The sequence below is a fragment of the Neolamprologus brichardi genome, chromosome 7 (assembly GCF_056152115.1).
Source record: "Neolamprologus brichardi isolate AB-2024 chromosome 7, ASM5615211v1, whole genome shotgun sequence".
NCBI classification, from domain to species: Eukaryota; Metazoa; Chordata; class Actinopteri; order Cichliformes; family Cichlidae; genus Neolamprologus; species Neolamprologus brichardi.
In genome coordinates, this window is record NC_142110.1 from 16,796,842 (window position 1) to 16,932,040 (window position 135,199).

The following is a 135,199-nucleotide window of genomic DNA, read 5'->3' on the forward strand; positions in this document are numbered from 1 at the left end:
TTTTAAAATCTTGTTATTCTTATTCATTTTTATACCAAAACCATCTTTTAACTCACTTCTATAGGAACTCTCTGCTCATTTGTATTCCAGCCCTAAAGAAGAAAAGAAGGGAGGGGTGCGTGGGGAGTGGTTAATGCATAAAAAATTAACCGTTTAGTTTAAATCCAGTTCTTTTTCAGGTTCCTCACAGACAAAAGGGAACGTGGGTGAGTGTGTGAGTGAGTGTCCAAAACATTTGCACAGTCATGGGTGGATGGAAAACATTCAAGCTATGATCAGCTTTTAACCCATCACCACTGTGGTTGTATTTTTGCTCTTTTGCACAGTTTCACAGAAGGTTTAAAAAGTACTTACATATTTAAGAGCAGAGAGATAAATGTAAGATGTACTTCTGCATGTACATAACAATTGTGCTGCCTGTATATAAAAATGAAGACATGTTGGTATTTCAATCGAAAACTGCAAGAGACATCATAAACCACAATCTTAATGTATGTAGTGCATGTTCATAGATACCATAGGATATACAGACAGCCCACCCACTCACATATGCGGTAGCTGTAAATTGGTGGGAATCCAACGGCAGAGCCAGATTAACTCTCCTTGTAATACAGAACCTCATTATAAGATGAATAAAGAACACAAAGCTAGAAAACCATACATTGGAATCTACTGTTGAATTCCTGCATTTCTGTCGAGCTTTCGGAGTGTTTTACAGTATTTATCTTTCATAATGTGCCGATAAATTGAATTCAGAGTTTGATTATATCCCCAACCTTTTACAGTTATGACCAGTTTTTAAATGTTACATGAACCTCTTGGTAAGAATTTCAATTTGTGACTTGAATTGCTGAACATTTTTAATTTTGCTAAAACTTTGAATATATGATTATACAGTATATACAAGGCACTGGAAGATTGTGAATGTTTTTTAAATAATTTCTACAGTTTAACCTTTTTTGATTTGAGATTATTTAGACTCATTCTTAGAGTTTATATGTTTTAAGAAAAGAAAACCGTTTGCAAATGCAGGATGTATTTTTCTCTAGTCGCAACATACTTTACCAGCATTATATTGAACTATAAATCCTTCTGTAGAGCCTAAATGTACTGTAAACATGCATTTAGCAGAAAAAGAATGAAAATATCAAAAGCCAGTGACTTTTCATCCAGCAATTGTTGCCAGTTGCAGAGAAATATTTGAATATGACCCAGTTTTAGGAGATTACTTGCGTTTTGCTGACGTCAGTGTCTAAAACGCTGGAGGCCTGAGAGCTTCTGCATGAAAGAAGACGTCTTAGAATTTTAGGAACCCTATGCAGGAAGGAGGGCTGTGGGAAAACCTTGTTTGAAGTTTCAAACCGACTCAACCTCAAGAGCATAATAAATTTAGAACTACTAATTTCACTAGACTCTAAGCCTTAGTATTGCATTTAAAAATCTCTGCGTCTCTGATAGAGAATTGTTAGGTTGCTGTGTTACTTGGAGTCTGCATCCTGCAACTGACTGCTTCATTGCTTACCTGGAGTTTTGTATAATGTGTGTAAAAACAAAACAATCGGGCCCATCAACATGCTCAAAACCATTTTATACTAATAAAACCTTGTTAACAGACCTTACCTTCTAAATAAGCTATCAGGACCTTTAAGAAACACAGCCACCTCACTCCGGTATTAAACTGCGCTGTTATTTGTCCTGTTTTGTGCATAATTCTCATTGTCCAGATTTGGCTCAGAGATAACTGCAGATAACCGATTCCAGAAGTGAGTTTTGTGTTTGTAGGAAGATGTGGGTGGGCACCTCTATCAGAGTCCATGTAGATAGGAGTGCAAAGCTAAATAAGTAAAGCACTCTCTCAGAAATGCTAATCTGTTTAGTAGGCTCGCTGTTAGATTTCCTGTAGCATAGTACACAATTAAAGTGATTGTATTGATTCTACATTTCCACTGCTGATAAAAAACTAAGATAAGTCATTACTGTGGTCATGGCATATCCTCTTCTGATTTTAATAATGTGCTTTTTCCGCCTCTATTACATTCTCTCAAAACTGCCTCCTGTCCTTGTGAAGCATGATGCTGCTTGATGGATTTCATGGCGTTTTCTTGGCCTTGTACATTGAATCCTCCCCCTTCTGCATTCCCCTGTGGCAGCAATTAGCCCTCAGTTTGTCAGAGGCTAATGGCTTTCTAACCGAGTCTCCGCAGGTAGTTTACCTGTTTGTGGAGGTTAAACGGAAACAATGCGGGCAGGACAAAGAGCTTTTTTTCCCCCCTCTTCATCATTTTATGGCAAACAGCAGGAACAGTGTCCTCAATATATAAGTGTCATCCTTCCTGTCTGTCAGATTGTCACCCAGCTGCTCTTCATCCAGTTGGCCGCAGTATCATGCTGTTCAGCTTTGACTTGTACTTGACTCCTTTAGTCTCCAGTAAACCTCAAAATTCAACCTTACACCAAATGTATGCCTATGTTAACACATTTAAAATTTACAGCACGCTTTCACATCAAAAAGTTAATTGACAGCATGACATTTTTTTTATTTGTTTTACAGGTTTTTTGATAAATTGTAAATTTCACGTTGCAAAACTATTCCAGTGCACCACCATGCATCCTTCTTCTCATTCCTCCGCACCACATATATCTTTGCACCCTGCATTTTACCTAGCCCCTACTCAGCTTCAATCTTCTTTCCATTATCCCTCTCCTATGGTACATTTTCCATTTTCTATTATCATTCTCACACAGGGCTGTCTCTTTTCTTTAGATCCACAGTTGCCCATCTGTGTGCCTTTTTTCAAAAGCTTTTCTTTTTCTGCCTGGACTGAAGGACACCATCAACATCTCTAATATCACTTTCTGTATTTTTTAAAAAAAGGATTCTTACATTCCTGTTCCCCAATTATTTGCTAGCAATGGGAAAACCTAAAATAAAAGTATCATCTCTCTCACCTTCATCCAAATGAGCACCTCTTCGTATTGATTGAGTACTAAGTGCATTAGTGCCTAAACATGGACTCTCGCTCCCAGCCTGGTAAAGCAATAAAAGGCTATTGATCATCCTGCTCATCTGACATCTGCCTTTTTTGTATGTGTGTGTGTGTGTGTGTTTGTGTGTGTGAGAGAGAGTTTCAGGTGATGCATTGCTGATGGAAGTGTTTGTTACATGTTTTTTTTACTGAATTTCTTTTTTTACAGATTATTTTTTTCTTGCATAGTAGAGACGTGTAGCAATGTAATGGGAAGCTAATCATTTAGCTATGCACAGGTATAAGCCATTATGACAGAAAGAATAGCTTACAGCTGCTGTCCACCTAATTGCACCTGTTGACCTTTCCGAGGCAGTTTGGTGCAAAAACAGGATTGCATTCACAAAAACAGTCCCGTGTAATTATTGTACACTGGGCAAATGAATTTGTCAGAGTAGGTTTGTGGGATTTTGTTATGGATTTTTTGGGCACAACATCTACATACTACTGTCTGAACTAATTGTTAGTGAATGAAATCTCAATCATCCATCCATTCTTCCACTTTTCTGAAGTTGGGTTGCAGTGATAGCAGCCTTAAGCAAGGTTTTCTCTCACCATACAGTTCTTGTTAGTGGATCCTGAGGTAATCCCAGTCCAGAAGAGATATAGCTCTACACCAGGTTCTGGGTATACCCCAGGATACCCAGGACCTGGGTATCCCGAAAGAATCTCTGAATGGATCCACCCAGGAGGCATCCTTGAAGATGCCCAACCCATCTCTGCTGGCTGATCCCAGCCACCCTACAGGGGAATTTCATTTCAGTCACCTGTATTCGCAACTTTAATATTTCAGTTATTACCCAGATCTCATGATCATAGCTGAAGCTTGAGACATAGATTGGTGAATCGAAAAATTTTAGTTTTTAGCTCAGCTCTCTCATCACCGTGACAGTTCGATTCCTACATTACTGCCTGTATCGCACCAATGCGCCAGTCTAACTGACACTTGAATGCTTCATTCCGGCATGGACGTGCAAGAAAAGGTAAGGTTAATGTTAATGTGACTGTAATTGTGATAATAGATACTATTTTGCTAAAAGTGTCAGCAATTACATGGAGGGGAATTTCTGAGTGCGAATAAATCAGACATCACTTACATTAGCAATCATTGCCGAGCTATCTCAAAAGTAAATTAGGTACATATTTACCCAGCAGCCAACTATGATGCTCACAAGTTTCACAACTATATTTCTATTAGGATATATTTGTCAGAAAGCCCAGTCTGTGTTGTGCTGCATGTAATTTATGAATTTACTTTCATATATAACATATCTATATATTGTAAGTACTGGATTCATTGTCAGTCTTAAATAACTGATTATCAAGTTCATATTAAAAAGTGAAAACATTTTTTACTGCAGTCAGCTTACATTCCCATTCCCACTTCATCATTAGCTCATGTGGGAATCATCATTAGGTATGCCAGATAAAAGGAAAAAGTATGTGGAGAGAAGTGGGAAAATAAGTCAGTCAGATGGTAGTGGTGTGGATTAGTAAAAGACAATAAGTCAGTATATTGTTATGATAATCGTTGCTATATGCATGAAAATTATAGTCCATGTTTGCTGAGGGGGGAGGATAATGGAAAACTCCAGACTTCAAACTTAGATTCGGTCCCTCCAAAGCTGACTTCATGCCTTCCCACACGTCCATATTTCATAATAAATGATTTAATATCATGAAAGGTTTCTCTGGGTGTTTTTGTAACCTGTGATGCATCACTCAGTTTCCTTGACTATAGAACAAGGTGTTACCTCTGGGTAGTGTATAAGAAGGCAACGTGCAATCATAGAATTTCGTCATCATTGATGAGAGTTCCCAGTGTCCAAGTCCAAAGGCTGTGCATCAGGTGAGAAGCAGAATCAGGAGCATTTTATCAACATGTGCAGCTGACACAAGATCAAATGCAAATACTGTGCAATGACATCATGGGTATGCTAATCAGCACTGTTAAGCTGTGTGTCATGGGCTAAACGTGCCTGTGACATTTCACATAGTTTGTAACACGTAAACCTGAGCGCCTCATAGAAAATACAGAGATATGCAATATACAGTTCACTGTCATTCAACCTAAAAATACCACAATCTAAGTTTTGGTCCATCTGCATCAGAAAAAGCTGAACAGCTGTGTTGCTATTAAGCAGTGCAACTTCTTAACTTCTGCAAGTTTTCAAATATTTAATCTTCATACAGTTACAGTTGATGTGATCTAAAGTGTGCAATGTTTTGTCATTTTAACCAGAAATGTTTAAGATGTAAAGCTTTGATCGTGCTCCTTTTTTGTGTTCTCATCCTAGCCTGATTCAAAGACAATTAGTTATTACACACACAAAATATTCCACATGTTTACATTTTTCTGTAATTGCAGGGTTCCAAGATGGATGTATGGCTCAAATTTTTATGCTAAATGCTAAACACAGCAAAATTCCCATGCCACCAATGTATCAGTATCAGATCAGAGCATCAGAATGAGGAGAATAAAACACAGTAAGCCCAGTGAAGCCTGGAGTAGCATTTGTTTGACCCTATCAATCCTAAAAATAAAAAAAAGGTTTGATCCATGCCAACAACAATCCTTTGGAATAGCTTGGGGCAACAATTCCTGGTGCATCATACTCTTTATATTTCTCATCATGTCCTAAATTATTCTGTACAAATTTCAAGGCATAGAACAAAGTGTTATTTGGGTTCACTTGTGTTCCTGTCCCATGTTTCTGCTTCTGTGTTGTACACAGTGTCCTCTTGGTGTCACTTCAGAGTTAGGACAGCTGGCACAGGACTATTTGTTTCCCTCTGCAACGTCTTTTAATTATGAATAAAATTAGATCTCACAGGGCCTTCCCTTACATGCAGATCCAATTCACACCAGTTTGTCCTTTGGGCTGCTGGTACCCTTTTTGCAACATTGTGCAATATGACGAGCCTGCTCCCCTCTATGAAGAAAGAATTAGCATATCTGAAAATCCATTCCCTGCACAGGTCTTTGACCATTATGTGCATTTGATAATTTTGTTTCTCTCGAAGTGGCTTTTGAAATAGAATTCACAGATACAACTGTACGCTTCTGTATCTCTTTCCCACTCATTTTGCTCAGAGCAGTGGAGCAGAAAATGGGAGTGTGGTGCATTGGATTGTGTTTATGTGCGTGTGTGTGTGTGTGTGTGTGTGTGTGTGTGTGTGTGTGTGTGTGTGTGTGTGTGTGTGTGTGTGTGTGTGTGTGTGTGGAAGGGGGGGTGTACGTACTTGTGCATATTTGGAGTGGGTGTCGTTTAAAAGATGTGAGATTATGTGCATGTGAATTATCTGGTATTTTCTTATGTGGTTCAGGGACATCAGCTCATTTATCAGCGAACAGCCTAATTACATTAATTCAAAAGCCGCGTGCTTTTCAGGTTAAGTGACATTTAAATTTTGCAGTCTGTTTTCGAAAGGTCTTTTTAACGATGTTGCACACGATGGAGAAGGGTGTGTGTGCATGTGTGTGTTTTTGTGCGCGTGCGTTTTTGTGAGAGAGCGAAGCAAAAAAAAGAGGGGGTGTGTGCATAGAGAGGTGAGAGAGAAGAAGGAGGGATGTGAATCCATGATTAATGCAGTATTGCCCTTGTATGTTTCAGAGGAGAGAGGACGGAGGTAAGCCTAACAGCATTAGCATTCTGCTGTACTCCTGGAGTAGTCTGCTGTGCCACTGTACAGATGCTCCATTGCCTTTCCGATTACTTGATATGTGCTTCACAGACACACTTTAGTCTGGATGCACACTAAACAGACATTTTCCAAAATCAGTTTTAGGCCTATAGTGTACTCATAGATCGCTTTACTCTTTAATACAGTTTGTTATGGTGTGTCCATTCATCTGGTCTCAGCTGTCATCTCTCTTCATAGCTCTCATTCTAAAGCTATTATTGAATACATAAACAATAGAGTTTACTACCTACCGTAATTGGGGAACAACTTTAATGGTACTGGGAAAGTGAAATATTATTGCCTTCGAGTGACAATGTTGTACAAGGGCCTGGTTTCAAACTGACTTAAAAACTCATCACATATTTAAATCCCGCCACGCTGCCAAAAACCTTTGGGGTGTTATTTGGAGTAGTGACAGCAGGCACTTCAGGGTTACTGGTATGCAGAGCAAGCCGTTCCAGCACATGGAAGAGCTACTAGCCTGACGGTGCAACTTTTGACATTTCTGGTTCTGTGCTGCATTATAATGTGAAATATGAGCACCAACCTAGCAGAAAACTCTGTCACCAACTTAACTTTGGGTCTGTACATGCCTGAGCAGGACCAATTCTGTCTAAACTACAGACACAGGTGTCCCAATTTAAAACATTTTTCTTCTCACGTGTGACACAGATCTGAATGTGAGCAGCAAAAAGCACAAGAGCATTATTTTTCTAGTTTAAGTTGGGTCAGGTTTTGTTAAAACCTCAATGAAACAATTTAGAATGCTTACATTGAGGATGAACCCATGCTTGGAACTATCATTCATCAGCACACAATATGTGAAGTATTTAAAGTTTCAAGTGTTTCTGCAGCATTATTTGTTCTCTGGAGCAAAACCATGGTATACAAATTGACTGCTGATCATTTTCAAGACCAAACAATCTTCTGTTAGGAGTGTTTTCCAACCTTTAACATATATGTAGTTTGAAAATGACAAATTATTTCTGTTTCTGTTGCTTGTGTTACTCACTTATGGCAACAGTACCTCAACAGTGTTGAGTTAGTTTTTCAAAAAATGTAATTCATTATGCGTTACTCATTAATTTCCTTAAAAGTAATGCAATTCGTTATTTTTATTCACTGGACAGAGTACTCATTACCTTACTTTGGTCGTGAAGCATACTGTCATGTAATTAAGGGTTAACAATATGAAACTAAGGCTACCATCCAACACACACACACACACACTTTCTTTTACTTTTTGTATGAACACAGAAATCAAAAACGTAAAGCAAAGCTGAAAACATGGGCAGCTTCAACATCACTCTGGGGTTATTGCTAGCTTTGTGTTAGCATACTTCTGTCCAGATGCTTGCTTGCTAGCTAGAGTTGTGCTAGCATAAAAATTTGGTTGTTCCGGTCTTGGAAGCAGTTTGAATTTCACCTTTCAGGCAATTAAAATAAAAGTAATGTCCAAATCTCCATTCCTCAAAAGCTGTATATCACTTGACCATTTTCCTCTTCCTGCACACATTACAACGCAGGAAGTAGTGCTGATTGTAGCGCTAAGGAAGAAAAGAACATGTTTTTTGGAGTTTTTTCTTTCTATCTGCCCGTCGTGCTGATAACTGCAAAACCTTTGTAATATGAGTAATGACCTTATTGTAACTTTAATGTAATTACTAACTTATTTAGTAAGGTAATTTACAGTAATAAAAAGTGCATTTTCTTCTATCTGACAAATGTAATGTGATTGCAGAAGCATGTTATTTTGGAACGCATTACACAAAACATCATGACAACAGTAAAATCAGATGATGGAAAAGGCATTTTTTCATGGCAATGCAAGAATTTGCTGTGAAACCATGCGTCTTGGTATGTTGTTTTTACTTTGACATATACTAACCACCAAAACATTGCTACAGTGAGCACCACCCCATCACCTCAGCCCTTTCACACTGAAGAAATTACTTGAAGAATGCAACAAAGCAGACCCCAAACAATTAGCCAGATCCAACCCCAGACCTACTCAGCAAAGAACCCAAACAATCTATTGTCACCTTTGTGATCTGGACATCAAAGGACACCCTCGGAGCTCCTGCATCCATGACCGAGAACTTTAACAGGTAACAAAGTCAGTGATGAGCAGTCAGGCTTGTAGTGTTGTAGCCTTGCACATGCCTATGAGAGGCTGAAGTCTCCTGCTGTATAAAAAGCTACATCAACGTAGAGTCAACCTCAAAAGATGCACAATAATGAGGTATGGATATTGTGGGGGAAAATAGACAGCTCTTGACATTTAATTGCGATGGAAAATTGATCTTTGCATTTACTCAGTCAGTACCTCTCAATGGATCAAACCTAGTATTTCATTAACATCCAGAGGTAATCCATATGTTCACACTGGTCGTGTAGAATTAAGTAATGCTTGGAAGATAATCACAGGTCTAGGTACTAAAATGGTCTCATAAAATCTTATAGTTCTTATATTTCGCGGTATAAAAATTGTCATCTCGTGTTATTGTGACTGAAAGAGGCTTGTTTCACAAACAACGTGAGCATCTCTTTGTGTTGTAGGAACTGCTTGATTTTTGTGCCTGCAGTGGAGGAGCTGTTTAAGAATGTCTTTTTGATCCATAGAGCCGAGATCATCACAGCTGCCATTGTACCAATCGATTCCTGCATTTACCCTCCAGTGCTTGTCGTTGTCCTCGTGTTTCTTCTCCGCTGGGTTAAGGAAATGTTTGCACACATGGCTTGTTCGGGTACTTATTTCTGCTCCTGCCTCAGGTCACATATTGAGCTGAACCTGGCAGTGATGTTTGTTATATTGTCGGTCAGACATTAACTCTGCATTGTCTCCTTGTTGCATGCTGTGCCAGAATGATTTTTTTTAGCAGTTTGACGTAACTATCATTCTTAAAGGACAATCAGTGTGGTATGGTTATTTTGTCTATACTCATCCTTAAATTAGAATATCACCACAGATCAGTTTCATATTGTTAACTAATGGAGTCTTGGTTAATCAATTAGCTGATATGCCTAATTTATGTTATCACTGATAATGTGTATACACTCATCAGCCACTTCATTATATCATGCTAGTTCTGGGTTGCCTTCCAAACAATCCTCGGAGATATATTGTCATGATAGAATCACAGAGTTGCTGCCAATTTGCTGGCTCCACATTCATGATGTGAATCTCCTGTTTCACCACATCCCAAATGTCCTATATTGGATTGAGATCTGGTGACTGTGAAAGCCATTTGGAGTACATTTGAGAACTCACTGTTCTGTTCAAGAAACCAGCTTGAGATGATTTGAGTTTTGTGACATGGTGTGTTACCCTGCTGGGAGCGGCCATAAAAAGATGGGTACATTGTGGTCATAAAGGCACGGACATGGTCGGCAAATGTACTTAGGTAGGCCGGGACTTTTAAACAGTGTTTTCGCTAATGGGCCCAAAATGACACCATTACACCACCAGCAGCAGCCTGAATTGCTGATACAAGGCAGCATGGAGCCATGTTTTCATTTTGTTTATGCCATATTCTCACCCCACCATATCAATGCTACTATAGAAATGAAGAGTCATCAGACCAGGCAACATTTTCACAATCTTATATTGTCCAGTAAGCGTGACAGAACTGGAGCCTCAGTTAGGTTATTAGAAAGGAGTGGCCAGTGTGGTCTTCTGCTGCTGTAGCCCATCTGTTTCAAGGTTGGCATGTTGTGTATTTAGAGATGGTATTTACCATACTTGAGTTATAACAAGTGGTTATTTGAGTTGCTCTTGTCTTCCTATCAGCTCGAAGCAGTCTTCTTCAAGCTCCGGCATCAACAAGTCATTTTCACTCGGAGAACTGCAGCTCACTGGATATTTTCTTCTTTTCCAGAACATTCTCTGTAAAATCTAGAGATGGTTGTGTGCATAGTCATCCTAATCTCATGGGCGCTGTCACTTGGTGTTCGCTCGCTCTGTGGTATAGTATCGCTTCCTGTTCCTGCTCAAACACAGTGGTGTTTCTGAGTAGCTTATTTGCTTAGCAGTTTAATTAACAACTTTTAAATACATTCTTTTTTCATAGTATAATCTCCACGTGCTTCATCCGAAGCACACTTTCTGTGTACTCACTACCTAATTTATAGCCAAAGTATTCACTCACTGTCTCTGTACTGTTTCGCTAGCTTAGCTCGTAGCCGACCCGTTAGCACCATGGCTACTTCACCTGTCCCTTCTGCACTTTCTTGCTCATTGTGTCAGATGTTTAGTTACTCCTCGGCCTCCTTTAGCAGTAATGATATCTGTAACAAATGTAGCATATTTGCAGCTCTGGAGGCTAGGATTACTGATCTGGAGACTCGGCTTTGCACCCTTCTCTCACCCTTAGCTAGCCAGGCCCCTGTAGCTGGTGCAGCCGAAGATAGCGTAGGCCCCGCTAGCTGTTCCCCGGCAAATCCCAAGCAGCTGCGGAAAGAAGGCGGCTGGGTAACGGTGAGGAGGAAGCATAGTCCTAAACAGAAGCCCCAGGTACACCACCAACCCGTTCATGTGTCTAACCGTTTTTCCCCACTCGGTGACACACCCGCTGGGGGTCAAACTCTGGTAATTGGTGATTCTGTTCTCAGACATGTGAAGCTAGAGACACCGGCAAACATAGTCAATTGTCTTCCAGGGGCCAGAGCAGGCGACATTGAAGGAAATTTAAAACTGCTGGCTAAGGGTAAACGTAAATTCAGTAAAATCATAATTCACGTCGGCAGTAATGACACCCGGTTACGCCAATCGGAGGTCACTAAAATCAATATTGAATCGGTGTGTAACTTTGCCAAAACAATGTCGGACTCTGTAGTTTTCTCTGGTCCCCTCGCCAATCAGACCAGGAGTGACATGTTTAGCCGCATGTTCTCCTTAAATTGCTGGCTGTCTGAGTGGTGTCCCAGAAATGATGTGGGCTTCATAGATAATTGGCAAACCTTCTGGAGGAAACCTGGTCTTGTTAGGAGAGATGGCATCCATCCCACTTTGGATGGAGCAGCTCTCATTTCTAGAAATATCGACAAATTTATTAAACCCCTCAAAACATGACTATCCAGAGTTGGGACCAGGAAGCAGAGTTGCAGTCTTACACGCCTCTCTGCAGCTTCTCTCCTCCTGCTACCCCCCCAAAAACCCATCTCCATAGAGACTGTGTCTGCTTCCAAAAAGACAAAAAACAAACTAAAAACCAGCAACAAACAACTTAAACATTTACAAAGAAAGAACAATACAGTATCCACATCTGAACCAAAGAGTAAAACAGTGAAATGTGGATTATTAAATATTAGGTCTCTCTCCTCCAAGTCTCTGTTAGTACATGACTTAATAATTGATCAACAAATTGATTTACTCTGCCTTACAGAAACCTGGTTGCAGCAGGATGATTATGTTAGTTTAAATGAATCAACACCCCCGAGTCATTCTAACTACCAGAAATCTCGAAGCACAGGTCGAGGGGGCGGTTTGGCAGCAATTTTTCACACCAGTCTATTAATTAATGAAAGACCAAGACAGACTTTTAATTCATTTGGAAGCCTGATGCTTAACATTGTCCACCCCAGCTGTGAAACTCAGAAACCAGTCTTACTTGTTATCATCTATCGTCCACCTGGGCCTTACACAGAGTTTCTGTCTGATTTCTCAGACTTTATATCTAATTTAGTTCTGAGCTCAGATAAAATAATTATTGTGGGTGATTTTAACATCCATGTTGATGCTAAAAATGACAGCCTCAACATGGCATTTAATCTGTTGTTAGACTCAATTGGTTTCTCTCAAAATGTAAAAGAACCCACCCACCACTTTAATCACACTCTAGATCTTGTTTTAACATATGGCATAGAAACTGAACATTTAACAGTGTTTCCTGAAAACCCTCTCCTGTCTGATCATTTCTTGATAACATTTACATTTACAATAATTGATTACGCAGCAGTGGAGAGTGGACTTTATCAAAGTAGATGTCTTTCTGAAAGCGCTGTAACTAAGTTTAAGAATATAATCCAGCCACTGTTATCATCGTCAATGCCCTGTACCAACACAGAGCAGAGCAGCTATCTGAACGCTACCCCAACAGAGGTCGATTATCTTGTTAATAATTTCACCTCCTCACTACGTACGACTCTGGATACTGTAGCTCCGGTGAAAACTAAGGTCTCTAATCAGAAGTACCTGACCCCGTGGTATAATTCTCAAACACGTACCCTAAAGCAGATGACTCGTAATCTGGAGAGGAAATGGCGTGTCACAAATTTAGAGGATCATCATTTAGCCTGGAGAAATAGTTTGTTGCTTTATAAGAAAGCCCTCCGCAAAGCCAGAACAGCTTACTACTCATCACTGATTGAAGAAAATAAGAACAACCCCAGGTTTCTCTTCAGCACTGTAGCCAGGCTGACAAAAAGTCAGAGCTCTTTTGAGCCAACCATCCCTTTAACGTTAACTAGTGATGACTTCATGAACTTCTTCACAAATAAAATTTTTATCATTAGAGAAAAAATTACCAATAATCATCCCACAAATGTAATATTATCTACAGCTACTCTTAGTTCCATTGATGTTAAGTTAGACTCTTTTTCTCCAATCGATCTTTCTGAGTTAACTTCAATAATTACTTCCTCCAAACCATCAACGTGTCTTTTAGACCCCATTCCTACAAAACTGCTCAAAGAAGTCCTGCCATTGATTAATTCTTCGATCTTATATATGATCAACCTATCTCTAATAATCGGCTATGTACCACAGGCCTTCAAGGTGGCTGCAGTTAAACCTTTACTCAAAAAGCCATCTCTAGACCCAGCAGTCTTAGCTAATTATAGGCCAATCTCCAACCTTCCTTTCATATCAAAAATCCTTGAAAGAGTAGTTGTCAAACAGCTAACAGATCATCTGCAGAGGAATGGTTTATTTGAAGAGTTTCAGTCAGGTTTCAGAGTTCATCACAGCACAGAAACAGCTTTAGTGAAGGTTACAAATGATCTTCTTATGGCCTCTGACAGTGGACTCATCTCTGTGCTTGTCCTTCTTGACCTTAGTGCAGCATTCGATACTGTTGACCATAATATCCTATTAGAGCGATTAGAACATGCTGTAGGTATTACAGGTATTGCACTGCAGTGGTTTGTATCATATCTATCTAATAGACTCCAATTTGTGCATGTAAATGGAGAGTCCTCTTCACACACTGAGGTTAATTATGGAGTTCCACAGGGTTCAGTGCTAGGACCAATTCTGTTTACATTATACATGCTTCCCCTAGGCAGCATCATTAGAAGACATAGCATACATTTTCACTGCTATGCAGATGACACCCAGCTCTATCTGTCCATAAAGCCAGATAACACACACCAATTAGTTAAACTGCAGGAATGTCTTAAAGACATAAAGACTTGGATGGCCACTAACTTTCTGCTTCTTAACTCAGATAAAACTGAGGTCATTGTACTCGGCGCTGAAAAGCTTAGAAATATGGTATCTAACCAGATTCTTACTCTGGATGGCATTACCTTGGCCTCCAGTAACACTGTGAGGAACCTTGGAGTCATTTTTGACCAAGATATGTCCTTCAACGCACATATTAAACAAATATGTAAGACTGCGTTCTTCCATTTGCGCAACATCTCTAAAATTAGAAATATCCTGTCTCAGAGTGATGCTGAAAAACTAGTTCATGCATTTATTACTTCCAGGCTGGACTACTGCAATTCATTATTATCAGGATGTCCAAAAAACTCACTGAAAAGCCTTCAGTTAATCCAAAATGCTGCAGCAAGAGTACTGACAGGGACTAGAAAGAGAGAGCATATTTCTCCTGTTTTGGCTTCCCTTCATTGGTTTCCTGTTAAATCCAGAATTGAATTCAAAATCCTGCTCCTCACATACAAGGTCTTAAATAATCAGGCCCCATCTTATCTTAATGACCTTGTAGTACCATATTACCCTATTAGAGCACTTCGCTCCCACTCTGCAGGCCTACTTGTTGTTCCTAGAGTATTTAAAAGTAGAATGGGAGGGAGAGCCTTCAGTTTTCAGGCCCCTCTTCTGTGGAACCAGCTTCCAGTTTGGATTCGGGAGACAGACACTATCTCTACTTTTAAGATTAGGCTTCAAACTTTCCTTTTTGCTAAAGCATATAGTTAGGGCTGGACCAGGTGACCCTGAATCCTCCCTTAGTTATGCTGCAATAGATGTAGGCTGCCGGGGGATTCCCATGATGCATTGAGTTTTTCCTTTCCAGTCACCTTTCTCACTCACTATGTGTTAATAGACCTCTCTGTATTGAATCATATCTGTTATTAATCTCTGTCTCTCTTCCACAGCATGTCTTTTATCCTGTCTTCCTTCTCTCACCCCTACCGGTCGCAGCAGATGGCCGCCCCTCCCTGAGCCTGGTTCTGCCGGAGGTTTCTTCCTGTTAAAAGGGAGTTTTTCCTTCCCACTGTCGCCAAAGTGCTTGCTCATAGGGGGTCATATGATTGTTGGGCTTTTCTCTGTATCTATGAAGCGCCTTGAGGCGACATTTGTTGTGATTTGGGGCTATATAAATAAAATTGAATTGAATTGAATTGAATTAATCTAAGGAGCTTGGAAAGAAAAGCGTCTGGATTTTTTCAAGTTGCTTGAAGACGTTTCACCGCTCATCCGAGAAGCTTCTTCAGTTCTAGGGTCAAATGGTGCAGAGTCCCAGATTTAAGCTTTGTGGGCGTAACCCACCGAGAGGGACAAAGGACCTCCTAATGATCCTCTACCTAATCACATGAGCCAAGGTGTGAAAATGCTCATGTGATTAGGTAGAGCTTAAATCTGGGACTCTCCACCATTTGACCCTAGAACTGAAGAAGCTTCTCGGATGAGAGGTGAAACGTCTTCAAGCAACTTAAAGAAGTCCAGATGTTTTTCTTTCCAAGTTCCCTAGACTACGATGACCTGGATGACTGAGAACCTTCACAGACATAGTCATCCTAAGTTCATTGAAAATGTTGGGCAGCATTATTATTTGAGTTAATTAGTCAATAAACCAGCTAATTTATAATTACCTATCAAGCAAAAAAGTCACTATGTAACTATTATAGGGATAGTATATCTGAAATTATTTTAATAATGAAATGCATAAAGATGAAGTTTAACTTTGTTTGATGGGTGTAAATGTAACCTTAGTATTGTAAAACCTGTTACTTCATTCATTTCAGCAGTTCTGAAACTTTACTGGCACCACCATAGACTCACGTGAGAAACTGGAAAAACCTCAAACTCTACACCTTAAAGGTCTTTTATCAATCTTTAGAAAGGAAAAAAAAAGGATCCAGGCTTAATTTTGCTTAAATAATGAAGGTCAACATTTTCACAAGATTCAGTAAAGTCCTGCTTATTAACTTCTGTACACTTCTTATTTTTTACCTGGTTGTCCACACCCTAACCTGAAGGGTTTCGGCATCCCACCACGGGGGGCAAACAGTTTGAGAACCACTGATCTGATCCAACACTGCTGAATAACAGTTGAAGGAACCAGTTTATATCTTCAGATGATCTTCATAACAGGCTCGTAACTGGTGTACCTGATGTCTCGGTAATTTCAGAAATTGTCTGAATTTATGTCATGGGATGGGATTTTCTCATTCATGGTTTCAGGAATCATAAAAACTTCCCATTCTTTGCTATCGATGTCTCTGCAGAGGGTACAAATGTCACTTTTGTTCACCAAATTCACAAATGTGATACGCATACTTTTAACCTTATTCACATTAGTTACACAGTTTTAATAGTTTTTTTTCTTTACGTGCTGTGAACTAAAAAATGACTTTCATCAGTTAAAATGTAAAAGATCTGCTATTTAAACAGCAAAACCTCAAGTATCACGTCTTCCTTGTATACATAGTATTTCAGTGTAGTTCATTATGCAGGCATATTGTGTTCAGCCACATTTAAATCACAATCTGTTTTCAGTTAACAACCCACATTCATCTGTTCACATCTTCTACCTTTGATACTATCATCCATATTTATCTGGCATATTTTAGATGTGCATAATACAGTGGTTTGGATGTGCACTGTGGGACTTGTGAACGTTGTTAGCCAAAACAGCTTGCATATATTAAACTATAGGTAATTTCATAGGTAGGTAATCAAAGTTATCATTGATTACCATGTAATTATTAACGTCTTTTAGAAGCATAGTTATTAGTTAAAAATCTTGCTGAATGCTAAATAAATTTTATGTCACTTACAATACTTAAACAATTCTGTTAAAACAATATATAAGTTTTAAAATTTAAGCAAAGTTTGTCTCTAGCTCAGAAGTAGCAAAAGTGTTATTTTTCACAAAAAACAAAGCCTTCAGCTCCTGCCTAGTCATGTGTTGGACTGGCTGTCTGAACAGTCGTTGCAGTGGCATCTTTTTCTTTTCTTTCTTTCTTTTTTCCTTTTTTTTTTTTACTGCCCTCTGCTTCACTGCGTTGTGGAAATGGGTGACAGCACCGATACAAACAATGCTATAAAGTTACGCACCACAGATTCAAGTTTAGAAAACTTTTTCTTCCCCTTTTCATGTTCCGCCTTTAAATATCTTTTGCTGCAGCTTCACCATTTATCGAAACAGACATAACCTTTGCTTTCCCTCATTGCATATGGTTCCCCTGTGCTTTTGGTGCATCCTAAAATACCTCTAAAACTCATTTCATGTGTTACTGAAGTAGGGAAAGCAGGCAACCTTTGGGCATCCAAATATGGGTCATGAAATAATTTGAGTCCTGTGGATGTGAGGATATCTTTGGGGTGGAGTTAAAAATATCAGCAAGCTGAAATGTCATGGGGGTCATGTCTATTAGTGAATATATTTTTTTAGGGGGATCAGGACCTGTCGCTGTTTCTAGGAGTGACTTTCATGACTCTTAGCTTTCCCCAGCACCTGGGCCCCAGAGCTGGGTTTCTGTGTTTGATGTAGCTTCATTACTTTACCTGTGCTGTAGAAGTCAAGGTCTCCACCTGTCTCCGGTGCCTGAAGTATAGTTCACTTTGCATCTTTAGCTATCCTTTAAAATTGACATCAATTCACTCCTGCTTGGCTTGAATGATAGTCAAGTAGCATCCTTCCTGCCACTTTCATATACACAACTTTTATTTTACAGGAAATCTTCCTCTTTATTTATCCTGCTCTACCTCAAAACATTTTATTCTGAAAGCAGCGTAACAACAACAAACCAAAACATATGATTAAAAAAAAGTATTTTCAGCAACAAGACGAACAAGGAGTGTGTAACAGATGGTTTGACCTTAACAGAGACTTGATCTAAATATCCTCAAGTCAGTCTGATATTACAGAGACAGATAGAGACAGAAATACTGAAACAGACAAAATCTGCAGGGCAAATTTTCTAAAATGCTCACGCAGATAAATTGTCTGGTATTTGCATTTCAGCATGTGCCAACTATGTGTATGGACACTTGTTCAGGAACCATTAATACTATTTTTCCATAAGCGGGCACTTCTTTTACCCAAAATTACCACCTTTTCCAAGTAGTTCCCCCAAACTGTGGCCTCCTAAATATGGACAAAGTTACAGATTAAACATTTGTCATCCATCTTGCCTTTGTATACAAAGTCCTGCTTCAAACAGGACTGTTTAGTGTCCAGTAGCCATGGTCAATACGTCAAGGCACTGACACCTTGTGTGTCTGTCACTTAGCATTTGATAAAATAATGCATATAATATAATGCATTAAAAAATAATGCAGTCTGTATACCTCTGTCCACCCAAATCTTACACAGTGAGTCATGGCAACATATTTCAGGCTAATGTACTCAGAGCAGGTATGTAGTTTCAAATATTGCAGCTTTGAATAACTGAAATGCTGTCAGAACCACCTAAAGTATTGCTTTGGACATCATTCTTTGTTGCTGCACCTTATGCCCTAAATTATTTTCTGTCCTGTCAAAGTGTTTAATGATAATATGCTGCAGATGATTCATTATCACTGTGGTTTAGAACAGAGTATATAAAATGAGGCTGATATTGCTGAATTCATCTTAACGCATGCATATGCTGTATATGACCGCAGATTCTGTGTTCAACTGCAGCCACAATCACTAATATAAATTCTCAGCTGTTGAATATTTCTCCTGAGATGTGTATGCAAAGCCAAATAATGTACTCTCTCCTCTGTTGATAATTAGAGACGTTCACCTAATCAGGGTTGTGAGACCACCTACAGTAATGTTAATATATTAAAGTCCCCGATCTTCCCGGTGAGATCTTATTCCTCTGCAGTTCACTGTGTTAGACTTTTAAGACCCAGATCTTCTCAGCGGTAGCTTCTCCGACCCTTATTTTTCAAACATTGTATTATTCTCCTGCTGTGCCCCAGGTTTGAGGCTGTTGTTGTCATTAATTCTGGACACAGCGCAGTGTTGCTGTGACCCATTATAACCCACATCTCCATCTTGGTTCTGTGGTGATGCATTGCTCTATAATTCTCATTATTAATCCCAACTGCAAATAGCTTGGTGGTGGGATGAGGCATGGTAAATGCACTACAAAAGGCAAGAAAGCAGTGTTTAGATAAAGCGAAGCAGAAGTAGCTGATGGCAATACTGAATGGAGCATTAAACCATCTGTGTAGGTTAATTACTGTGATGATCCATTAAAGTAGCTATGTCCACTGATGCTCCTGGGAAATGTAGTACTAAACTAACTGGTCATGGTTGTGCATTATTAACTTTCAAGGAGCTAAGACAGACCGAAGGGAGGTTTGTGATATCAAAAATATAAGGCAGGCATGTTTCCCTCCCACAGCCTTCGCTGTAGCTGAAATTATAAATATTTTTTAGGAAACAATCTGTTTGTGCTTCCTCAAGTTTTCAGTGTTCAAAATGTAAATTTTACCATTTAAAACATGTCTGAGGAGATCAGTCATCATGTAACGCTATTATGTTTTCTAGTGGTGAGGGAAAATGTCAAATAATTAATCGATGGGAGATAAACAACATGTAATTTGTGATTGCTGCGAGTCTGTAGCGTTAGTGCAATAATTTATAGCAAACAAAACTGCTGCAATGTCAGGAGAATCTGGCTGTAGTACACAACAGAAGACAGGCAGAAAGATTCAAGGGTTAAGCACGGTTGCTGCCTGGGTAGGACATGCAGGACACGTGACATGCTAGATGTGATTTCTCTGGAATATTACCTGCACTCTACTCACACAGACTTTTTCCTCTGCAGGTTAAAAGCTGTTTAATGTCTCATGTTGGACATTTCAGTTCTCACATCAACCTCTATCAGATAATGTCTACAAAAGTTGTACAAAAAGGGTGCAGTGCATGTGGAAAAATGGCTTTAGAAAAGGGCGAGAACAAAAACCTGTTAATGAATCATTTACTCTGTCGCTTCACAGAAATTTACATTATTGCGGTGCACTTTTAGAGCTTTCAGCAATACATCGCAGGGATTTTCTTAACAGCTTGTTGACAGTTTTCTAGTGTCTTTCAGGATGATGTGTAATATTTTACAAAGATGCATATTTGCTGCAAAAAAGCAATGTTTGTGGATCTTTACTGCTAGTGAGCGTTTTTGTAAATTCAATAAGGAAGATCTGTAATCTCTTATCTGCCTGCTTTCCTGGGTGTTCTGCTGCTTTTCTGTTCTTTACATGACTACAGCTTTCCCACGCTGTCAATCTCAATACTGACATCATTACTTTAGACTCTCCACCTCCTCCCCATCTCCACCTCAGACACCTCAAGTCTCAGTCTTCATCTTCTCCACCACCAGCAGCTAGACTCTGTGGTGTCCTGTCCTAAATCCTATCACCGCTGGGATTCTCTTCTGCCGTGATGGTTCATCGGAGTCTGATTGCTAAATACATAAATTTCACTACCTCAATAAATCATGTTCAATTCTTTGGAGTCTGAAGGCACTACGAGCTCCATCGCCAAAAGTCACGCCATGTGTGTTGTTAATTTGTGTTCTTTTTAGACTACACATGCACAGATAATGGCCTGCATTGTCAAAAATTTCATGTAGCCAGTGAGCTGATATTTCTAGTGATTGTTGTTAGCACGTACTGTACAGTGCAGTGCTTTAGGCTGCTGCTGGATTTCTGATATTATTCATATCATAATTAGATCTAAACAGCTGAGATGGTCTTATCAAACACGCAGAGCTTGTTCGGTAGTCTTGTTAGTAAATGGAACTGAGGCAAAAAATTGGACTCAGACATGAAGGACATACTCTATTCACTGCACCATTCAACATTGTGCGAAAGTCTTATAGTCTATATTTTCCTGGGAAAAGGCTTACCAAGCAATTTACGTGCAGCAATTTATTCAAGCAAGCAAGCATGGAAACGCTGTATAAAAGACTAAAACAAAGCTTGTACAATTATAACGAGCTTGAAAGTCAATATTTGGTATGACCACTTCTCTCAGTATGAGCACTCTTTACTTTACTGTGTTTCTCTAAGTAGCCTCCAGATTTCTTGAAAGGCATTCAAAGCTCTTCTTTGGATGCTGCCTGCCTTTTTGTTGCATTTGCTGTCCAAATGATCCCACACTGCTTCCAAAATTTTGAGTTCTTGGCTGTGGGGAGGCCAGTCCATGACTGATAGGGTCCCATTGTGTGTTTGTGATCGTTGTTATTCTGAAAATAAAGCCGTTGCCAGTTAGATGTTTTCCTGATGGTATTGCATGGTGGATCAAAATCTAACAGCAATGTTCTCAGTTCATAATCCCATCAGTTTTGACAACATCCCCACTACATTATTGACTGAAGCTGTAGCTCTGAATCAGAACAGAGCCACCTCTGTGTTTTACTGAGTGCTGTTGACGCTCATTGTTGTACCTCACCATCCACATGAAGAAATCCCAGAAAGTTGATTCTGTTCATCTGGACGCAGCTTTTTCATCTGGAGAAAAGTTTCTAACCTATAAGAGAGGATCATTTATGAAGATGACAAAAGCTCAGAGAGTCTGATGGAAATATGTTTGCTGAAAATGAAGCTGTAAAATTATTTAATATCCTATTTGTTTTGGAGGTTATCTCTCCCATCTTCCATTTTCTTCTTTTCGCTATCTCTGACTGGATCACATGGAAAGGCTTACCTGTTTGAGCCTACTCACTATTCACTCAAATACAGGTCTGTCAGGCCTACATGAAGAAAACGTTTTTGTGCTAATCAAGAGCATATGTTACTTGCCACCAGGGTGACTAGGAACCTCACTGACAAGGCAATTTGGCAAACTACAGAACTCCCAGAATTAACAGTATGTTGAGTGGCGCTGCCAGGACTCCTTGATGAATCCATCACACTGTCACTGTGATACTCAGAGGATTCCTCATTAATTCAGGTATTTTTTCACATGACCACATTCACTTTAATGGTAAATGGTGAATCTTTCTATGTAAGTGCTTTCTATCTACCATTCACACACATTCATACTCTGATGGATGTATCAGAGAGAAACTTGGGGAGCGAACCCTCTGATTAGTAGGTGACCTGCTCCACCACCTGATCTACAGCCACCCCATAATTGTGATACTGTTCTCTTGATTGTCTATTGACAGTCACTGAATTGGCTGATTTTTTTTTTTTTTTAAAGACTGCTACTATTACTTTTAAATGAGATTTCAGCTATATTTGATTGCTCAGGCCAGCCCCTTCAGGTACCGTTTCTCCATCTGTCAATCTTTCTGATTTGTTGCATGGCAAAAAACAACAATGCAGCTCACAGTATTGACCATTGCAGATTTATGTCTTAAAATTATTTGTCATTTTTTAAACTGTGGGCAGCTAACTGCAGGCAAAAGCAGAAAAACATTTGATATCTTTCTGATTATCACTGATTCTGATGGATGGACAAATGTTACAGGTTGCAGGTGGGCTACAGCTAATTCGGCTAAAACAAACTCCACTAACTTGTTAAAAAATACTGCTTGTGAGGCATGAAGTTAAGGGATTATTCAGACAAGTGTGTCATTTTCATCTGGTCATTTTTCAACAAAAAAAAGGTGACTACTTGTAAAGGAATGTGCTCTAGCTTGATCACATCCATTAACCCTAAACAAGTTGTGTTTACTGCCGTGACCTAATCACCACATGCTAGAAAAGTTTAACATAAAGGGTAAGGGTTGCCTGCTCACTGAGTTTATTAGGGGATCCGTATGTCATGGGGCAAATGCAGTAGCCCTGGTTCAAATATTCCCTGAGGCCAGTTATTTCCTTCCCCCGTCTTTCTCCCAGCTTTCCTGGCTTCTCTCTCTCTCTCGGCTGTTATACCTGTCACTTAAGTGTCAACCCAGGGTGGAAACATTAAATTCAAATGTCAGCATACCCAAGATGATGATCCATGTGGAACAGAGGAAAATAAAAGAACAGCATTGCTTGGTATACAAAGTTTACCACAAGTATAGGATAAGAACAAATATTCAATGTTATTATTTTAGTGTACATGCTTTTTAAAAATATTTTTGTTGGGAGTGACCAGCAGGGACAGGATTGAAAATCAGAGGGACAGCTCAGGTTGAATGGCTTGGAGACAAACCTAGAGAGAAAAGGTTGACGTGGTTTGGACATGTGCAGAGGTGGAGTGCCACAGAAAAGATTCATGGATGTTGTGACGAAGGACATGCAGAGCATTGGTGTGACAGAGGAGGAGGCTGGGGTTAGAGCGAGATGGAGGCAGATGATCTGCTGTGGCCATCCCTAAAGGGAGCGGACAGAAGAAGGAGACCATCTCCGGTAACACTGACAGGACTGCTAAAAGTAAACATCCCCAAAAACTAATAAAGACCTGTACAGAGCTGGTAATGTTACACTAAAATCTGATATCTGAGAGAAGCAAGCCAGGTCACTGTGCTGTTGCTCTTATGTTCTAATCTCGGAGAGCCCAAAATATGACACCACTCTCCAAATCATCTAAATATGCCTCAGTTCATTCCCACCAATTTAGGTGCTTAGAGGTCAAGTGTGTTTGGTTCTTTTGTATTTATTTGTATTTTCAGTAAAATGCAAATTCTCCACTGTTTACATTTTTCATAACGTTTAGATGGATTGTTGCTGTTTTATACAATCCTTGGTCTATCACGAGAACCAAAAAGACAGATTTGGGGGATTTATGAGTATGGATTTAAACTCCAACTTGCAGAAATGGATTTTTTTTTTTTACATCTAGTTTTAAAATGTTAAACTGTTGGAAGGCGCTCCTTTAGTTGTCCATAAAGATTAACTACTCAAGTGCAGACATCTGGGGAGACTTCCTCAGCAACTGTGAATGCTCATGACTCTGCCCGCACACAGCAAACACTTGATGGCTTAAAAGGAGAGTTTGTGAAGTGCCACTTAATATACTGATCATCACCTACTGTAAGTGTGAAAGTCCAGGCATGTCGCTCCATCTGTTAAGAAGAAGCACTGATTATTAGCTCGCGTTAGGGTTGTTGTCACTGCTAGAGCTGGCCAAAAAGCAATGTGTTCAAAGATTAACCTTAAAGCTTGGAAGATTTGTGCCAATGTATGAGAGGGGGAGGGGGTCAGAGTACAGCATGTATTATTCAAAAACACTTATTTAATCATCAAAAAAAAAAAAAGAAAAGAAATGCATTATTGACCAGTTGCTCCACAAATAACTATGACTTTATTTGTTTGAAAGCAACGGATAGCAGCGGTAAGACTCGGATAACAAGCAAGGGCGCCGATGCAGTCTCCTCGTCTGTCTCTGATCCTCCTAACTTTCTCATCCCGAGAGTATAACCGTCATCTGTGGGGTAAGATCAGTGTCTTAGCTTAGAAGATCTTCTTTCCTCATATGCAGGCTATGCAAGTGTTTTATTTTGTGGGTACAGTCACAGGACGATCACGAATGGTGGCAACCACGTATTTAATGATTGGTTGTTTTTTTCTTCTATGGAAAATCAGAAAGACGTGCTTTATTCACACTAAGTTTTCTATAAAGATAATTTTGCATTTCTGCCACATTGGTTCTGTTAGACTGGACAAAAGTTGCACAGTTTTTGTTCAGTGTAATTTTGCAGAAATATTTAAATTTTTTTTGGCTGAAGGAGAATAGAACAGTCTGGCAGACTGCGGCATAACACTCTTTCTTATTTACATAATATGTCAAATTCACTGGAGAAGAAATGATATTAGAGCCCACTGGTGCTTTTGCAGCTTTTAGTAAAAAAAAAGGGGGGGGGGGAGTTCTGTTTGGTTTTTCCAAGTACTGCTTCTCCATCACAGCAAGAAAATGTGGAATTTATTGAATTTCATTTCATTTTCTCTCACTTAACATAGCGAGATTACATATCCACTATGACAGAAAATAATACACAATCGACATAATCTTCCCTTTGCCTGGAACAGTGAGGAAAGAGATGAGCAGGTAGCTGATAGTGAAATAAATATATAAATTTCAGAATCAATTTTCCTCAAAAGTGTATGTCACAGAGTTCATCAAGCTCCATCTCTGACCTTAGAACTTGAGGCGAGCGAGCGCACTTACATGAATGAATGTGACAATTACGTTCAGGCTGCACTGCGCTTGCTGATCAGATCAGCCCTGTGTTTACATTCCTGACGCCTCCCATTCATCACGTGAAAAGAAGACTATTTTTTAAGCGCTAAGCATCACTATGAATGAATCATGCGATTGTTTTATAGCTGAACGTGGCAGAAGTCCTTTTTGAGTTGCACTCCAAAGATAAAGAGGTGTGTAATTCAGCAGTGCTTTTGCTTATTTTATCCATTTTATTTTTTAGACCTAGTCAGCCTCGTTGATTTGTGTTGAATCTGGCAGAGATGCGAAACTCTTTATTATCTCCTTTGACTGGCTAAGAGCCTCAATAAGTGGATTGCATACACGTACAGATAGTAGTGCTATAATACGTAGATATGTAGATTAACTGAAATGTCATCTTTCCAACTTTATTAGATTTTGCAGGTATTATGGGGATTACTGAAACATGCTGCAGAACATAACCATTCAGAAAGCGATGATAGCGCAACCGGCAAATGGTCTCTGGCAAATCCTGCAGAGACCATATGTCAAGCAGTATCTTTGAAAGAGTTACAGCTGGGTATTTTCCTCGCACGTTCACATTTTCCTTCAGTACTGATGGCTATAAAAAAATAAATAAGAATAAAACTGGGCTAGTCTCTTGGCGCTAGGGGTTCCAGAAATACCTGCAGGTGATAACTAGCTGAGACTTTGTAGCAGGTGTCCTGTCACCTTCACCATTATCATAGCTGTGGGTGGAGGTGGTAATTAACTGTTGTTTGCCTTTTTTTAGAATGTTGCCATGACAGCTCTCCCTGTCTCTCTCTCTTTTTTTCACCACTATTTTCTCAATAACTGTCACCTACTTCCAAATGTCTCTGCTTCTACATTTTTACCCTCCAGCTATGTGCCATTACACTCGTTCCTCGTTGTTACATATTTTTTAAAATAGAAAGTCTGTACTATGCAGTTAAAATAGAATCATCTCACCTTACAAATGTGTGTGCATGCGTTTGTGTTTTCTTCAAATAAGGATGGTTTTGATGGGCTGACAATGTCATCCATCACGGTCAGATCAGTTCATGCACTCTGCCCAGTGGGCGGTGGTCTGCAAGTAACAACAGCTGCAGCACAGTGTCTCAGCTGTCATCGGGATACCGAACATCAGTGCGACAAGCCCTGCCCATGTCAGCCTATTGTAATTCAATGGACACACACATAAAAAATCCCTTTTCTTGTTGTGCTCTGAGCCCTTTAAAGCCTGTTCTTTGATCGATGTTGATATCCAGGCATGTGGGTTTTAAAGTAGTCTTGCAAAAGAAGAGAAGATTTTTTTATAGTTGGGTTTATTTATAACAGTTTGAAATTATTAGTAATTATTTGTTAGCTGATAGACTAAAGGGGAACTATTAGAGTCATTTCTGGCTCCATATTTTTATTCTTGAGCCCCTTACTCACAAGAGGTCATCACAGCGGGCGGCTCCACACATGGGATTTGGCAGATTTTTTACGCCCGCTGCCCTTCATGACACAACCCCAAGGGACTGGTGTCTCCTCCGGGGGGCTTTCACTTGTCCTTGTTTATCTTACCTACTGAGCTTGTACTCGTGCAGCCCTTCAGTCCATCCACAGTCCAAAACAAGTCGTTTTAGCTCCATTCTCTTGAAGCCAATTTTCTTCTGACTGGTTGCACCTTGCAGGCAGTAGATTTGAAGAGCATAAGGGAGGGCTTGCTGTGTTGACAGCTAGAGCTGTGTGCCTGACATGACTATATGAAGTATATCTGCTCTCACTGACATGATTCAGAGCCAAGAAGAAAAAAAAATGGAGAGGTCTGACTCCCGATCTTTTCCTCACTGGGATTACTTGCACATATGCTGCCCACAGGATTTGAAACTTTTACCGTGTTTAACATGACCATCCTCCATTGTTACAGTGCAAAGATGACAGAAAATACTGAAAAGCATATCAGATCTCTTCGAATTCTCCGAGTTCCTCGTAATTTTCAAGGTCCACAAAGCTATTCTTGCGACTTTTTTCTTTTTAGCTGTTCCTCTTGTCTCATTCAAATGCACTTACTGCAAGTTGCTTTGGGCAAACGTAATTGTCCCGGGAATGTAATGCTATGGTTCAGCCATGTATTGTGCTCAGAGAGAAATGGAACACTTAGAAATGATTCTCAAATAATCTGTAATCTACTGTACCCGTGGATTTGTTTTTTCTGTGGAAAGATGATTCGGTGTTGCTGCTGTTGGCTTCGAGGTTTCCTGCTCTGTGTGGATTTAGTCACATGCATCTTACAGCGAATAAGCATGTGGTACTACCTCTGCTTATGCTTGTCTCCCTTCTGTAGCACTATAGCTAGATGCTGAAATTCCACTGTCTTAATGCGGGGATGAGGATGAAAAACGGGTGTATAGAGAGTGCAGGTGGGATGATGGGGTGACATTACTCTCTAATTTAGTGAGTGAGTACCCCCATGAACACCAGGCTGCGGCACACAAAAATGAACTCACTTCATATCGTTATGTATCCTATTAGGTCCTATTAGGTCAGTCCCAAATCATTCCGGCCCACTTCAACCCCTGACTGTGCTACCTCCCTTACTACAGATGAGTTTTTTTGTGATGACAGTTTGTCATTCAGAGTCAGTCACTGGTGAGTGAGCACAATCATAGCGTTGATGGACAGGTCCCTTCGAGGGGAAACTTTCCCCGAAAGGAGCAGAAGCTCAGACTTGTCCAGGTTGAGTTTTCAGGCAGTCCATCTCAATCTGCTCTCAGATGTCAGCCGGGCAGGCATCAATCTGCATGGAGAGTGGCGTATCTGGTAGCAGATAGGTCCAGGAATATGAGGACAGAAGAGTCTCCTGTAGCGGAATGAAGCTCTCGTGCCACTGCGAGGATAGGCAAACTAAACTGGTGGGGATCTAAGAGGTAAGCAATTCTGTTTTGGTCGTTTGTGGGTCCAGTTTGTGTTGACAGTGTGATAGTGATAGCGGCAAATTTGACAGGAGTAGAAAAACTAGACAGGTTTTGATAGGGTTGGTCCAAAAGGAGAGAAGGTTGGAGGTGACAGACTAGTGGAGCGCAAAGAGGATAGATAAATGGTAGCAGGTGGGAGCAACTGGAAGTCTAAATAGGAGGCGGGGTATAAGATTGGATTATTTTAAATTGAATTAGATTGTCCAGGTGTTACTGAATGAGCACGTTGTTACTAGTACAAATTGTCACATTAAAAATGATGTCTAACCTCTCTAGTTCACTGACAAATGAAGTAATAACAGGAAAATAGTGTCACGGCAAAATATTTGTTATTTAAAAACCAGGATAACAGATATTAATATTGTGACTGAAAATACTAGTGCAGCATCATCAAAAGGTGAGTATTAGTTGAAGAAGGAGATGATGTTTGAGTAATGATATCTCAGGTCTACGAAAGCTCTCCTGTGCATCTGTTTGAACACTGGTGATGGAGAACAAAGGTGATAAAGAGCAGACATGCCAGCATTAACATGCTGCTGTAAATCACTCAGGCTTCTGCCATTTGGGGGCCTATTTTGTAGATTGCTTGCAAGGCTCAAGCGCTTGTTATCTGTACATGTTTTCACCATCAGAGAGTAAAAGGCTATATCTTCTGTATTTCATCTTCAGCTGGTTGATTGAACTTGATTTGATCCTGTATTCCTCTGTGCTGAAATTGATATACCACAATGATGTCTAAAGTGTGCTGTGTTAAATCTAGCAGACCATAACACAGACAGCACTGTAGCACATTTTAATGGTTTTACTGCTGGGAGCGTGCGAATGAGGATGATCTGTTTGGTTGTTAAGGATGTTTTACTGAATTTTACACACAGCCCCTGTGGAAATGCAAAATAGCTGTTTTCAAATCATGCAGACTCTTAATTCTAAATCTCTAAAGCAGGGGAGTCAAAAAAGTCAGTCAAAATTGGCCTAGTAAAGACTCCAATCCAGCTAAATGAATGGCTTTAGAAAATGTGAAGGGGCGCATACATTTTGGACTTTCAGCTTTTGCTCTTCTATCATGGTCATTCATACTACACCAGAGTAATAAAGAATTAGATAAACAATTACATGACGGAATAGCTTTTTCACAAGAAAGTCCAGGTTTTTATAATTGGGTCCAGAGTATAAAAATAAATAAACTAATGAAATAAAGACATTCTTAAAAACAGGGTATTCTCTGTGAATTAACAAAAACTGTGCAATGAGCTAGCAGAAGTTTTTCTGTAATTCTACAAGTTCATTTTATACATTTTAAACTCAGAGAATCCTTTCTTTTATTTACCACAGCAGCATGTCTCTATCATGTAGAAAAACTGAGACGTACTGTTGATTTTGCATTTCTTATCTTAAGATATCTCTGGGATAAGATCTGTAGTTAAACTCTTTTACACTGACAGGATGGAAAGTTTGACTGCTCCAGCCCTCTTAAGATCAAAGTGGGCTGCATGTGGCTCATGATGTAAAATGAGTTTGACATCCCTGCTCTAAAGAGACACGTATGTTTGCAGGAGCGCTACTAAAACTGACAGTAAATTTCATTCTCGTGATTCCCGCCAGACATCCGCGAGAAGGCGATATTCTGCAACAGCATCGATTTTTTTTCTTTCTTTTTTTTTTGTACGGTCTCAAATTACAAACATCCGCTGGTGTTTTTGGAAATCTTTGTTGAATGTACTATATACACTTGATGGACAGACCCGATATCAAGGATTTAACCATACCAGCGGGCTTAGAGCAGCAGCTTATTAGGTTTTCATTAATGTCTCCAAAGATTCAATAAAAGATAAAGCATCCAGATCTGAAGCAGTGCTTGCCCCTCTTCTTCTGTGTCCTTGGCACAGACTAATTCTCACTCATCCTGGCATATTTATGGTGTGAAGCACAGGTTGACTGCCAGGTTAAAAGATTTACTTCTGAATTTAAGAGGATGTTTGGAGTGAGGGGGGCTTGAAAGAAAGTTCATATTATGTGGTTGGGAAATAGGCCTGTATATATTGTGAGGCTATAAATTTACCAGTCTTCAGATATTTTTACTACACTGTTTACACCGTGATACCTGTCACTTTTATAAAGGTAGCTTCGGATGCAGCAGGTCTTTGTGCACTATGTTCGAAAGTACTGAGGGCAGCAGCTTTATGGCAGCATTCGATTTTCAGCCATTCTATGAACTCAAGGAATATCACAATTGATCTGCCTGCCAGCCTGTCCAGAATAAAATCTCTATTTATTGGACGGACTGCTGAAATTTGTCATTTCCACAGTATAAATCTGGATGTTTTTCGACAATGCCTCGATTTTTCAACCAAAGCTATCAAGTAGTTAAAAAAAAGTACAGGAACGCTGCGTTACTGCGTTACTAAAACCGTGATTTTTTTTTTGCGAAAATGTCTCATGACAATGACGTGAGCAAGTGCGACGTGCGTGGCAACAGCTGTGTGCAGATCAACAGTGGATCATATATCGAGTGCGGGAGAGAGTATGAGCGTGCAGCGTTTAAAGCGTGGAAGTACTGACCTTACTTTAAGTTTGATTCCATAAAAAGTGACAAAAACATTAGTGTCCGTTCTGCGTGGGAAGGAAACTTCTTTTTACAGCAAAAAAACCCCCCTAAACTTCCAAGCAAGCACCGAGTGCGGTACGACGTAATGGGGAATTCACAGAGAAACTCGCGGATTCTTCCACTGACCGCTGCGGCACACCTGCACCAGGGTAAACCTCCGCCTACTGCTTTACAGGTGAAAATAGAGCCAAAGGACCGCTAGTCTTTTACTTTATTTATTTTCTGCTGTGTTTTACTTGCATCTATTTGAAAGAGTGAGTGTAAACACACACACAAAAAAAAAAATATTTTATGTGCTGGAATGTGCAGAAAATAGATTTAAATATTAAACAAATTTCTTCCAGTCAGAGAATGGTGCATATAATTACATTTTTGCTTGATGCATAAAGTTACAAGATTAAAACTAATAAAACAAGTTTTAAAAAGGGACTTTTCCATTTGATTACATTTTGTATGATGGATTATGTAGAAAAAGTAGAATTGGGCTGAAAGATCTATCGCTTTATCACCTATTCAGGTTGTAAATCGTGTTTTTAAAAAGTAACTAAGTAATTAATTACTTTTGAAAATAAGTAATCAGTAAAGTAACGGGATTACTTTTTGGGGAAGTAATCAGTAATTAGTTACTGATTACTTTTTTCAAGTAACTTGACCAGCACTGGTGTTAAGTAAGTAAGTAAGTAAAGTTTATTTATATAGCACCTTTCACAGACATGTGTCACAAAGTGGTTTACAAGAAAGGTAGGAAAACACAATACAGTCATAAAAAATCATAAAACCCCCGGTCTAATTAAAAGCTTTTTGAAATAAAAATGTCTTTAGCTGCGTTTTGAAGGCAGAAATAGAGGAAATGCATTCCAAACAGCTTGGAAAGATCGGTCCCCTCGAGTTCTGAAAAGAGTGTGGGGGACCACTAAAAGGTTTTGATTCGCTGACCTCAGGTTACGAGAACAGGTACGTGTACGAATCAAATCAGCAATATAGGGAGGGGCTTGTCCCTATAATGCTCTAAAGGTTAAAACTAGAATTTTAAAATGGAACCTAAATCTGATTGGTAGCCAGTGTAGCGACATTAAAACTGGGGTCATGTGAGCTCCCTTGTTCGAGCGGGTCAGTAGCCTTGCTACAGACTTTTGAACAACCTGTAGACGAGCTAGCCCTTTCTTGTTTAGACAAGTAAACAGACTGTTATGGTAGTCGAGTCTTGTAGAGACAAAAGCATGGATTATCATCTCAGGTTCACTTGTTGACATGATAGATCTAAGTTTTGAAAAGTTCCTCAAGTGAAAAAAGCAGGTTCTTACTATCTGATTTAAATTTCCCTCCAAAGAAAAAGCTTCATCAAAAATAGCACTTAGATTTCTAAGGTTATGCTTCTGTGAGGAACCTAAATCACCCAGTCGCTGTTTAATATCAGACATTGCACTGTCTGGTGCAATAATCAAAGTTTCTGAACTCTGATCTTATGAACTTCAGAAGGCTTAAATGAGTAGTATAGCTGAATATCGTCAGCAAAAAGATGATAAGATACATCAGGAAACTACCGTATTATCTAGCCTAAAGGAAGGATGTATATTAAAAACAGAATAGGTCCCAGCACAGAGCCCTGAGGAACTCCCCACAGCAGCTATGTAGATTTCGACATAATCTGGTTTGCAGATACACTAAAACTCCTTTCAGATATGTAGGATGAAAACCAGTCTAGAACAGAGCCAGACATCCAAACCAGTTCTCTCAGTCTGTTTATCAGGATGGTATGATTAACTGTGTCAAAGAAAGAGGTAAGGTCTAACAAGACTAGGATTGTGATGATAAGCTGGTGTTAGTAGGCCAAAGGGCTAAGCACACAAGATGAACAGTGGTTTCCATCATTCTTTGTCATTATACGCATGATCTGCTGCCTCACAGACCTGCTACCGCTGCTGAAGACTTACAATATGCTGACAGGCTGCAGGGTCCTGTGTTCGAGTCTTGCTTTCTGTTCACCTTCTATTCTCCTATCAAAAAAAGGTTGATATATTCCTTTAAATACTGTATAGGAATACTTAAAATGACATGTACTTTAACAGAGGCTTTGGTCTACAATGAACCCCCCTGCTTTGTGCAAAGGCATTGTCATTGCCTGCCTATGGAGGCATACAAACACCACTACACACAGTCATTAGCGCTGAAATTCTCCTTTTAATTCATATGTAAATTGCTGGAGCCTGATTAAGTCAGGATTAAGATAATAAAATTAAACAGCAAAGGTTCAGAGATGGTAAAAAGGTTTTGAGAAGAGTGTGTAAGGCACCTGTGGGAGTTTAGTAACAACAATGTCTGGATGTCTCAGAGCAGCAGTGTTGTTAACCTGTATTGTTACCCGTCTCTGCGGCTTCCTGGGCTTTTGTTTGGGATATTTAGTATCGTTATGTAGTGTAACACAATAAAGGACCCACGCGCACAGGGTTGTAGGTTGAGTATTATTATTTTCAGAGTGTCTTTGCGGCAGCTTTCAGCTCACCTCCCCTTCTGTTTCATGGCGCACACGGTTTTGTCTTCTTATTCCAGGGACAAATGGAGAGACATGATCAAATGATGGAGGTCAGATGTGTGAGTCAGCCTCCCCTGACACCACACCCTGAACTCAGTGCTCCACCCCTCCAACTGAGCCACAAACCACACCCCACAACATGCTGATTAAAATGATTTCCTTCACAGATTCATAGTTAAATTAATCTCTCTCTTACTCTCACTTATTAGCAGTGCATCAGATGGTAGCTTATGTATTAGTTAATGAATCACTCACACTTGAATTTATTTAAATTATTGCTAACATGTCGAAATACAATATATAAGGCAGTTATTGAGCTTCAAAGTCAATACTTGGTATAAACACAGCCTAAACTCTCTTACCTTTCTTTAAGTAGTCTTCAAGAATAGTTCTTCAGGCTTCTTGAAGGACATCCAAAGCTCCACTTTGCCTTTTTTTTTTCTGTTCTCTGTCAAGATGATCCCACACTGCTTCAATAATATTAAGGTCCGGGCTCTGGGGAGGCCAGTCCATGCCTAATAGTATTTAGTTGTGCGTTTGGGTTCATTGTCATGCTGGAAAATTAAACTATTGCCAGTGTGGCGTGATCCACATGGTATTGCATAACAGATCCAAATCTGACAGCATTTTTTTCCACTCATACTTCTATCAGTTTTAACAAGATCCTCAACATCCCTGGCTGACATGCAGCCCCAAACCATGACAGAGCCTCTACTGTGTTTTACAGATGGCAGATGTAGACACTGTAACTCTCTCCTCACCTCCTCTTTAGTTATTTACACAGTCAAAAGTACAGCACACTACCAACACCCTATCGGTATTAGATCTCATGGCTGTCTTGAAGAACTAGTCGACTGCACAATTATTTCAAATCTGCTTCTCACAAAGGCTCCTGAGCAAATAAGAGGGCAATAACATTATGTTGAGGTAGTAGTGAATTAATTTAATAAAAGCATTTTTTTAATCCACCTAAACATATGAGAACAATCAATGAATTATATTTCCCAGTGAGACCACATTCTACCAGTATTTTATGGCACCTTATAGAAAAACTATTTATTAAGCATCCATTCACTCTCAGTGAACCCACTGGAACATAATGTGAGTAGACTCTGATGCCTGACTCCATCCGTCTCTCTTTCATGTCTTGAAGTCTCATTAGCTGCGTGCTCTAGGGCTATTGATCTCGAACAGACGTTAATTATATTATCAGAGCTCGAGTTGTATCCTTCGTTATAGTAAACACAGGAAATGAGCATATGAGGCTGGTTTTAGTCATGTACTGACTCGGGCCTCTAAGTGAACTTCCAGTTTCACTGTTTGAATAATATTAATCAATTAATATACGAGCAGCAATAAAAGCTCCTTGTATCTTGTTTAATATTTTCCTGTGAGAGATGCCGTTTGCTTTCTAGCTTCCTCTCTCTTACTTCCTTTACATTTACAGTGAACTAACAGTATTTTTTCTTGATTGTTAGTTTTTGAGAATGAATCACTGCACCACTTCCTGTCCCAGTCCCAAGATCCACGCTCATTCTGTGGGTTATTATTATATGTTGAATACAACACATAACAGGCAGTAAGCTGATTGGTATCACTTCTAAATAAATTACCACTGAGTAGACTGATCATAAATGTCATCTGTGATAATTAAAGATTAATGGATTCAACAATCATACATCGTTAATGATACTTTAAATAGAATATCTACATTGTGTTACTGTGTTCCAGCAGCATATTGGACCTAATGCAAGTTTTTCTTGGTTAAAGGCTAATTCATCAGTACAAAAGCTCTTTTCCCGTTCTGTTAGCACAGCTGATAAAAGGAGTAATAAATCTGGCTAGCTGGATGCCCGGAAGCATTACCCTGGTACAAATGTCTCAAAGAAAAAAGGCTTGTTTTAAAACTGTCAGAACACTCTTGGGGTTAAGAAATGCAGGCTACTTTATCAAGGACATTTCCAAATTTCGTACAAACATTATATACTACTCTATTCACAGAACAGCACAAAATGGGAAAACGGGTCTAACCTTAATGGAAGAAATGATGTCTTCTCTGGTTGAGAAGCAGTTGCCTCACATGACTTCAGCTAGCAGCTTTGTTAAACGGTACCTGCAAACCATCAGGATGTAGGCCTTCTCGCTGTAGTAGGACATAAAAAGACAGGAGTTAGAATGACCCATGAAGCGAGGGATTAAGATAAACACAAGAAGACCAAAAGACTGCAGAAAGATATTAACAGCAGACAAATTAGATTCGAGGTGCTTGGATCAAAATTAAGGACATCTGTGAACAGACAAAGACATGCTAGAGGAGTGCTTGAAGTCTTTTTGTTGGGAAGTCTAGATATTTACTGAATTATCCTGATATTTTGAGCTGTACTGTAGTGGATCACAGTTGTTTTGGTGATTCTTTGAGTTTTTATGTCTCCTGATAGATTTTAACAACACTCACTAGATGAAGTGATACAAAAATGACACATTCTAACAACTGTCCTCAGGTTTTCATGATGTTGACATTTTACTTTGTACCATAAGCAGCTTAAATTATATATTAATTAACAAAATTAATGTTTTAATTTTTCATTGCCCTTCTCATTCTCTGATCATTTCAGCCCCAGTTTACTTGGTTTTTAAAAAGTTCTGTAACCCAATTGTGACACAACTTTTTTTTTTTCATACTCCAAAATCAGTCACGCAGAAAGTGTGCGTTGTTAACATTAACAGCTATCGCACATAATCCAGGGCAGCAGCTACTCTTTGGGCATTAGCGTAGATTAGTATGAAACAGCGGCTTCTCTGGAGCAATGTTCAACTCGTGTGATTTCTGTCCTTTCAGCTGTTCTGTTGTTCAGCTGTCAGAGCAAAGTGCAAATTCTATCAGCAGGAGTTTATTCAATCCAGTTTTCCCCAGCCTGAAACCTGTGGACCGAGAAAATGGAACAATTTTCCCCCCTTTCACAGTGTTCACGCACCATCCAATTAGAGCGCCGAAACACAAGGGACAGCGCAATAGGCAGGCAGAAATGTGGGCAGTGTTAAAGGACAAAAGAATGGTAGTACGGCAGGTCATAGAATATTATTAGAGAAGGAAGGACACACAAAGAGGCGCAGAAGTGGTGTCCTTGAATGCCAATTATGTGCTTGTATATGAAAATTAATTGAATACATTAACAAATGAAAGTTCACTCTGTAATTACATGTGTTTTCTATGTAGTGCAAAAACTGAGTATTTTAGAGCTAGGACCAATATATTGCCCAAGATTTTCTTTTGGTTACTAAATCAGATATAAATGTTCAACTGCTCATTATTGCAAATATCCAATTAGCCAATCACATCTCACAACCAGGTCTAGTGTGTTTACAGAAAATGGTCCAAAAAAGGGAGTAAAATCTCCAGTGAAAGACAGCTCTCTGGGTGAAAATGTCTGGTTGATGACCTGATAGGAAAACACCCATAACTGAAAAAACGATTACTCAAACTAAACTAAACAACCAAGGTATGCAGAAGAGCATCTGTGAACACACACCACGATAAACATCGAAGCAGAAGACCACACAGGTACACTGCTGTGAGCTAAGAACAGGAAACAGACTACAATTCCCATGGTTTTACTACAACTCAGCAACAGAAGAGGCCTTCCAGCTGTTCTGTTTTTCAGCTGTAGTAGCTAATTCTATCAGTTCAATTCAGTTTTATTTAGAGAGGGTTATATCACGGCTGTGTGTGTGGAGATGGGCCAAAATCTCTGAGGAATGTTTGAGACTTTAAATAGTAAAAACACTCAAATATCTTTTAAATCGATGTTTTCTTTCAACTGCATTAGGATTGATTTTAAAAGTCCAAGCTGTCTTATAATTTAATTATATACACTTAAATCTATAGATCAAGTTCCAAATCTCTGACATGAATAAAAATGATTAGCGTTGTTGCGATTTGGCACTACATGAATTGAATCGAACTGAGTAGTGCGCAGGATAGTGGATTTCTTGGTTTTTATACCATACATGAATCATAGGGTGCATGTCTTTGTGGCATGCACTTTGCCACCAGACAGATCTCCTGCTACATGCTGCCACTGCATCAAAAGGCGTCCCCTGAATCATCGTTAACCTCGGCGAGCAGAGATTTCGTGATGATAGGTGTCGGTCCTTCCCACACAGCACTGATGGAAAGGACCAACACCTTCTTCTTCCAGCGGTCAATTTTAAATCACAGGGGGTGACCGAGTTTCTGCTTGAGTAAGGCGAACGTGGCAAGATAACAGTCGCTATTCCTTTCTGGACTCTTTGCAGGTCGAACAAAAGCAAAGTGACAAATATCTTTTAGGTTCGGTGCTGAGCTTATCCATCACTTTGGTAGCAGAGCTGTCATAAATCGGAGTGTTCGGCAGCCAAATTGTGATTTATGTTTTGTATTTTAGGGCAACTAAAAGAAATAAAAGTACTGACTTTTCTCTGACGCTGCTAAAGTGTAGTTTTTTTTTGTCTATTTCTAGTATCAGTTAAATAAAAAAGAAAAACACCGCAATGTGTTTTTCAGCAATGTGAAATTGTTAATATTAAAGTGCTTTTGTGTTAAGTAGACTTAACACAGCTGAAAAAAGATGCATATACAAACTGTATGTTTTTGTATATACATACAGGCGTTCTAAAGAGAACTCTAGTACCATTTTTAGTAACATCACCATAATGACCAACTGACTGTAAACAAGAAACTCAAATAACAAGGGAAAACATTTCACTAAGCTAATTAAGTCAGCTGGCACATTATTGGAATTATACTTATTATTATTATTATTGGAATAACATTGATAATCCATATACACACTGATGGAATGTAATGAATAAATCCACAAGTTTTGCTTTTTTTGCCTTTGTAGTGTTGTTTTTATTTCTTGTATTGTACAAGTATATGTAACCAAAATCAATCAAAAATTGAGTCTTGAAAATACATCATGATATTTGGAGAATATTTGGTCACTTTGTTACAAATACCTTGTCAGTACCGAATTGGACCCTTTTACCTTTTGCATAGTTTCAACAAGGTGCTGGAAACATTCCTCAGAGATTTTGGCCCATATTGACATATTGGCATCACACAGTTGCACATCCATGATATAAATCCCCTGTTTCATCACATCAAAAAATGGGTTCACTGTCATAAAGGGATGGGCATATTCAGCCACAATAAGCCTGTTTGGCTCTGGTATTTAAACAATCCAGCCTCAGTTTCCTGCTGTTAGCTGACTGGAGAGGTCTTCTGCTGTCTGTTGCCCATCTGCTTCATGAATGGATGTGTTGTATATATCTAGAGATGTTCTTCTGCATACGGTCTCGCTAATTTCCTGTGATCTCTCACATCAACCAGGCATTTTCTGTTGCTCACTAGATGTTTTCTCCTTTTCAGACCATTCTCTGTAAGCGTTTGAGATGGCTATGTGGGAAAATCCTGGTAGATCTAAACTTTCTGAAACACTCAGACTAGCACCAACCAACAGTCATGCCATGTTCAAAGTCACTTAAACCCAATTTCTTTCCTGTTCTGATCCTCTGTTTAAACTTCAGCAGGTTGTGCCTAAAAGCATCGAGCTGCAGTCATGTGACTGGCTGATTAGACGTTTGCCTTGAGGAGGAGTTGAACGTGTGCGCCTCACAAACTGGCCAGTGAGTGTATTGTGATAGTATTGTATCTTGTGCTCCCTTAATTCAAACATCTATCAAACAGACATGATTGTGTGGACTGGTGGGGCATAAGTGGACCTAGATTGCCTAAAAAGAACCATTTTGTAGCTCACTTAAGTGACACATACGTCTTTCCCGTCACTACTGACAACCCAGTGAGCCTGCAAACATGTTCAGCTCTCTTCAGATGCCAAGGCAAAAGTGAGCTGCTGCTGATGGCTGTAAAGACTTGTCTTTTTACAAGTCATCTTCTTTTTTTCCCCCTAAATCGTCAGAGCATCTTACACTGTGACATGTGACAAATAGGCCTCTTGCATGCATTCAGCAATGTACTCACATAATATCACACAATGTTTGTCCCACAGAGCTTCTTTTTTGTGCTTTACCAGATTTTAAAATGTGTAATGCTTAGTGTGTGTTAGTGGGGGGGGGAAAGGCAGCCATGTATCCATAAGAAAAATGTCATTAACACATTACTGCCAAACACTTTGCTCTTACAAAGACACCAAGAGTCTGCTATCTCTCAGTGAATTACTAAAGCTAATTGCCCCTAATTAGAAAGCCTTGATTAAGGCGCAGCTTTTGATTCAGGAGGAAGCCAGCAGTGATGATGCCCTGAGTTTCTCGCCATTCTAATTTTTCATTTTAGTATTCGTCATTTCTTCCTGCAAAAATAAAGGGGCTTTATGCATGAAGGCAAGTCATTTGTCCACGATTACAATTTTTCTGGATGGCTGTGTGGATTGCAACTCAGCGACCTCTCACATGAATTGTCTCTATCTTTATTCGTTTTCTAGAAAAATCATCCAAGATGGCATTTTTGTAAGATTTTTTTAAGGGTTTCCATCCTTTTGTTAAACATGAGAGCAGCAGACCTTTAAAATCCAAATGTGAGAGGACACAGCTTATGGGTTTTTACTGTTGGGTGTCAGGTTTGCTCACTGTCCACACCTTAATGTTCATAAATAAGACACCACAGCCGTTTCTGTGTTATCCTTATGGCAGTGATACATTGTTTTAATTTACAGAGCGGTGACAAGATTTGAAAAATGCTTTTAATTTTCCACCACAATTATGACATTCTTTAGTTCTCCTTTCAGACGTACAGCAGCGTTCAGCCAGAAGCACGTCAGACTCAACTTTTCATTCCCCTCAAAACACCATAAAGTATTAAACATCGACTATTTTAGAGCAGTCTGCTATGGATATGCTATAATTAGATTCCTATGCTTGAAAGGCCTGCAGGGTGTTGATCATTGTTATTTTATGAGGCATGTTTTTCTCGCCAGTTTTAAAATTACCATTTTCTGCTAGCAGCCAAACAGGGGCCCCCCAAATTTTTTATAAGCATAAAAATGCCTTTATTTGAGCACCAATCACCCGAGGACAATATTACTCTTTTATTGTTTAATTACAGTGAGGAGAAAGGAAAATCATTTTCTTTCTGTTTTTCATGCTGAAGCATCATTTTGTAAAATTCACACATGCTGTTATACATGTTCCCTTTATGATGACCTAGAAATCAGGGTATTTTTTATAAAGAGAAGATTGACATGGAAGATGTTTGTCATGGGGAAAAAGCAACTGTCTCTTTACAAAAACTGGGTGATTGCACCCTCTGGTGGCAACCATACATATATATGTAACGCCCAAAATTATTGCTTAGATTACACAGACAGACAGACAAACAGGCGCATGCCAAGGCCAGATTCCACTGAGCATAAGATTCAGCTAAAACCTTTAACGCTGATGTCATATAGCACAAGAATGAATTCCGCACACTTACAACTTTGTACATGGTGGCTTTGGTGTGGTAGACAAACAAAAGATTAAACTGCATTAACCTGTGATGAAATTGTCAGTCTTTCCCAGTTGGACTTTCAGCTCAGTGAATATTAAGAGCTTTTAAAACTTGCTCATGTAGGAAACTGATAATTACTCAAAGGATTACCAGAACAAGCTATAAACACGTCAAAAATATATTCACACTTAAAGCCAATCATCAAAGAAACACACAGCTGGAGAGAATTTTAAAAAATTATTTATAATATGATACAAGGATATTTTGTGCAAGAGGTTGTTGGTGCTGTAAAACCTGTACATTATGAACAAAAGCATTTAAAATTGAAGAGAAACCTGAAAGCAGAGCATGGCTGCTGGGCCACGATTGTGTCAAATGGCTAACTGTCAAGAGACGAGCTGTATTATACAAACAGTTTCCCCCTGTATACAATGGCTGTATAGGATTAGATTACATATTTATATAAAGTGCAGAAGAAATAAACACTTACAGTGAAAGCCTGAAGTGCTTTATGACTGAGTATAAACCCACCACCACATGCAGAAAGCCCTGTCATCATGTGACCGGGTGGTCGGGCAAAAACGACCTAAAGACTTGCAGGGCAGTAATCACAAACTGTTCGCCATAGTTCAGCGGCAGAATATGCTGTATACTGTAATACAAAATGTTTTAATAGATTATCTATCTGTGCAATATACTGAATATTAAAAATATCAATATGAACAGTTTTGAAAAAGTTATCTGAAATTCCCCCTTTTGTCTTTTTTTTTTGACTGAAGCATAGCACCACAGGCTCTCATGTTTTCCCACCACTGGATATGAAATAACCTGAAATTCTTATTTCAGAGGAATAAGACCATTTTTGACATTAAAGATATAAGAAAATATATGCACTGTTAGTGACTAGATTAAATGCTTTGTATATATATCTCATAACTCTGTTTTGTCACTATAATGTTTCATGGTTATAAAAAGCAAGTGAATTCAGCATCACAGTCGAGTCTCAAGAATACAGGAGAGCAAAGAGGCATCAAGCGGTCCATCAGACTCTGTCCAGCACCTCTCCATGCCAAAACAACAGCAGCCAGGGATGTGGGTAGATTATCTAGGTCTGCTGGGAACCCTGTGCAAAGACAACAGGAGTTGTAGATACACAGCAGACTGGACCCATGTTTAAAACCATAATGCAATGTCAGTGTGCAATGTGGAAACGGTTGTGAAATAGGAATCAGTGCGTGATATCTGATTTTGGTCCTTACCGAGTTGGTTCTTTTACGTTTCCAACAGTCTGGATTGAGCCTTTTCTGCTCTTCGGCCAGGGCCTTGGCCTCCATGGTGTACATCCTCCTCTCCTCGTTCTTCATCTTCTTCCACTTGTCACCCAGAATGACACTAATGGCTCTGGAGCGAAAGGTTAGAGACAAATCGAGATTCAGTTTTTCAGATTTTTGACATGCCAGAATGTGTCTTTGTTTTCCTTTTAACACCGTCCCGTTTGCTCCTTTTGTCCAGGATATAGAAAAGCGGCCCGCATACGTTTGATTAAGAAGTGAAACTAAATGTCTTTAGAAAAAAAAAATTCATTTAATTTAATCTAAACACTGTCAGCTGTCAGTCACTGTCAGTGTTAAATCTGTGACAGAGTTTTAGAGTGGAACCCCAAGGTGTAGATTAGCCTCATCTACATCTAATGTTTCATGTCCACTCTAACTTTTGACCTAAGAAAATAAAAACAGCTACACTTGATTTTACTATTGCTTTGTAACAATTAAAGCTGGTAAGCCATCTGCGGGTGGAGAATAAAGCCTTAATTATAATGTGCTGGGAGACGTGTGTCTTCATACAGGGGTTGGGTTCCTAAATGAGAACAGAGTTTTAGTCCTTCTGGTTTACTACGACTTGTTTACATCTTATCTACATATGAGAAATTCTAACCCACCACTGAATGAACAGCTTCTCTATCAGAAGCATGACCCACAGTGGCTCTGCTGTTTTGTTTTGTTTTGGGGGGAAAGTTTGGGTTTCTTGGAATGTTATTTTATCCTTGCTGTCAGGGCTACAGTGGCCAATAAGGAATTATCTTTGTGTTCAACTACAAGGCTTCATTCACTAGATCATGGACTTTTCATGCGTTGCTTTGGGCTTGTCAGCTCTAGCTTGAAGCATTTAGCATCCTCTAACAGAAAAATAATAGTTTTCATATTAAGTCAATTCACACTTTTCTAGCTCTGCAGTCATTCTCTATCAGAAAATTAGCAGTTTTCTATTCTGAAAAACATATTAAAGTAGGACAAACAGTCAAGTATCATCAAGAACAATGAGCTGAAAGATCAGGAACCAGAGGAAGTTAGCGTGGGAAGGAAGACACAAAGCGACCATAAAGCTGTGGGCATTTTGAATCATGTGAAACTGTTCCACATGTTCCTCCGTTGTCCTGGGGTTACAATAAACAATTTGGCAAACAAGCCAAAGGGATACATTTTGATCCAAGGTCACAGAAAAATTCAAACTAAAAGGTCTGATAAAAATCAAATCATTAAAAAAATCTAACCAAAGAACATCTAACCATGACAGCGGGTTGGTTTATCAAGTCAATTAATGCTCACCTATGACTCATTCAAGCATTTAAAAAAAACAAAACAAGGAAACACCTCACTCCAGGGGTGAATCAGTGTCATGTCGACATACAGACAACTTAGCATAGAACCAATTTTAAATTGGTAATAGCAACCTCAAAAAACTTGTAAACTGGAGAAGCGGAAGACAAAAAATTGTCATGAATATAAAAATTTAAAAAAATCCATCTTGAGCAAATGAATAATATCTGAAACTCATGTCCTTGAAAAAAGTGCATCAAACCTCTGGCTGTTAAGTTGATCCGTCTATTGCTCAATGAAACCTCATCAGAAGTTATCTCAATTGCGCTCAAGAGTCCATTATTAAGGAAGGGAAACAAGGAGGAAAGGCTGAGGTATGCCAAATCAGAAGTAGAAGTAAAGTGAAAATCAGTAAGAACAGGTCCGATGGATCCAAATGTAAAGGTTCTGGTTCAAATCTTCGTCAATATGCACAGAAGAGGTAAAACGTAGAGTGTCTACAGCCACCTGTAAAGTATGGTGGAGACTCTGTCATGGTTTGGTGCTGCATTTTAGCCATTGCTATTGGAGATCTTGTCAAAACTGATAAAATCATGAAAGGTAATGACAGATTTTGATCCGCCGTGCATAGAAAAAACACACAATAGAAGACAAACAGACATGGTTTGGGCTCCCCAGGGAATATCTGTAAGTATATTGTATTTCAGTGACATTTGCACACCTGTTGTCCTTCCCAGGATACATCTGTGTGTACTCCACCCTGTACTTCTTGGCAAAGAGCATGAAGGCATTCATTGGCCGCTTGCATTTCGTAGGTGTGGCACCACTGGCTATCCCTGAGTTGTGGCTCCTGTTCGATTTGCTACTGGAGGAGTGAGGGGAGCTGGAGCGCTCGAGTTTATCACAGTCTGGACTGACAGCACCCCCACTGGACAAGGAGGCCCTCCGTTGACGAGCCATGCTGCTCAGAACATACACCGCTGAGGAATCTAGTGGGGTAAAGTCATAGCTGCAGGAGACAGAAAGGAAGAATTCAATTAACCAATCAATAACCAGAACCTTCTTCTGGTGTGTGGCACAAACAGTATTTCTAAACAGCCAGGTTTCATGTGAAAATATTTACAACTACTTTGACTTATCATATATCCAAGTGAATGTAAAACGACTGCAAAAAAATTTGATGACCATCTAAAGAGCATACCTTCTGAAAGTGTCAAAGACGACTGAGTCATCACAGTTAATGGCATCTGGGTGGTTTGGCGGCAGGCACACATCACCCAGCTGCATCTCATAGCAAGGGATCCCATGGTGCACCACAGTAAGGCTTGGATAAAAGGAAGACCACCCTGAAACAGGATATTATATATTAGTTTGACCCGAAAGGTGTTTACTGAAATGCAAAAACTAAATACATTGGATTCAGCAAATTGTTTAAGTGGAAGATTCTAACAGCAAAGATCAATTTAAAAGGAAAGAACATGTGTTTTTGTACCTTTGTTTTTGACAAAAAAGGGGTGATCCAATCGGCATTCAGCTGTTAGCAGGCCTTCATCTTGTGAGCCCGGGTCAAAGGTCAGTTTCAGAACTGCTTGCCCAAAGGATAATGTCTCCTCGTGGTTCACCAGTTTAAGCCCATCAGAGCCATATCTCTGTAAAGGAAACATAAATGCAGATAAGAAATGTTTCTATTAACTGGAAAAACGTGCATGACAAATTCACTACCAGAGAAGACACCTACAGTGCTTAATGTAATAGACCACCTGTGATTACATTTTTTTTAATTAAATTTTTTTTTAAAAAAACAAATATTTTTAGAAATCTGTCAAAAACTAAAATTAACTGAATTCATGTTTTTATACCCAAACTTCAGCCACCACTCTGGAGAATTTAGAAATTACTCAAGCGTAATATTTGACCACTAAAGCTCGTTTTTTCTGTTCGGGAATGCAGTTAAATTTATTTAAATTAACAAATAATAATTTGCTTTAATATTATTTTCCCTTTTGCAAAAACCGGAAATTTGAAAATTTGTGGATTAAAGACACTAAATTGATTAAACAGTTTGTACACACAACCATTACAGAAACATAAAAGATCATTTTAGTTATTACCAATACTGTTAATTTAGGACAGCTGTGGCATAAACCTTACTTGGGTGATAGTCTAATAAATTAGTTAATTACTTTACACCAACACACGCATATATATAAAAACAACCATTGCTACAAATCATTTGAGACTCATTTGTGCACACAGTTACTCAAATTTACTGTCAGTCACTTTCTATAAAGTACACAATGATTCCACAATGTCCACAATGATTTACTCATCTAGTCAGATTAGCAGAATTCTTAAGACATACTAAAGGCACCATACATTGCCATACCTTGAAAGAGGATGAGGATGGAGGCATGCTTTCATCATCTGAGTCATCATCCGAATCCCCGAGTTCATCAGCTTCCTGCCACTCCACATTTGGACCTCGATGGAAGCGCAGACGAGTCCCTGAATAGCAACAGAACAATGAAGCATGACAAATTAGGATAAGTGTGCTGATGTTGCAGAGAGGATGCTAGAAACTGGATGCAATGCTGCTGTTTGGACACCAGAGGTAAGAACTGAGCTTCTTTGCAATTTGTGCTAATCCTAGTGGAAGAAAATGTTAACAAAATCATCCTGAATGAATCTCTAGTTGTCCTCAGCACATTTTGAAGGATTTTCCTGCCTTCATCAAGAGATGACATTTTAAAAAAAAAAGTGAATTTTGCATTCATGTTTAAATATCAAGCAAACACTATGAGGAATTTTCAAGACAATTGTTTCAAGTACTTCAAACGTTCACCATTAACTCCAACATGCGTGACTGAATTGACTTCTAGGTGTGTGTGTGTATGCAATGATGGATGCATATGGTCATGTGTTCTTATGTATGCACCTTTTAGGAAACAATGCCAGGCTGTGGAGGGCCAAGAGTGAGACCATGCCATGTCTTCATCATCAGAAAACGATGATGACATTGAGAAAACCCCAGACTCTGATTCACTGCTGGCCTGTTTTTGATAATTAAGAAAAAAAAATTTACAATCATATCAGCATTGAGACAGGTTGAGAATCCATGCTGAGTCTGTTAGAATGAATGATTATCAGGTTTTTGAGTGAGAATGTTAGAAATGAAAGGTTACCCTGACACGCCTGCGCTCCCTGAGGTGGCCTCTGGACGGGTTGGGTGCACTACTGGCTAACGGGGGCCGGGCATAGGAATGTAAACTATTGCTGTTGCCAAAGATGTGAACTGGAGATGATCTGAAAAACAGTGAAAATGTCACAAACATCAGTAGTTAGTTTGTTATGCAAGTAAATATATTTGTCACACACTCAAATGCACTTATATGCAGCTTTATGTGATTCTTTTGTAATTAAAACAGATTTTGCTCAGTCCTGGTTGTAATGTTGCATGCCCCAACTGCAGTTAAAAATCTGCACAATTTTAGGGGCTATTTTTGCTGTTGTTCTGCTAAACTGCTACTCTTAATCTTGTGAAATTACCCCCAGGTGTACTGGGGTGTACTGTTACTACATGTGTAAAGGTGTCTCTGTGTTTACATCACACATGCAGGCATTCCTTAAACATCTACAAACCTTATGTGTGGGGCGTCCTTCAGTAGAGGGCTCTGAGGACTGGTGGCTATGTTGGCCAACTCGGCAAGCCAGTTGGTGCTAGGGGAGCAGCTGAGCTCCTGGTGAGACACTGCTCCAACTTGAAATAACCTCGGAGACCTCTGGTCCTCCTCCACCTCCTGCAGCTCTGGCATGTCGTCTAAGGAGAGAATTCAGTACTTTTCATACGCATATCTGAAGGGTTCGGTTTGCTTAACGGCAGACTGCACATTCTTTTTGGCTAGTTTTACCATACTCCATGTGGCACCCAGGAGAGGAAGGCAGGTCCTCATTACACTTGAGCGGATCGAACGACTCGTCCATTTTCAAGATGTTCGGTTTCCTCTTTTTCAAAATAAAAAACGGGCTACTGTCCAGCTTACTCAGCATCCATCGTCATACTCTGACACATCATCTGGTTTTGGGCAAAAGACAAAGTTAGAGCTATCATAAGCAAAATGGAACTACTGCTGACATCTGAATCAGGGCTGTGCAATAACCAGTTGCACTTGAAGTCCTTGAGGCAACTGTTGTTGTAATTTTGCACTATATATAACTATATAAATAAAAATTGAGCTCCATTGAACTGAAATGAACTAAATCAAAATAAAGTCTTTGCGGTTATAAAATTGTATGTATGTCTGCGTTTGTTTGTTTTTTTATGGTAATATGGTTTGAAAGAATAATCAACTGAAAGAAAAACACGACTGTAACACCCATGAGCTATCAAAGATCATCACCACAGCAAAACAAAAACACCACAGTTAGTACTGAATCATTGCATATCACGTATGACATCAATATTACGGAAAAGGCACAAAGCCTTTGGGGACTCCTTTGTCTCAGAATCGACACAGCAAACCTCTGTGAATAGTCATGTGACTCCCTGCGTGGAGGCCTTGTTTATAAACTTAAAAGGGTTTGACGCATGCGTACCAGAGCTCATTCATTCATAACTGCGCAGCGAACGCGAAAAATACCAGAAATTCGTCTTAAAAAGTGTCTTACAGACGGTGGAAAACATCGATTTTGAAAACAAAAGTATGTGAGTGTCAATGACAAAGTAAAAAATATCATTCTTATTGGGAATTTATATTGTGTTAATCAATCAATGTATGAAAAATCGTTAAGAAAATCGTTAAAATATAAAGGTGAGCGTGACTTCCTGAATTTAACACATTTAAATGAAAAACTGATGAACACTAACGGTCTGCCAACCGATCAAAGGCCGCAGGTTCGGAGACACCGTTGTTTCGACTTCGTAAGCAAGGATACACGAACAACATAATACCGTTCAGAAAACGCTTCAACAGTCTTATATTGTCGAAAAAGACGGTTGGGGGCTCGGCCTGCTCTTTCTCCAACATTTAAATGCAGCAGTACTTTCCTTCGCTCAAACCTCGAAGCTCTGGGGTCTAACACTGTAAACAAAAGAATGTCAACAAGTTGAGGCATGACGCAACATCTTTGCCCCGTTCAAAATGAATGACACGAAAACCTATAGAAGCCTTTTGACGGCATTTTCACACTATTCAAAGCATATTCTACTAATTTGAAGACTTGTTTTAATACAAACAACTGCTGTCGGATGGGTTTCTTGCAACAAAAACAACGAGCGTCACAACGGAGAAAAAAAAAAGCCCCACTGTCGATCTCAATCTTTCAGTCGACGTCAAATTAACGCGTGACAACCTCGCTTAAACATTATACAATAATTGGCAAGACACGAGTCTCACGTGGACCGAGTTAAAAATTACTTTCAACCGTTTATTTCTTCGAAAAAACTCACCAACTTCCCACTTACCAGAGCTGTCGACATCAAGTAACTCTGTGGCATTCACTCGAGGGGAGGGATTGAATGGCTCCAGAGGAAGCTCCCCATTGGTGCGCAACAACGTCAACAAGAGGAATTCGGATATTCTATTGGTTGATATGTTTGAGAAAAATAGGAGAGGTGTCCCGTAGTTTGTTGTTTATCCTCTCATTGGATAAAAGTACACGCCTGTTACTAGCCAGTAACAGCTGATTGGCAATAACAGGAACAATACTATTTTTTATCTGCAGTGTTGCAGTTACAGCAAGAATTACATGGACACATCGTTTTAAACATTAAATTCTCTTTTTCGTAACGAAATAATCTCGTAGAAGATATGGGGTCTGCCATGAAGAATGAGTGGGTCAGTAAGAAACTGACTCTTTCATTCTTTTAACAAATACTAACCGGAAGCACAAATACAAAAAAAAGAATTCTTTATTGACATGAAAAGTGAAACATACAGTACTTTTAGCCAATATTGTGGTTATGCCTTCAAAAATGACCAGTCCTACGGGGAAGGGTGGGGGATAAAATCTGCATGTTTAACCAGTTAAACCATGTAAGCTGCAGACAAAATACAGAAGACCTCAGTTACTTTAAAAAGAGAGAGAAGAAGTAAGAGAGAGGACCCACTTTAGATTCCTGTTGAGCGTAAAACTGTAGAAGTTGTTGGCAGAGGTAGACAGCAAATATGGATGTCATAATAATGTATGTTTCACCTATGCAAAAACAGTATTACCTAAATTTTACATTGAAACACAGAAAAATGAGTTGCCTTAAGATGTTGCCTGTAATGACTACTGTCTTGTTGGGCAACTTATGAAGTTTAAAGTGGGCCTATTATAATAACAGCAAATACTCAGTTTTAAAATTATACAGCAATGTGTTGTGTTGTTACAAAACTATCAGCTATCTCTCTGAACTTTGCTTTTTTGAAAAAAGAAAGAGCATAGTACTCGGCTAACGGCCACAAACACTTAGCAACAGTGATACGTGGTTTATGAGCATGTATTCCAGGGACTCCATCTTATGCTAAACAGGAATGTGTTTTTATAGAAATTTTAGGATACTGCCAAGTTTTTTTGTTTTTTCATAATCAAAATGTCAAAGATTTTATCCTTTACAAACTGTTTACCCTTTCTCAGGTTTGGGCCCTTTTGTACATGTGACGTTTGCTCGCACTTATCCAGTAAGAAATCAGCTTTGGCTTTTGACTTTGACACGCAATGTTTAGAAATTTACAAACGATATATATAATATTGTACGTGTGGCTATAACACTGTGGAGAAAATGTGAAAGTTAAAAAAAATGTTCAAATTACAAACAAGTAATGCACCCAACACCAACAAGTAAAATGCACACTTACATTTTTTTTTTCAAGGTGAGTGTTGTGGAAAATGTAATTTAAACAAGCTTTAAGCAACTCTGCTTTGGCTTTACTTTTCGGCCATAACCTTCCGACAACGTGTGTTTTATATATCTGACGCTCAAATGGTTTATGTAGGTGGATATTCACATTTCTTGTAAGAAAATCTGTTTAACTGGTTACAAGCCTTTTTCCATCCACCCATTTACAGTCCACTGCAGTCGCTTCATGCAGTCTGTTGCTCAATTTCAGGGCTACTTCCAAACAGGGTCACCAGCTGCTCCTCATAGTTAGCAATGTTTCTCTTCATGATGTCCATGCATGGGCCTAGCAATCTCTCAAAGGCTTGAACATCCATGACTGATAAAGAAGAAAACAGATACAGTCAGGACTTGGAGGTGAATTTGAAAAGGATGGTACAAAATAATATGTGTTTTACTGGGAGATGTGCATCTTTGGCGCGAGCACAAAATTTACCCAAGCATTTGACACTCCCCACAGCATAGGCAGATGCAGCTCTGGGTTTGTTTGTGACGAGAGCAAGCTCCCCAAAATACTGGCCCCTGGAGCATGTAGCGATGTCCACCTCCTCTTCTTCTTGGTCTGTTTTTGTCTAGCAGAGAAAAAGAAATGCGTACTCTAAGTTTCCAGAGATTTTTTTTAATCAGAGGCTTGTCTAAAGGGTGGCGGTGCAAACTTACCCGACTTCTCTTCATAGTGATTCTAACCTGGCCAGATTCGACAATGTAGAAGCAATCCGCTAAATCACCCTATGACAAAAATCAACACAGCAATTGCAAAGGAGCACAAAAACATGTAGAATTTTTTTAAAATGTCCAATAAAAGCAGATTGTACGAAGACATTATTCACCTGAGCAATGATCTGCTGCGAGTCGCTGTACACCCTGGTGGATAGCACGTCAACTACCTTCATTCTCTCTGACATCTGTGCATGAAACATATTTGGTTTGCAAATGTTTTACTGTAAATATGTAGTACACTGTGTAAATGCTGCAGGACAATGTTAATCTTGACCTCTAAAGATGTAAGCAGGGGTAGCGTTTCAATGAATGCCTCATACAGCTTCCTCTTCTTGGCATTGTTTTTCACTATGATCCTCCTGAATGTCAGACGATCCTGAAACAGATTTAAAATAAGGTTTCATTAAACACAATTTCTGATGGCACTGACCCTGGGGTTAGATAAAAACTAACAATTCGCACATTATAAAATATTATTCATAATAGTGCTATACAGTAATAAAAATAACCCTAACCCTAATAAACATAATGATGAAAAATCCCCAACCAAGAAGTCCAGACTGATCTCGTGTTGTGTTGTGTGCAGTGCCGACGTGGGACAGTTTCCAAATTTGTTATACTATTGCACCAGGTATGACTGTGCAATGACAATAAAGAGGTATCTTATCTATCTTATGTTTGTTCATCAAATAGCTCACATAAAACAATAGTGTGCACTTATAGTTTGAATTTAAGAAAAGAAACAGCATCATCCATGTGTCATTATGTGAATGAAATGAATGAAAGGACACCAAGCCTGAACACAAAGAAAGGAATAATATCACAGACAGCATGGTCAACAAAGCTTGCAGTAACATACTGTGCTGCAGGAAACATATGTGACTGCAGAGGGCGCCCTATAGCTGACAAACCTTTTTCCCTCACCCAAAGGCGTAAGCAAGGCTGGAACCTCGTGGTTTAAAGGTTGCTAAAGTTGGACCCACTTCAAGTTCACATCCTATCGCTTGTTTACAAAATGAACAAGGGCCATAAATAAAGGGTCGACTGTTTGACTGGATGCATTTTTTTGGCAGCACTCTTCCTCCCTGACCTAAACCAATTGGTGGTCAAAAGGGGCTTCCTGTTTGAGATTAGAGACTCGAATAAAAACAACCGACAAGTCCTCAGGTCAGCATAGGACATGACCGCAACCTACCCAGCTGCACTGAGACGTTACCCGCAGTTCAGCGATGGCTCTCATAGTCACTAATAAACAGCAGCTTCTCAGAAATAAGTCAGACTGCGACTGGATACTTAGCTGGATGTTTTGCCAGTTTTCCTTAAGTAAAATAGCATCCATGCTGAAATGTAACAATAAAACGAACAGAGCCTGGAGGTAAAACAGCTGCTTTCGCCTTAATTTGTGTTCACCTAATGATGGTTTCCACACCGTCGCAGATAAACTCCCCGTTTACTTAAATCATGACAGCTGACAGCACAGCATGCTATAAAAAAACGATTAAGGATCCAACTGTGCAGGGGGGTGTGGTGTAATGGTTTACTCACTAGGCACCAAAGGGCTCCAGGTGAAGTGGCGATTATTGTGGCCGCCCTGGGGGTGTTGTACATCAGCGCCAGTTCTCCAAAGCTGCCTCGGTTGTCATAGCAGCCCACCAACTTTTCCGTGCCATCAACCTTCACGAAAATGTTAAACGTGCCACTGAATGGAAAGACAGCGGGGGGAAAATATCTTTAGTTAGCACAAAACAATGATTTCAGCAATTATTTAGCAACTGTGTTCACTTTTTCAAGTTAAATAACCAACTATGATGCGATTTGAAATTCACGAGTAAGTTAAACCCACCTTTCGATAACGTAGAAGTTGTCCCCGTCATCATCTTGATCAATGATATGTTCCCCTTCCGTGCAGAACTTCTCGAACATGGCATCCAGCACCTGAGACATCTGTTCCTGTCATGGTGTGTGGGTGTGTGTGGGGGGGGGGGGGGGGGGGGGGGGGACAGCAGTCAGACAGTGAAAGAATCACGCAGAATGCACTCAGTTTGTTTTCGAGCTTCCAAAACAAATAAATAAATAACTATCTCTAAAAAATATTAGGCACGGTGTACTGAGCATGCAGAAAAAAAAAAAAAAAAAAAGAAAAAGTTAACTGGCCTTGGGCCATGTTTCCTTTTGTTTAATTTAGGATATGGCAGGGCACAAACCAGAGAAGAGCTTATGGAATAATCCACTCACTGGATCCAAATTCTTGAACAGAAGAATGTCCCTACATGCTTCCTGTAGTCTCTGTCTCTGCTCGTCAGTTTTGGGGTAAGTGACCTAAAACATAAATCACACTTATAACCTCTGAACAGTTAAACCAATTGTGAAAAAAAAAAAAAATCACTGGATGGATGCAGTTTACCCTTGGCTCTTTATCCTCATCATCGTCATCAGGATTGAATGCTTCAGCACACACTGCATGACACAAACACACAAATCACATTTACATTTCTCTTATTGATGAGCAGCAGTTATTTTGTCCATATAGTGTTTTCGACTCTGGGGCAGTTTTCTTGCTATTAGCGACAGTAGATGTCAAAGGTGTTTGTAAATAAAATTGTTAATTGATCCCTTATTAATTGCTTGTTTCTTCCCCTCCGTGAATTATAATGCTGAAGTATACCGGCGTCTCTAGGGTCTCTGAGAGCTCACTTCCAGTGGAACTGTCTACCAGGTCTTTATTTGAAAAAGCTTCACTTTTTCTTTAAATGAACTTTTAGATGAATAACGACACCTTACATAACATCTGAAAAACAAATGTTCATCTTCAGGTGGCCCACGGCACAGACTTCATCCCAGTCAAACAAAAAAGGCAAATTCCAGGGATGATTCAGGACCAGTTCAGGCAATAAATCTTTCAATAAAAACAACTTTTCTCATCTTGAGTACAGGAATATGCGGTGATGGATGACAGCACTCTTACCACATTTCCTTCCTATATGTTAACAGAAAGATGGGGTAGTGGTATAAAAAAAACATTCAACTTGACACAGGCTGACGTGGAATATGGTAAGTGACCAGCTTAATGTCAACTTAATTGAATCTGTTTTCATTTCATGTGCAAGATTTACGGTTTGCTAAGTAAAAGATGTGCGATCCCCGTCTGAAGTGATAAGAGGTAAGGTAAATACCCAAGTTATTAATAAATAATTCTTTCCATTCAGAAAGGCAAACCAAGCAGCTATCCAAACACAAAGTTATGTGAAGCCGCAACTTTACTATTGCTACATTACTCACTGACGGGTTCGAGACAAAGTGGCTTCACAAGCTGTAACAAATCAACACTATTACAATAAGTGGAAGACGGTAACAAAAGACAGATGGAAAAATACTTAAGTATCACTTGTATTGAAACCAATCTGACGCAGCCTGGCTAGTCATGTGTCACAGAAGGCTTTATTTAATGTTTTCAGCTCAGACACTGTCCAGAGTTTCCCTCCTTGACACAACAGGAAGATGGTAACTCACCTGATGCTCTTCGGATGAATCTGTTTATCACAGGGGCTGGAGAAAAGAAAAAGAAAGATATCTGTGTTTTTTAAAAAAGCATGTTAGATTTCACCATAAAAGATATCCATCCATCACAAACTGTTATTGCTAGGAAGGTTTGAGGCTGTTGTATTTCGACATCTACAGCACAAGTGGAGCGTTCTCATTAGGGTCTATATTCATCTGAGTAAAAGCTGAATGGGGGACAGCTGCTTTGAAGTGGATTTTAGCCTTTGAATCAAATTTAAATGAGAAAAACAGTGCCAAGCTGCTACACAATAGGTCAGTATGAAATATACATTAGATAGGTCTCATCCATTAATGGCCTGCCAGCCAGTGCTGACCGGGGAATCTCATTGAAATATGGGAGGCATTAATGGTGGTTGGTTGGTTGGTTGGTTGGAGGGGCACAACAATGACCCAAAACACAGACGTTTAACAACTGCATGCGAGGCATTTCTCCTTATGTAACCATTGCAGCCAGTCTTGCAGAAGCCACCACTCATTGGGATGCTGTGTCAGAGCTCTGGGTTGCTTCTGGCTGCACCTCATTACACTCTGGCAGCAGTCACTGTGTTAAATACTTCAGGAAATGTAGGCCTGTCGACAGCACATTGTGTACTGCCTGCATCTATATAACAGCTGAAGCTGTAGGCCTTTATGTTTTACAAGCTTTGTCTTTTTTTTGGTACATATGAAGGGGAGGCCCACCGGGCCTGCACCTGAGACAGAAAACATTTAAACGGTCCAGATGTTTTTATTACTATCATAATTATTTATAAAGCAAAAGAAGCCGCAGTGTGCAGGTGCTATTCTCTGAGCAGAAACGTGAAGAGCATAACACGTTCGTGAACCAGCATTGAGCCTCGGTGACCATATATAGCAAATGACAGAGCCGTTGTAAATGTATGGCGACAGCATCAGCGAGCTCGATGTGGTTTTTCATTCTCTCCCACAGAACAGCCGCGATGCGGCCATCCATCCATCCATCCATGCTCACAATTCAAAGCAAAGCATCTCGAGTCAAGTTCAGCATCCCCCCATGACAGAAACACGCACGGTGAGTGTGTTAGCCCACCTATGAATTCCTCGTCATCGTCGTCGTCCTCCTCTCCGTTTTCCGAATCGATCTGCATGGCTTCGTCAATGAAATTGACCGCTTTCCCAAGTCTCGGGGCCGAATTTTGGTCATTGCCAAATGAGGCCTCTTTGGTCTCGTTCTCCTTAAGCTGGGTGAAATACTGTAGCGCAAACTCGAGCAAGTCCCTGGGCTGATTCCTCAACACTTCCACGGTAAAGCTCTGTAACAGCTCCGTCAGTCCTTCAGGAATTTCTATACTCATTCCTGTTATCAGTCTATGGATGTGGACAAAACCGGTTTGCTGCGAATTTCAGTGATTCAAAAGCACCCAGATCAGGTTTTCTTCCCGTCGTGTTTTTTGGTTGGCTTTTTTTTTTAAAGATGCCGAAATCAGCAGACGGGTGTGTAGTCAGACCACCCGCTCAGCAAGCCCTCCACAGCGGATCCTCTCTTTTTCTTGAATGAAAATGGCTGTGGATTTTTGGTCCGAACATCTTCTGCTGCTTCTGGCTAGGAAACCCACGCATGTGACCCAGGAATCCATGGCAACCACCTATCCAGAGATTGCGTATGAGCAGCAGCGGCGCAGAAACTGCAGTCAGTCGCAAAATACAAATGATGGGAAAGAGAAGCCCTGGGGAAGGCTCTTTCAGTCATAGATCGATTTTTCACTAACAGAGATTAGATCAAATATCCTGCGGTCTGGCATGTATGTTTGCCGTGGTTGTTCGCTCATACTTACCCTAAACGATTAAAAATATGATTAAATAAGAAGGACAACATCGCATATTATTTAAAAAGAAAAAAACAACACCAGCAGACATAGCAAGGCTAGAGACAAAAAGGTACTGCCATGCAATGATAAACACTGAATCTGAGGGAAATGTACAATTTTTTGTTTATTTGTTTGTTTTGCCACATGTAATTCATATTTAAACAGGTAAACATTAAAACCTAAGACCTCTGTAAAGACCTACAAATCAATAAAGATTCGTTCTGTATTTTTATTTAGGCTTTCTTCTTTTTAAAGGAGCTAATAAGAAAAGATCGTTTATGATAGTTTAGAGAGTTTGGAGGCTCATTTCTTAGGGAGAAAATAATAATACATGTGCTGGATATTTTAATGTCATGGGACCTGTCAGAACACTTTGACCACGCCAGAATGAAGTTTCATTTCAGAATCAAACGTCCCCCCGTGATATCACGGACTTGTGTAGCTGAACATTAAGTACATTAGAAAAACGGCTCAGACAAAGAAAAAATAAGTCTAGGTCTTAAACTAAAGGCCATTAATCATAGACTTCATATGGGCATCTATCAAGAGATGAACTGATTATGCTCTTCTGTGGGTTACAGTATGACTGAGCCACAAAAATGTATATCCATTATATGAGTTCAAATTTGGTTGACACTTTCTCATACCAGAAACATTTGTAGGAGTGACACGAGTTCACAAGCCTGCAAAACTACATTCTGTCAAACAGCTAATCCAAAGAGCTTAGCAGAACAAGGGGAAGTTGAGCAAAACAAGGGGGTAAGGGTTAAACTGGAATGCAGAGCAAGTGGGAAGTCTGCCCACTTGCTGAGGTTGGGTGACCTCAGGTGAGTTTTAGTCATGGCATGTGGTGGCACTACTACTACAGTGTGAGAAATCCCCCCCAAAAGATCCCTTCTCATATTGTGTTGGAATTTCAAGGCTTCAAGCAGAGAGAAGTTTAGTTTGAGGGAACCACTTGAGGAAACAGATAATAATTGTGCTAAAGGAGCACAGCTATTATCTGCCATGGTTATCATTCCGCTGTGGCTCCACTATGACACCCCTCCCCCTGCTGTGGCCCATATCTGTCACCCTTTATTAAGAAAGGCGCAGCATTTTCTCACTTCGGCGAATGGGAGCATGTCGATGGAGTGACCTGTATGCTCCACTGCTGCAGTTTAGCTGTTAGCTTTCAAACTCACTATTCCAGACCACTGTGAACTATAAGACCACCCCCCCCACACACACACACACACACACACACACACACACACACACACACACATCTGAATACAGCACAACGCCATCATTTCATCTACTGTAAGAGTCAGCTGCACAAACACACACACTGTGCGTCAGCCCTGTTCACTGAACCACAGATCCTGAAGACTGTTTCTACTTTAAGCTTCACAACAGACCAGTGGAGCTTGCATTGGTGTAATTTTTAACTACACTTAAACAGCGAGTATATATATATATATATATATATATATATACAGTGGGGCAAAAAAGTATTTAGTCAGCCACCGATTGTGCAAGTTCCCCCACTTAAAATGATGACAGAGGTCAGTAATTTGCACCAGAGGTACACTTCAACTGTGAGAGACAGAATGTGAAAAAAAAAATCCATGAATTCACATGGTAGGATTTGTAAAGAATTTATTCGTAAATCAGGGTGGAAAATAAGTATTTGGTCAATAACAAAAATACAACTCAATACTTTGTAACATAACCTTTGTTGGCAATAACAGAGGTCAAACGTTTACTATAGGTCTTTACCAGGTTTGCACACACAGTAGCTGGTATTTTGGCCCATTCCTCCATGCAGATCTTCTCAAGAGCAGTGATGTTTTGGGGCTGTCGCCGAGCAACACGGACTTTCAACTCCCGCCACAGATTTTCTATGGGGTTGAGGTCTGAGACTGGCTAGGCCACTCCAGGACTTTCAAATGCTTCTTACGGAGCCACTCCTTTGTTGCCCGGGTGGTGTGTTTTGGATCATTGTCATGTTGGAAGACCCAGCCTCGTTTCATCTTCAAAGTTCTCACTGATGGAAGGAGGTTTTGGCTCAAAATCTCACGATACTTGGCCCCATTCATTCTGTCCTTAACACGGATCAGTCGTCCTGTCCCCTTGGCAGAATAACAGCCCCATAGCATGATGTTTCCACCCCCATGCTTCACAGTAGGTATGGTGTTCTTGGGATGCAACTCAGTATTCTTCTTCCTCCAAACACGACGAGTTGAGTTTATACCAAAAAGTTCTACTTTGGTTTTATCTGACCACATGACATTCTCCCAATCCTCTGCTGTATCATCCATGTGCTCTCTGGCAAACTTCAGACGGGCCTGGACATGCACTGGCTTCAGCAGCGGAACACGTCTGGCACTGCGGGATTTGATTCCCTGCCGTTGTAGTGTGTTACTGATGGTGACCTTTGTTACTTTGGTCCCAGCTCTCTGCAGGTCATTCACCAGGTCCCCCCGTGTGGTTCTGGGATCTTTGCTCACCGTTCTCATGATCATTTTGACCCCACGGGATGAGATCTTGCGTGGAGCCCCAGATCGAGGGAGATTATCAGTGGTCTTGTATGTCTTCCATTTTCTGATGATTGCTCCCACAGTTGATTTTTTCACACCAAGCTGCTTGCCTATTGTAGATTCACTCTTCCCAGTCTGGTGCAGGTCTACAATTCTTTTCCTGGTGTCCTTCGAAAGCTCTTTGGTCTTGGCCATGGCGGAGTTTGGAGTCTGACTGGTTGAGGCTGTGGACAGGTGTCTTTTATACAGATGATGAGGTCAAACAGGTGCCATTCATACAGGTAATGAGTGGGGGACAGAAAAGCTTCTTACAGAAGACGTTACAGGTCTGTGAGAGCCAGGGATTTTCCTTGTTTGAGGTGACCAAATACTTATTTTCCACCCTGATTTACGAATAAATTCTTTACAAATCCTACCATGTGAATTCATGGATTTTTTTTTCACATTCTGTCTCTCACAGTTGAAGTGTACCTCTGGTGCAAATTACTGACCTCTGTCATCATTTTAAGTGGGGGAACTTGCACAATCGGTGGCTGACTAAATACTTTTTTGCCCCACTGTATATATATATATATATATATATATATATATATATATATACATATATAAAGAAGAGAAAAGAAAACATAACTTCTAGATACTGTTCATCAGATGTAGATTGTTTTTTTTAGGCCTGCATTTTTTCTTTTGTTCTTCACTGGCATTCTTGCACGTGCATTTAAACTGAAGAAATGGGGGGAAACATGTCTTTTTGCAATACTTAAATAATACTTGCCAAGTGAAGTGGGGCGATATCAGCTTCGAAAGGGCTCCGTGTTTTTATTCTTTGACTTCAACTCAAAAATGTAAAGCTGAAACCTCTTAAGTCAATTTAATGACGTAATGATTGAGTACGTCCTTCTTTAATTCATTGGCTGCTAGAACCTATTTTGAATGTATTAGTGCCACCTACTGAACATCCCACTACATTACAATGTATTGTTAAACTAGAATACAGTTGATGTTGCTTCCTGTTTCAAGTGCCATTAAGTTGCCGTCTTTCCTGAGTGTGTTGGAACAAATGTATTCCTTGGGTATTACTAAGGGTAAAATAAGCTTACTGTGTAAAATTAGATAATTAATTCAGTGGTGAAGACGCCCTCCCCGCCAAAAAAAACCCCCACAAACAAACAAACAAACAAACAAACCCCAAACAAGTTTTATTTCTTGCTTCTACAGGCTGTTCCACATCCTTGTGGGTTTCATTTGTGCTTTCCTGTAAACCTTGACAAGCCTGTGGTCTTAGGTCATTGTAACAGATTCTGAGATAAACCCACACAAGTAGATTTTTTATTAGATTTAGCATTTAGTGTACAATATTATTATAGTCAAAATCACTATATCCAACAATTAAGGCTAGGCACCTAGTTCTGCTCACTTTCAGTAAATTTAAGAAAGAAAGAAAAAAAAGAAAAAAGAAAAAAGAAAGAGGCATGGCTCAATGAAGACATCCTGTATAAGATGCATCAGTCTTCATGACATCTTACCAGTAAGCCATCTCCCTGGGGTTGCTGTAGAGAAACCACAGGGGTGTCACCCTCAGTGCACTTAATTTTTTTTTTTTTTTAAATGCATCCTTCCTCATTAAATTTGCATAAATGTGCAACCGAAAAGAACAGTAAAGGATCCTAAATGTAGAACAGCTCATGTCACCATGACTCTTTAATAAGAATAATAATAAGAATCACTTTATTTATCCCGAGGGAAATTCTTTTGTTATGTACATGCTCAAAGCAGCAGGAGAGACAGAGGAACAGATGAATAAGATACACAATATATACAATAAGAATACTACTATACAGTAATAAACAGTAGGATAGTGCAAGACATAGTATCAAATAACTCTAACGAAGTAATATATAACTATATCCTGGAGAATAAATAACTTAACTATCAGTGCAGGCGATTCTAGAAAGTGACAGTATTGTGCAAAAGAATAAAGGGAGTAGCAGCGTAAGATGGGGGGATGAAACAAATATTCAATAAGGTACTGTTGGGTAATATTGCACGGTCTGAAAGGGAACAGAATAACACTGGTAATACTCTCAGGAAAATCATCTACACAGTGATGAAGAGTTATATTGCCACCGGTACAAAGGATTTACTGTGGCGGTCAGTTCTGCATTTCGGGGCAATGAGTCTTTTGCTGCGTTTGCGCCGATGGTCCATCATGGGGTGACAGGGGCTGTCCATGATAGAAAGCTTTTTTTTTTTAGCATTCTCCTCTCAGACACTTCCTCCAGGTTCTCAAGTCTGACACCCAGGACAGAACCAGCCTTTTTAATCAGTTTGTTCAGCCTGTTGGCATCAGCTGTCTTCACCAGCACACTGCTGCAAAGAACACGACGCTCTCCAACACCGAGTGATAGAACATGGTCAGCATTTTCCTACCAACATTGAAGGACCTGAGTCGCCTCAGAAGGAAAAGCCGACGCTGCCCTTTTTTGAAGATAGCATTGGTGTTCTTGGTCCAGTCCAGTTTACAGTCCAAGTGTACCCCCAGGTACCGGTAGTCCTCAACGATCTCCACATCAGCCCCTCTGATGGTGACAGGGTTAGGAGGAGGAGCCTGCTTCCTAAAGTCCATAATCAGTTCTTTTGTCTTTGTGATGTTAAGCTGTAGGTGGTTTAGCTCACACCACTCGATAAAGCTGTCCACCACACTCCTGTACTCCTCCTGTCCATCCCTGATGCAGCCCACAAAGGCAGTCATCTGAGAATTTCTGCAGATGACATGATTGAGACTTGTACCTGAAGTCAGATGTGTAGAGGGTGAAGAGGAAGGGTGACAGGACAGTCCCCTGCAGAGCCCCTGTGCTGCTCAGGATGTTATCTGAGCGGCAGCTCTTTAGTCAGACATGCTGTGGTCGACTTGTTAAATAGTCCGTAATCCAACCTACCAGTGGGGCGTCCACCTGCATTTCCGTGAGCTTATTTACATCATTTCAGTCTGAAAACAAACTGTAAAAAGTGTCATGGCACCCTATGCATGAGTAGATGTATTACACTATACGCTACAGCCAGACTGTACTTTTGATATGTTGGGATTAAGGTGACTGAAAAAGAAAATGGTAGCCAAGACCTGTCTGAAAGCAACTCTCAGTTTTGAATAAAACACCAGAAACGATGCAAGCATTTTTCCACGAAACATTTATTTGATCAATAGACAGGATCACATCTTTCCATAAACAGGTCAGTTAAATATTAACAAATTTACAGTCATGAGGAATGTAATACAAAAGAAACAAAAACAAATATTTGCTTTAAAAAACCCCAACCCAGGGACCCCACCCAGAATAATGTGACCACGGTGGCACTGAAACAGAGACTTAAGTCCATTTTCCAGCTCCACTGTTACACGCTCTTCCCTTCAGTGCTTCACAGTTCATCCTTGTCTTTTGTCTGCAAGCATGATTAGAGAAAGGTCAGAAGAGTAAACCACTTCAACACTTAGATTCTTAATTTTACATTGTCCTCAAGCAAGAGTGTGTGAAGTCTTCTCACCGTTTCTTCGTCATCATCCTCATCCACAGTCTCCTCTTTATCTTCAGAGTCATCTTCTACTGGTTCTTCAGGCTCCTCCTCAGGTTCTTCTTCAATCTATAAAAGAGCCATGATTATTAAACATATCATACGGTCTTAAAAATCACTGCACAAATACTTAACATTTTACAAAGAAGATTTAAAAAGCAGAGACAAGACTAAACTCAAAAAGGCTCACGGCTGGAAGAGGAACCATTAGTTCAGACACCAAAACATCTGCTATGCAAATTAGTATACCATACAAGAGCTGCAGTGACTTGCCTGTTCATCTAGTGGTACATTCAAGCTGAGTCGGAGCATGCGCTCTATTCTGTCTCCATAAGCTTTTGTATCAGCGAGCTGGTATCCTGAGCGCAGTGTGGCCGTCTCAAACAGAACCACAGCCAGATCTGATGCAGTCTGATCCTCAGCATCAGTCTGGGGGTTGTGAGGAAAAGAAACTGTTCAACTATGTGCTCTGATTGGTCCATTTTAAGTTTATTCATGTAATGAACTACATTTACTAAGTAATTTGATGGTAATCTTAGTAAAGGACCATTAACATAGTACAGATGTACAAAAATGACAGTGGTTAAACTCACATTGACTCTATTAAGCAACTGCTTGACAAGAGGATGTTTGGGGTTGAGTTCTAGTGTTTTCTTCTGGCTGGCGTAATAACTGGAAAGATTAAATGGAAATACAGATTTAGAACAAACCAATAGCAGTGGGAGTAATGAATGCAAAGACGAGCCCAGGATTAACACTCACTTTGTGGAAATGTCCTTTCCTGTCTGGTAGGCCTGTGCCTTCATGATCCTCTCCATGTTCCCTGACCAGCCATACTGACTGGCAACCAAGGCACAGGGTGAGTTGGTTAGCCTCTGAGAGAGAACAGCCTTCTCAATCTGTTGGGGAATAAAAAGCAATGCATTAAATGTTGCAGACATAAATATGCAGCTAGAGCCAAAATTAACTGCTTCTACAGCTGGCGCTCATGCCCCATTCTTTTAATATCACAGAATTACCATGTCCTTTAGAGGTTTGTCCTTCAGCCAAGTTGTGAGAGGTTCAAACTCCTTCTCCAGGGCCTCCCTCTTCTCCTTGGTCTTTTCACTCTCGTCAAATTTGACACCTTCCTTGGCCACGTTCTGGAAGCGTTTTCCATCAAACTCTGGCAGTGCCTGGATGCAGTACTCATCCACAGGCTCTGTCAGGTAGATGACCTCATAGCCCTTCTTCAGCAGCTTCTCAACAAAGGGAGAAGACTCAGCCTGTAGTGGATGGAAGAACAAGAGACATGAGAATTTCAGCTAGTGTAGGATAGTTTACACTTCTTTCTCCTGACCAAAACACACACATTCACTCACCTCTTTCCTGCTGGTGCCAGCCATGAAATAGATCTTATCCTGCTTCTCTTTCATGCGCTCCACATACTGTTCCAGACTGGCCAGGTCTGTTTCACTGTTGGAGGTCTGGAAGCGCAGCAGCTTAGCGAGACGGGTCCTGTTGGAGTGATCCTCGATCACACCCAGCTTGATGTTGGTGCCAAACTCCTTCCAGAACTTATCGTTGTACTGTTCCTCTGCAATCTTCTTAATCATGTCCAGAGTCTTACGGACCAACTTCTTGCGGATAACCTGAAAAAGACAAAGTAGGTAATGACCATTTCATACTGCATTAAATCTAGTGTTAGTTATTCAGAATCTTTAATTTATGGTTTCATTTAACCATGTTCTAGTGCCCCCTGTTATTCCTGAAAGCACTTTATGATTTGCACTACATAAAAATTGCTTTGCTTCATTATCCATTTTAATCAAAGGCTTCATTGGTTAATGATGACTAAATGATGGAATGGGAAGCGAACAGGGCTGCATGTTGAGCTCACCTTGAGCAGTTTGTGCTGCTGCAGAGTTTCTCTGGACACATTCAGAGGAAGGTCGTCAGAGTCAACCTAACAAAATAAAGTTTCCCTTAATCACAGTGCAGGTGATATTAATGCAGAGACCAAGCACATAACATTAGCATGAGACCAAATAAGAGTTAAAAATAACTCACCACTCCCTTGATGAAGTTCAGGTACTTGGGCATCATGTCATTGAAGTCGTCTGTGATGAAAACTCTCCTGACAAACAGCTGCGAATGGAAGGCATTTACTTTGAAACTCAGTTTTTGGGGAATTGCTGAAAAGTTGAATAAATTTGATACTAAATATTGCTTAGAGTACACACCTTGATGTAATCGTTCTTCTTGGAGCCATACTCGTCAAAGAGCCCACGGGGAGCTGAAGTGGGCACAAACAGGATGGACTTGAAAGTGACCTCACCCTCAGCTGTGAAGTGGATGTGAGCCATAGGGTCATCATTGTCCTGTTGGAAGATGAAAGATGGGTAAAGTTTATAAAAATCAGACATTAGTATACCAGCCTATAGAGCCGGTTTGATAAAGTATCATAAAGTATGTGTGCCTACCTTTGAGAAGGTCTTGTAGAAAGCCTTGTACTCATCTTCCTCAACCTCCTTAGCAGGCCTCTGCCAGATGGGCTTGATATCATTCATCAGTTCCCAGTCCCACACAGTCTTCTCAACCTACACATCACACACAATTATATAACTTTTGAAAAATATGCATTTTAGGTCAGACATATTTTCACAGACTTCTTTCTGAGTAAAATAGTCCATAAATCTTAATGACTCAGTGGGACTTTAACCCACCATAAAAAACTGTTAATGATCACACGCACGTGTAAATATAGTCTCAACCACCATTTCTTCATCAACATACCTTCTTTGTTTTTGGTTTGTCTTTGTCTTCTTCTTCCTCTACTTCAGCCTCATCTTCAGAAGCCTCTTTCTCTGGTTCCTCTGCTGCGTCAGCATCTTCCTCAATGGGCTCTTCAACCGTCTCAGTCTTGAATGTTAAAATAAATTATGCAACAGTTTGTTCATTTCCATATTTGTTAGTTTCAATCTGGAATTAAGTCTGACTCATAGTGTTGAAGGAAATGACAAAGTAGTCACCTTGCTGGCCCACACATAGATGGGGAAGTTGATGAACTGAGAGTATTTCTTGACAAGGTTCTTGATGGTCTCCAGCTCCAGGTAGTCTGAGGCCTCCTCCTTTAGGACAAGTCTGCAATTAGACAAAGACGAGATTAAATTTAAAATTTCAGGCTTTTATAACATTTCAGACTCATGTAGCAGCATGAAAATACTCTGCAGTTCTTCAATAGAGACTGTACATTAACAACGATTTCATAAGCTTTGACAAATAAAGTTGGTGTAAAATTAATTTCACAAGAGCTGTTTAAAAAGATCAAGAAACCAAATCTGGTGCGGGCAAATGTTAGCACATAAATAACATACGTGATGGTGGTTCCTCTACCCAGTGTGTCCCCACGGGGGTCCTCAATGACAGAGAACTGATTTGAGTCAGACTCCCAGATATGCTGTGTGCCATTGTTGTGCTTTGATGTCACAATGACCTTGTCAGCAACAAGGAAGGCAGAGTAGAAACCGACACCAAACTGTCCGATCAGCTCTGAGGTAGACTGGTCCTCTTCCTGCATCTCTGTCATCTTGTTAAGGAATTCGCTGGTGCCTGACTTGGCAATGGTTCCCAAGTTCTTTACTAGCTCCTCCTTGGTCATTCCAATACCAGTGTCAGTGATGTGCAGCATGTTCTTCTCCTTATCAGACTGGGGATAGAAATAATGAAATTCAATTAGTGGATGCACAGCTTTTCCATTAAAGGTGTCAGCATTCAGTAAGTTAATGCATACCTTTATTTTGATGGTCAGCTCTTCATTTGTGGCCATTGCATCCTCGTTGGTTAGGGACAACAAGCGGATCTTATCCAGAGCATCCGAGGCATTGGAAATCAACTCCCTAAGGAAGATCTGCAGCACAAAAAAAAGTGATGATGAGCTCTGTGAGAAATGTCTTAAATACAAATATGTAGACACAGGGTTGAGTAAAGATTATTCCTGCCCACCTCCTTGTTCTTGTAGAGAGAGTTGATGATCAGCTTCATCATACGGTTAACTTCAGCCTGAAAGGCATGTTTTTCAGACTTTTCCCTGAGTTCCTTAATCTGAGCTGCATTCAAACCGTCCAGCTGGATTGCCTCCTCCTCTCTGAAGGCAGACAGATGCAAATACAAACAGGGTAAGAGAGGGGAACAACAGCAAATCTTTGCTGCCAAACAAATCTGTTGTCCTTTCAGATAACTAAGATTGAAGATGGAAGCAAGATACATATAACTTCCTATTATTACAAACAACTTTACAGTAAAACTTGCACACCTCTGCCTCCACTGTAACTCCAAAGTGGCCCTGAGCACCTGTACATAAGCTTTATCTTCTTGACCTTGTTCTGCTAAGACTTAGTGGACTTTCCCTGATACAGTAACTGCAGTTTTCTAGAAAGGTATATAGACTTACGGAAAGTAACACCTACCTCTGCACCACTTCATCGTCTGTTCTGGAGCCATCCCTGCTTTTACCCAAGTCCTCCTCTACTGTCCCGTCAACGTCAAGTTCATCATTTGCCTTTACAGCAGCTGTCAAGGGACGAAGTTGCTCGATTAAAATTCATTATCAATTACCGGGAACATGTGGTAATTTTAGACTCTCATTAAGTTTTTAAAGCACTGTGCAAACACATGCTCAGTCACCAAATTAATTAAGACGTAACGTCTGACCGTCTCAGCCTTTTAATCATTATTTAAACGTGCATGTTTGCAACAGTGGAGGTTAGCTAACATGAGACAGCTTCAACACAGATGGTGTTTCTGCTAGAAAGTTCTGGAAAGGCAAGGAGATTAACGGACACTGGCGTTACTCTAAAATAACAGGTAAATTAAATACGCTCTCCGTTGCTTTGACACCTGCAAGCCTTTTAAAGTCAAGTACAGAGAGAACGTACAAACTCCACAGTGAATGAAAAGAAAAGCAAAAACCAAGTTAGTGTTAGCATACGGGCTAAAGGTAGCTAAAATAATGAATAATTTAAAAAAATACCACTACTCACCAAATGCTAAGAGTGCAAAAAGAAGCCCTATCACCCAGACTCGTTTCATTGTGAGATGCTTCCTGACTGACTGCCTGCCTGACGACTTGAGCCTTCAGCTGCTGAGACAATAGCCGGGAGATCAGCGCATGCAGCACTGGCTTTTACAACGAGGAATGACTAGCTGTCTCTCCCACCAAAAGAGCCCACTCGCCTTACCCCGTGACTACCGACCAATGGCTGTGCACCACGCACGACCGTCGACCAATCACAATACAGTCTACGGTACATGTTGTCCAATCAGTTTCTTCAACATATGCCTAGACCCGAAAATCGTGGCTGTACACCATTGGCTAGGAATGAATAATCAGCACATCACTTCCTAAAATTTACCTTTCATTGTAGGGAAAACATCACTGACAGCACTTCCAATTAAAGTTCCAGAGCCAAGGAACACACTTAGGATTAATAATAGAAAGACGGCGAATGTTTGGTTTATGGCTCCAAGGCAGTTTCAGTCTCTACAAAAGTAAATGATGCAGTGTTTCTTGATGTGTATATGGCGCGTTATTCTGGAATTTTGCATTCCCTTTCCTTTAAATGACTGGATGCATCGTAATGCTGTGGAAGCATAAATTATAATGAATGAGTCTATTTCAAGTTAGTCACCGAATCTAATCCACTTGGTGGCGCTATATAGTTAGCAAGCTGAAATGGCAAATGCTAATGTTTCAGGAACTAGTTCTTATGTTCTCCCGCAGATCAGGATATCATTATTGTGCTGCTTGCTCAGTTTGTTTTGTGTCAGGGGTGTTAGCGATCGTGTCAGCAGCGATATTTAAAAGACATACTGTGAATCTTATTTTTAAAAAAATGACAACCATCGTCAATACTGAACATCTCAAATGTATTACAATTGACTGTCTGACCACAGTGTCAGCTCCTATTAAGTGTGATGTTTCTCCAAATGTGAATGGAAAAAAGATCAGAATTAACAATTTAAAGATAAATAATAAAATACTGGGCTAGTACTTTTTTTGTTATAAGGTCAATAATTTGATTTACTACATTACAGTAAGTCATTGTTCTATCTTAAAAAGGACTTTTCCAGTCTAATACAATTTTCATAAAGCATCTTTTAAACAACAAAGATTACCGAAGTTCTGTACATAAAAAGGTGGATTACATAATAAAATACAAGATATACACATGTGCGCACATGCCCACACACATCAACCTAAAAGGACTGCAAAAAAAACACAAAACAGCCTTAATGCCTTCAAAGCAGGGTCAAAAGCAAAAGAAGAAAAGCTTGTTTCAAAGGTGGACTCAAACAAATGTTGCGCTTATGGCTGAGATAGCTTGATTCAAACATACAATGCAACATCAAAAATCAATTGTAAAATACACAGGAACCAGTGAAGGGAGGTCAGGACAGGGGGAATATGCTCCATTTTATGGGTTCTATTAAGAAGGTGAGGAGCTGCATTTTCTTTTTTTTAAGCAGAATTAATTTGTTTACCCAATTTTAAGTCACAATCCTTCTGCTTACCCAATCCAAGATCATTATTCACAATTCAATGTGAACCTACACAGGAAAAACAAACTCCACACAGAAAGGTCTCAGCTGGCTGGTGGATTCAAACTCTGGACCTTCTTGCATTTAAGTGTCAGTGGTAACCACTGCGCCGCTATATCATTATTAGTCTCTATTAGTCTTAGTCTCTGTTCACAATGATTGATTGATTTAGAAAGATTTAGACTTTAATTCACTGTGTGAATTAAAGTGCAAACCCTTTGCAGACACTGTTTAAAAAGTTCCGCACTTTTTATACAGAGTGCCCCATTTTCAGGAGCTTCATGGCCAGGTGAGGCCTGTTCCCTCATTACTCCATGGCAAATCAAGGAGATCTGCAGTTCATTCCAAGTGCTGAACTTGTATTTGGTTACTCTTCACTGGAAATCTCAATATGAGTTCCAAAGAGATATTGATGCAAGTGAAAAAAACAACAACAACAACAATCATTACACTAAAACCCAAATACATCCATCAGAGAGATGGCAAAACCTTCAGGAGTGGCCAGATCAATGAACTGATACCTTCTTAAAAAGAAATACACTGGCGAGTTCAGCAAAACCAAAAGACCTAAAAGACCACAAAATAAAGTGGATGATCACAGAATTCTTTCCTTGGATAACTTTGATGAAAGGTAGAGTCTTTTCATTTGATAAGCTCACATACGTATGTGAGATACTTAATATCTATCTGAAAATGTTAAATGTTTGGACTGAGAGATTTTGCATTTTCTTTTCCTTTTTTGGTATCAACTAATGAGGCAGACTAATTATGTGATTGGTTTGGTAAGAGCATCCCAGTGAGGAATGATAAGTTATCAATTAAGGAATAGCTTTCCACTTACATTAATATAGAGTAAACTGAACCAGACAATGTTTGTTGTCTTTAGATATAAACCTTGAATTTGGAAAAATTAGCAAAGTCTCAGAGTATCTAATGATATAAGACTCTAAGCCTGTTCACGTGGGATTTCACGATTTCTGCTATGTAGCTAGTCCATCTAGCTAATATTAGATAGATGTGATGTCATCTGCTAAAAAAGTAAGAAGCACACACTGTATTAGCCTAATAGCTATATTGTGAGCTATCTGGAGGTGAAATAATGACTTTTGGTGTTGCACTGATCAAAAGTCTTGAGCCTTCCCTCCACCTCTGCATAGGAGGCGAAAGTTTTAGTAGCGTTTGCATGCATATGTGCACGTCATACTTTCAGTCTGTAAAAACGATAGTGCCAAAGGTTTTGAATGAATTATGATAAAACTTTGTAGGGGTGTAGATGATGTCATGTTCACAATCAATTAAAATGTAGCTCACATCCACCAAGGTCTTCAAGGTCAGCTTAAGAATTAATTTATCAAAAATCATCGTGTCATGTCACATTTTACCTCCGACCTCCCCCTCAAGATCAGTAGATTACTCCAGAGGTCAAATTGATATAGAGCTACTGCAGTTGTTAGTTGGTTAGATATATGGGGCAGCAAGGTGGCATGGTGGTTAGCACTGTTGCCTCGCAGCAAGCCCGAGTTCATTTCCACCATCAGGCCGGGGCCTTTCTGTGTGGAGTTTGCTTATTCTCCACGTGTTTGCGTGGGTTCTCTCCGGGTACTGCAACACACGTACACACCTGCTAAGTAGTGTTGACGGTGAGTATTACACCAACTCATCTTGACAATGCTGTACAAGCATACAGCGAATGAGTGTACCGCTGATCTTTATCCACTAAGCGGCACTATTTAGCTACTGACTTAAAATATACACCTTATAGTAAACACAAATGATAGAAAAAACACTGGTGCAAGCTTCTCCCACGAATGTGCATATTATTCTACTGCTTGCTCATTCTGTTTACATGTTTATGTGGGCAGCGTAACAAGCAGAAGCTAAAAGACACACAACTTTTTCTGATAATCCTCGTCCCAAAATGATAGATAGATAGATAGATAGATAGATAGATAGATAGATAGATAGATAGATAGATAGATTTGATTCGGCATTCAGTCTTTTATTGCTCTCATATTTTATTGGATTTCTACTCTCTAATAACACATTTACTACGTGTTGGCTACCTGTGATCCCAAATGACGGAAGGGGAGTAAGGAGCGAGCATAAAGTATTAGAAATATGCGTCTTATATGCATTTATAAATATATTCAGGCTATGGGAGGCACTGAACGTCAAACGCACGAGCTCCCGATTGGCTGGCTGGTCGTGACCTTACCAAACTGGGAAGTGACGTAAGAGCAACTACACGGCGACAGTTTCTGTTTTTGCCGAGGGAGCCCGTTGCCGCGTGCAGTCGGCTGGGGAGTACACCGCAACCTCCGCACGGTCCGCCACGCTCTGAACAAAGCTATGGCGCCCTGGTCTTTGCCGCTCTCGTCTCTTCTGAAACACACGGACTGTCTGCAGAGGGCCAATATTTTCTGTAATGTCGTACAGGGGTTACACCACCACTACCACCCGGTAAGGTCTCGGTTATGGAAACGGAATTTCAGAGCGGTGTCCCAGGGAGTTGGTCAGCTACTCTCCCACGAGCCCAGAGCCAGAAAGTGCGCAGCATCGGTTTGTAGCAGCTCCTTAGACGGCCAGAACACGACAGAGAGGCTGTGGTCTGTTTACGATGAGACCAAAAGACAAACTGGAGGTAAGGTCACTGTTCACAGTGAGGCGGCTCCTCATTAATAATTACAGCCCTGCCCTAAATATAAAGCTGCTGTTTCTTTATAACTCTGTTTTGGCTTGTGTTTCCTTCTGACTAATGCACTACATTTCGCCATTTCTCTATATTAATAGCTTCTCAGACAGCAGACTCTAAATGTGGAAATTAGGTTGTACCTGTCTCTGTAACTTGATTTATTTGTGTCTCACTGATGCTAACAAATCCCCAATGTCTACATTTCGGAACCTTAAAACCTGCATGTTTTTATTTATTGCATTACTTATTGATCTTTTTTAAAGGTCAGAATTTGTTGGGAAGTTGACATTGAAGGGTTAAATCAACACTGTGCTGATGTTTGACTGAGGTGTTCTTTTAAAAACACAGATGTTAATAATTGCCGTACATGTGTCTGTGCAAAGTTTTGCTGAGATTGGCCCACTTGTTAAGAAAGAGGTAGGATATATAGAGATACATTCTTCATCTGTATTATTGTATATATTTCTGAATTCAAATAAGCTGAAGAAAGCTCTTGTGTTTTTATTTTTCTTCTCAGATCTGATCTCCGTTATAACTGCCAACTCTGTCGACCCAGACACTATTTTTGCCAACAATGAGATGAGTCTGCGAGACATAGAGATCTACGGGTTCGACTACGACTACACTCTGGCATTCTACTCCAGCCATCTCCACACTCTCATCTTCAACATAGCACGGGACATCCTCGTCACTAAACACCGGGTGTGTGTTGTGAATGATTCTACAACCTGACACTACTGATTAAGTCACCCCTCCGCTCAACCACAACCGGTTGCCCACACATGGCCACCCATCCCTGAGCCCGGTTCTGTCAGGCTTCTTCCTTTGAAAAGGGAGTTTTTCCTTCCCACTGTCACCAAATGCTTGCTCGTACGGGTCATCTGATTGTTTGGGTTTAGGGTCTTTACCAAACAATCCAAAGCGTCTTGAGGCGGTGGTTGTTGTGCATTGGCTAAAAACAAAGTTAATTTATGTAACAGATTCTTAAAGGTTGTCAGTGGGTTAAGGTTTAAACGAAGCTACAGCCCTGTTTAAGCTCCATCTGCAAAAGTATATTTACCTTTGTCGGTGATTTATGTTGCTCATTGGTTTTAAGTAAACCTAATGCTTTTCTTGTCACTAAATGTAAACCTTTGTGTTTTTTTAAAGTATCCAGAGGGTCTGCGAAAGTACGAATACATTCCAAATTTTGCTGTAAGAGGACTTCACTATGACGTCCAAAAGGTGAGAGTGGAGCTTCCATTGTCTTAAACTGTTTAGACAATCTAAGATCGATGTGAGGACCATCGGTATGATGATTATATTTAATCATTTTTAGGCATTACTGATGAAGATAGATGCCTTTCACTATATCCAGTTGGGAACTGTATACAGGTATGTGTGCACTTTGTTAATTCCATGCCTGAGTAGTGACCATTTATATGACGATACAAATGACATGCTGTTTAGGAATTTACATTGTTTAATGTTTTTGATTCAGAGGTCTTCATCCAGTTCCTGATGAAGAAGTAATTGCCATGTATGAAGGCTGCCATGTTCCTCTGGAGATCATGAGTGACTTCTATGGCAAGGTGATCATCACCTCCACACTGTCATGTCTCCACACTGATACTGTAACAAACATAATAATTATGATAATGACTTCCCTGCAGAGTTCACATGGCCATACGATGAAACAGTTCATGGACATATTCTCCCTGCCTGAGATGACCCTTCTGTCGTGTGTCAACGACTTCTTCATGAGGCACAACATCGACTATGAGCCAGTCCATCTCTACAAAGATGTAAAGGTCAGCTGTCTTGTTATCGCTGTACCTTGTTTTAATGCAATGATTTAACAGCACTCCCTTTTTCCTGATTGGATCTCCCAAAAGGCCAGTGTGTGTGTGATGAGAATAAATCCAGCCACATGTTCATGACTGTAACTGTATTTACATGTTTCCAGGGAGCGCTGTGGTACTCCAGCCATTTGGTTCCATCTTATTTTTAGATCTGAAAAGCAATGTCTAATTTTAGTCAAGCACGCCCGCTTGCAGCCATGTGCGTCTGTTCTCTGGTGGTTCCACGACTTCACAGGGAGACCGGCGAAAAATCAGATCTGCGTTCTCCCTTTGAGGCCAACTGTCATGGTGGGCCTCTCAGTTCTGTGTCACACTGCAGGGTATTTGTCAGATCGCTGTCTTTAAAAAGTCCTCACACTGACTCTCTGTTCCGCTAATGCTTCTCATGTTTTCTCAAGGACACCCCCCTCCTCCATTTTTTAACTACTTCCAAGCCAATTTTATTATTTTTTACTTCTTTTGTGCATCAAACAATCTTTGTATATGTTAAACATCCTAAGTTTTCCCTGAGGGGATCGGGATTTCAGGGGAAAGTTTACTCGCACACTCATTGATTCAAACACTTTCTCAGTGTGTCACCAAAGAAACAAAACTCTGGGGCTTTCTTTCTTCATATTCATTTGTATTCACAGATGCACTTGCTTTGTGCTTCTAAGTCAACTGTTTATATTCACAGCAAAGTTGCTATTGGACCTGAATGTTAACATAGCGTCGCTGAAGTTATAACTTGTGGCTAAGGGCTGTTTACTTTTCTTCACAGGAAGCTATTCGGGATGTTCATGTCAAGGGCATAATGTACCGAGCTGTGGAGGCGGATATTGGTAATTTTACTTTGATTTATATTACTTAGTTTGAACTAATGAAAGAAATGATATGGCCACATCTGAATAGTTGCCAAGAAATAAAAACTTAATTTAGGCTTAATGAAGCTGTGATTTACAATTAAAAGCATAGGGTTTCTTTTCCCCCTCTCTCTTTTCAGAGAAGTACATTTGCTATGGTGAGCAAAGCCACGCTGTGCTGAAGAAGCTGTCAGCGCAAGGAAAAAAGATGTTCCTCATTACCAATAGCCCTTTTGACTTTGTGTAAGTGAGAGCAAACAGAGTGCAAGTGTTTGTTGACGTGATTAATTAAAAATGTCGTGTATTGGTGTACTAATGTTTAATTGGTGCCGCTTTATAATGCCCCAAGTTTTATGGCTGGGCAAACACACATCAGCAGGCTGGTATTTGTAATTCATTGTAAATCATTCACTGTGAAGCCTTTTGAAGTGTCTTTTTTTTTCCAGAAATATAACAAGCTTGTGCGTATCCAACCTCGAAAGGTTGAAAAATCACTGAAATGATGTCTTTGATATAATATTTTGTTACACTGACTTATCAGGATGGGTTTGATGTGTGCTACAATGTGCAAGATCTCGTGTTTTTATTAATGTCGTAATTGGAAGAATGGGCATAATAACTGTGTTAGTAAATGTGTAAATGTTAAAATGAGATATTGATATTTTAATTAACAGGCAATAGTTGTGCCCAGCTGGGTTTGGATTTGACTGTCCTCCATTTTTATGAATTAACAGGTGGACCAATTTGCAAGTTTAACTGAGTTTACGTTAGCCTAGTGCTGCATTGACATGCTAATCCAGGTGTAAAGCTATGCCCTAAGCTTAGTGTTATTGCACCCTCATCATGAGCTCTAAGGCGTTGCTGACAAAGTAAAAAGCGTAATCTTTGTTTGCTGCAGGGATCGAGGAATGAACTACATCGTAGGAAAAGACTGGAGGGACTTGTTTGATGTTGTCATTGTTCAAGCTGATAAACCTAGTTTCTTTAATGACAGGAGGAAGTAAGTAATATGCTTCTCATACTATCTCCATGTTATGTTTTAGGGCACTTAAATAACACATGCCAGTGTGGCTACATTGTGTTGATCGTTGTATAAAAATGTGCATCGTTTTACTAAATATCCAATTTGCCGTTTTGTTTTAGACCTTTCAGGCGAGTAACAGACAAAGGTGTGCTGCTGTGGGACAGAATTCACAGGCTGGAAAAAGGGCAGATCTATAAACAGGTACTGTGCCCATTTAATAATTCTAATAAATCTCACTGGATACACTGCATGATGAAACAAATGGTTAATTTTTCTTTTTGTATGACTTTGGTATTCAGGGAAACCTTTATGAATTCCTCAGGCTGACCGGCTGGAGAGGATCCAAAGTACTCTACTTTGGAGATCACATCTACAGCGACTTGGCAGTAAGTTGCATATTTATAACAAAGCATTAAAACTACACCAAGGCCTGTAGTGTTAAAAAACGATTATACTATGAATACAAACAAAGAGTGGAACCCCGCTTTGATCATGCAGTGCTTTGATAATGCTCCATTTAGTGTGTTTTCCCAGAACTCAAAGGTCTCAGGCTGGATTATTCTTTACAACAATCTAAGTCTTACCTGTTCTGGAAGAAGACAACAGGGTGTGAAATATACAACGAAATGCACTGAAGCGTAGTTACTTAGACGCTGCATTGGGTTTGGCTGATAAATTACAGGAAGACTTTTTAATAAGAGCACAGTATCAGGTCAGTTAAACCTCTGGGTATTGATCTGGTCAGTTAAGTAGCAGAGGGGGTTGTTAATAGGTTTTAGTTGCTTTCATGTTAATTAAATTAACAACAGGTGCACTAGTGGAGCAACAATGAATCTACCCCCAAAACAGGAATGGTATTATAGGTGGAGGCCACAGAGATTTTTTTCCCTCCTCGTATTTTCTGGCTGTTTTTCACTAGTTTTGCAGTAGTCCCACTCCTCCTCCTCCTCCTCCAAGTCCTCCAGTCATACATGCAATTTCCATAAGGTTTACTGTGTCTCCCAGCACAGTCTCAGGAGCATGGAGGAGATTCCAGGAGACAGGCAGTTACTCTAAGAGGGCCAAACAGGGCTGTTGATCTGTTTTTGCACAAAAGAGCAGATACAGAGGAACAGGATGAGAATGCCAGAGCTGCAAAATGACCTCCAGCAGGCCATTGGTGTGAATCTGACCAGACAAGTAGAAACAGACTTCATGAGAGTGGCTTGAGGGCTCAATTGGCATTTGCCATAGAATACCAGAACGGCACCCTGTGCTTTTCACAGATGAGAGCAGGTTCACCCTGAGCACCTGACAGACATAAAAGAGTCTGGTTTGGGCTTTAGAATTGTGGAGAACGTTATGCTGCCTCTAATATTGTTCGGCATGACTGGTTTGGTGGTGGGTCAGTGAGGTCTGGGGAGGTATATCCATGGAGGCTGGGACAGACCTCTACAGGCTAGCCGACAGCACCATGATTCCCATTAGTTATCAGGATGAAATCCCTGGACCCATTGTGAGAACCTACTCTGATGCAGTGGGTCCTGGGTTCCTCCTGGTACATGACAATGCCTCATGTGTGAGAGTATGCAGGCATTTCCTGGAGGATTACATAATTGATACCACTGACTGACCTCAATGTTCGGCTGATCTGAATCCAGCAGAACACCTCTGGGACATTATGTTTTAGTCTATCCAACGCAGCCAGATTGAACGTTAACTGTCCAGGAGTTCAGTAATGCCCTTGTTCAGATCTGGGAGATTCCCCAACCGTTGTCTCATTAGAAGCATGGCCCAACGTTGTCAGGCATGCATGTAACCACGTGGGCACCATACAAACTACTGAGTGTAGATTGATCATTTTGATTTTCATCAAATGATCCGGCTTCCTTTCATTCCTAACACATTACACAGTAGATATCAGCATAGATATCCAGTAGGATTTTTTCCCCCATTGACATTTGATGTGTTTTTAAAGTGATCACTTAAGTTTGTATGACACACCTGCTGTAATGATAGATAGATAGATAGTTAGAACTTTATTAATCCCTTGGGTAGGTTCCTCCGGGAAATTCAGTAATGAGTAGCACAGCACATCACCGCCTCTTATCTTTTCATGCCTGTAACTCAGGAACTGGCAACAGCTTGGACAAAGCAGGTTACATATATGTATAAACTTGATTAGCAGTAAAAGCTGATAATGAGAGGTAGATTTTATATTGTTGGCATGATGCCTTGCAGGTGGCAGGCAGCCAGGAGTCAATTATGTCGTCTTGCTTGTTTAGAGAGATGGAAGCTGGCATTTTGTAGTTTACACTAGTCACAGCTTACACTCAGGCTGTCTGGCTGTGGAATAAGCTCATTGCTGCAAGTGGGCACAGAGTAGAAACATTTCTGAGTTTCCTCTTTTTAATTACTCAAGTCCAAAACATGTTCCCGCTTTGGATGTGTTGCAGATGGCATTTCCAGAGGTCTGTGTCATGTTCCTTTTAACTAGCAGATGAAATTGTTATAGTTTAGTTCTGGTTATCTGTCTTTACTTAGACTTACTACCGTAAGTACTGAAACACTGTGTTCTGTGTTTATTATTGTTTAATGATTTATTTCCTCCATACCATGTACTAAAGATTCACGGCTCAAGCCCCAGACTGAAGGAGTATATTTCTAAATTATTGGCCTATCATGATCATCAAGATGGATCTACTGATTATTTGTTCAACAGGATCTAACACTGAAACATGGCTGGAGGACGGGTGCCATCATCCCTGAGCTGAGGAAGGAGATTAAGATCATGAATACACCAGAGTACGTCCGCATGATGACCTGGTTACAGTCACTGACTGGACTTATTGAACAGATGCAGGTCAGAAACCTAGTATATCATCCCTCCTCTTAGTCTTTTATTTGTATTATTATTGTTATTGTATATTATAAGTTTTTTTGGTTCACATTTATGCACTGCTCTCTAACAGGTGCACAGGGATCCAACGTCTCGAGCTGTGGTCGAGGAGTGGATCAAAGAAAGAGAAGCCATGAAGTAATAACAAAATGTTTTATTTATCTAAAACCATTTTGGATCATTTTTAGAGATATTGTGGAATCGATCTAACCATATCTCGTTGTGTTTTCATATATTACAGGCCTCAGACAAAGGACATCTTCAATGCTCAGTTTGGAAGTCTCTTTCGAACATACCACAACCCCACTTACTTCTCACGCCGACTCTCGCGCTTCGCTGACATCTACATGGCCTCCATCAGCTGCCTGCTCAACTACGACTTCCAGCACACCTTTTTCCCTCGCCGTACTCCTCTGCAGCACGAAGCCCCCTACTGGCCTGAGCACGGTTCTGCCAGCTTAGGTGCCTCCTCTCCAGCTCCACAGGACCAAAGCAGAGTGTGATTAGCAACAGAAAACCACCGTAAAAAGCAAAACACAGAGGCTGAATGATCTCAATCATTCGTTCATTTATTTAATTTTATTTTCTGCAGTTTTGAGTTACTGTATTTTAAAGAGGCATGCCACATTTTGAAGTGAGCTCCAATGGTGACAGTTGATGTAAACTGATTATGAAATTTGTGCTTTAAATGAGTAATTTATGTCCTTGTAAAACAACAAGTCTTAAGATGAGTAGTTTGTGTTTGACAGAATTCTTTAATTAAACAAATAGATGATTTTATGCAGTACAAACAACAGGGGGCAGTCACGCACCATTTTTGTTTTCTCCTATTTCGAGCTGTGAGTTGCACACAAATCATCTATGCCTTTTATGTCCTTTGCATCTGTGGGTGTAATGGATATTTACAGTTACATTACAGACTGCGTTGCCTTAATCCCTTTGTTTACGTTACTGCAGTATTTTTTTTTTTTTTGCAACACCCTGATATAACTTTGTTGCAATTAGCTTTTTCAGAAAAACATTTGCCAGCCACAATCTCCGTTGATGTCATTATTTGCTGCACATTGTCAAGCAAACTGCACTTTGATGTTCTGAGACGTTTAATAGTTTTAGGAATTCTCACACAGCACAGCCTGTATGTCTCATTTTAGCACGTGAGAAATGTTCAATTTTCTCAGGAGAAAAAAACAATAGAACATCATCGCTATATTTAGCATGAATGTTGCTTTTTGATGTGTGAAGGAAGCTGCGTTTTGGGTTTGTTAGGTTTGACACTTTTGTAGGAGATGAGTGAAATGTTTTGTGCTGTAACCGTGGCTATATTTTATATATATATATATATATATATATATATATGCTGGAGTTTTTAAAAAAGGAATATCAAAGGGAAAATTACAGTGGCCACAACCATGACCTCATAGTCTGGGTCTGTGGTTTAAATTATGTGTTTATGAAGTGTTTACTTACGGTTTATTTCATTATTTATTAAACTGGAAATGGCCTGATCCTAACCCAGTGATTATGTCGTCATTTAAAAGGGCATGATCTGATCTGCCAACTTAATTAGCACGTATGTGTTTACTGAATGAGTAATCCATTCATTCTTTGCTTATGTTATTGGTATTATTACCTATACAAACAACAAAAGGTTTCATAGTTGAAATTTAATTTTCAGGACTAATTGCACCGGTGTTAATAACCACTCAAGTTTCTAATTACAGTTATAGCAGAGGATTTATTGGGATTAATCCCCCACCCAAATCGTGTTACTGACTAATTTACCGTATTGCATCTGGGGCTTTAACTGTCAGGCAGGTGCAGGCTCTGGGATCTTAGAAAGAAAAAAAAAGCCTAGTGCTTTGACAGGGATCAAAAATGATCAAACCAATGATATTGGCTCCTGAGCTGAGGATAGAGTATCTGGGGGTTCAGTCCCTGACCTCATAGATGCTTCATTAAGGCTGGATAGTTTGGGCACCATGGACACCAACAGCACACCTCTGAGCTCCAGCTCTCCATTCCCTTCCATCCAAACTGAGGTGGTGACCGTACCACCAACCATCTTCCCTCATGTGGGCTACAGCATCCTTTCTTTCCTCATGTTCATCAACACGGTGCTATCAGTGTTTAACAACAGTCTGGTCATAGTCGTGATGCTGAGGAATTCGGTTCTCCTACAGCCAATGAACGTTTTGATCCTCAACCTCGCCGTGTCTGACCTCATGATAGGCCTTTGTGGCTCCCTGGTGGTCACCATCACAAACTACCAAGGCTCCTATTTTATTGGACACACAGCCTGCGTGCTCCAGGGATTTTCAGTCAATTACTTTGGTAAGTTTAGTTGTTATATGCTCTGTTTTTGTGTATGTGTGTTTCTGGAGTTCAGACTTTCTGTCTGTCTTACTGTCTTTGATCCATAAAATCACATTATATTCTACCATTCTTATGCAGGTGACACTCAGTTGTATCTATCGTTTTACTCTGATGATCTAAATTCTGTTCTCAAACTAATGAGCTGCATTGATTGTCGTATGCCTTGAAACTTTTTACAACTGGACAGGGACAAGACAGAAATACTTGTAGTTTCTTATTTATTATCCCTGTCTCTGAAACACAGTGAGCAAGTCAGGAACCTTGGCATTATTTTGGACAGTGATCTCAGTTTTGATAATTACTCATTTAACCAGAACTGCTTTCTATCACTCAAAAATATTTTAAAAGTTGGAAAATTCTTATCTCAAACTGATTTTGAGAAACTGGTTCATGCTGTCATATCAAGGATGTTCGAATATTATAACGCTGTGTTTTCAGGACACTCCAAATCATCAGTAGAATTACTTCAACTCATTAAAAATGCAGCAACCAGAATTCTTAAAGGTATGAAGGACAATGATACCCCACTATTGAAGGCACTGCACTGGCTCCCAGTACAGCATGGAATTACCTTAAAAAAGAATAATCTTTTTTATCGGTCACAAAGCTCTTAATGGTTTGAACACCCCCAGTACATCGCTGACTTGCTCACTGTTTATGACCGAGTCAGACCTCTCAGGTGATCAGGTGTAGATCTTGACGTTCCTAGAATCAGATCCAAATATGCTGATGGTGCTTCTTTTAGATACTGTTGTCCTGCTCTTTGGAACAAGCTGCCTGCTGACCTGAGATCAGTTAACATCAGCAACATTCAAAAATAGACTCAAAACCTTTTTTGTTCAAGCAGACCTACACACAGAGGTTTATATGTTTGTTTCTTCTGTTAAGCACATTGAGTTTACACATAATAAAATGTAGTGTATGAATCCAGTTGCTATTGTCATTCTGTCACAGTGAGACATACTAATTAAAATGACTAATGCTTTAGATTTCTAGAAAATTAAGTTTTATTAATACAGTGCCAAATCACAACAACAGTTGCCCAGGGAGCTTCATATTGTAACGTAAAGACCCTACAATAATCGAGAGAAAATTATCCGTGTGAACAAGCATTTAACAGTGGAAAGGAAAAACTCAATTTTAACAGGAAGAAACCTCCAGAAGAACCAGGCTTAGGGAGGAACCTGAAAGCTGAAGGCTCTGCTTCCCATTCTGCTTTTAAATGTCCTGGGAACCAAGAAACATTAGAAAATCTTACATTTTTGGAGCATCTTTTTTAGCATTTCAAGAAATGACTTTTGTTTCTTCCTTTAATTTGGCTTTGATAGTTTTTGTGTTTTATGAATGTTTTCTTTGTATGTGGAGTTTAGTCACGTGTCAGATTTATCAGATATCTTCTTCATGACACCCGAGCATACTCAAAAATCATTGATAACTCTAACTCTAACTCAGAGTTGATAACTCTATAAAAGAAAAGAAATCCAAGTATGCCTTGAACTGTCTAAATGTCAGTTATGTTTTGTTGTTGTTGTCTTGTCTAGGTTTGGTGTCTCTCTGCACTCTTACTCTTCTTGCCTATGAGCGATACAATGTGGTATGCAAGCCAAAAGCTGGTTTAAAGCTGAGCATGCGGAGAAGCATCTTTGGCTTGCTGCTTGTCTGGATCTTCTGCTTGTTTTGGGCTGTGGCGCCATTATTTGGCTGGAGCTCCTACGGACCTGAGGGGGTCCAGACATCCTGCTCGCTGGCCTGGGAAGAGAGATCATGGAGCAACTACAGCTATCTCATTTTCTACACACTCCTCTGCTTCATTATTCCAGTTGCAATCATCATCTACTGCTACTTTAAACTGCTGAAATCCATGAGTAAGGTGGGTGTGTAATAGCTTTTGCTTATTCATTACGCCATTTAAGCAACATTTAAAATTCATGCATCTATCTATGTTTGCTTGCAGTCTACCGCATGCATAGTAAAACAAGTAATTAGCTTTTAATGTGGCCCAACTTTGCTCTCTTCTAGCTGAACAGGAGTGTGGAGCTACAAGGTGGGCGTTCCAGCCAGAAAGAGAATGATCATGCCATCAATATGGTGTTGGCCATGGTAGTAGCATTTTTTGTCTGCTGGCTGCCCTACACAGCATTGTCATTGGTGGTAGTTATAGATCCAGAGCTGCACATTCCTCCTCTAGTTGCCACCATGCCAATGTACTTTGCCAAGACGAGTCCAGTCTACAACCCCATCATCTACTTCCTTTCCAACAAACAGGTAAAAGCACACCGGTACTGTAGAACTGAGATAAAATCTTGATTGTGAACAAAGATTGAAGAAACACTGTTTGTGAAATTATTGCTCATATATTTCCTGACAGTTCTTGTTCTTGGTTGTTGTTTTTTTCCTATCAGTTCCGTGATTGTGCTCTGGAGGTGCTGTCTTGCGGCCGTTACATTCCTCATGGGTCCACCAGTGTCAGCATCCGCATGCACTCTGTGAACAAGGGGAGCTGCCTGTCCTCCTTTGGCAGAAGCGTCAACACACACAGCAAGGTGTTGCCTCTGTGACAAAAAAAAGCTGTCCTGGTTGTCAGCGTTTACTGGTGCCTCATCAAGAAGACAGACCAGGACACCTACAGACTCGAGTCTGTCACAGAGGTACCAACGTTGTTAGAGAACAGAATCAGCTCAGAGGCTGACAGGGATATTCAGAAGGTTGGACAAAAAACAGGAAACTTCATAATAAAATGCTGTAATGCAACCCAATACCATGTAAATGTTGTGTTATTTTTTTTGTTTTAAATGTATTTTCGTGACTAGAATATTATATTGCGTGGTTATTTTGTAGTCTCTTCTTTTGATCTGTAACATTTTACTAACAAAACCAGTAATGATTTTTACTTATGAATTAAAGAAGATATATAACAAACAGAAATACACTACATAAAAAATGTATGTGGTTTTCAATTTCTTTCCATTTTTAAACACACTAGGATGGTTAAACACACCCAGACTGCAGAGAAAGACTGCGGGAAACTGAAATCCTAGACTTTTTTCTTTCTTTTTTTTTTGCATAAATTAAATGCAGTGGATCTTTTTCTACTCATTTTACTCATATAAGACGTCATTTCCTATTTTTCTTCCTAATATTGTTGAACTGTTAGGTAATGAATTGTTAATTCATGCATATAGTAGACCTTGTGACCCTTCTTACATTAGGAGGACTGTTCTGGGAACAGGTGATCTGTTTTTATGGAAGCTATACAGCACACCATCCTCCTGTGTGATAGCATTATGCAACAACAACAAAAAATTGAATTAAAGTCAACAGTAGCCAGCTCCGTGGTCTAATCAATACTGACAGCTTGGTCAAATAATTTTATTTGTTTTTGGATTATGCAATAATTCCTGCCTTTTCCCAACTCTCACACTTTCCAAACGTCTGCTGCACAAAAACATTGCTCCAGTGTATATAGGCATTATTTCTTTGTCGAGCTCCTTTGTGAATACACAATGTACTCGGTAAAATTATTATTATTTTATTCTAGGGAAATAGCAAAAAAATAATAATATGCTTAAATCAGATTTTCTCTTCCCACAAAATCGCATTAGGAAAACATGAGAAATTTCGGTGCACTTGTTAAGCAAGCTTGCTGCACAGCTCACCTTGTGCATGTTTTAACAATGAGTAGTCAGTCAGGCAGTAAAAGACTTTCATTTTACTTGGTTAGCCTGCTCTGTGGTCTGGCAATTTTTCATTTGTATTATTTTGTGCTTTTTCATCTGTGTAGACAGTTCAAAGGGGCATTAGGCGGTTCAGAGAAGGGTAACATAATAACATCTCTGGGTCTGATTCAGGACATCGTGTCCCACGTGACACGTTCCTGAAGCAACGATGAGTCACGAAGAGAAAAATGCATTGCTGATTAACGATGGAGTAAAAGCACCCAGTTGAGGAGAATTTTTTTTTCACTCTTGAGTTGGTGCTAACAAACAGGATAATTAATTTAAATCAATCACTGTAACAATCCATCATTAGTTTTACTCATAAAATTACTATGTGACAAGTCAAACTTCAGCTTTGAGCAGCTGGACCGTTCCATCTGTGAGCAGCAGATCAGTTTCTCAGTGGTCCTAATCAATGAAATCCAGCCACTCTCGGGCTTCAGGAACAGCCACAAGTACGGAGAAAGAGCTAGTTTCCCCTTTGGCGCACTGTAGTTATAAAACTGTAGCAGTATTTTTAAATTAAATCTACACGTCACATTACATCACATTACACTGTGCACAGCTGAGTGATATCTTTCAGGTAATTGTTTAGTGCTCTGCTAGAATATTTTACATTGTCTTTTTTTTTTTTGTCTGTATGTAAGCTTTGTTATATTAGTGTGAATCTGTTTCACTCTCTTGCTCACATTGTTCCCACCCACCTGTTTGATGCGCTGTAAATATTGCAGATGGGCATCTGCTTCAGAATAAAGTGTTTTTGATCTTTTATCTTGTCGTTATAAGCTGCATATTGTCTTTGGCGTCCAGATATTGTCAGATGTGTGATAACTGGTTTTGTTCTTTTCCAGAACTTCTGATTTGATTCCATATGTTACTGGGAGATATTTGATCAGCCTAATATGTTAGATGATCAAAAGCAAAATGCATTATATATTAATCTAATCCCAGATTTGGTGTAGTCCATAGCTTGCATATTTGAAGCAAAGAGCATTTCACACTTTATCTCCAAACAGGATTACACAGTGTCGTGCAATAATCCTGCAGCATTGCTCGCTTTATATCCTGAGCCAATTCAAGAACTCCCAAGTCATCCATCTGGCATGCTTAATGCAAAGCTTTTAACCTTTGTGGTGCACTGTATTAATATGACACGGACAGCTGTTCAGTTCGCACATATGCGTACAGTATCCTGTGCATTACAGTGCCATGCCGTCATCATCGCCGCATTATAGATTTGAACCCCTGCCTGCCTTTTTTTTTTTTTGCAGTTATATCAGAATTGAGACAATGGTGACGTAATTGCTATTTAATTAACAGCCATCGTTTTCCCCCAGTTGTCTCTGCTGTGAATACACTGCAGAGCTTTTAATGAATGTGAACACTGAGGACTCCCAGGTGACCCGCCTGTGCTGTCGAGTGATAATGAAAAGGGCGGATTCTTTGGCGCAAAATTGTCTGAGCTACAGGTTTACCAGTTAATATTATTCATTCAGTGGCGATAAGGGACGCAGGCGTTTGGTCAGCGTGGAAAGAGTGATGATAAAGAACTAAATATGTTGGCTCTTTGAATCCAGAGATGAGAGGCGAGCCCACACCTGCACTAGACTCTGGGAACAATACAGCCTTGGAGGAATACGTTGAAATCGCATTTGTGCTGGCGAACAGCTTTATTCTCTCCAGCACTTCTGTTGTGGGGGCTGCGGCAAATGTTTTTGTCATACTGGCGGTGTATCGGCAAAAGTCCCTGCAAACTTCCAATAACGCGCTGGTGGTCAGTCTGGCTGTTATAGACTTTCTGAGATGTGCAATCGATTGCCCGGTTCTCTTAACCATCGTTGTGAGTGTGTATCGAAACAGAAAAGTGGACAGTTTCATCTGTGATATACAAATGGCCTCTTTTTCATTCAGCTGCTGTATCCAGCTGTTAACACTGGCGTGCATAAGTGCAGAGAGATACCAGGCCATTGCACAGCCCTTCAAAGCCAATCAAAGGAAAAGGCGAATTAAGGCGCTGATTCCTCTCACATGGACCTTCGCTATTCTGGTGTCTGCTTTTTGTGTGATATTTTTGAGGGACTCACCTTTGCATATGAAATGCCAACGGCAACAGAGAGAAACGTTATTCTCTTATGACAAATTTGGGCTTTACATGCTATTCCCACTGTGGGCAGCGTGTTTTGGTGTCATCATTGGATTCTACGCTCGCATATTTGCCCTGGTGAGATCACACAGCCGTAAAATATTTGACAAAGGTACTTTTACTCTTGCTACAAAAGACAAAAATGAAGAGAAGCCGGAGAAAGAAAAAGCCGCAGTGGTGCAAAATGAATGTGGAAGATTTGAGCAAAACCCCACTTTGAGCTTAGGCAATGCTCAGACACAAGCTGAATCAAATTCACCCAAGGAAAAATCAGTACAATCTGTCTCCATCAATTCAGAGGATAAGAAAGAATTTAAAGATACAGTGAAGATGAGCAATGCAGAAACAAAACAAGCTCGGCCCCTTCCAGTACAGGCTACAGTGCTTACTGAGAAAAAACCTTTAAAAACAGAGCAGTCAAACCCCCATGTCATGAAGGTTGAAGTGAATCTGTCAAATGGAGATGCTGATTCAAATGTTAAGAGCTTAACCACAAAGCAGGCGTCAGTCAGTTTCAACACACAGGAACAATCCGAAGACAGACTGAAGTCTGAAGAAGAATCCAAAGAAAACAGCCTCCTGCAGCCCCCATCATTGCCTGCACCAAATGTAAATTCTCAGTCTACTACTATCTTACTGACAGAGCCTGACCAAGCCCTAAACAGCAATGAAGGAGAAACACTGACTGTTGCCTCACAGGCTCAGGTGACCGCTTCACCTCCAGTCTCAAGCAACGTCCCCGAAACAGAAGCAATGCAACTCCCTGCAGCGGTAGAAGGGGCTGTTTGCATGATGCCTTCAAAAGCAAGTAGAGAGAGAGCAAACAAAAAGAAAGAGGGCAAAATGGCTAAACGTGCTGGCTATATAATTCTAACCTTCCTCTTATTCTGGTTACCACTGATCACAACGAAACTGGTGAATTACTTGATACGCAAAAACACAAACTCACAGGTAAGTGCCAGCAGCAATAGGCTTGTGATTTCTCTCCATTATTGCAGGGTCGTTACCTTACAATATAAAACACGTCGGGGGGGCTGTTGCTGTGATTTAGTGCTATGTAAATGAAATGGGATTCACATGAAAATCTCTGTTGTGTTATACAAAGTTAATCTAAAGATCTCTTAATTCTTAAAATTGTCTATTGTTTTTCAGATAATTATCATTGAAGACATGGAGGTCCTGTCAGTGTCTGTTGCCTGCCTCACGTCACTAAGTGACCCAATCATATACGCTGCAGTAAACCCTCAGTTTTCTTCAGAATTTTATCGGCTGAAAAATAGGATGAAGTCCATATTTCATAAGAAAAGATAGACTTTCATGACCCAATGACTGTATTCATATTCGCTGTGCAAGTGAATATAGAATTTAATAACATTTGTCTAGTCATTGTCTAAATATTAACTAAATTAAATCCCAGTCGTCAAAGTGGGATTTTTCTTTTTTTATATTTGGGTATAAGAAGCTTATTATTTTATATGCCGCTGCGTTATCTTAGATTTTATGCAGGCTGACTTCTCAGCAGTTACTAAACACTGCAGAGCAGAGGCAGTGCATGCTGTGAGAAGCTGCCTGGACTAACGCAATCAGCTCTGCAGGGGGGGTCGGTGCTGCGCTCTCTGTCAAACAATCACAGAGGCCTGCAGTCTGCCTCCAGAGACCCTGCAGCCGCGACCCACCGCTGGGCCAGTCAGGTCTTCACATGTCCTCCAGCAGCACCTAATTATTATGCCATCCTGTTATAAAAGATGCTCTTTGAGTGGTCGTGAAAAAAACATTACCAGATCTACCTAATTATTTTTCTTTCTTTTTTTGTAATAAAAGAAAAGACATGGGTCATTTAATGGATGTTTCCATAGAGCTACAGTATTTATTCTATCCACTGCACCAAATGCACAATGTGTGTGATCATTTGTCCCCTTTTCACTTGCCGCTTACATATGTGGTCCTTGACAAGACTTGTGTTTCATTAAAAGCAGAATTTACATCATGACATACCAGGCTCACTTGTTTCCTTCCCACCGATCTCGTTTTTACTGACAAACCAACAAGAAGCAGAGACATACTTTAATAAAACAGAATTCGGCAATGAGAGCATGCAAATCCTTAATTCAACCAGTTAACAGACAGAAAGAGAATGCCAACAAGTGTCAACTAAATCTAGAAATAAGAGAGGAGCCAGCTTCAAATGCGGTTGAGAAAGTCCTAACTGAGATATTTACAACATGAAAAGTGTACAAAATGGCCCTTTGACACAGTAACTTCCACCGAGGCTTGCTTTTGAATATCATAAGAATTGGTAAGTCATTGGAATTGATGCTCAAAACTCTCTCATATAGTTTTCAGTCCAAATACCACGTGTTCACATTAGGGTTAGTATTAGTTAAGTGCCGCCGAGAACATTCACTTATGTTTCTACCTTGTGACCTAACTAATATATACCCTGTATAGTTCTCAGTATCAATTATTAACTAACGACAGCGGCTGTCACACAGATCCATATCAGGATGTCAAATATGTAAGCTAACACAGAATTCGTCATTTGACTTTCACTTTGCACATTTCACAAACATGGTCAGGATGCGTAGTATATTTTTACTCGTCATCAAGCGATGTTTTTCAACTAGTTAATGAGTCAGTTAATGAATATTCACAACAGTTATCCATTCCGGTGGATGTACGATTTTTGGAATTTACAACAGTGAGGGGAGCGTTAGAAAACATTTCATTGAAGGGGGTTGGGGTTCAAAACAATCGATGTAACAAGCAGTGAGTGAAACGAATGTCCCGCGATGTGTAAAGGAGACTGATTTAATATTCACAAAGATCGCCTTCAGGCAATGAATATGTGTGCTTTGTCATCAGAGGCCATCGAGAATGACCTTTAAACATCCGCATTTCCTCCTTAAATCATAGACAACAAATATGACTACATTACATAATCAAAAATAAAGTTGTTTTTCTTTTTTCCTCAGTATTTTTAGGCAACGACGATGACCACGCGCTCCTCGCCCTCTTCCTTGCTCTTGCTGTGCTTGATGGAGCAAGATCTGCTGGTTCACTTCCAAGGCAGCTGTCCACATCATATTAATACCATGCAGAGTTTGACATCAGATGAGATAACAACTTCAAAAAAACCCTCGACCTCTGTTAATCTTATAATCCTTCTTAGATTATGGCAGGTTGATGCTCGGTGGTCCCTCTCCTCAGCATCTGGTGCTTCTTGAGACCAGTTAGCCGATCAGATAGGCGTGACATCTACAAGGCAGATACTCGGACAATGTTGCTCTGAGAGTATGCTGTGGTGGTGGAGCCGTCCCCGTCTGATGAAGTCACCACCGGGGCAGATAAGCTGACCATGGAGGGAGTGATGTAAGGTTCATCACATTTCAAGGGCACGGTCTCGTCGAGTTTAGCGTTCAGGCTGGCGCGACTGTGAAAGAAAACAAGGGATTAAAAGAGGCTGAAAGGTCTGAGCTTGCAAATGTACACGACACAAACCTGTTATTTAATAAGTTCTTGTACAACGTATACATGAGTGAGGATTGTATACATACACGAATACACCCCCTCTTTATGAAGTGGTTCATCCTGTGATGCATATGCTGTAAAAATCCTACATTTTTAATTTACTGTCCGAGAACAGTCCTTTATTGTAAATACTGAAATTATGTTTCACACACGGTAGACGTTTTCAGAGCAATAGCACCAGACTACTCCACCCAGTTTGGAATCGCAGATTCTTTTTTTTCTGACCTTCTGAAATAACAAGAACTGCAGATCGTTTATATTGTACTTGCCTATGGGAATGGGTTTGCTCAGGGGAGTCTGCTGCCACCCGTTATAATGAAGAGGAAGGGTATTTAATTTGTGGTATTCACAAGGGGGGAGAAAAAAGACCTGTTACTCTGCATAATCCACTGAATGTGCTTTCAACAGTTTTCATGAGAGCAATTAGGCAGGAAGCAGTTCCAGTGAAAAACAGTGAGGATTATTCCGAGATAACAGGAACACGGTGCTGGGATAACACCATTAACTACAGCACGTTAGTGCGTTTATGTCAATACAACCAACATACTGTATATGCCAGCTGTACTGTCGATCTTTTTTATCTTTCCTTGTGTTTGTAGCTGCTTGTTCATTTGTTGCTCTTTGCTGTTGCTGCATATCACCACATTTATTGAGGAGGGAAGAGGTGACATCACTTGTAGAGGTAATGATCAAATCAAAAAACACACAAGTCATTTATTTAATTTCTCAGCATCCCAAAAAGCACTGTGAAGTCAGAGAGACTACATACCTGTTAGCCACTGGCCTCTCTCTTATCTGTATGGTGCTGAGCTCCTGGTTATTTGTGCTGGGCAGGCTGAAGCTGCTCTTCTTTCTATGGCGTCGAGAGCAGCATGAGCCCAGGCCGTGCGGAGACGAGGACACGGAGGAGGTCCGGGAGCCGGACTTGTTCATTACGGAGACCTCCATGCAGTTTGCCTGAAAGGTCTGCTCGTCCACAAACTCGTGATTCTGGAGAAGGAAAAAAAATTGGATTCAGTGTTGCTTATGAATCACTCTATTACATCAATGATTGGCTCTGTTCAATGATGAGTAAAGATGTTTCACAGTAAAGCCTAAACAGACTGAACAGAATCCACTGCAAAATTGTTTAATAATTGGAAAATGAATCATCAAGGGAATAGAAATATATTGGCCCAGATGTCCATATTAAGTGCCATCTGTGAGAACATTCACAACTGTTATCGCTGTGAAAAACGAGCAGAACTTGAAGGTCAGGCTTCAAGTGTGTTTCGGGCCCCGCCAGCAGGTGGCAGAGAAAGGCTGTGCAAGATCTGATGCCGTGCCTTGAATCTTATAACTCACCTCTGTTACTCTGTCTGTTATCTATAATGCACACTGTAAAAGACCTGATGCAAACCTTTTCATTGCTACGGGAATAGTGTGAAACCATTTTTTGGAGCTTTTCCCAGATGAGAAGCAAGCCGGTTAATAGGAGAGGGATCATCTCATGACAAAAAAAACTGATTCACTCCCTGCATACGTCTGTTTGCAGAGTTAAGATCTGCACGAGTGTAAACCTCATGTCAGAGCAAAGAATAAAAGAGGCCCCTGCATCTCTAAATTATTGATACAGTAAAATGAAGTACGCCGGTTTGTTTAGATGAAATAATCCTTGTGGATGGCAGAGCCACGTTATCTTTAGCATGTCGCTGGCTCGGGGACTCAACATTTCCCAGCCCCATTTAAAGCTATTTTTAACTTATGCTGAACAGGAAATAGATTGTACAGTCTGAGCATAGATGAAAAAAAAAGTCACTTTGTTTCTATTTGCAACTCACTGTAACAGGTTTGAACTACTGATGATACAGCGCAGACTGTAGGAGTAATGCAATGAAAGGAGCTCCCCCCCCCACAGAGAGCTATTTTAAACCGTGTGAAGTCTGTTACCAAGATAGTAAAAAATAAAAAATACCAAAGCTTTCATCTTCCAATCGACATGGCTTTAAGGTCTTCTAAGATTTTTTTTGTCTGTTTTTTTACCGTGGTCTTTTCCAGGCAGTGCAGCAGATGATGATGCTGGCTCTCGAAAGGAGGGCTGGGGGCCTTCCCCACCAGGGCTTGTCCTGCCTCCTTGGAAGCCTTGATAGAGTTAAAAGAGAAAAACAAAACAAAACAAAGAGAAAACCACAGCAGTGTAGATGAGCAGGGTTACATTCTGCTAGTAGACAGTCAACAGCAAGTAGCTCGGCGATGTAGTGGCGAGGACGCAAAAGCACCGAGAGTTGAAATGTTGATCTGTAGCATGGCAGCCAGTCCACTGAACCTAGTGACACGGCGACGTTTTAGGGGTGGGTGCACAGAAACTGCGACTAATCGCAGCGTGTTTACGCTGAGAACACTGGTTTTCTTATGCTTTCTCAAATTTGATGATAAGAAGCAGGAAAAGTCCAATTCGAGGTGAAATCGCTTTCAATGCGGCAGCAGTGGCACACCTAGACACAGATCAAACACAGCGTACCAAACACGGCAACAGCATTCTGCACCATAATGTCACCACACATATGAGACACACTTTATGAAGCTCTGCGCGGCTCTGGGATGGACGGTATGCTGTATTAGTCTGCACTACAACCTGGGATGCTCTAGAAAATACGCACAAAACACATAGCAGATCCAAAAAAAAAAACAACCCCCCGCCTCCTTCAAAAAACCCTCCCCAAAACAAACAGCAACAAAAAACAAACCAAAACAGAGTTTAGAGGAGATGTGGGCTGAGCGGACAGCCTCCACAGGTGACATACTGTCTTGCAAGCCTTTGTCTCCCTCCTTCCCCTCCAAACCCTGTTGGACAGACATGCAGAGCTTGGTTAATGAGTAAGTGTGAGTGCAATGGCTGAGGCTCCACCAGAAGGCAAGTATGCCTGCCTGGTCCTTCTGCTGCATGGACAGAGAGAGAGAGTGTTGACAAGGAATGTCAATGCTGCAGCTGAGAGGGTTGATGTAAGAGAGGACGATCACACTGAAGCACTGGAATGACAGCAGCCCCTGTGTTACAGCATGAAAAGCTTCCCCGTGTGTGTGTGTGTGTGTATGGTGTGTGGTGGCATGCCCCCCCACCCCCGACCACCCTACCCACACCCCTGAGCAGAGTGACATGCAAGCATCAGCGAGGCCCCGGTCAGTCAGCCCCCACCCCCCACCCTCAAGCCGCTGCTTGGCCCCCAATCCGGTTTACCTCCTCCAGTGAGTCGATCAGGAGCCCATTTTGTTTGTAGCGCATATAGGCATTAGTGCCTCGAATCTTCGCAGCACGGATTCTAGCGAGGCGAGTTTTCTGTTTGAACAAACAGACCTCTGTTTTAGCCTCTGACAGTTTGTCCGTCACACTAATTGGCTACGTCTTCCTCCACCACCCCTCCTCCCCACCCCGCCCTCTCCACCCACCCCGGCAGCCGCAGTATTTAGTGGAGAAAGGTTATGCCCAAATCTACGATTAGGAAGTTCTGCCTTAGCAAACACTTTTAGAAAGAAATGCACATATTGCTATCGAAAAAGCTGCTGACACAGTACTCTGAAGATCATTTGTTCAGTCATTGTCATTCGCTCTCTTATTTCCCTCTCCCCCCCCCCCCCCCCCCCCCCCCGAAATATACTTAAGCAAGTCAATACACACATACGCTCAATAGACACACAACACGCAGAAGCACAATAAAAGATTATTATTCTGGAAGATAGCGTTTGCCCTGTCATTCTGTTACATGCGGATAAGACAGGGACAGAGAAGAGGGGGAGAAAAAAGGGCAGATAGAAGCAAAATAAAGACAGATAGGGGAAAGGGAAGACAGTGGCAAAGGAAGGGGGAAGGCGGGGAGCCAATACCCTCTGTGCTCGTCGTTTCTCTGCCCTCTGGCTTTGGTGGTAGATACGGCTGAAGTTTGACACTATGACAGGGACAGGCAAGGCAATGACCAGCACCCCACTCAGAGAGCATATGGACCCAAACACCTTCCCTACGATTGTTTTTGGCACCATGTCACCGTACCTGAAACACACACAAAACAGATAAGAGTGAGCACACTGGGTAGGAACACAAACAGGGAAAATCTTCCACTCAGGAGGTTTATTTAGCATGTCAAGTTGTTGCGTGTGCCTAATGGTATTTTTAATAGTCTTGGAGATAGTTACGGTGACCTTGGGATATTTCACAACTTCAAATAAAAAGTCACACATTTGAAGTGGGCGAAGAATAAATAGGACTCCCTCTGATGTCACCTCTCCCTGGCCTAGTTTCTACACGCCATTGCGATGTTCCTCTTTTAAAACACTGTTTCATATATAATTACACACCTGCTGGCATCGGCTAATGCTTTCACGTCGTGACCAAATGCGCTACATATCCTCCGTGACCTCTGTTAGCCAAACAGCTTGTGAAAGATACAGCGAGTAGTATCACGTTGAGTAAAAGCAAAAAGGGGAAGGGAGCAGTGTGATGCCGAACCCCGGAGAGATCGATTAAGTCTGTGGTCCTCGGCGACAGCCACCGGTGTGTTTTGTTCTTATTCCCACATTAAAATGGAATATGGAGACGCAAAGGGAACCCAAAAATTCAACACAAGGAGAAAAGAGCTTTTCTGGCACACATGCATGACACTGATGAGGAAGGTTTCAAGGTATACCTGAGCACAAATAAAGCATGTCATTTTTCAATGGTGAACAGGCTGCATTCAACAGATTAAAGGCTGCGCTTCTGTCAGGTTGGACTGACTCATCCCCAGTCCCATCAAATTAACGTGCCTGTCTTCTGCTAGAAAGCCAAATCTGTCTCTGTTCAAGGCAAACCTGAAATCAAACTGTTTTCATCACCTCGTTTTCTTTACTTTGGCAGACACCCTCTGCAACACTTAATAAGCACTAAAACCAAGGATACCAAACTGAAGAAGAGAGACACTTCCTGACTTTCCCTGAAACTTCGTTGTCTTTTCACCTGTTTTATAAAAGACATAGCTTTGGAGATACTAGGCCATTATATGCTCCTATTTTGATGACAAAATTTGATTTAATGCCAACATGGGAAACAAAGGTAATTCAGGTCATTCATAAACACTGTTATAAAATGATATCACAAAATGTAAAAAATTTGCAATACAATCCCAGGCATGTCTGAAAGCAAGAGACACGCCAGAGGCTAATATGTTCACGAGCTTTTGAAAAACTTCCTCAGTGAAGGTTTTAAAAACCTCCATTTCTATTTTTAACATGTGGTCGAATAAAACGTGAATTTTGTCTCACAATGTTAAAGGTGTGCAGCTTTATTTCTTTTTTTGATGTTGGACTGTGCGCCGTGTTGAGCCTGGGTTATGCTTGATTGCGGACACGGATAGCTGGACGGCTGAGTTGTAGTTCTTATTATACTTCTTTAAAGTCCACTGCCTGGGCGCATGCGTAGTTGGTGCACTGTTATCTAAATTATCTGCGCTGTGACAAAAATTGCACAACCTCGTACTCAATGTTTGATGATGAAATTTATGTTATGGGGCCCAAGCAGAAATCGTGTGCACGGAAAGTAGAAATCTCGCTTTATTGTTTGTGGACTTTTAATTGGCCGACATTTCTTTACGGTTAAGGTAATATTACCACTTGTTCTTTTGGTATGCATGAGATCATTTTTTTGCATGTGGACGGAGACTTTTTTCATAACAAATTCGGAAAAAAGTCCCCGTTGCCTGAAGCCTAAAATGGGAGCTACTTTAACAACCTCTAACAAATCACAGTGCTTTGTAAAACACGCAAGAAAACTATCTCCACTAAATGTGGAAACGATAAATTCAATTCACCTCATGAGGCACAAACACACCGTCTATTACAACCAGGCTACAAGGAGGAGATGCTAGCAGCTGGTGATGTGCAAAACACGTAAACAAATGACTCCACCGAGCATCGGGAGAGGACTTGCTAGTTTCACTCCATGTGACGGGAAGAGCAAATGGTGGACGGAAATTACTGATGCGATTACAGGTGGAAAAACAGGGTGGTTAAAAAGCTGGATCTAAGATACAACATCCCAAGTAGGAAACATCTTTCAGTTTTATTAGGCAACAATATTGTGCAGCTACTGAGAAATTATTTATACTTGAATTTTCCTGGGAAAATGCTACCTTTGCATTTGACTTGCAATAGATTCACACTTCAAACTAGGTAATGTGTCATCAGTGAAAATGTGTCCTCATTGTAAAGTTTCTTCAAACCTTGTGATATAAGGTTGTGGCTATAATGCCTGCCCCTAGCACTCAGGGGGAAATGCTGGAAAAAGATGGAGGTATTCCTTCTCAAAAAAGGCCAAATCAGATCATTTTTGTGTTTGCTGGGTGGTTAAACAAGCTGTAGCCCCTGCTACTATATACACATTTCAATATGGATTTTTGTATGGACGATGGATTTTATGTTAATAACATTTTTCTAGTGCTTTACCAGCTCACTGCTAGTTTATTACAAATGCATCCAATGCAGTATATTATATATGTATTTATGTTTTTTTTCTCATTCATTTATGACATGTGTGGGTTGCATAGACTACTGTTTGCACTCCAGATAGTCCCCCCTGGGACAATAAAGACAATTCAATCCAATTCAAACATTTAGCTGCAAACACAGTGACATCCTGTAGCCACATGCACATCTGATTACTTTTCAAGATTATTACTTTATCAAATAGAAAATCCCGATGTCTCCAAGGCAATTAACAGATCCAGGCAAAAAAAATCTGCAAATTCATTCGTATGAGCATAATCTGCATATTCACATGCGGCTCTGTGCTGACATGCTAGGCCACCAGCAGCACTGGGATTTAAAATGAATGATTCAGGGCACGTATGTTTTCCGTGTCATCTAAACATCTCTCCGAGTGCTGCAGAGGACCGGCAATTCACACGTTCGCAGGTGGGTGAGATGAATGAGTGAGACCCTAATGCGCAAATGACCTGAGTAGACCATTACCTCCCGAGAGTAAGATGAATGCAGGTAGGAAGGAACATCAGCATTGCTCAGTGGCTGTGACAGTAGTCCGTCTCTCAAGTGAGGCAGGGTAATGTGAATGTATCGCTACACGGGAGGTTGACTATTTCATAAATGAAGTTGTCTAATGCCCACAGACGTCTGCTTGAGTCATTAGCTTCAGGTTTCCATCATGTTGGGCCCAACAGTCTGGGCTTTTACAGAGCTCGGGCGGAAAGATGTAAAAGTGGACATTTTAATATCACGCTTGATGGGACTTCATGTACAACAGTTTGCTTTCAAGTTGACTAATCTCGCACAGATGTCATTAGTTTTGCAGTTCATTACAGGTCAAGTCATTTTCCTATCTAATGGCAGACAATGACTGAAAGCAGGTGTCAATTATAGGTTCTGGATGTGCTGCTGAAAGCCTATTAAGAGATCCATAAAAAAATGGAAGACAGCATTCCCTCGCATGTACTTTACTGCGGCGAGTGGAGTGGTGAGATGCAGGCACGTCCGTTGTGGAATACAGTGTGTTGCAGTGACTGTCTTCTTTTGGAAGGAAAGCCTAGCAGCGAGCAGATGAGAAAGGAAAGCAGCAAGCGCACTCTGGAGACAAACAGTAACAGTGATGGATTGTTCATAAGGGAAAGCTGAGATACACAAAGCCTCGTGGATGATGACAGAGGTAGGAATTAACAGCAGCTGCAGATTAAAGTAATGTTCCTACTTTGTTCTTGTTGTCTCTAAGTACCAGGTACTCACATTTGCTACCGCTGCTACCCTAAGCTGACACGGGTGAGACACAAAGACGGATGACCAGATTCTTATCCTCACTGCAGAGGATGAAGAGGAATGTCGAGATGACTGAATATCAATTCCCCACTTCCGCCCACCTAAAACCATACCGTGCTCGCGCCGGCGCCGGCCTTTAAAAACAACGCATTCTGTAGAATTGTCCGACAGCGAGATGACAGCATTGCAGATGAAGCTCGGCGCGCCGAGAGAGAGTGAAACCGCGGGGTTGCCTCAGAGTGTAGGAGAAATGTCAGACTCAAAGGAATATTTGAATTCTAGAAACGGGGGGGATGAATGTCCTCACCTGGCTTTGGATAATAGACCAATCAAACATTCATGAGTCCCTGTATCAACCTGCGTGGCTGAGTTTGTGCAGTTGACCTTAAAGGCAGTGCGGTATTCCATCAGGGGTGCTCTGAGACAAATTTCTGTACATGACCTCACCGCCTCACAGCTAGCGCCAACACCTAAAAACAGGGACACGCTTGGACACACAGGAACTGACACACAGTCAAAACAGACACTTGTTTGTGTGTATATGTGTGTGCGTAGGGCCTTTAATTTGATATATAGTTAAACCAATCCTCCTTCCTAAAAAAGCAATCTTGTTCCTTGATTGTCTTCCAGAACCCTGTGTCTGAAATCTGACTGCCATCTGGTTAGTGGGAAGTGAAAAAAAAAAGATATCTGGATGACTTTGCAGACACGTCATTTGTTTATTTCTCTTTTCAGAGACAGGGCGGGTTTGTTTTTTTCCCCTAAAGATTAAACTAAATGAAATGAACCTTTTTAGGTAATAAACTATGCCTGAATGGCCTTTTCTGGTCATTTGTACCACTCAGTCTGCTGCACACAAATAGTGTTTGGTGGCTGATAGAAATTACAAATCCCTACTTTAAGCGAGCATAAGCTCAGGTTTCTGAAATAAGCACAGAGGCCTGAAGTAACACACTGCTGTCCCAACAACTCACATTCCAGTTGCGATTACTGCCAACAGCTTACCAGTGCTGACAATTAGGATCCAAGGAGGGCTGCGGCAGATCTTTCAGAGGCTTCGTCAACAGCATCGAAGACCAGTCGCCCAGTGGCGCCTCTGTCGCGGTCTTCCTACCCTCCTTTTTGTGGATTTTAGTACGAAACTAGCTCACACACTGCACAAGTGACTATAGTAAAGTGCATTAATCAAAGCAAAGTGAATATCTAACGTTCAAAAAGCCTCACGGTGTTCGCCTGTGCCGATAAGCGATCAAGGTCAAGGTGTTCAAAGGAAGAAGAATCCTATGATTAAGATAGTGAAACTGCTGGACTGTGAGGTGACATCCTATTAAATCCTTCATGGTAAAGACATTAAATCTCACTTTCATCAAACCACACTTTGATCTACTCCAATTTGATATTTCAGTGAGAAGCAGTGGAATGAAACTAATTTAATTATTAACCGTTTTGATTCATCAGCTGATTAGAATAAAGATGAGTTAAGCACACTGTCCTTATCTTGTGCGCCATCTATGCATGTTGTTTTATAGCAATAATTACTAAGGGACCTGCAATCTGAAAATCTGAATCTCAAATTAATTTCGGTCTCATTTTCTTCCCTGAGACTGATTTAACTTCACATCCCACTCAGCACGTGTCTTTTATGCTCGGAAAGTCACAATGAGCTTACTGTGCTAAAACAAGGCTTTCATATATTATAAAAAAAAAAGGACTTTTATCAAGCAATTATGTGCAGGTGAGCCACTTTTACTCCACATTTGCCTAGACTGGTAAACTCCCACCGTGCATTGTGAATCAAGTCTCCTCAACACGTCTTTGATCATTCTGGGAATGCACAATTTTCTGTTTGACCTTCACCGAACATCTCATGGCGCACCGACTCCCCATCATGCTTCCAGAGGTAATTCACTGGCTCCGTTTCACAGTTCAGTGGTTTCTACAGTGCAGACAAGCCCTCCAAACCTGTGAGACCAAATCCTGTCAATTATAGTGAAACTCTGATACTGTCACCGACTGTACCAATCAGAAGTTGATAATGACGGCGAGAGGCATTAAAACTGTGCGGGGACAACGGGACAGTGGCAAGGTCAGGAAGTATTAGGCGCTCTTAAAGTGAAGACATCTCTTGTGGGCAGTGCTGTGAAATGTACCACGGAGATTAAAGTGTCAGAGTGGACGCAACATTAAAATCTTCTCTAAGGACTTAATACAGACTCTTCCAGATATTAGCCTGACCAGTTGAAACAGTCTCCATTTCTTTTACAAGTCATGACAAGGAGCAAATGGAGCAATGCTGCACAACAATACTGCTCTCTGTACCTTCTCCATGAGGCTGAAAGAGCACAATATTCATCCGTGCTGACAGTTAAATAATAGATGTTACACCCCCACACCCCCACCCCCACCACAAAAAGAAAAAAGTAATTTTCCACCAGAACTCTATCATACTATGAACTACGAATTGAGAATTTGAGGAAAATATATTACACTGCCTGGATGTCATACAAGGCATATGAACATGAGTGACAAGAGGATATAGATTCTCTGACATTGTATTTGTGGAGACTGCAAGATTTATGGGTTACTGAGAGGTTGTAAGGGTGCTTATGTCATATTAAGAGCCTTCATAAAATTTTGTTTCTAAAAACACGAATGAGCTGACCAGTCGGCCATTCTTTTATGGGTCAGTAGGTAGTAAATCTGACCGTGTAGTAAGAAAATCGAAGCTGGATATACATTCTTGTATGTACAGATATACAAGGGCGAGTGAAGGTAGCAGAATGAAAGAAAACTCCCTCTCTCTCACTCTCATAAATTTATATTATTGATGCACCAAATGTGCATCTGTTTCGTGTTTAAAATAAATGAAAATATTAAGGACATTTTGTATTTATCTATTTCCACCACGAACAGACTGCAAAACAGTACAAATTAAATCTTTGTAATTGCCAGATAGACTGGCACAATCTTTGGAGGCTCGCACTCAATACACACTAGCACACCTACAGTATGTACCACTGCAATGCTGGGAGACACACCACAAGGGTTCAACAGTCTGACACACAATAAATGAACATGATCTCCAGCATGATCCCTGAACACAACATATCATTCCTGATGTTCTGCACCGCATCTCTGGCAAGAAGCCGGGAGCACAACATCCAAAATGCTGCCTCTCCTGGGTTTGGACACCAAAGACTGATGGGATTAAGAGTGTGTGGGCTGATAGGACTCTGCTCTGATGCTATCCCTCAGATATACATCATTATAGAGAGGGGAATCCCAGAGGCACTGGGATTAGCCCGCTAGATTTTCACTGCAGGTGATAAGGGAAAGAAGGAGAGGCTGGCAGAACTACACAACATAATGGGGAGACGAGGAAGCACAGATAGGGGAGGACCAGAGGACCGCACTGCCTGGTGTTATGCATGCGGTATGAAAAACAGGGTGCTCAGGTATGAGTAACAGCAAACAATAGCTACAGGGAAGGATAACTTTGTGATAGGTGCCTGTCGCAGTCTCTGCAGGCAGTAATGCAAAGGCTGCATTGTTCTGGCTGTTTGCTGAAATGCAGGGAAAAAAAATCAAATTTAAAAAAAAGAAGTGTGGAGCAGATGCGCGAGATCATTTTTTATGATTTTCACAACCCAGCTGAGATCCGGTCTCTGCAGATTTGTGAAAGCTGACGAGTGGAGCCAAAGGTTGGGATGTGAAGTTTGTGGGAGCAAGAATGTGTGGCTGCGTGCCAGTCAGTGTTAACGCATAGTAAATGAAAGCTTTTGTGGTGCTGCAGTGTCTATATAACTTTGATCCTCCAGCTGAATGTTCACCTCAGAGTCTCAGGAACCACACAGACCTAATAAAGAGTGGCAAAATTCCTCTCTTCGAGCCACGAAGACACAGATAAACCATATAAAATAATCCCTCACGTATGGCTCTGGCAAAGGCACCTCAGCTCTCTCTCTCGCTCACATATCAACCATGTATTCTCTCAGCCCTGCAAATCCCAGCTTAACCCTCACCCTGCAAAACCAGGCGGCTAGTTATCACCGCGGCTTTGACATTAGCATGCACGCCCTCTCTCATTTGGGAGATCTTCTTAAGAGTCAGGGATGATAAAAAGCTTTCCTCTTTACCGCTCTTCCGCTCCTGACTTTGACTCACCCTTCCTCTGCCTGGACCTGCCTGCCTCTAACTATGAGTTGGAGATGAAACGCTTCATTCACTTTCTTTTTCTCCTCCTTTTCTATTATCATGCAGTGCTAGCACAGCCCTGCTTGACATTTTTCTTTTCTTCTGCTCCTCTCCAGTCTCCAGTCTACACCTGCTGACACTTGAGAAACAAGCGCCGTACTATGCAAAAAAGCGCCCTTTTCCCCCCATTACTGTATATGCCGAGTCACCTCTAGGCCCACTTGAGCTCCTTATGGTCATAATTACAACCATTTCCTTGTGCCAATTGCTTTCGGTAACTAAATGAAAGGCTGTTTTGTGTTATTAAAAATTTTAAGAGGGTTGAGTGTTGATCTGGACCAAGAAAAATAGCATGCCACCGTGTAAATATGAGAATTATGATTTGTGGCTATTAAAGCGAGGCCTGAGAGATGCTTTAATCAGTCTGGACATGATGAAACCAAGGTAAGCCAACTCAAACATTGCTCAGAATCTTAATTTGTCATTGCATGTTTATATTTCTGCCCATCCGCCTTACATCATTCCAGAAAGCCAAGGGCTAAAAATATATTCCACTACGTCGGTATAATACTTTGATAATGCAATTACACTCCTTCGTGACTGAATGGGGAGGGCAAAGGAACATGAAAGACTGGGCTGAAAGCACGAAGGGGCGACAGCGCTATGGATTATAAGGGAACGTGATAATAAAAATGAAATCATCAGACACTCAAGCGATTATGCTAATGAACTCGTTCTGTATTCATCGTAGGTTAATCTGAATGCTGGCAAGAGAGCAGTGGCATTTTCTTGAACGCTGAAAGCTTTCATTGAACTGGCAGCAAGTTACCTCACCTCTGGAATCTAAATGCCGGAGGCAGGGTTAAAGGTGAAAACTGAATTTCTTAAGATGATCAATTAAGGAAAAACTAGCAGTAATGACAGCGGTTGCTGTGTTCGTGGCATTCGCCGCATTAATACTTGTGTTTTTTCCAGTCTAAAGTAGAAAAAAAAAAGTACACTTCAAAGTAAGATGTGGCTCTTAAAGGCAAAATGCACCAAAACCAGCTTTTCTTAAACTGAAACACAATAAACACCAAAACCAGCGGCGATGCTCAGCTAGTATTGACCAGACGAGATTTCAAAGGGAACCTTGTGACCTTTGTTGTCTGGTCAGGTGATGAAGCGGAGAAAAAAAACGTGAAAGGTCTTGTGGATTAGTGCCTCTGTGTTGGAAAGGGAAACTGGTCCAGGAGCCTCATCACGCTGACAGCAGATTAGTGCTCCGCGGCGCCGCCAGAGCAGACGGCGCGAGATTAACTTTGATGTGCGATTCCACGCAGAGCAGCCACTGGATATCAGCTTCCTCCACCAAATGGCCCCTTTTGCCCTGACTTTGCAGAGTGTGCATTCACAAGCTACGTTATCTAAAGAAATCTGCTCATTTAACAGGAGAGTACAGCGTCACCAGGCAGATGTAAAGATGTATAGCTCTTTTTTGGGCTATTTGCCCCTTTAGGTCTGCATTTACAAGTTTCATTATGTAACAATTCATCACTTAAAAAAGTGTGTGTGTGTGTGTGTGTGGGGGGGGGGGGGGGGGGGGGGTGTTAGATGACATAAGGGTACTCCATCAGTTTTCCAGATAAAGATCAGTTTTATAATGAGGAGAGCTACTTGTAAAAACAGCTGTCTAATTTTCTCTGTGGATCTCAAAGGAGGATTATCTGGTGTATATATAACCCCTGACTATGTCACAGCAGTGTCATCAGGGTTATCTGTACTATAAGATAAAGCCGGAGTAGAATGGGGTTTGAAAGGTTTAATGAAACAGTCGCCCGTCGAATGCCTCACAACTGCACATGTAATACAAGAATGAGTAGGCCATTAATTCAGCAGCTGTTTAAACTATTGAATTAAAAAAACAAATTGGAAATGCCCGTCACAATATAGCAGAGCTGAAGGTGATGTCGCGATCCACCATTTCAAACCCAAAGGTTATTCGATTTCCAATTACACAAGACAAATAAAAGCTGCCCATTTGAGAAGCTGACATCCAAAGTAGTCAGCTGACGCGTCAATTGATTCATCGTTATGACAAATGATGAAAATTGTGGCATTAAAAGCTCCAGATAAGCTAACAAATGGACTGGCTTAAAGGGTTACTCGTGAATGAAGTCGAAAAATGAATTTTGGTCTTTAGCTGCGGGCATGTTAACGTCATAACAAATGGTTAAAAGAAAAAGACTCAAGGTAGGCAAAAGAAATAAATAACACGAAAAAAGTTGCAGGATAATACGTGTTGAGGAAGAGAATCAATTGTCCTCAGGCTTTAAAAAAAAGTTCTGTATTCTGTTTGAGCTGCAACTTTAAATTGTCTGTATCAGCTTTTTGCACCAAACAGCTGCAGCCTCTCATAAATCGGTTCACTTCCTGTATACACAAGACTATACGTACATTCAGGATGCTTTGTAAGTAGTTACAGTACTCGGGACGTAAATGGCCTGTGCCAATGGAGCATTGTCTTTGAAATAAATATCAAGGTAGAAAAATACAGCTGTTAAAAATTAAAAAAATAAATATAGGAGCAGTCGCCAGTTCAAAGGGACACTTCAAAATCTCACAGTAAAAGTGAGAGGAATAGCAGAGGTTGGAATGAGACGGAAAGAGTGGCGAAGCGTAAAAATGTACTGAGCACGCTTCTCTCCCAGAGAGTGTGGACGGCAGCCAGACCAGCGACAGCAGCGAGCCCAGATAACAGCGAGTACCAAGGAAGCAGCGAGAACCTGCAGGGAAGAATTGGGAAGAGCTGCAGCTCTCCTAACAGCTGCAGACTGGCCCTCGGGGCAGAGCAGAGCTACTAGCTGTGGCCCTATCTACCATCGCCCCACCTGCACCACGCTACATCACGCACATGGGGACATCATTACTTTTTCCATTTCACTCCTCGAGACTTCTCCTGTCAAATCAAAAAATGACATGAAAAGTAATAACTCGGGGGGCCGTGGCGACAACAACAACACAAGCAAAAGGTCATTTTGCCAGCGAAAATTGGTCTTGCATCCACACAATCTATCAGTCATCAACAGGTTTATTGCGATGTCTGCATTCACAGCAGGGGTGGCTAGAAGCCTGAATTAAACCGACCTGGGCCCAACGCGTGCTTGATGACACAACTCCCATTATTTATAACTTCGGCATCTTTGCCAGCGCTGAGGACGACGAGCTTCCTGGTAAATAATGATGTTCAAACTTGGAGGACAAGACAGATAAAGGCACAGCTTTGGCCCCCACCACAGACAGCACATTCAAATGTACCGTTAACAAACGTGACTGAATGAAGGTTATTCATTTTAATCACACCACAGCACGCCCTTCCTTCTACTATCCCAGGGGGGTTGCTATATTTAAGCACTTTTTCATTCTTTCTCCTTTTTTTGGTCTTGGCTAATGGCAAGGCAATTGCTACGTGGGATGTTTGCCCTTGAAGAATCAGACAACATAAGGAGACATTTATACATATTGTAGATGTGGCGCAAGCAAACCGTATCATATTCGGTGGCTTCTTTTTTGACTGTGTCAAGTTGAGAAATCAAATCCCAGCCTCGTTATCCTTTATTTCTCTTTTTTTTTTTGTGATGTTTTCCCTCCGACACGTGTTGGTTTTAATACCTGTGCTGAAAGAAAAGCTGTCTGTCCCGGGAGAGAAAGAGCAGGGACATTCATCTCTCATTTTTCCCACTTTCTAATTGGACTTCTCCATCTGTTGAGGTCTACAAATTGTCTTCTGGGGATGCTTTAGCTAAACCATCCTATCAAACACGCAAATACATGAGGGACGCTCTTCTTGGAGCTCTGCCATAGTCGGCACTGAAAGAGTAGTGTGTGTGTGTGTGTGTGTGTGTGTGTGTGTGTGTGTGTGTGTGTAAACCTGTATGATGTATGATCAGTCCAGCAGCATACTGCCTGGAGATAAGTAGATCTACAGGATGCGCTGAACTCTGATTGGAAGCTGGCAGAGTTGGCTTCTTGGGAAATTAATCTATCTAGCACGCAGCAGATCTGTCAGTAACAAGTGACATACTTTAATAAGAATTATTTCACCAGATGACAATGTGGATGGGTGCCTGAAAAACAGCGTCAGTAGTATTGACTGTTTGTCACATATGCATCTAATAAATGTTTCTCCTCTGCAGTCCCAGAAGAGGTTGAGCAAACAGAATCTAAATCTGAAGAATAGGCAAAACTTTTTTGGGGGCGGTGGGTGGATTCTTTTCCAATTCTCACTCGGGGCCGTTAATGATATGGGAAATTGTGTTCCTCATGCTTGTCACTCTTTACATCCCATTGACTGGGAGTTGAATACTCAGGAGCGAGCAGTGGAACGTGTGACAGTGTATTTGTGGTGATGATTACAGCCCATTAACTTTGATGGATGCCATTTCATAGAAAAGACGATGGGAGTTGAAACAACAGCAGCGCAGCTTGTTTTCTGTCTCTGACATACGTGCGCAAAAATCCCGGGGAAAGAAACTGCAGTTAAATCCACGTAAAATGGAATTTTTGGATTCAAAATGAGACCGTGTTTCCTTTGGAGGTTACTGAATGTCACATCTGACACTTTGATGCTGGATCAGTCTACGTGAAAGCTCAGGTATGATTGTCCTGCGACCTCCAGAGGACAGCCTAACTGTACCACAGATTTCACCATATAATACATTGCCAGTGAAAATACTGTGAGACGCATATGTGTGCAATTAAATCAGGCTGAGCTGGTTCTGAAATTGACTGCAGTGTCTGCCTTTATTAAGGTTAACTATCTGGGCAGCTTTTTTTTTTCCTCTGCACAACTCACTTTGCCTTTTGGCCTCAGTCAAAATGAGATTCATTCCATTTGTCTGTGTCGGTTGTGTAAAGATAAGAGAGTGTATGCCAGAAATCTAACTCTTAAGCTCCTTCGTAGGGATTACAGACAATTGGCTAAGAGGAAAATACAAATAATCATCAACTGTTTACGATTTCCCACTAATACCTTTGAAAAAAATGAAAAAGATGAAAATCCCCCACATGGAAATGCAGTCCTTAACTGAGATACTCCTGTGTAGGACACCTGCAACAAGATTCACAGGCAGGAAATCCTCTAGATGGGAGCTGGACCCACACTGCAGTAACACCCAGACAAGCAGAACAATCTACAGTAGCTACCGTCTATCCCTTTTCAAATAGCGCTTTCGAGTATTGTTGTTTTTACATCCAAGAAATCCAACCAGCAAAACATCAGAAGGCACTGATAGGCAAGATAGGATTGGAATTTCTCTCCCTCTCTCTTTTTGGACCTTTAATATGTCTGCCTTGTTTGACCTTATTAGTTTTCTGCCTAGCGTCCCCTGTGAGGCATGTAATCACTAAAATAGGGGCTTAAACTGTGGGCTAAGAATCAAGCTTTTTTTTTCCCCCCAATGATTAAGAAGTTCTCTGTTCTTCTACACAGAAATACTTTGTTTGAACTACATGTTCAGAGGATAACACAAAGCCATCCTTTTCAAAAGATCTGTATAATTCTATCTATTATATGGATAACATAATGCACCCAGTTAAGCAAAAAGTGTCAGCCTAAGCCGCTGTGCTCACGCACCTCTAACCGACAGTGTTTTCTCTGAATCACTGCCCAAAAATCATTCATTAGACACATCCAAGTGATAGATGGTTATGCATCTGTGGACTTGATATTAACTGGGCAATAATCAGTTTTTTGGGCAGACAACGATCACCGATCACCTTCACCTCCGATTTCTTTCTCCAGAAGTCGATGAATTCGCCCCAAGTTGTTCTGTGCTGTAGCAGCTGACACATTATCAGGGGAACACAGACATCCCGCATGGGTGCTTTTAGTAATGCTCAGCACAGTGATTCAGTAAAATGTGAATTAATCAAGGAGATAGCCAGAGAAAATACAGCTGAATACATTTCTCTAACAAGATATCCTGTAACACTGATGTCAAAGCAATCAGACGTGAAACTCCTTCAGTGTGATATTTGAGAAAATTAAGGGGTCTTAGTATTGAATAGTTATAGAGTTATATATTTTAACAAAACAAAGTAACAGGGTGTAATTGGATTACAAAAATTGGAATACTTCTACAGCAACACAAGCACTGTGAGGCTGTAGTCAAACAGATGGTTGCTTTGAACAGACTGCCTACATGCTCAAACCTGCAGTACCAACATGCTGGTGTTAAGTAATGTCACCGTTTTACAGTAGCATGTCAGGACGCTCATATCTGGACATTGCAGCTATTTTTCTTTTCATTTCATCATAAAACTTTATTGATCCTGAAGGAAATGCATCAGTGTTGGTCAGCGGTTCACACACACAATAAAATAAAGTGTTTGCTCTATAAAAAAGAAGAGAATAAATCAAATAATAAGTCAAGAATATCTTAATTAAAAATACACTCGCTCATCCTTAAGGTCCATTAGGTCCACAAGGTGCTCCTGCACTTTTCTAATCCTTCCCCCTGGTAAAGTAATGGGAAAGTCCATTTTTGAAACAGTTCATGGATTTCTGTATTAGATTTCAAATCCCTCCATACATGTGCTAGAAAATAAATGTAGGGATGAGCTTGCAACACACAATTCCAATGTCATTTCCTTTTTTTTGGAACACCTTTCAAAAGTAATTTCTTGCAGAAATACAGTGGTGCACGAGAGTTTTATTTTTGTTGGGGTGGTACAAATGTTGCTTTTCATGCACTTTGCTACTAAAGTTTTATATTTTTTTTGTTATTTCTCTGATATAGTGAGGAGCAATCATAAGGATTTTTATAAGTTTCAACAAAATCTTTTAGTGACAAACAAAAGAAAGATTTTGATTGTGGCAGTGGTGCCTCTGCCAAAGCTTTTGGCCACAATGCACTTCCTCTCACTGCAATTCTTCATTGTGTTCATTAAACAGTTTGTGTGTCATTAGTTCAGTTGGACTGTGTTTTTTGTATTGTGAAGTTTTTTTTATCAGAATTCACGGAAAAAGCAGATTAATTTTAAAGCCAATTCCCAAACTTTTACTCGCAACTGTAGATGTGACTAAAGTGGCGCGCTGACTTACAGATCAGCTTTGCCATTCATGAAGCCATGCCAGTAAATTGGCTTAAACAACTTCTGCTTCTAGCTGTTTATACAGAAACCTGGAAGGAAAATACTATGCTTTATCACAGTGGGACAGTAAATTATGCTCAATACACACAAGAGACTGACACTGATATGTGCTGCTTTCCGCCGGTCGTGTACCTGCTCTGAGTTTACAGTGGGTGGGCACAATAGAACCGGCATCGCCGGTTCCCTCTGTGAAGATTTAATGCTCGGTTCTCGAGAATGTGACAGCAAAGAGTTGATTTAACACTCTTTCTGTAGACCGTAGTTTGCGGTAATTTAATTGTGTCGCAGTGTTGTGTGTGACTGAAATGTTGATGAGCTAAAACAACACCTTTCTGAGACATTAAAAAAATAATAATCACACAATGAAACACTATAATAGTCACAAGCTGATCCTTATTGCAGGCCCTATCGTGCCGGGATCCTTCAGACTGCCTTTATTTACTGCGTCAGGATTTTATCTCTACAATATCTCATCAAAATGTTACAATTATAGAAGAATACTAATGAAACCTGTACACAATTGTTCTTTAAAGATTTTTGAGCGTGCATTAGCTCAGCTGAAGCTCTGAACCTGACGTGAAGTGATGGCGCTGCAAAATCGCAACCTAATATGTCATCAATCCACGTTGGACAGGAAGGAGATAGTCACAGAAGGATAAAACAGTGACGATTTGGTGACACCACCGCGCATGAGAAATTCGTTTGAGGTGAAAGGGAAACATATAGACCCAGAGCTCATGCCCTGTTTAGTTTCTGTTTGACCAAATGGCCTACATTAGGTGATATATTTAGCTATTTATAGTAGCTGGGGCAGGCAGGAAACAGCTGCCATGTGTCAGGGTGACAGGCTGACATCCCTCATCTCAGCAGGACCTCCCTGCCAGGCAGACAGGAGGAAGCTCTTTATACCTAAACTGAAATGGGACATAGCCTCTTATCATTCATGCTGCATACAGAAACTAATAATCTATGGAGCCTGTGGCAAAGACTCAACAATGAAACTGGGTTAACAGTGGCTAGCATGGGCAGCTCGATTCAAAGCCAGACTCGTGAGCTTTGCACAGCTCTGTTTTCTTTCTTTTTTTTTCTTCTTTTTTTCTTACAGAGAACACTGTGGATTTCATTCAAGCCGGATCAGTATTGATCACGAGGAGCTTTTATTGTGGCATCTTGGCGGCGTAAACTGGCACAAGATTCCTCAGTTCTGATGAAATAATGTGTTGATTCACAAGCGCTGAAAGAAACGTTCAGGCTGACAAACGGGCAGAATCAATATTCACGACTTCGCTTGAATCCGCAGGCGTTCAGGTATTACGGATGGCTGTAAACAAAGTTTCCATTAATGTGCTTAAAGTCTTATTGTTTTCTCAAAAACTCATGAAAACCCATGCCTTACGTTTGTTTGGGGAACATGAAAGTCCATATTGATTTCAGCTTTTTTGCAAAATGCATGGCATTAAATGGCGTTAACATAACATACTGCTGTACAATGAAAGTCTGCCACAGCCAAATGAATGTATGTCGTGTAGCTTTTAAAAGTAGATACTTTAAAAACTGGGGTAGGTGTCAAGGTAATGTGCTTCTCTCATTTCAGCCTAGTTAATGTTTTGCTGAGAGGCTTTAAAACCAGCACCGCTTTCTCTTTAAAACCTTATCTACAGTGAAATCCTATCGCTCTTCAAATGAAATGTCAGAAAAAGCACGAGCGACTTTGAATCCTTTTTTTGTTTCTGTTTCATTCACGCAACAGACTGATTGTTGCTGTTAGCTATAATCTCCGAATCTCTGCTGATCACAGATGTAGGCTTGTTAGCTGAGGGCTATTTCTGATAAAGAGACAAATGTCAGGGGGAGGGAGATTCGCACTCTGGCATTACAAAAGCTGGCACCATTTCAAGATATTATGTTTGCTGTGCTGTCCCCAACGCTCGAGAGAAATAGTGGGTGCAAAGAGCAACACATTTCTCCCAAGCTCCTCACAGAGACAGGCGAGCCTATCGTTGCCATCGTCTGCGAAACTCTTCCGCCCCACGCCCGTGCTGCGACGTCGGATTTTGAGGTCAAGAAGGGTGCGAGGGCTGGTTCGGTCTTGAAAAAGCAATATGATGATTGCTAGTTCCACATTTATTGTAGTGACGGTGGCATCTAAAATTTTAAGAAATAAAAAAGGTGACATTTTCTCCCTCAAACTACTCCATGTTGCATGCCAACTGTGCAGTGTTCACATAGGAACAGTGGGCATTAAAAATGTTGCAGCTCACCATGAAAACAAACACAGCTTGTACTTTGTATGCTGATTAGTTTGAGAGCTACACAAAGGTAATAAGTGCAAGGGCATTGGCTTGCATATGTAAAACTCAACAGTTTATTATCAGTGACTTTTTTTTCCCCCTCCGCAATGTTAATGTGACCATGTGGCTCATACCAATTAATTCCTTTGTTGTTTCAACACCATATTGAGCTGATAATGAGTTTGTTGACCTCATGGTGAAACCCACACCATGAAATTTTAAACAAGTAAGTGGTACTCGCTGTTTTTCTCCAGGGAAACTTTTTAGTTGCTGTTCTTGTAACTATAAAAAGGGGTCTGTGCAATGTGTGAACAGTTTTGGTGTAGCAAGCAACGACGCTACACTTAAAGCATGGTTTGGTTGATTGGCAAGAATCCCTTGATTAGCTCTGAATCATGATTATGTTAAATAAGCACTCAGCTTAGGTAAAAATAACTATTTTGGTAAGGTACCTAAACGATTGCAGTAAAAAAAACCAAAAAAAAAAGAAAAAGTTCTCTCACTTTTTTAGTGCTAATTGCTGAAATTATCGATGCTGTCACTGTTATTCGGAGAACAGTGTCAAATAAGAAAACTGCTTCCACTCAGTAGTTGTTTGCTGTAACCAGCTCCTGTCAAGGTTGTTCATTAAGAACATATATGGGTTATATGTTGCTTCCAACACAAGCAAACGATGCTGCAAAGAAACACAACAGAATATGACAACGCACACACAAAAAGGAAAACTACCTCGTCTAGTGTATCAATACATCATCATCAGCAGGATCGATAACGCACAGGCCGGTTGTTCCTTTATTGCTGTGCTTGCACATGGCAGTCGCTTCGCTGGTTCATAAAAGTCGCGCGATATTATTTTCTTGTTTATCATTAAAATTGTCTTGCACTTTAGCGCACGTGTAGTTATTTTATTAATAAAGAACTGAAAAAAATAAATGAGCAACGTCGGAGATGGTGAAGATATCCTCAGAAAATATATTAGCCTCATAAATCATGACAAGTGGTCCTCTGCTACATATATTACCTCCGTGAATATTACCACCTTTATAATGAAAGGCCTCTAATTGATATGGGTGATTCTGGGATTATCGTAATAATAATGCATTGCACACCCTCTGTGTGTTGTGCTGAATACATTTTTATTGATCTTGATATGATAACTGAATTGATCTAATGCTAAGCTCTTTGTAAAATATATGATTAAACCTAAGAATCTATTTAGAGTATGTTGTACATTTCAACAAAGTGATGAGGAGGCATTATGTGCGTCTGCATGGCAGACAAGCCATTTTCATCTGTATGTAAATGCTGAGTATGTAAATAAGCCATGCAGCACCACAGAGGAAAATAGCTGTTGGACTTGGATTTATCATTTGCAAACTGTTTGATCCTCTGATCTTGTGGCACATATACACATCCGATGTCTTTTTACAACGTATCAAATTTCAAGATCATACACAATCACATAACAGGCGATATTTCCTCGTTTCATTCATTCACTCAGGCTGGATCGGGGTTTCTTGGCTGTTAAGATCGGGTGGGAGTGGAACCAGGCAGAACAAATGCTTTCTAGCAACAATGGAATCTAGGTGATGTTTTTTTTCTCACATATCTCCTTATTTCCTAATGCAATGATGCCGCATTCATACGGTGCAACTTTAATCTTCTTCTGAAAAATTCCATTAATCTCGTACGTTGCTCACAATACAAAAGAAGAACATAAAAATGCTGAGGAGTGGCAAAAAGAAAAGAAAAAAAAAAGACACTGGTGTTATATTTTACATCCTCGCGCTGCCTTACCAAGGCCCAAGTGCAGAACATGCTAGTCGATTTCCCTGCTTAATGCAGCACATTGAAAGTGAATTAATGAAAATCCCCCCCTCGTGGAATGAGTGTTATTGGGGCTGCCTCGAAGATTTGCTGTCAAAGAAATCGAATCAAATGGGGGGGACAGCCATTTTGTCCTTGCCATATAGATTATTTATCAATCTGACCATCCGCAGTGACGCATGCCTGCTTTTAGAGTCAGTTCACATACACAGTAACCTGACATCAACCTACCAGCTGGCTATAATCTGTTTTTCAGTTCAGGGTTGACTGACCACAAATGCATTTTCTTTCTGATGCTGGATATTTTCTTTTTCAGTGAAATATATATAATTGAAAACTCATTTAACACCCAAATAACCAAATAGAAACATCTACCTTTCAAAGCACAGGAGTATGATGTAATAAATATGCAATATGTGAATGGCCTTAAGATTTTAATCAATCATTCCACTTCAAACCTTCAAAGCACCCTTTTAAATCTCCAACTGCCAGAGTGAAACTGTTTGAGCAAACAAAGAGGAGAAAGAAAATGCAGGGGCTTGCGTGTTTTCAATTTAGCACTTTTTTTTATGGATTCCTTCTTTCACAATGATCTTAATCTCCTCTGAAGAAAGCTGCCTGGTACCCTCCCCTCGCTTCTACTCCTACATTTCGCAGTCATTTGCATGGGCAGAAAGGAGCTCGCACAGAACACATTTCAGTGCCAGGTTCCTCTCATTAAGTCACCTGTCACTTCAGGACTATTATACCAGCCTCGTATTAGCGTCACCTCTCCTCCCCAATAAAGCACCTGGAGGACCGCCGTGAGCCCACAGGCTGACAGCAGCCTACACATTTCACATTAGCCACTTCTGTTTTACACGGCGCCACATCACGTCGCTCAAAATGGATTGCTGATTTTCATAATGTGCATAACATACACAATGGCAAGTGGTGTAATTTATTCTGCTGAACACAAAAATTACACCAATTGCGCTACATAATCAAACGCACCAAATGTTCTCGCTGACTGTCGAGCTCAGAAGGGGGAAAAAGAAGAAGAAGAAGAAGAAAAAAAAGAGTGAAAATTCTCTGCATTGGCTGCCAGGGGCATGGTAACTTATCCAACCGCATGAGGACTATATCATCAAGAATGCGTTTGTTATCTCTTGGGTACAGATACAGTAAAAGGCCCTCCAGATTGTTCCTGCACGTTTCAATTACATTTGACATGCGGTGAAGGGTTTCGACTTCAAAAAGCTTCGCTCTCTGCACCACGCTAAACCGTGAAGATGATGCTTTGCGTTGTAGTTTTCGATCGCCAGGGGGCTGAGGTGTCAGAACTGGCAAGCATGATAATGGTTATACTTCTGCTGGTTTATGGGCCCTACAGTGACCCTCGTGTCTGTTAACCTTGCTTTCTCTGTCTTATAAATCCTATCCTGAGTGGTTTATAGGGCTCACTTGTCAAGCCGTTCCGGTTGTATTTGGTGGGTGGAGCTGCAGCACAGACAAACGGCATGGTGATAAATTCTGCATCTGTTGAGTGACTACAGCGTACACGCGTATTTGTTACACCGCAGGACAATTTACATAGTAAATGTCACAACAAATCAGTAATTATAATGACCATTCCTCCTAGACATCTTGGCGGGCAAAGAGTACATTTCAATATATGGAAACTGTGTGTGGGCTCGCGTGTTTGAGTCAGAAGCTCGAGCCTATCGTGTCTATCAAAGGTAATGTTTGCCAGTGTCCAGAGGAACGTGTCTAGGTTTAGCCTACGCCAGACTAAGCCCTGTCCTCCCCACTCCTCTTCCCCTGTGGGTTGCGCTTGGCTTCCACCGTTTTCACAGCTGCTCTCAGCAGTGCACTCCATTACACCTTAAATCACTTAAAAGATCTGAAGCACCAAAAACTCCCTCTGCAGCTAATTCACCCTGACCATGTGGATCATCCAGAGAAAATAAGAGCAGGAAAACACTGCAATGTCTGATTCCCAGCCTAATAAAGTGCAATACCACCTTAAATGAACAATATTAAATCAAGACACTGAATTATATCCTCAGACTCGCGTGCCGTTATCAAAGATACCGCAAAGCTGCAGATAAAAATCTCATATTTTACACCCAGTTCTTGAAGTTCGCGGCAGAAGCAGATTCCTCTTTGTTGGATATCCGAAAGCAGCCACAGAGATTAGGCTCAATAAAGAAGGAGGGATAAGTGGGTCTTGTCCTGTGTTTGGTGGCACAGAGGAGTAGACACACAGAGGCATGACACGCAGCTGCACAGTGCTATTGATTCTCCGCTGGTCTCCAGGCACCCTTCCCTTTCATTCAGGCTGCCTGCCAAGTGCCTCTGAACAGGAGCCCCTGCTCTCCCAATGTCTGCACGTCTGCTTAAGCACAATCAATGGGCCATCAGCAGGGGAGAGAACGCACACCACAGTCTTTACTTCCACAGGGTGCAAGTGAGGGGAAATTGAAAATATATGTAGTGGAAAGGCATCATGATACCATGCAGGCATAAAGCATCATTGACTAACAGAATGAAATCAAATGCTTTCAAAGGCTTCAAATGGAGGTTCCAGCCAGTAGTGCACCCGCTAGTCTCTAAATAGCTTATTTGCCAGCGAATGAAAAGACAACCCCATTCACATGGGTCTAAATACCTATTTGTCAGACATGGATCAATTTTTCTCCATGCTGAGCTCTGATACAAATCATCAGAATACCTCATTTCCCCTGATCAGATAAGCATCTGAAGGTGATTGGAGAAGAATATAGCAGATGCTTTTCTTACATCGCTGTATCAGTAGACATGACTCTGGTTTGTAGGCTTGTATGAGATGTGTTTTTTCAGAAGCACGCCTTTAAAGACAAGGATGGATCGTGAGAAGGGGCTGACTTTGTCTTACACTGATGAGTATTCAGCCTCTCCAGCAGTGGTCCACTCTGCAGCATTCTGCAGCACTGTAAGGCTTCGGTTCAGGTTGCAAATCTGTCAGCCGGGCTGTCACAGATCACAATGGAGTGACAAAGATGTCCCCATTACCAAGGACATTTCAGTTTTGTTCTCTCGCGGCAAAAAACATCTTTTTCAAATCCATCTTGAGCAACACAAAGACTCCGCGCTGAATGCAGCAATATCTTTGTTTCTCCCCAAAGATAAATAATGAACCGTCTTACACAACTCATCCTTCACCCGCGCTTTGAATCGAAATGGAAAGCACGGCCGATGCAGCATTGTGTACGAGGTGGCCCGCTTCAATCACCAGATCGTGCCCATTACTAATTATGCTCTCATTGGTCATTTCGAGGGTGAGTGGTAGTTCGACTGATATTGAGTGAGCACAGAGGGAAGAGTTGTATGCCATTAAGAAGACAGAAAATCCACTAACTCAGTGTCACCCGCAGCATGAGCGCAGATAGAGGGAAATGTCACCGTTTAATTATATAACAATTACAATAATGATAATAACAACAAAATATGCTGCCTGCAGAGCTGAGGGGTACTCAGGTGCTGAGTGGCTGCATCAATGCAGATGTGAAGGAAGACAAAAACAAGAGGGATTATTTACCCCCCCAAATCAGGTTGTGCCCAATGTAGAGATCCCTGTGTCAGTTCAAACCAACAGTAATAATGATAGTAATACAAGAAGGAACACATTTTGAACGTAATATTCTCAGGACTGTGCCTTACATAGCTCCAGCTTATACACTGCTGCAGACACACACACACACACACAAGTACACACTGCCAGAGGCAATTTGTTTTTGCAGTGTTTGCTTTGTGATGTTGTGACTTTGAAATTAAAACCCGGGCCCTAATTTCTGTGTCATCAGCGAAGAGGAGGACTAACACTGGCTGAGCGGCTGTGCTCAACCTCATACGAGCAGCAGCAGCGAGTACAGAAGCAACCGGTATACATTGTTGTGTTTTTCCTTTAGCGTTATTGCGATTCCCCCGTTGCTTAAACTCCGCATTACCTTTTTTGTTGATTTTTTTGTTTGTTTGTTTTGTTATGCGAGCAGGCATCAGGTCAAACTTAACGACGGTGACAAAAGTTTGCAACACACAGAGGTGGTGCGAAAACGCATCACCAAAGAAGACTGGGAATAATGCTCATAACAACAACAATAATAATAATAACAGCAAGCCACACAGTGCAGCTGAGCGCGCTCATCAATACAAATTAATTTGACGTAATCGTCCAACCCGAGTTTAATCATGGGCTGATATGCTACATCAGCACGTGGTTGCGACCGGCGGTGTTCGCGAGCATGAAATTGGCATTCAAATATTTACTGCACCTTGTTGAAACGGAGAGAGGGGAGCTGAGAGAGGGTGAATGAGAGGCGGAGAGGAGGCGGTGCAGGGAGAGGAGAGGTGTGTGTGTGTGTCCTATACGTTGCTTTGCCTTTAATTTGGCCTGTTAATGCGGTATGTGGGAGCGTGGTCAGTGGGCTGTAGTTTGTTTGCTCCTATAGCGCGACAATAAAAGCGCCTTTTTTAAAGACATTGCGGTAACCTTTGGAAAGGCGTTCGGTAACGACCCTTGGAAACCGGCAGGGACGGTAGCTTACCCTCAGAATGATAAGAGGTGCTTGTGAGGGGCAGGCTCGCTGATTGAATCGACCGCGGAAGCTTCTATAAAGCACACTGCTCCTGCTCTCTGATTGGCTGAGCATTAATACGTCCAATGACCCACACCTGTGGCCCAGCTACAATTTTCTAAAAATATTTTTTTTATGCAAATTAAGATCTACTAGCTAATTGTAAGTGCTCGTTGAGAACACTACTACATAATAATTGTTTAATTGTTGGTATTATTGCAATAATATTAATTTTGAATTTTTTCATTGTTGTGTGTTATGTGTGTTTATCGACACAGTAACAATGCCGAGCTGGTGAGTTGTGGTGTGTCTCGAGCGCTTGAAGTTTTTTTTGTTTGTTTGTTTCTTTTGTTTTTCAATGGACTTTTGCAGCCACCTACCCCAGTGTTGTCATGGTGACAATGGTGTACCAAAAGGCTGCGGGGATACTGGTGAACTTGCTGGCCGTGGAGCCTTTCTCCGCATAAAACATAACCGTGGCAAAGATAATGATGGCCATGGTGAGCGAAAAGAGGAGGAAGCCCAGCTCGGAGGCGCAGCTCTTCAAGGTGTAGCCCAAGATGCGCAGCCCAGCGGAGTGCCGGGAGAACTTGAAAATCCGAAAAACCCGGAAGACTCTGAGGGTGACGAAAGCACCGCTCACCTGGTCGTTGTCGGTCATCACCAGGCCGATGTAGTAAGGCATGATGGCGACCACGTCGATGACGCTCATCACACTTTTCATGAACTTGTACCGGCTGGGCGCCGCGATTAATCGGAGGAGGTACTCGACCGTGAAGATCATGACGCACGCGGTGTCCAAACAAAAGAAGGCTAGAGCGTAACGGTCTCCACAGGAAATCTCCTTTGACCTGTTGGGCAAAGACCCACAGGGAACCGTCTCCACCACGTTGGCCATCACCGATATGGCAATGAAGAACCCCGTGACATAGTAGAAGACCAGAGCCAAGGTGCTGGTGTGGGGGTTTTCAAAAGCCCGCCACAGGTACTCCCGGAACGTCAGGTTGACTGGCGTGACGTCATTGTTCATGTCCATCTCCTCGTCATCCTGAAGCCTCTCCGCGTTTTCGCGCCTTCGGTCTTTGTACTCCTCGTAGCAGCAGTCCCCGATGATCTCGGGAATAATACCAAAGAACGCGAGCTCCTCGTCGTACGCGGATATGCATTCTTGGCGCGGATAGTGTAGTTTCCCCGTGCGGTAGAAATTCAGGATGTGTCTGAAGATGTCAGGGTCGCGGTCGAAAAAGTATTCGTTCGTCTCCTCGTGGAAAAAGAAGTCTCTCTCCGTGCTCCCCAGCAAAGTGTCCGGGTACCTCTCCAAAGTGGTTCGCCACGTTTGAAACTTGGTCCCACTCACGTTGAGGATAATAAGTCCGTCCTGGGCTTTCCTCTTGTCTTGAGGAGGCATGGGCATCGGGGTGCTCGCCACGGGCATCCATCCTATGGCCGCTGCTCGGGCGAAGGGAAGCCATGCCGCTACACCTGCTGCCATGCTGACCTGTAGTTTCTTTTTTAAAACGACCCTGCTCCGGTTATCACAGTGCTACGGCTCGGAGATGAATTGCATCTGCAGGAAGAACAGATAGGGACAGTGACGGTTATAGGCTTGTGGAGCAGAATGTGATAAGAAAACGCATGAGCCCATTTACTTTTACTGATACTCTATGGTGTTATGCGCAGTATCACTCTCCACAGCCTTATCAACAGTGTAACTGTTCAGTTATGGAAGCCCACTTTGCGGCAGAATATGAATTAGATTTCGATCATCATCCATCAATAAAAGCAGGCGTGTTTCTTCTTCTTTTACCCCCGGTCTCAGCAAAGAAAGAAAAAAAAGAGTAAGAGAAAAGGGGAAAAACACCCACCTTAAAGAAGGTTTCTCTTTAAACTGCATCCACGGCGAGTTCAATAAATACCTATCATAGGAAGAGAATACTTGCGATTCCGCCACCCATCTATGTGTCACTGCACCCAGACGAGAAGGGGGGGAAACAGTAGAAAAACGTTGCATCAACAAGTTAAACAATTCAAGCGCCAGTGTTTCAACAGAGCGGTCATCTGTCCAGGCGCGAGCCTTTCTTTTTTTCTCTTCTTGACATCCGCAAGGCTCATGTGCACAGGCTTTTCCTCCCGTTGCAGCTACTCCTCAATAAACTCCTGTTCCTCTCGTCGACTGCAAGACCATCCTCCCCCTTCCTCACCAACAAGCCCCGACTGTGGAGAGAGGAGAGAAAATCGTATGCAGAGAGAGGAGTGGTCCTATATCTGCACCCAGAAATTCCTCTGCTGCTTCACTGTGGGGGGAACTAATCAATGCGTAATGGTGGTCTCAGTAGGCGGCATCGCCAAAACCTCAAGTTAACGCTTTTGTTTGTGTGTTTTTCCTCTCGTTGCACACCAGGGACTTACTCCCAGCCGTATATTACTCCGCTCTAATATTATGCATATTGTATAATGTCGCCAATATAATGACATGTTTTAGATAGAGTGGTTTGTTTTCTATGGAGGTCGTAATGAACATCGGCTTTATGTCGACGCATTAACACACATATCGTTCCTCAAGGCGCATTTTTTAAATGTACTCGTGTATTTTTAAAAAAAAAATTTTGAAAACAATTTAGAGGGAAAAAAGTAAACCTGATACCACTCTAGCTTAAAGGAACACGTGAGTGCGCGCATACTCGAAATTTTCTGACTGTAATCTTCAGCCTGAGTTTGTTTAATTTTTTTCTACATAAAAAACATCCGATCTCAGATCTGCAACAAATCCTGATCAATACGGTTTCCTGGACTTGTACTGTTGTGTAATGCTGTTGAACAGAGTTACACAGCTTAAAAGGTCAACATCATTGGGCTACACCGCTCTACTGACATTTTCCAAAATAACCATAATCAATTAAATGTCTCGCGTGCTCTATAACGTAACAACACTGGCTTTCCAGGGGAATCGAGACAGCTGTGTCCACTGTGTAGCACGTGTTTAGACTCAGGCCATGTTTGGCTGTGAAAACAACAATTTGGGACATAAAGAACACGTTCCCAGTAAGGATTTAGCTCTCGTTTTAGCCAGTTTTGTTTTTCAGCACCGCGGACAGCAACCGGGCTTTCAGCTCTGCTGCTTAAGACGGCTTCTCGTGCAGATGCCTGCGTGCAGGTTACAAATTACAGGCGTGTTTTGCCCTGCAGTCACATAATTGTAGAGCTTCTCCAGCTTCAGCCAAACGGCCATGCTTAAGTAAACGCAGCTCCTTGGAAATGGACGGTCAGTGCAGATATGTGGATTCACTCACTTTGGCAAATTTACTGCAGCTGTTGCTCTTATGTAAAGTACTGTAATTTGTAGCAAATGAATAGGAAGGGGCTCCCTTTCTTGCCAAAGGACAGTTTGGCACTATAAATGGCTCCTGATGGACACATTAGATGTTGCACCAGTTTGACCTGTGGCCTCTTACTTTCCAGATCTTCAGCCAGTGCACTACATTCACACCCAGCCTCTGTTCCCCTCTGGCACCATGCCGGGTTTTTGTAGGATGAATGCACAAGACTGTCAGAAGTCCCATTAGTGTATGCTGAGCATGTCAGAACACACTCGGTGTTCAGTTTGAGCCATCAGGCCCAGGGGCTATGTATTCATCAGGGCATTTAAATATTCCAGCGGTTGCCAAATGGCACCAAACACAGGCTGAGGTGGTTGCCAGACTAGCTGCAAGCTTGTCACATCACACATAGCATCAGTGTTTTAGTTTAAAAGGAGGTAAATGTGGTTGTTTAGCATCTACATATGGTGTAATTTCGACTGCACACGGCATTTATCAGAATTTCTGCTATTTAATAGTTGCTTTATGAAATGAATACACGAATTAACAGCTTGGGTTTTCTTTTTTTTGCCTTTTGTTCTTTATATTTCTGCTTGCATTCAGTTTGTAAAATCAGTCATCCCAAGATATTCCAACAAGTGAATCCATCATTCAACCATATGTTCTTTTCGAAAGAACAGTACGAACCTGTCATTTTGCACAGTTTCAGTCTGTGACGTGATAGGAGGGTCGGAACGACATCATCCAAAGTGCCAACGTGCAGCACTTTATGAGCACACTAATTTTCAAGAAGCTCCAAGGTCATTTCAGATGGCTGGTGTTGACACAGAGCTGTGCAGATTATTTAATTACAATGTCTGTGTGTTTATGGATTTAGTCTTTGGATCATGTAATTAGCATTTGTCCTTAACAAGGTTGAAAACATCATCCTGGTGTTTTCGTGGTATTTTGCTTGGACGTCGGGTCATAAATGGAAATCTTTGATGTGGACTTGAAATGAATGCATGTATATTTTTACAACAGTCTGTAGTATTAATAATAATAGTAATAATAATAATGATGATGATGGTGATGCACATAATTACACTCTTGTTCTGACTATCTAGATTGTGCTTCCTGACATTTTGATGTTGTACTACTGAAGTGACTCGGAGGCTTTAAGGATTAGGTTGTGTAACAGAATAAATTCTGTAAACGGTTCCTTAAGTGTCGTAACCCAAAGGCACGAACCCAAAACAAACACACACTGTCTGATAAACCCTTAGACATTCATGTGGGCTTACACACACACGCACAAACATACACAGCTATATTTTTTTGGATTTGATCCATTGACAGTAGCAGTCTGCCCGCTGTAGTACACTGATGCAGCCCACACTGCAGCCTGTTTTCTCTATTCCATATTTAGTTGGGTCCAGCTCAGTGATTGAGATGATTAAACAGATGAGTCCCCTTCACTGGATATGCGCCAGGACTTGTTAAGGAAGAAGCCAAGAGGGCAGCCACCATTTGATTTGGGTCATCAATAGAGAAACTCCAAATATTTGAAACTATTGAGGCAGTCTCAGAAGTTTAGGCCAGAAATAACTAGTGAGCACGATGAATCATCTGCAGTGCAAATGCTCACAGCAATGCCTACACCGCCTTTAAGGAGAACCCCATAGGCGAACACTCTCCAAAGGCTTTGATGGAAGGACAGTGGGCTAGTTTAACCTGATAATAAACTTTACATTTATAGACTTCTTCAATGAGATGCGGGTCCATGAAAAGTAGTATAAAGGTAATAAATAAAAAACAAAAGGATGAGCCGGAAAAAAAAAATCCCAGTTAGAGAGAAAATGTCAGAGGAGAATTAAACAGGCAAACTGCACGTGTAGTACCCCATTTCGGGCTTGGCGATGCCCTGGCACGTTTTATGAAATGCTGCTAAATGAAGTCATAATTCGTCATCATGACCTCTGAGCACAATGACACGCTGATATCCTCAGGTGAACAGCCCACAGTCACACCGCCCATCTCCCACCACGTCATCTCCCTCAGCTGCCTCTGCCTTTTCCTTGGCTCTAATGAGTTATTGACCCCCTGCGGATGTGTAAAATAGAAAAGGTCTTTTTGTCTTTTTATTGCAAATGCCAGCTGGTGTGTTAGTATCTGCATCCGTGCGTGCGCGCATGCGTGTAAGCGCACATTCATGTGTGAAGCTATTTATATGCGTGTTCATGTGCTCCAGTATGTACTGCAAGGAAGGGAGTTGCCCAGAGTGGGAGGCTGATGCTTGAGGACTTTATGACTAGTTTCATCCCTGTCAGGATTGTTGGGATAATCTGTAATTTAACAACTGCTGGTTGTCAAGAAGCTGCAAATAGGACATACAGGGTATGTGCGCTTCAAAGTACCTGTATTGTGTCATTACAAGCATATCATTATTTTTATTTTATTTATTTTCTTGACTTGACACTGCTGAAATAACTAAAACAATGAAACTAACAGCACTGGGGAAAAACATACATTTGCTGTTTACAAATCTACTCATTAATTCAATTTATCATTTCTATTCCGGACTTTCTGCTCGGGAATCAACGAGAAGGGGACAAGCGTTTCGCCCACTGGCGCATTTTTAATTGTTTTCACCCAACTCTTTTTCACTGCGTCTACAGGGAAAGTGGCTCTTGTCATCTGGTGAAGAGGTGTAGAAGGCATTGCAAGGGGAACGGAGGTGTCTGTCACTGTGAGTGCTTGTGCCTATAGCTAAAACAATATGCTGCAGCATGTCTGGGGCTCTGAGAAGTGGAGTACATCACTGCACCATCAGCTGTGTGAGTCCCTTAACTACTAATACACAAGGGCGCATCAGCTGGAAAATGTAAAGCGTGGCCGTGAGACTGAACTGAACCGTACTTTCCCTTACCTTGGCTTGTCTGTTCAACCGTTTTAGAATCTCTTTTGGCCTTGCAACGGCACAGAGGAATGCATTATGTGTATGTCTCTCAGTGTGTAATTAAAAACCAAAGCCAGCATGGTGCCCAACTGGCAAACCCTTGTCGAAACAGTAATTCTTTGCAAGGGCATTGAGTTGTTTACCCGCCTCATCTGTTGATTGCGTTCCCCATTGCAGAGGTGCTGAGCAGATGCTCTGTGTGGATCTAAACACAAGGCTTTTAACAGGTTCTCACTGTCTGTGTGTGCAGACGCAGCCTCCAAACGAAAAAGAGCTCTTTTCAAATGTGGCAAGTGCTAAAACCTTTATGTTCCAGCTGCTTCTCTGCAATGAAGTGATGGTGAAGAAAGGACTTGAATTAAGAAGCTTAGAATCAGATCACACATTCATCAGCACACTGTTCCTCACGTGTATGCTTGAACTGGAGCACAGGGGATAGCAGTTGGAAAAAAGGGGAAAAAAGATCGACTCTCCTTCAGTATAGAAGTCATATTTGTTTGGCAGATGTGAGGTACCATTTCTCTGGATCATGATTGCATTGCCATTTCACTTGATTGATACGTAAATGTCACTGGCTTTAATAGTTCTGCCTCAGACAAAGGTATTCTTTTTTTATTCTCCTTTCCTTTCTTCTGTCTTTCTTTTAGATTATCCGGCTGACCATCCTCCATTTAAGTCATAGGATGCATTTCTTTCCCTTGATTCTAAGGATTCAGCTCAAATCTCGAGTTCGAGCATCATGCTAGGAAAAGCTTTAATTCCTAGATTACCATCGCCATCATTACAAGCAACCGACAGTGCGACAAAGGGTCAGGAGGGGATCAGACTCTGTGGAAGGGTTGTTTATTTGGGCAGTGGCAGTGTGGGCTTCTCCTGACGTCATTTGTCGGGACTTGGCATTGGTTGGCCTGACCAGTGACATTTGCTTTCCCACCATGTGGCCCCTGTACTTTGAGGCCAGATGGCAGATGATGCCTCCGAAGCAGACGACACACAAACACCCAAGCGAGTGTATCCACACACACGCACACATGCACGCACATGCGCATGCACACACACGTGTGCACAGACAGACATGCATTTACATAAGCAAGCACACACACATGCACATAGACTGCTCACAATCAAGTTTCCCTTCTCTCAGCAGAGGGGGGGGGGGGGGGGGAGGGGGGGGGAGGCAAAGCAAGAGATCGATTTGTCACCCAAAATAATTTATAAAGTCCTGATAGAATGCCAGAAAGTAAACTTAGGGAAAAGTGGATGTATTATGATTGGAGCCGGGTAGATCGATGCTTTCCTCTCTCTGTGAGGCTCAGCTTGTTTGTTCAGGGTGAAATATCATCATGAAGGCACAGCTCACAGCTCTTACACCTCCCCCTTTATGTGCACTGCAAAATTTGTTCTTCATTCGCTCTCTGTCTCATGTCCCCTTCCTTTTTTTCCTGCTTTTATCCGTACCTTTGTCCCACATGAAGAAACGGTCAGTCATCTGTGAACAGGATACAGTGGAACCACCGAACAAGGATTTGTCATTGAACCAGGTATCTGGTGATTTTGTCCGGGGAGACAAATGTTGATAGGCACGCTGTACTTGAGCGCTGTTGTTGAGCGCACATAAGCATGGCCTATTAACCCGCAGACAGGAGGCAAATCAATTTACTAGCTCTGAAAGTTTTATCAATCATAAGCATCGCGGCTCGGAGGAAGACGGAATGAAGAAGGGCTTTCTCTAAGTACATCATATCAGTAAACTGCGATAAGCATCAGCACTTTAATCTGAAGCTTCTTTGAGCCGCTTTTGTAAAATGATTTCTGCCTTACTAGAAACCGCACAAACCACAGTCGCAGAAAATTATATGGACGGAGGGATGATGACAAGGAGCGCGCATGGTGATTAATCCTCAAGAAAAGCCAATTGTGAGCTGCTTTTCTTAGCTTCTTTAATTATTTCTAATTTGTCTTCCTGCCACATGTTGTGTAACTTCCGAGGCTATAAATGAACAATTCTTTTTCAGCGAGAAATTGATTCCGAGTTCACAATTTGTGGAGGTTTATTTTTAACCTATAAAGCACAGTGTGAACTGGTAGCATCATTATGAGGTCACAGAGGAGGGTATTGGTAAGGTAACAAATCAAGCAGAGGAACGGAGCTGCACACTGGAGGGGAAAACAATTCATTGCTTTCCACTAACTTTGTATTGCATATAGGTTCCTTCTTGTCGATTCTTTCTGCATGCATAAGAAAACCTAAAAAAAAAAAAGGCCTTAAAGTCTCAGCCTGATGGGATGCACTTGCAGCAGTGTAAAGAACCCCAGCTAAGCAGGTGAACTGAAAAACCGAGCGTTTCAGGAGACAATAGTGGATAGCAGCAATGAGATGTGAGGCATCAGCAGGAAAAATGGGAAAACTGTGGGATCTGAACGCTCAGTATGCCTACGTGTGCTGCAAGCAATTTGTCAGTGAAATGTCCTGGCATCATGCAAGTTGTATGAAAGTGGAATTTAAATCATTTAGAAAGGTATGAGTAACATAATTTATGCCCTAGAAAACTACAGTAGTTTCCTGTAACACATAGCTACATAATTATTTTTTTTTTTTACCTCTAGCCAGTTAAAGGGTTTTTGTTGGTGTTTCAGACCTCAGTTGCATATTGTAGTGGTGCCTGTTTTACACTCCAGTGGGTGTGGTTTGGTGGCAGGAAGCACTCTGTCTTTATAAGAGCTGAACTGTAATGTCAGTAGATGACCCGGGTGCAATTTGTTGGGGGTGGGCAGCTGTGAATCAGCTCATCTCACTTTTGTTTCATAAAATTATGTATTTATTTAGTTATTCGTTTTAAGCTTCAACCTCTCAGATTCTCACCTTTTTTTCAGGGATGATGGTGATGATGCCTAGCAACAAGAGATTGCAGGTTCTGGCTATGATTTTCAAACAACAAGGTGAAAACTCCAACAATGAGAGCACCTTTCTACCAAATGAACTAAAATTTCATGTTGGTAAATGGCCTGTATTGGTATAGCGCTTTACTTACTCCCTATGGACCCCAAAGCACTTTACACTACATTCAGTCATCCACCCATTCACACACTGGTGATGGTGGCAAGCTACATTGTAGCCACAGCCGCCCTGACAGAGGCGAGGCTGCCTGACATTGGCGCCACCGGGCCCTCTGACCACCACCAGTAGGCAACGGGTGAAGTGTCTTGCCCAAGGACACAACGACCGAGACTGTCCGAGCCGGGGCTCGAACCGGCAACCTTCCAATTACAAGACGAACTGCCAACTCTTGAGCCACGATCGCTCATATTATATATATTCTCGAATGCCAGGCAATTTGATGAATACAGTGAGTACATGTATCAGTTGATAAATAGGTGAAGGATGTTCTTCATCTGTGCTAACAATTGTTCATTGATCTAAAGTCCTGAGCCACTCAATTCTTTATATTTTGTAAGACAACGGGAAATAGGTGGAGTGATTTATTAAACCTACAGAGAAATAGCAAGGCAGATTCTAATGGTCTTGAAAGTCAATATTTGTATAACCACCTATATTATTTAACATAGCCTGAACTCTAAGGCAGGCTTTCTATAAGTAGTCTTCAGGAATCCTTCTCCATGGCTTCAAAGCTCTTCTTTGGCTGCCCTTCTGTTCTGATCCCACTCTGCTTCAGCATGTCATACTAGGGGTTAGCATGGGTGCACAAAGCAGGCTCTGATGAGAGTTAACATGCTTAAAGTCTTTATTTACAGTCAAGTAATAATTCGCAGATAAAGTGGTGGGGGTAATGGGATTGGACTGGCATTAAGGTTGCACACACAGGAGCTCTGCAGAAAAGAAGACACAAAGTTGCTTAAATGGAGTCTTTTTTGTGTCTTTTTTGTCTTACTTGTAGGAGAGGTGAGCTTGAGCCCCTGGTGCAGCTCTTGAGCAGTGGGTCTCCAACAGAAGTGGAAAAAGTACAGATATTCTATACTTAAGTAGAAGTACTGATACTAGTGTTAAAAAAAAGTACTGGCTCTTAAATGTATGCAAAAGTAAAAAAAAAAAAAAGTAGCTCTTTGGTTTATACCTGCTGTTTTTGTGAAAAGCTCACTGAACCGTGTGCTATAGTAATGTAATAATAATATAATATTAGTAGATGGGAATACACACTTTGTTTTAGTCTAAATTTTAATAGATGTACTCAACTTCAGTCAGTTAGTAGGAGCATGAACAGCGAAAAAGAAGGAAAATTAAAAAAAAAAATTCTGTAACCTACAATGTAGACGGGGGGCTTTGCTCTAAACAGGAAAATTAGTATTAACAGGGTCAAAGTGGTTAAAGTTAGGCACATGGGGAAGCCCTACAATCAGTTGTAGTGGCTCACCATGGGGAAAAGCATTACAACAGAATCATTTATATTGAGAGCTCCAGTGAATTTTTTTTAATGTACAGGCTGCGATTAGCTGATTTGGGTTACTGCTGCTCTGAGGTTTACTGCTCTTTGTGGATTTACACAAACTAACCCTTTTATCCTGCATTAAACTACAGAGTATTTTGTCACATGCATAATGTCACATGTACAGACCCAATATCTGATTTAAAAACATGAGGCGTTACTTGTAAGAGTTAAATTTTCAGTTGATCAGATACCACTGACGAGTCCTTTTAACGTCTTTCTTATCTTTCTCCATCTCTGAGTGAAGTTAGCATCTTTCTTTTTCCTCCCTGTGAAAAACAGCAGCTGGACCTTTAGCTAGCAACACAAACTGCAAACAAACACTTTGTGTGTTTGCTGATGTTTCTTTAAACTGATAGAAATGCTGCATTTGAATTTAGCTGTCACTTTAAAAATGCTACTCCCTTTGTGCTCATCTTCTGTAGGGCTAGCTAGAGGCTGAAGTACCTCAGCAACTTATGGACACCTGGACTCGTTCCAGTGTTGTGCCAAAATAAATAAATAAATAAATAAATAAGTCCCACTTTAACCCCAGACTATGGGACACGGTGCCTCTTCCATCCGTTTTTATGCAACATCCGCTGATAATATATGAACAGGTCTGTCTTTCATGTGTTACTGTTTAGGCTCAAATCAGTTTGATGTTTGAAGGCGTGCAGTGACATGAAATAATAACTCTTCTTACTCTTTTTTCAGTAATAAGAGAACAAGACAATTAATTGAAAGGAACAGAGAGGCTAAGAGTTAGCTGTTGAAAAATACTTGTTACGGGATCAGAGTCGGTGGTGAGGAACCAAGGCAGCCTTCTGCTTCAAGATAACCTCCAAACGATGAGCTGATCTGGAGCAGGTGCAGAAAGGACTGGAAAATCCACCCAAGGACGACTAATATCAGTGAAATTACACTTAGTGTCAAAACCTCACCTTGCAGCACCACGACATAGCAAAGTTAACCTTCGGGCTCCAGGGAGGCCAATCTCTGACTAATAGTCTTCCATTTTTATGTTTTTCTGTCCAGCTGGGCTTTTTCTGTATTGGCAGTGTGTTTGGTATCATTGTCATGTTTAAAAAAAAATCACACACAAATTGTGTACCAGAGGCTCCGATGACTGCAACAAAGCCAGACTGCAAGCCAGAAGCCCGTATGTCTGATTTATGTATAGAGTGGATGTATATCACCAAATTATTTAAAATGTGGGGTTGTGGATGCAACCATTACTATCACTTAGGGGGCTAATGGTATCTGCAGCCAGATTTCAATTCAACATGATTAAATTTGTTTTATTAATATAGCACCAATTCCCAGCAACTGTCACTTCAACTGACACTTGATATTATAAAGACGCTACAATATATATATATAAATATATATAAATATATAATATATATATATATATATATATATATATATATATATATATATATATATATATATATATATATATATGTGTGTGTGTTAAAAAAAAAAAAACAATCAGATGATCCCTTTTAACAGGAAGACACAGAACCAGGCTCAGAGGCAGCCATCTCCCACAACTGGTTGAGGGTGAGGGAAAGATAAGAGAGAAATGGGAGGCAGGACAAAAGACCCACTACGGAAGGGAGAGCCAGAGTTTAATAATTACTAATGATTAATGCAATAGCGGTGTATATCCCTGTAGGGAGTGAAAAGATATGATGTGAAGAAACGCTCAGTGCATCATCAGAAGCCCCACAGCAGCCTCAGTCTACTGCAGCATACTCAAGGGATGGTTCAGGATCATGTGATCCAACCCTAATTATAAATTTTAAGCCTAATATTACAATCAATCAATCAATCAATCAACCCCCCCCCCCCCCCCCCCCCCCCCCCCCACCCACCCCGACCTTACACACACAACACAAACATCACATGGGGATACAGGTCGGAGATTGGTAGCGTTACAGAAAAAACACTGAAATATACACTACAATGGGAAAGTACAAGAGGAAAAAAAGAGACCTCTACTCATGCTGGGCTCCTGGGAGGACAGCATGAGAACAGGAAACAAAAAAAACCTCCTCTGCACAAAAAAGCACATAAATGTCCACAGCCCAGACTTCTCGTTGAGAAAAGGGTGTCAATAGCGTTCAGAGACCAGTTGATCAAATCCATAATTTTCTTTTAGGTTTTAGAAACAGACTGTGAGAGAGTGTTCCAGGGAAAAGTAAAAAAATATAGTCTCCTTGTTAGTAGTCTCTCTCCAGTGTTTTGGATTAAGTGTTTAGAAAACACGCTTTTAAGATTTTTAAGGCAGGGTATATGACCCCAGTTTTACCTAAATTAAAAGGTAGAACACTAGAGGTGATCTAGACCAGCAGTCCCCAACCCCCGGACCACGGACCAGTACTTGAGGCTTGGGCGTGAAATTTATGGTTTTCATCATTATTTTTTTAATCGCTTTTCTCGTTAACTCGGTTTCCCTAGGTATTTTGCCATGTGTTATGAATAAATCTTCCTTTTTTTGGTACTGGTACTGGTTTTATTATGTTGTATTTATCCGGGACACCTTAAAGACCGGTCCGTGAAAATATCGTTGGCTATAAACTGATCCGTGGCACAAAAAAGGTTGGGGACTGGTGATCTAGACCTTATGCCTGTAGTTTAATTAATTAGCATCATGTGGCTTCTTGGATACTTATCATCTATGAAGCAATGACAATATATACAGAGTTTTTTTTATAATATTATCTAAAGAGAGTACACTGAAAAAAAGGCCATGTTAGATTTACTTAATTCAATAGTGGACATTGGTTGCACTGTTTTGCTTTGGCAGAACTTAGGTAAATCAACACAACTTATTCATATTCAATAACCCTGTTCATTTTTTGTTAATAAAACATGATTGAAACATGTTTAGATGAAGTAAGTTGAATATTTTAATCCTTCACAATTTTGTCATTTTATTCCAACACTATTCAATAACTTTACTGCAAGACTATTTGGTCACTTAAATACATGTTGTCTTCATATAGTCTGGTTAACATAAAAAGTAAATGGATCTACAACAACTGCCATCCTCCTATCTTTATCCGGGTTGCAGGGGCATAACCCTGAAGTGATAGGGTAAGAGGCAGAGTACACCCCAGACAGCTCACCAGTCTATCACATAGAGACAAACAACTATTTGCACTCACATTCACAGGTAATTTAGAATCACCAATTAACCTAACCAAATTCCAATGACTGCATAACTTTTAACTGTGGTAGGAAACCAGAATACCCAGAGAGCACTAGCCAGATTGTGGATTTGAACCCAGGACCTTACTGTTGTAAAGCAACAGCACTAACCACCACGCCACTGATCCAGGACTAACAAAGGTTGATTTCAAGGCTTGATGCAGAATTTTCTGTACATTTTTGTCCTTGACAGGTTAAACCACAATAAATAGCAATAGCATACACGTGGTGTGTGTGTGTAGTCGTCTGCCTGTTATAACCCTAGTGATTTTCCTGCAGTTTGAAATCTCATGTGATCTTGTGAATTTCATGAGTCCAGCAACTAACCATTCTTACTAGATTGTATCATGTCATCTCAACAAGAACAAATTAAGTTGTTGAATTTCATACAGATCCTTCATGATTTAATTACATTCAAGATAGAAACAGGAAATTTTTGTGTTCAAATTACAAGGTAGACTTTTTTAATGTAACAACTACATAATTTATATTTTTCGGTATACCAAAAAAGGTAGAGGCGGCTGCTCGACTTGACTGAGATGGATGCCTTCCTCAAACCACGATCCAAAGCGCGCGAGACGGAAATCCCGTGCAGTATCGCAAGATTTAACATGGCTACATTATTGATTTACTTCACTCGAACATGATATGAACAATTTAATATACCCTCTCTGCATATCATGTAGTTTCTACACTATATAGTTACACTTAACTTTAATGCATGAGGCGATTGTGTTAAATACACGCAAGATACTTTCATAAATCCAAGAGATGGCCAATCCCTTTTTTTCAGTGTATGTATAATGTGAAAAGTATTGGTCCCGACACAGAACCCTGTGGAACTTCATGAATAATTTTTTTGGGCGACAAAGGCTTAAATTATGTTAGGTTTATATGCACAAATCAAAATCTGTCAGATATACTCTGTAGTAAAATTCTGTGATTAATTGAACATTGTACTGAGGTCTAACAGGACAGAGATGAGTCCATTGTCAAAAGCTATAAGAAGATCATTCATAACCAGGGGTGCACATAAGTGGTCCGCAGGTGCGCACGCGCTGTCAAAATAAAAGACGCGCACCAGATAAGAAGTTGTAACACGCGCTTGCGTACATATAAAAGGCACTGTTTTTGTCCATTAGAGTGGGATTTTTACGGCATATTCTGCACCACATCTCTGTGTGTTCATTATTTGTTTGAAGCCAGCTCACCTCCTGCAACCACTTTTCCGAGAATACGCGCTTCTTCTGACATTTCTTTGGAGGTGGAGGAACACCAAAGTAATTGCTTAAAGGACAAATGTCTGTCCTCCTCTAGAAAATCTTATGTACGCAAACGCGCGTTGCTTTGACAGCGCATGCGCACGTGCGAACCACTTATGTCCACCCCTGTTCGTAACCTTCACTTGTGCTGTTTTTGTGCTGCTATAATGGATTCAGATCCTGACTGAAACCCTTCAAATAAACCATGCCTCAACTGATTATCCAGCAGTTTCACAACTACCCTTTCAAGGAATTCAGCATTTTGAAAAGAGATAATGAAAAATTAATTAAAGGATTGATAGCACTCATATCTCATTTTTAATAGAATGATACAGCCTGCAGTAGGTTTGCACACCTTAGCATAAATACTAGCTAGACCATCATTGTTCAAACATCACAAAGTCTGCCTAGAATTTTACACCATATTTGTTTATCTGTCCAAAAAGGACAAAATTTAAGAAGACACTGTTTGTCATACCATGTAGAGGTAATTACCACTTTCTTTCCTGTTTTTACTCTTGGTGCAGAACTAAGTTGGGCAACTGTGGGATGGGTAGATATGACAGCCATGGTAATCTTCTCATCTCAGCAAGAAAGTAGGCAAGTGTGTTCCCACAAATATTTATTTATTTATTTATTTATTCATGTGAAGCATCAGAGTTAGATATAGTTATATACCACTGAGCGAACCTTCTAATCGGCATCGTTAGCAAACAGTGTGTATAGAGTAACAGAGAAAAGACCAGTATGGGTATATGTCATAAACTCAATAAAACTCAATTGAAATTCCATTGAAGACACGATTGTCTTACCCTTTAAAGAAAATCTTTACATGGAACAGCTTGATACAAAGATAATGATGTATTTCAGTCTTGCAGAAAGAGCAATATAACAAATGAATGGGTGAGCTGCAATGAATAACGAGATAACCTGCCTATTAAAGATAAAGCGGAGGTGTTGAGGTCGTCAGCGCCTGAGCAGCTGCTATTGGATGGCAGTTCAATTTAAGAGGGGGTGGACCGTCCTTTGAGAGTTTTGTAATTAATCAAAGTCCCCCTTTAAACTCAACTATTTCACATTCAATTTTATCTGTTCGTCTCCCACGTGCAAAGCCCTTGTGTGATGTGAGCCCATATCTTAATTACTCTCAGATCACTGATACCCCCCCACACACACTCACAGTATCTCTTGAAGAGACAGAAAATCATTTTACAGCTGAGCAGATAAGTCCCCGTGCTCCCTTTAACAGTCGTCGTGCCCCCCTCGCTTCCCTCACCCCCACCACCACCACCCCTCGCCAAAGCACATCTGACAGTGTTTTAATGACAGACAGACAGCGAAGGGCCTTGTTCTGATAATTCCTCAGCTACATATTCAGAATACCCCCCCCCCCCCCCCCCCCCTTTGCATTTGTGATGGATTTCAAATGGAGCCCTTGCAAAAATATTATAATTGCAAAGCAGACATACATCGTTAACATGTTATTAATGACAGAGGCTGGTGGAAGTTGGCTGCTACTGTACAAGTTTTTCAAGTTGAGTGAAAGATCATTATGGAATGTGTGTTTGAGCATGGATTTGTGAGCGTTTACTGAAGATGTGTCCGGCGTTATTATTGACCTCACAAATCACTGAGTAGAATTCAGTGTCATGTTCTGCTTAATGCACCATTTTATCACGTTTTGTAAGGGGGGGGGGGCACTTTATGTTTTATGCTGAGCCGCCACCTCTAGGTCAGCATCAGTTCTAGCTTAGTCACCCAAAGAATTAAAACTTCAGCGTGGTTGGATGTTTCTTCTTCTTCTTCCATTTTTTTGTGGTGATGCCTTTAACGTTCATATCATGATCATAGGAACCCTGTCATAACTTCATCACTGAGTGTTTTTATGTATCTTTCACAGGAAATCAAATATTTGGACACATCCATGAGCTACTGCTGTAGAAAGCAATTGCAGAGGGATGTTTCTGTTCATGAATATCTAAATGGAACAACGTTTGGACAGAGAGCATTACTGAAATCACATGAAAACACTGCCAGAGTTGGACTCTTGCTCACAGTGCAGACAGTGAAGTGCCTGGAGCTGCTTGTCAGATGTTATGATGGCAAGGAGCACATACA

The 135,199-nt window shown here is 40.8% G+C and overlaps 6 protein-coding genes across 8 annotated transcripts; 2 read left to right on the forward strand and 4 right to left on the reverse strand.

Moving 5' to 3' along the window:
* Positions 1-41,048: 41,048 nt before the first annotated feature.
* hbp1 (HMG-box transcription factor 1) lies at positions 41,049-48,923 on the reverse strand. 2 transcript variants are annotated; one of them, XM_006782592.2, is made up of 11 exons: positions 48,880-48,923; positions 47,327-47,490; positions 47,058-47,235; positions 46,601-46,721; positions 46,354-46,468; positions 45,805-45,923; positions 44,911-45,067; positions 44,620-44,764; positions 44,140-44,427; positions 42,081-42,222; positions 41,049-41,944 (listed from the first exon to the last, which is right to left on the reverse strand). In XM_006782592.2, the coding sequence occupies exons 2-11, from the start codon at positions 47,463-47,465 to the stop codon at positions 41,927-41,929; spliced, it is 1,422 nt and encodes a 473-aa protein (XP_006782655.1). In that variant the 5' UTR covers positions 47,466-47,490; positions 48,880-48,923; the 3' UTR covers positions 41,049-41,926. The 2 variants fall into 2 exon arrangements, with proteins under 2 accessions (XP_006782655.1, XP_035770828.1); XM_035914935.2 differs by having other exon boundaries at positions 48,865-48,888.
* A 402-nt stretch (positions 48,924-49,325) lies between these two features.
* On the reverse strand, positions 49,326-56,190 carry prkar2b (protein kinase, cAMP-dependent, regulatory, type II, beta). Its single transcript, XM_006782591.3, has 11 exons — positions 55,628-56,190; positions 54,529-54,564; positions 53,423-53,475; positions 53,254-53,337; positions 52,862-52,968; positions 52,564-52,717; positions 51,293-51,394; positions 51,129-51,203; positions 50,959-51,027; positions 50,735-50,870; positions 49,326-50,617 (listed from the first exon to the last, which is right to left on the reverse strand). The coding sequence occupies exons 1-11, from the start codon at positions 55,890-55,892 to the stop codon at positions 50,484-50,486; spliced, it is 1,215 nt and encodes a 404-aa protein (XP_006782654.1). The 5' UTR covers positions 55,893-56,190; the 3' UTR covers positions 49,326-50,483.
* A 5,909-nt stretch (positions 56,191-62,099) lies between these two features.
* On the reverse strand, positions 62,100-67,693 carry hsp90b1 (heat shock protein 90, beta (grp94), member 1). Its single transcript, XM_006782590.3, has 18 exons — positions 67,519-67,693; positions 66,946-67,048; positions 66,482-66,623; positions 66,270-66,386; positions 65,854-66,185; positions 65,509-65,620; positions 65,273-65,398; positions 64,960-65,076; positions 64,720-64,857; positions 64,547-64,624; positions 64,377-64,442; positions 63,859-64,128; positions 63,517-63,762; positions 63,260-63,396; positions 63,091-63,169; positions 62,771-62,926; positions 62,471-62,566; positions 62,100-62,368 (listed from the first exon to the last, which is right to left on the reverse strand). Exons 1-18 carry the CDS (start codon positions 67,565-67,567, stop codon positions 62,345-62,347), a joined length of 2,388 nt encoding a protein of 795 aa, XP_006782653.2. The 5' UTR covers positions 67,568-67,693; the 3' UTR covers positions 62,100-62,344.
* Positions 67,694-71,316: 3,623 nt separating this feature from the next.
* nt5dc3 (5'-nucleotidase domain containing 3) lies at positions 71,317-79,864 on the forward strand. Its single transcript, XM_006782589.2, has 14 exons — positions 71,317-71,717; positions 72,286-72,470; positions 72,918-72,992; positions 73,087-73,142; positions 73,249-73,339; positions 73,421-73,558; positions 74,370-74,430; positions 74,592-74,694; positions 75,350-75,451; positions 75,595-75,676; positions 75,775-75,861; positions 78,177-78,317; positions 78,427-78,491; positions 78,595-79,864. Exons 1-14 carry the CDS (start codon positions 71,426-71,428, stop codon positions 78,854-78,856), a joined length of 1,740 nt encoding a protein of 579 aa, XP_006782652.2. The 5' UTR covers positions 71,317-71,425; the 3' UTR covers positions 78,857-79,864.
* A 468-nt stretch (positions 79,865-80,332) lies between these two features.
* On the forward strand, positions 80,333-83,382 carry parietopsin. The gene is made up of 4 exons (XM_006782722.3): positions 80,333-80,684; positions 82,268-82,596; positions 82,746-82,991; positions 83,129-83,382. The coding sequence occupies exons 1-4, from the start codon at positions 80,333-80,335 to the stop codon at positions 83,282-83,284; spliced, it is 1,083 nt and encodes a 360-aa protein (XP_006782785.1). The 3' UTR covers positions 83,285-83,382.
* Positions 83,383-88,269: 4,887 nt separating this feature from the next.
* LOC102788385 (A-type voltage-gated potassium channel KCND2-like) lies at positions 88,270-120,213 on the reverse strand. 2 transcript variants are annotated; one of them, XM_006782587.3, is made up of 7 exons: positions 119,790-120,213; positions 118,305-119,491; positions 93,975-94,137; positions 93,331-93,429; positions 92,136-92,234; positions 90,883-91,103; positions 88,270-90,015 (listed from the first exon to the last, which is right to left on the reverse strand). In XM_006782587.3, exons 2-7 carry the CDS (start codon positions 119,414-119,416, stop codon positions 89,841-89,843), a joined length of 1,869 nt encoding a protein of 622 aa, XP_006782650.1. In that variant the 5' UTR covers positions 119,417-119,491; positions 119,790-120,213; the 3' UTR covers positions 88,270-89,840. The 2 variants fall into 2 exon arrangements, with proteins under 2 accessions (XP_006782650.1, XP_006782651.1); XM_006782588.3 differs by lacking the exon at positions 93,331-93,429.
* Between the last annotated feature and the right edge of the window lie 14,986 nt (positions 120,214-135,199).

Bases quoted from the DNA above. Each gene is read 5' to 3' on its own strand.
- nt5dc3 (XM_006782589.2), top strand. From the start codon at position 71,426: ATGGCGCCCTGGTCTTTGCCGCTCTCGTCTCTTCTGAAACACACGGAC. The intron at 75,452-75,594 runs GTAAGTAATATG...GTTTTGTTTTAG, and splicing joins TTCTTTAATGACAGGAGGAA to ACCTTTCAGGCGAGTAACAG. The intron at 75,677-75,774 runs GTACTGTGCCCA...TTTGGTATTCAG, and splicing joins AAGGGCAGATCTATAAACAG to GGAAACCTTTATGAATTCCT.
- parietopsin (XM_006782722.3), top strand. From the start codon at position 80,333: ATGGACACCAACAGCACACCTCTGAGCTCCAGCTCTCCATTCCCTTCC. The intron at 80,685-82,267 runs GTAAGTTTAGTT...TGTCTTGTCTAG, and splicing joins ATTTTCAGTCAATTACTTTG to GTTTGGTGTCTCTCTGCACT. The intron at 82,597-82,745 runs GTGGGTGTGTAA...GCTCTCTTCTAG, and splicing joins TGCTGAAATCCATGAGTAAG to CTGAACAGGAGTGTGGAGCT.
- prkar2b (XM_006782591.3), bottom strand. From the start codon at position 55,892: ATGAGTATAGAAATTCCTGAAGGACTGACGGAGCTGTTACAGAGCTTT. The intron at 54,565-55,627 runs GTGGGCTAACAC...TCTTTTCTCCAG, and splicing joins CGATGACGAGGAATTCATAG to CCCCTGTGATAAACAGATTC. The intron at 53,338-53,422 runs GTAAACTGCATC...TTTATGTTTTAG, and splicing joins ATGAGGATAAAGAGCCAAGG to GTCACTTACCCCAAAACTGA.
- hbp1 (XM_006782592.2), bottom strand. From the start codon at position 47,465: ATGCTGAGTAAGCTGGACAGTAGCCCGTTTTTTATTTTGAAAAAGAGG. The intron at 44,765-44,910 runs GTACAAAAACAC...ATCCTGTTTCAG, and splicing joins CTTTTTTGTCAAAAACAAAG to GGTGGTCTTCCTTTTATCCA. The intron at 44,428-44,619 runs GTATGCTCTTTA...TGTCTCCTGCAG, and splicing joins GTCTTTGACACTTTCAGAAG to CTATGACTTTACCCCACTAG.
- hsp90b1 (XM_006782590.3), bottom strand. From the start codon at position 67,567: ATGAAACGAGTCTGGGTGATAGGGCTTCTTTTTGCACTCTTAGCATTT. The intron at 64,858-64,959 runs GTAGGCACACAT...ATCTTCCAACAG, and splicing joins TCTACAAGACCTTCTCAAAG to GACAATGATGACCCTATGGC. The intron at 64,443-64,546 runs GTGAGTTATTTT...TTATTTTGTTAG, and splicing joins TGAACTTCATCAAGGGAGTG to GTTGACTCTGACGACCTTCC.
- LOC102788385 (XM_006782587.3), bottom strand. From the start codon at position 119,416: ATGGCAGCAGGTGTAGCGGCATGGCTTCCCTTCGCCCGAGCAGCGGCC. The intron at 92,235-93,330 runs GTAAACCGGATT...AACTCTATCAAG, and splicing joins TGATCGACTCACTGGAGGAG to GCTTCCAAGGAGGCAGGACA. The intron at 90,016-90,882 runs GTATGTAGTCTC...TTTCTTTCACAG, and splicing joins GAGAGGCCAGTGGCTAACAG to TCGCGCCAGCCTGAACGCTA.